Source organism: Siphateles boraxobius, unplaced genomic scaffold (genome assembly GCF_051911475.1).
Source record: "Siphateles boraxobius isolate OS27281-9 unplaced genomic scaffold, OSU_SipBor_1 1, whole genome shotgun sequence".
In the NCBI taxonomy this organism is placed as follows: domain Eukaryota; kingdom Metazoa; phylum Chordata; class Actinopteri; order Cypriniformes; family Leuciscidae; genus Siphateles; species Siphateles boraxobius.
In genome coordinates this window covers 19,477,202-19,621,380 of record NW_027508699.1, presented here as the reverse complement: position 1 = coordinate 19,621,380, position 144,179 = coordinate 19,477,202, and the positions used below count along the sequence as shown (strand labels likewise).

At 42.5% G+C, this 144,179-nt stretch overlaps 2 protein-coding genes and 1 long non-coding RNA gene across 21 annotated transcripts in view; all 3 read right to left on the bottom strand.

Annotated features, from left to right (window-relative positions):
- LOC143737069 (uncharacterized) overlaps window positions 1-2,527 on the bottom strand; it is a 3,150-nt gene extending 623 nt beyond the window's left edge. The window contains exon 1 of the long non-coding RNA XR_013203616.1: window positions 1-2,527. This exon is cut by the window's left edge and continues 239 nt beyond it. This is a non-coding gene — a long non-coding RNA (uncharacterized LOC143737069).
- Window positions 2,528-4,039: 1,512 nt separating this feature from the next.
- map4l (microtubule associated protein 4 like) lies at window positions 4,040-63,548 on the bottom strand. 18 transcript variants are annotated; one of them, XM_077227153.1, is made up of 17 exons: window positions 63,461-63,541; window positions 57,135-57,319; window positions 37,583-37,687; window positions 37,403-37,492; window positions 37,094-37,288; window positions 32,906-33,994; window positions 25,467-25,897; window positions 25,049-25,240; window positions 23,170-23,284; window positions 21,911-21,955; window positions 19,803-20,059; window positions 18,539-18,592; window positions 10,322-10,414; window positions 10,036-10,117; window positions 9,826-9,932; window positions 7,692-7,872; window positions 4,040-7,071 (listed from the first exon to the last, which is right to left on the bottom strand). In XM_077227153.1, the coding sequence occupies exons 2-17, from the start codon at window positions 57,313-57,315 to the stop codon at window positions 7,067-7,069; spliced, it is 3,222 nt and encodes a 1,073-aa protein (XP_077083268.1). In that variant the 5' UTR covers window positions 57,316-57,319; window positions 63,461-63,541; the 3' UTR covers window positions 4,040-7,066. The 18 variants fall into 18 exon arrangements, with proteins under 18 accessions (XP_077083268.1, XP_077083276.1, XP_077083284.1 ...); XM_077227161.1 differs by having other exon boundaries at window positions 9,832-9,932; XM_077227169.1 differs by having other exon boundaries at window positions 9,859-9,932.
- A 1,244-nt stretch (window positions 63,549-64,792) lies between these two features.
- Window positions 64,793-136,941, bottom strand: kcnh2a (potassium voltage-gated channel, subfamily H (eag-related), member 2a). Of its 2 annotated transcripts, none has more exons than XM_077227130.1 (15): window positions 136,477-136,941; window positions 135,241-135,471; window positions 119,581-119,748; window positions 117,404-117,838; window positions 117,021-117,229; window positions 76,670-77,092; window positions 75,896-76,292; window positions 75,239-75,438; window positions 74,844-75,096; window positions 73,972-74,165; window positions 73,757-73,877; window positions 73,419-73,664; window positions 66,542-66,737; window positions 66,255-66,447; window positions 64,793-66,153 (listed from the first exon to the last, which is right to left on the bottom strand). In XM_077227130.1, the coding sequence occupies exons 1-15, from the start codon at window positions 136,550-136,552 to the stop codon at window positions 65,752-65,754; spliced, it is 3,744 nt and encodes a 1,247-aa protein (XP_077083245.1). In that variant the 5' UTR covers window positions 136,553-136,941; the 3' UTR covers window positions 64,793-65,751. The 2 variants fall into 2 exon arrangements, with proteins under 2 accessions (XP_077083245.1, XP_077083244.1); XM_077227129.1 differs by having other exon boundaries at window positions 73,419-73,667; window positions 136,477-136,722.
- Window positions 136,942-144,179: the final 7,238 nt, after the last annotated feature.

Here is a 144,179-nt window from a genome sequence, read left to right as displayed (position 1 = left end):
TTGTTGATATAATAATGCAGTTAGTATAGTATAATAGTAATAGTATACAAAACACGTTACTGATACGAAATTCACTCAGCCAAATGTAACACACAACTCAGTTTAGAGACATCACAGGGGAGTTAAATGACCAAATATGTAAGTTGAAGATAATTCATAGCTCTAAAACAACATCATCAAACCTTATTGATTCGAATTACATCGATATTTTGACAATTTATTACATATCGCGGGCTTTCGAGCTGATTGCGGAGCAGGCATGCTAGTCAAGTGATCAGCCGCACCGCACTGACCTCATTACAAACTATTATTAAAGTGATAAGAGCTGCTTTCAACAGGTAACATCTCATTCTCATACAACTCATTCGTATTATGTTGAAGAGTGTTTATACTAAAACCGCAAGTGTGTTTTGTGCATTTTGTTTTGCAGTTACCATCGTCTTCTACTCTTCTCTTCTCGATGCTTCTTCCTGTTTTTAAATGTTAACGTTAATGAGAATGTGTCCAATTTGGGCATGGGCGTTGTGGCTTCTGACGTCACAGTTGGATGTGGCCGGTTGGACAGGCGAGAGTAGGCGGCTGCAGTGAGGGGAGGTGTGAAAAAAGCGCAGGCAAGCCGGACATTTCTCTCTCCTCGTAGTGGATCTGGCACCTGCGAGATCAAAGACGGATCGCGGGATTCACGCTCGTGCAGTTGCTAATAAACTGTATGTCTAAGTTCTGTTGCTTTATATGAAAATAAATATAGCCTAATGAACAAGACACTCAAAGTAGCCTACTTGTTATTTAATTCCATTCCAAATATATTTATCAATAATTTTTCCTTAAAGGTGCATGTGATTCTCTTTTTTTGTCCATTTTTTCAAAATATCTTGAAATCCTATTTCTAACTCACTTACAGCCACTGAGTTAGAAGCACTGAAATTAAAATTAAGCAATTTAATGAGATTAAGTTTAATGCGGACTGACAACAGAACCGGAATAGAATACAATGCTGAATAAAGTCGTCGTTTTTGTTATTTTTGGAACAAAATGTATTTTCGATGCTTCAAAAAATTCTACCTAACCCCCTGAGGTCACATGGACTACTTTGATGATGTCTTTATTGCCTTTCTGGACAAGGAAAGTATGCCATACATAGATTTTCAATGGAGGGACAAAAAGCTCTCGGACTGAATCTAAAATATCTTAAACTGTGTTCCGAAGATGAACGGAGGTCTTACGGGCTTGGAACGACATGAGGGTGAGTCATTAATGACATAATTTTCATTTTTGGGTGAACTAACCCTTTAATGACCGTTAAAGCAAGACTATATAAACAAAAAAACACAGCCACTATCCAAAAGTGGCAATTATAGGATAATATAAAGTCGCAATTAAGTGACTTTATATCTCGCAATTCTGACTTTATAACACGCAATTGCGACTTTATATCACTTTATATCACGCAATTCTGACTTTATATCTCGCAATTCTGACATTATAACACACAATTGCGACTTTATTTCACGCAATTCTGACTTTATATCTATACCCAAATATAAACCCAAATCTCGCTCTCTGTGCTGCACATGTTACGGAGGAAAGCTTCCACAATCTTCGCGAGCTCAATGCAGGATTCGCACATCGGCTTGTTCTGAAAGATGGAGCAGTTCCAACTTTAAAAACAGAAGCTTTTGTTTACGGGCCACAACCTGTAAGTATGATTTATTTTTCGTCAATGTGTTTTCCTGTAATAGTTCGTATTGTTAATTGTACGTTGTAGCAAGGAAGTAAACAAATGACAACACTGTTGGCTGGTTTAAATGCTCATTCCTAGTTTTAACGTTATCCGACAAACACCTAACGTTACAAACTTTTTTTTAATCTCAACAGCGAACTTGGAATTAGTGTAAATTATTCTTTGATTAGAGCTTTTATGTTTATCTACATGCTTGTTTATCTGCGGGCATGCTATAAACATGGTTCTGTGAGTTTGATTTAGCTACTGTAGTAAATCCGATGTTCAGTGTTCGTTTTGGGTTAATAGTTCTGTCGACAGATATTTGTCTACAATCGTTCTAAAAATACAAAAGTAACGGTGGCATACAGTCAGAAACGCTCCAGAAAATCCCTTTGAGGACTGTAGTATAATTTGTTAGAACGATTATATGAAATTCTTGTTTATGAAGCTTATTTTTTTGTAATTCTATAATAATTAGTACAATTAAATAACAGCGTATCTAAAAAGTAATGAGAGAACAACAAAAAACAAACCTTTCTTAAACGTCGTTTAACAGCCGTTCTTGAACAGGTTCTGCTAGATCATCTTCACTAACGTTTCCCGGTGTCCGATTGGTTTTATTGACGCCATTGTTTATAATACACCAAAGCACAAAGTACCGGTAAAGGTACGGGGCGTGACGTTTCCGGAAAACGTGCACTAGATGGTTAGCGAATCACAACACACTGGGCCACCTAACCAATCTGAACCCATTGCGTAGTTTTAAGGGGCTGGCTTCATAGAACCAGGAAACCATCAGACCGTTTTTACCATAGACATCATATAGATAGACGCCCATATCGACCGCTACTGCCTATTGGCGCGGACGAGCCCCGGGGCCGCCATCTTAAACCGGTCACCCGCTCCGCTCAGTGTAATCTGTTTGGCAGGTGCAATGAGCTGTCAGCGCATTTAATTAATCATATCTCACTGAATACCGAACTGATTTTCACGCAGGTTTTTTTGCTGCAAAGGTCATACACGTAGCTACGATACAGGACACATTGAATATTTTGTTCACAAAATACAACCAATAGTACGGTAATGTTAAATGTTAAATCTTACTTGTGAAAAGTAATCCCCGAGTGATGGTCCGCAGATTTGAGCAGGAATATGCTGCTGCTATGCAACGCAAATAGGAGTTAGTCAATGACCGGTTTAAGATGGCGGCCGCATTTGTTGCGCCACAGCGGCCAATTGGGCATCTTGTCTCTATGATATCTATGGTTTTTACAAGGAGGGGCAGAGCAGTGTAGAATAAAGGTAAAATATATGAAAAATAATGCAATTTTTAAAAAACGAAGCATGAACACATATTACAGTGCACCCCACAAACACAAACAAGCCTTCGAAAAATGCGTTTTACCACCTCTTTATAAGAACAATACATCACGGTTGTTTAAACCAATGAGCAGCTGTGTCACGAGAAACTCGTTTCCATTGGTCGTTTCCCATCTTGCTTTTGATCAGCAGTCAGTGGAGAGCAACTGCGCCCGACTGCAGAATCTGACACATCCGCCTTGCAGTCGCGAGAGTTTTTTGACATAGGTCAGCATGACATCCGAGCAAGGTGGACCGCACTCCGACACATTTCTAACCGGCATGCATCTCGCGCTGATTACCGGTGATCGGTTCTGCGCAGATTTTTCTCATCTCAAACAAGCCTATTGTATGTGTCTAAATTATACATTTTTCTTTTATGCCAAAAATCATTAGGATATTAAGTAAAGGTCATGTTCCATTAAGATATTTTGTAAATTTCCTACGGTAAATATATAAAACATTTATTTTTGTGAGTGAATGCTGAACATCCGTGAACATAAATGGACAACTCTGACGATTTTCTCAATGTTTCGATTTTTTGCACCCTCAGAATCCAGATTTTCAAATAGTTGTATCTCGGTCAAATATTGTCATATCCTAACAATACATCAATGGAAACTTATTTTTTCAGCTTTCAGATGATGCATGAATCTCAATTTCAAAAAATGTACCTACGTGTCTGGTTTTGTGGTCCAGGTTCACATAATAGATGATTTGTTAATTTCATTTATAGATTACACTTTAAATAACACATTTACAATTGGTTTGTAAAATTAGTTTTTGTTGCATTCCCTTTGACCGTATGGCGTTTCGAGCGCGCCGAAACGGAGAATCATTTTGCGATGCAATGGGTTTGCTCAGTTTTCGAAAAGCTCCGTTTATCCCATCACTGTAGGCTATGCCTCAATGGAAACAACATGCCATCAACAACAACAATAAGTAAATACGCACCCATGTTGCTTGACTTTTTATTTATTCATGATTAAATATCCACATCACTAGTTAACAATTAATCACAATTATTTCTTTCATACCAAAAAACAAAAAAATCTTAAATAAGAGGGGAGACAGTAAATCAAATCAAGGACCATGTCTGTAGTCCATGTTGTAAGCATGCTCTTTTGTTGTGTTCAATGGGTAGTACATACACATTGTGAGTCCTAACAGACACACTAGGGAGCTCGTTTGCTGCCTAACTTTGGAGTGCTCTATCTACTTTTAAACATGCCGATTAGCCTACCAGTGACAGCTAGTCTCATACAGATGTGCAGCATGGATATCCAAACAACATTCAAGGTCTATGTGTCAGGTGCAGTTTTGTGAGAGGAAACATTGTTCCTGTGGTTACTGATTAGCTCTAACCTTTCACCCCACTGTTTGCATCCTGTCTCAGGCTACTCAAGTCATTACCAGAATTATGTGCCTTATCTATAGCCTACAGAAGGACATCCTCAGAGTCCTTTGAGTTGTTCGGTCCAAAGTCAAAATCACACTCCTCCCCCTTCTATTGATTACACTGTATTTAGTATGTGACCAGTGATGACAAAGAGAAAAAGTTACACACATAATAAATATGCTTTGCTTCCTGAATACATAACATTTTAAAAACATTCTTGTTTGCCAGCCCTTTTTTTAAAGAAAAAAAGGCAGTCTCACTTAACAATAAAATACTATCTGGAGAAATATTCATAGATGCAAAATCTTCACTTTGCTTCTCTATACAACCCAATCAAGAAGTGTTTTCCCTCTGTGGGGTATAAAGTGTGAAACGTGTATTTACAAAACTGCTTTGAGCAGACTTGTGAGGGGACATGAGAAGTGTACTAACACAGTGAGAGTGTTCATTCAATATGGAAAGGACAAAATAGAGCTGTCTGAAGGCATGAAAGGTTAGGATCACTGTATCAAGAGTACAACACTGAAGTTTACTGGCACAGCCCCTGAACACTAATCACAAAAGGAACTACAGACAGGACCGTTTGGCCAAGCGCAACTGCTCTACGCTAAGCACACTGGCTCACACTTGTACAAACTGTATTTACAGAATGCTATATGTGACACTGGTACATGTTATGTATTTCTGAGTAACTTTGGCTCTTTTACATGGGACACAATTTAGGAAGAAGTGCTCAGTCAATCATATCGCTCTCTTTGTTGTATAAAACATCCATCATAAAGTGCATTTTAAATGCTCGTGAGCTAATTATTTAATAAGATATTTGCATAATTTAATACTTCCTGGTCTCCATTATTCAGTTTTAAATGGGACTTTCTATGATGTTACAACATTACCACCATAAATTATCTGCCATGACATCACAGTAAAATACCAGGAAAAAATGTCACAACATGTAGTGAATCAAACCCTGTATACAAACATAACCTTTAAACCAACAACAGCAACTTTTTTATTTTCTTTACAGCCATTGTGGAGCCAAAGATATCTAGAGTAATAATTACTACCAAATAAGTGCCCACAAATTCACTGTTAACAGTGTCACTAGTCATGAGCTTAAAAAAAAAGCATCCCTACAATAGTAGGTTTAGAGAGTTTAAAACTATGATATTTGACTACTCTGTGAACAATACATCACTTGGTAAAAAACAAAAACAAATTGCATCTCCTACTATGTTTGATTAAATAGTAATTTCTAAACAACAATTTATCAATTGCCATTGAATAAATTATAGGGAAATGCACTGCATTGCAATGCTCAGTTAGGATACATTTACTGTTAATGTAATGGGCCCTCCCACATGCCAGTTTATATGTTCAGTGCAAAAGTCTTCTACTTTTTGAACTTGGAAGAACGATACTTAATTCAAGGTGAGGGCTGATTTGGACCTTTGAGCAGATAATCATGACCTGTGTACAGAGTGTAAACATATCCATTCTAACTTTCTTTATCCATCTATATTCCTTTCCATCCTGTCTGTTTAGCTTGCGTGCCACTGTTCCTCTTACTGTATCATGCTGTAGTTTATGTGTGTCCTGTATCCTATTAGTTGACTAGATGCTTTGAGGGAAATGGAAAGTGGAAGATGTAATTAGATGGTTAGACATCATAATGATACAGCTCATTGTTACAGTAATTTACGATTAACACGATACAGCAAACTCATTGAAGATGTAAATATGCTATTGTTTGAACAGCCTATATGTTTCAAATGATTAAGTGCTCATTTAAATACTAGGGGAGACCAGGGTTTATAATTTGTGTGAGGTGGACAAGGTCAGAGGAGCAAAGGAAGCAGATGGATGGATGGCGACTGGTTCGTCCCTTTTGACTGGGATTTAAGACAGCCCCACATACTAACAATACAAGGAGCTTAACTGCCATAAAACGATGTAATAAGCTACATCTCGAGTGAGTTCTGGGGTTCCCATTGGAGAACATATACTGCCAAACAGATACAGACAGAAAAGAGGGTATTGCATCTAAATTTAAGTCCGTTTAAGGGACAACACAGGCTTGGAGGAAAGAAACTTGTTGTTGACGGGCTAAATGCTGTGGTTTTAACAAAGATGACACAAAGAGCTATGCAGCTGGACAATCATCCAACCATCTCCAAACTTCTGGAGACTTCATCTCAAATCTAGCCTCAAACCAATCCCTGCGTTCGAACAGCAGCACTGTAAATTAAGTAATTCCCAAAACATGATCTCATAGGTGCTTTCCCAGCAAGGAATAAAGAAAGAAAACTGAAAACAAGAGAAGAAGCTAATGAGAAGATGGGTTTAAAAGGGACAAGCTGTGTTGAAATGCCCTTCTCCTGCTGGTTTGCACAGATCTCATGGCTGAGTGAATGGCATAAGCTGGGTTGAGTGTGAGGACATGGTGGACCCCAGAGAAACACTGAGAGAGGTGCTGCGATGTGGGTAGGGGTGGCTGCCACTCGGGGGGGGGGGACCAGGAGATGATTTTAGCGTCGTGGTCCGTGCGAGCTCGTGCGTTCTCGCGGAAGTTCAGCTTGTAGGGCTCAGTCTGGAGGCAAAGAAATATATCAAAAAGGTAAAAACTAAATAGATATTGGGAGGGGAAAATCCCCACAAATAGCAGGGCACAGTTTTGTACGTCGCAATAAATTTGTCAACTTTTCCTTCCTAACCTAATCTGTTCCCAGTATAAACAAGGCTTGTGCGGCACTCAGAAGTGAACTTAGAATGTCTTTTAAATTTCAGTTTAGTTCTTGAATTTGAATTGGGGTAAGAAAACAGGATTGGTAATCGAATTGAAAATCTTGTTTGAATTTTTTTTGATAAAATATTATAAAAAGTCATTGTAAATGACAGAACATTAAAAATATATATTTTAAAATTTGTGACATTTTTTTACACCAGGTTTTAAAAACTCTTCATTTGAATATATGAATGCATTACCTGTGAAGTTCTTGAATTGTAATTCAGTAAATTCTTCATCCTGTCATTCCAAATAAAATTTCAGTTCAATTTCCTGTGTGATGTGGCCAATTCAATTCAAATTCCAACTCAAGAATTGAAAGGGAGACAATTCTTGAATTCTTATAGCCACAATATAATATGTCTTTCCATTTTTCCCTGTATAATGTCTCATATAAGGGCTGAATCTGCCAAATTTGCACTTACTTGTCCCAGGGATGCGCTTGTCCAGGCCCTGGGAGTCCCGGGGCCCTTCTCCCAAAGAAGGTACGGGAGTAGAAGAGTTCTCTTTCAGCCCATTCTCTTTTGCCCCATTGCCTGCCTGCAAGGGTGGGGAGACGGCAGGGGGAGATGGACTTCCCTCAGATTTCTGCTGAACCCCCTCAGCCTGGAAACACATTGCAAATGCAAGGTCAAAAAATAGAAAGGAGACAAAGATGCATTTATCGGTGTGTGTGCAAGAATGTAAGGAACATATATGATATGAAACACAAATGCATATATGAAACATAAAATCCATTGTGTTAACCCTTAACAGCTGTGTTAAGAGTGAATCAATTTAACAAAAATGTATATACTTTTTGCGCTGAACAAGTACACAAGTTACACAGCTGTTCAAACGTTTTGGGTAGGTATGATTTTTTCCCCCATGTTTTTGAAAAAGGTCTCATGCATTTATTTTATCAAAAATACAATAAACACTAATATTCTCTGCTGAAAAATCCAGCATAAACCAGGATGAATTCCATGCTGGTCCAGGCTGGTTTATGCGTGTGTGTGTGCTGGTTTATAGCTGGTTAGTGCTGGTTTAGCTGGTGGACCAGCATAGTCATTCAACATTTTAAATGATCAATGGATTTATCTCCTGTTTCAAAGGATCGTTACAGAAATCAGATAAAAAAAGTTAAAAAGAGCTTGTGTACATTGCAAAACAAAAACATTTAGAGATACGAAAACAAAGAAAAGTGTAAATTAACGGCATAATAATAAACAGTTTGTTAAATAACATGGGCTTTGAGAAGAGTTCTTTCAATAGGGCAGTTAATAGCAACTTGACAATGAAAATGTTTTCATGGACTTTCAAAGTCGTTCATGCTTATTTGGGAACTCATGTGTCACAATCCAGCTGTTAAGTCACTGATTCCAAAAAGTGTGCATAGTAAAAGGTATGTTATTGCAGACAGGAGCATGAAATATTGTAGACAACAGTGATACCATGCACTTTCATCAATTGCTAAAAGATAATTAATTTGAACAAAGTCAAGGGCCAAGTGCCCAAATAAAGGATGTTGTTACTAATGGTCATCACTTGTAGAGTGAATCTATTTTATTTCACTAACTGCTACACTGCTTCAGTGTTCCTGAGCAGTGAAAGTTTAACGCTGATGATTTTGCTCTGTCAATAAACTTGTAACCTACATAATGTGTTTTTCTTTATTAAATAATTTATTAAAGTTAATTGGAAAATTGCCTTGGTCTTTATTTAACTATGAACACACACTAAAAAACGTGATATGCAACATATACACAAGTTATGTTGTGGTTTTCATATGCTAGATATGAAAAACTGCATATTTCATATGCTAAGATATCATATGCTGGTCCAACAGCACAGCAGCATTCCAAGCTGGTCCCAGAATCCAAAACATACATTAAGCGGGTCCACCAGCACACCCGCTTCCCATGATGGGAACCAGCAAATCATCAACCAGCATCCCATGCTGGGAACCAGCAAACAGCCTCCCATGCTGGTCCCAGCATGCAAAACACACCTTATGCTGGTGATCAGCACTGCAGGACTTTTCAACATAAGCCAAAACATTATAACCAGTCACAGGTGAAGTGAATATCATTGATCATCTCCTAACAAGGCCACATATTAAGGTCATTAAAACAGTAATTCACTAGGCAATATCAAATAACATGCAGACAGACTAAATGAGTGGTACTCGGCCATGTGAGGTGCCATAAACCTGACCACACTTCCATATGCTGAGGGGGTCGAATCTACTTACAAATTGTCTTGCTTAAATTCTCTTTTCCATGTGGATAAGGAATTATATTATACATTGGTTGTTATGCTCGCCCTTTACTGGGCATATTTAATATGGTCTGTAAAGTATTATATTACCCTGCATGTGTTTGTGGTGCATATTGGACCACATCATGTGTATATGGCATTGGTGTGCAGTACAATAAATAATTTCTCTGGTATTACTAATTATTAATTGAAGGTAGGTACTTTACTTGCTTTTGAAAGAACCCCATGAAAATGTAATATCAATAACGAAAGAGGGATGCACATTCCTAATATGTAGTATCCTCTATTATTTATGACCACCTTTACATTGTTACTTCCTGGTTCATGGCCTACATTGTCCAGTGATCCCACTTTGGCCTTGGCATTGACATTCACCTTATGGGATTCAATCTTCACATCACCACCACCTGAGAGAGATCAATCATCATTCACATGGCTATTTATTGCATGTACTCACAATGAGATTGCATTCACAGTAATAGGCATCATTAAAATCGATCCATCCCATACCTGGCTTGTGCTTCATGTTGTCCTTGGATCCACATTTTGCGGTCACTTTGCTCAAGTCAACCTTTTTATTTAAAATCTGAACCTGGAGACCATGAGTAAAGAGTTGCTAGATTGAAGTGTCATTTGTTTCTTATGATAGATGTCTTTAGAGGAAAGTCAATCTAACTCATTGTAAACTAATCTGGTTATATGTGGCTCATCACATGCTTGTACTTCTATGAGCAACACATTGTTATGAAATAAGTTAACACAGTTTTATAAAAGAGAGGTGACAATGTACACTTACATTTCCTCCACCAGGTACATGCTTGATATTGTCCTTGGAGCCACATCGGGAGGTCACATGGCTGAAGTCCAGCTTTTTGTGGACTATCTGAACCTGAACATAGCACAATAGCAAAGAGGACACATGGTTATAGATTATTCCACTGTAACACATGCATAACAGATCGACACAGAAGCTTTGAAGGCTATGAGTGTTAAACAATATTGTAATTTTGTAAATCAAAAGTAAAAAGGAGCACGACGACACTGAAAATACAAAATCATCATGTTCATGTCAAGTAGTTCAGTTTTAATGATCAAGCTACTCATTTATTTGCACTAAACAGTTATTTTCTTTTTCTTGTATTTGACGATGTAAGCTAATTCCTGAACGTTTAATGTGGCCGCCCTCAGGTAGACTCAAAAAAATGTTCATTGTCTACTGTGCTGTTTGGTGCAGTATTTGTTGGTGTGACTCATATATTTGTTTGGACAGAGTAATAGCAGGCCAGGAACACTTTGTCTGACTCAGAGTGTGATTTTCACAGCCTAAAGCTCCCTTTATTGCGTTAATCTCAGGTATTGCTACCTTAAAACCTTGAGGGACTGCGGTCTAAATATATTTCATTTGAACTCTTGTGACAGACAACTCCAGGAAAAGCAAATGTGATTTGGAGTTTGCATAGCTCAAAGGCTGTGCTGAAAACTGATATATTTGCTGAAAACAAAAAAACATGACCATGATGATTCTTTGAGCAGCAAAGAAACACCATTAGCCCTAAAGCATGCAAAATGCTGCGAAATAATTCTATGGAACTGCAAACATAATAGAGTAAGGATAAAGAATTATAAAGTTATAAATTAATAAAGTTATAAAGAGGTACAATTTCTCAAAACACACATCTGGCATTGTGAAACAACAGGAGGCTGTAGGTGATCTTGGGAGCTAAAAACGTCTCGGTTACATATGGTAACCCTCGTTCCCTGAGGGAGGGAACGGAGATGTAGGTCATGACTGACCAATAGGAATCTCGCTAGAGAGGCCAATCTACTTCGAGTGAAACTAAAACAAGCCAATACACATTGGCGTGCAATCATTTGCATCAGCTGCGCGCCCTCGTTAGCGCGGGTATAAACGAGCAGCTGGTGCGATTGCACACTAGTTTTTTGCTGAGGAGCCAAGCCTGAGAAGCTGGCCGCCCCGGCGGGCGGCAGCGGATGTGGCGACGGGACCTACGTCTCCGTTCCCTCCCTCAGGGAACGAGGGTTACCATATGTAACCGAGACGTTCCCTATCGGTCAGTCACTACAACGTAGGTCATGACTGACCAATAGGAATCCCTACCAAAGCGCCACAGCCGCTGCACCCCATCCAGTGCCCCCGTGCAAGCCTCTACACCTTCTTGCCTGGAAGGACGATAGGCGGAGGCTTACACAGAGTGAGTCTGACACTGTTGTTCCGTAATAACCCATACAGTGAGATATTGGATAACACTGGGAAAGCGTGCCCTTTCTGTTTAGGAAGGAACGCTGCGGAAGCCACTTCTTCAAAGAGTTATGTGGAAATGCATATGGACTAGCCGAAAGCTGTACTGCATATGAAATAAAGGGTGACTTAGCCCAAGGGAAAGACACGGGCTTCCGATAGGAGCAGCCGTGGAATATACACATATGGGATCCCCGTAGGGTCACACAAATGGAACCCAGCCCAGATCCGGTTCTCAAGGATTCAGCGGATAAGGGCCTGGCGCCGGACGCTCCGCCAAGTCCGGGCCGAGGGGTTTTGGAGGACTCAACAGGTTTTACTCTGGAGCAATAAGGGTGCACAGTAGGGTGCAGCAAGCCGACAGAGCCAGACCTCTCAGTGCTTCTACCCATCTAGGGTGAGAACACGGGAGGACACCGGCTCTACACGTAGGCTATAGTATCTAGCGAACGTGTTAGGTGTCGCCCAGCCCGCAGCTCTACAGATATCTGTTAGCGAGGAGCCACGTGCCAGCGCCCAGGAGGATGCAACGCCTCTCGTGGAGTGTGCATGCAACCTGAGCGGGCAGGGCACGCCTTGTGCTTGGTAAGCCAAGGCGATGGCATCCACTATCCAGTGGGCCATCCTCTGCTTGGAGTCAGCCTTTCCCTTCTGCTGGCCTCCGTAACAGACAAAGAGCTGGTCTGAGGTCCTGACGCTTTGAGTTCTGTCCACGTACATACGCAGAGCGCGAACGGGACAGAGCAAAGCCAGGGCTGGGTCTGCCTCCTCTAAAGGCAGCGCTTGCAGGTTCACTACCTGGTCTTTGAAGGGAGTGGTAGGAACCTTGGGCACATAGCCAGGCCGGGGTCTTAGTACCACGTGGCTGCCACCCGGCCCGAACTCTAGGCACGATTCGTCGACCGAAAATGCGTGCAGGTCTCCTACCCTCTTGACAGAGGCCAGTGCAACCAGCAGCAAAGTCTTCATGGAAAGAAGCTTTAAGTCTACTGACTGCAGAGGCTCAAAGGGAACATCCTGAAGTGCTCGAAGCACCAGGGAAAGATCCCAAGAGGGTATGGAGGGGGGTCGAGGAGGATTTAATCGTCTCGCCCCCCTAAGAAACCTGACGACCAGGTCGTGCTTTCCCACTGCTTTGCCATCTATGTGGTCGTGATAAGCTGAAATAGCGGCAGCATGTCCTTTGAGGGTGGAGGGAGACAGTCTACGCTCCAACCCCTGCTGCAAGAAGGAAAGCACAGACCCTATCGGACATCTTCGGGGGTCTTCTCGGCGAGAAGAACACCACTTGACGAACAGGTTCCACTTCAGGGCGTAAACACGTCTCGTGGACGGCGCCCGTGCTGAAGTGATGGTGTTAAGTACCTCAGGGGGTAAGTCACCTAAAACCTCCGCGTCCCGTCCAGGGACCAGACATGGAGTTTCCAGAGGTCTGGACGCGGGTGCCATAGGGTGCCCCGTCTCTGAGTCAGAAGGTCCTTCCTCAGAGGAATGGGCCAGGGAGGGACTGTCACAAGGAGCATGAGTTCTGGGAACCAAGTCCGGGTGGGCCAATAGGGAGCCACCAGAAGGACCTGCTCCTCGTCCTCCCTGACTTTGCACAGTGTCTGCGCAAGTAGGCTCACTGGGGGAAACGCATATTTGCGAAGGCCCCGGGGCCAGCTGTGTGCCAGTGCGTCCGTGCCGAGTGTTCCCTCGGTCAGGGAGTAAAACAGCTGGCAGTGGGAGGTCTCTGAGGAGGCAAACAGGTCTACCTGAGCCTCCCCGAACTCTCTCCAGATCAGCTGAACCACCTGGGGGTGGAGTCGCCATTCTCCCGGGAGCACAGCTCGTGATAGCTCGTCGGCCACACGGTTGAGCAAGCCGGGGACATACATGGCTCGAAGCGACCTCAGATGCTTCTGACTCCAGAGGAGGAGATGGCGGGCGAGTTGCGACATGCGACGGGAGCGTAGACCACCTTGTCGGTTGATGTACGCAACGGTCGCAGTGTTGTCCGTACGGACCAGCACGTCCCTGCCCTGTAGCCGTCTTTTCAAGCGGGTCAGGGCGAGATGTACTGCTAGCAACTCGAGGCAGTTGATGTGCCAACGCAGTTGAGGGTCCGTCCACACCCCTGACACTGCATGCCCGTTGTACGTGGCACCCCAGCCGGTGGCAGAGGCATCTGTGAATACCACAGCATGCCTGGACACCTGTTCCAAGGGGACTCCTGCCCGCAGGAACGAGGGGTCTGACCACGGGCTGAAGGTCTGGCGGCACGCCGGTGTGATTGCCACCCGGTGAGTGCCATGACGCCACGCCCATCTCGGGACTCGGCCGTGAAGCCAGTGCTGAAGCGGTCTCATATGTAGCAGGCCGAGCGGGGTTACCGCTGATGCTGCTGCCATATGCCCCAGGAGCCTCTGAAAGAGTTTCAGTGGGACCGCTGTCCTGCCCTTGAACGTGTTCAAGCAGTTCAGCACCGACTGAGCACGCTGCTCTGTGAGGCGCGCTGTCTGGGCGACCGAATCCAACTCCATACCGAGAAAAGAGATCCTCTGCACAGGGGAGAGTTTGCTCTTTTCCCAGTTGACCTGAAGACCCAACTGGCTGAGGTGCCTGAGCACTAGGTCCCTGTGTTCGCATAGCTGATCTCGAGAGTGTGCTAGTATGAGCCAGTCGTCGAGATAGTTGAGGATGCGAAAGCCCTGTTCTCTCATGGGAACAAGGGCCCCCTCCGTGACTTTCGTGAAGACACGGGGGGACAGGGACAGCCCGAAGGGTAGGACTTTGTACTGATATGCTCGACCCTCGAACGCAAAGCGCAGAAATGGCCTGTGTCGAGGAAGAATCGAGACATGAAAGTACGCGTCCTTCAGGTCGATCGCTGCAAACCAATCTTGGGGACGGATACATTCGAAAATGCGTCTCTGCGTGAGCATTTTGAACGGTAGCTTGTGGAGGCTCCGATTCAAAACTCGCAGATCCAAGATCGGTCATAACCCACCACCTTTCTTGGGTACAATGAAGTAGGGACTGTAGTGCCCTGACCTCATATCGGCTGGAGGGACCGGCTCTATCGCATCCTTCGCCAGTAGGAGTGGATGGCCCGAAACTTGGGGGGACGCCGGGCGAACTGAATCGCATAGCCGAGCCTGATGGTTCGAATGAGCCAGCGAGACGGCCTGGGGAGCGCTAACCAGGCTCGCAGAGACCGTACAAGCGGGACCAAAGGGACCGTAGGCGTACCCGGAGTGGGGCAGCGAGGTGGAACACAGGGACGCAGCTCGGGAGGCTCTCTCTGGGAGGCGGCCCGTAGCGGGGTCTGAGTGTGCTGTGCAGCACTTACCTGGTTCCACGGGGCAGGAGGTGCGGGAGGCGGCTCGATGGCGTTCTCGGACCGTACGCAGCTGCCGGCTGGCGATAGAAGAGGCGGATGAGAGTGGTGAGGATTCTGACCCCCCACTACTCTCCGGGCCCTCTTCGAACCCAGAGATGATAGAAACTGCTCTTTTATTGAAAATTTGGGTACCGCTGGTTTTAAGGCCAGCGGCGGAACACAAACAAAACGAAACAAAGGATTTTCCACCCGGCCCTCTTCCGGGGGAGGGAGCGATGCAGTCATCGTCTCCTGGAGAGCAGTCCCTTCCACCTCTGGGTCGCCCGTCCTAGGGCCGCTTACCTTTGGCTTTGCCGCCCCTCTTGGCGGGGGCCTGGACGGGCGGGGCGCCCTGCCTGCGACTGGCTCCACGGTGCCACTTGGATGGAGGCTGCTGCTGCGGCGCGGGAGCAGGGGCAGACGCAGGCGGACGCCCACGGCGACGAGCAGACCGAGGAGCCGCGGGCGGTGGGGTGGAGGCAGCAGCTGACCGCCGCGGCAAGATGTGTCTAATGGCCTCAGTCTGCTTCTGTACAGCCGAGAACTGCTGGGCGAAGTTCTCGACCGCGTCGCCGAAGAGGCCGGTCTGGGACACGGGGGAGTTAAGGAACCTGATCTTGTCGGTCTCCCGCATGTCAGCCAGACACAGCCAGAGGTGGCGTTCCTGGACCACCAGTGTGGACATTGCACGACCCACTGACCGCGCAGTGACCTTCGTCGCACGGAGCGCGAGGTCAGTTGCGGCAAGAAGTTCTTGGAGAACTTGTGGATCATGACCACCCTCGTGCAGGTCCTTCAGTGCCTTGGCCTGATGAACCTGCAACAACGCCATGGCGTGCATGGCAGAGGCAGCTTCCCCACAGGCCTTGTAAGCCTTGCCGGTCAGGTCCGACGAGTACTTACAAGCCCGGGAAGGAAGACACGGTTCTCCACGCCAAGTGGAGTTAGGGCACAGTTGCATAGCAACGGCCCGTTCCACTGGCGGGATACGCGTGTATCCCTTAGCTGCCCCGCCATCAAGGGTGGTGAGGGAGGAGGATCCACCGAGACGGTTTCTGGCAGTAAAAGGTGCCGTCCACGTCCCTGTGAGCTCCTCATGCACCTCCGGGAAGAAAGGCACTGGGGTGGGTTGCTGAGAACCAGCGCGCGCCACCCCGAGATACCAATCGTCCAACCTCGAGGGCTCGGGACACGGTGGAGGGTTCCACACGAGCCCGATCCTGTTGGCGGCCCGGGAAAGCATGGCCATCATCTCCGGGTCCGACTCGGGCACCGCTGGCACACCTGAAGGAGGCAGCGGCTCCGAGCCGTCGTCCGCGGAGAGGTCTGACCCACCCTCCGATGCAGCGATCGACATCTGGTCGTCGCAGGGAGCGCCGAACGAAACGACCGGTACACATCTCGAGGACGGTCCAGAACGTTCCGTTGGCAGCTCAACTGGTTGCGGAGCATGAGAGGAGTGAGGGTTCCTAGGGGGTTGGTTCCCCGAAGGAAGCGCGTTCACTGTAATCCTCAGGTCACCCGTGTCACTGCCCGAAGCAACCCGCGAAGGGGGGTTGGAACGAGGTGCAGGCACGGGGACTCCGCCCCTTTGCAGGAACGTGAGTCTCGACCTCAGCTCCGAGATGGTCATCTTCCCACAATGGGTACATGACTCATCCACGAACGCTGCCTGTGCGTGTTCGAGGCCCAGACACACAAGGCAGCGATCGTGACCATCCCGCGACCCCAGGTAACGACCGCATCCAGAAACACACAGATAGAATGTCATCTTGAAAAAGACGCAAACTATCTGTGTAAGCTCTTTTAGAGACTGCTCTCCTTGGTGCTGAAGCACGCAGGGGAACGGTCACAGCGAACACAGACAGGAATGTGCACCTGTCTGTGCGCGATTCTCTCTCGCTGGTCTTACCAGCCGTAAAAACGGCCGTTGAGCGCTTTAATCGCGCACCTTACCAGCCGTAAAAACGGCCGTTGAGCGCTTTAACCGCGCACCTTACCAGCCGTGAAAACAGCTTTTTTGTTTGCTCAGTTTTAAAACAACAAACAAAGAAGAGAGAGAGAGAGAAGAGAAAAAGACCGCTCGCGCTGTTGTGCCGTCACGCCCGCACCAAAGTGGAGAGATCCAGAAGAGGCTTGCTTTCAAATTCACTCTGTTCAGCATACGAAGTGCTTGGCTCCGAAGCAAAAAGCTAGTGTGCAATCGCACCAGCTGCTCGTTTATACCCGCGCTAACGAGGGCGCGCAGCTGATGCAAATGATTGCACGCCAATGTGTATTGGCTTGTTTTAGTTTCACTCGAAGTAGATTGGCCTCTCTAGCGAGATTCCTATTGGTCAGTCATGACCTACGTTGTAGGGACTGACCGATAGGGAACACATTTTGTAATACACAGTATTTTTGAATGTAAGGAAATGTTTTTTTTAACCCCTTAACCGTCACCCCCCATTTTTTCAAATGGACATGAAAATGCACTATCCAAACTTAAATAATTCTAACTCAAAAATGCTTTGGAATGTAGACATAAGGTTGGTCTTGTTTTAATAACCAGTCAGTAATATAATATAGCCCTAATATTAAGCAGATATTTAATATTATGTAAAACAGATATATAATATAATTAATATAATAAAAATATAATATAATATAATATTTTTGGAGACATTTTTGTCCTATTTTGTGTAAGAATTCTTTAAAAGAAATTTATTGAAATTAATCGTCCCATTTTTCATTTCATACGTTCTCCAAGAATAGCCACAGCCTCCTTTGCAAAAAGTTGTAAGAAAGGTGAGATAAATAGCACACATGATATGTGCAGTGTAAACACATTTTCCCCCCTTAAAAGCAAAAGCAAGAGTGCAAATAATCCAAAGTAAGGTAAGAAATTAATGGCACTACAGAGTGTTGATACAATTGCTGAGTCTGTACAAAATGCAGTTATGCTTTTTATGAATGTGGTTACTGCAAAGCTTAAGAACAAAACCACTGACATTTAACTGGTAACAATGGTAAAGCAGACTCTACAAATATTCCACAAAGAGTGGCACAAAGTTCCTTTGGTGAACTAATGAGAGACAGAATGGTGAGGTGTTAAATCCACAGAAGACATACAGGGACAAAGCTGCATTGCTCTAATGATATTATTCTAACAATTCAAGGTGGAAAAGTTTATCTACAACATCTGTGATCGCATGTTCATTCAGAAAACCATTTTATCCTAATTTCAGTTCACAAATTGTCAGTCTTTAAGTGTTCTGTGTACAACTCATAAAAATGTGGGTTTGTTAAACCAGTTTCTAGAGGATCTTTGGAAAGACAGCGAGAGCAAGAGCAGGAGACTGAGAGTGATACTGAGGCAGTGAGTCAGGGAGATGTCATTGGGAGGGACTCACTTTGCCCTGGCTGGTCTTTGGCAGAGCATCGGTCTTGCCCTGGGCAGCAGAGACCTGAGGAGACAAGCACCCCTTTAGTCAGTGCAGTGCAGGGAGGAGGTACAGAAAGCCCAGGGTCGCAGGGTCGGAGGAATAGGATGTATCACAATGAGTGAGTCAGTTTGCTAAGGTTACTTTTAAATCTGGAAGAGTGACCTGACAGTTTGTGTTTAATGAATTCTGCAGGAGATAGTGTATTTAACTGTGTTTGTTCAATTAACTACAAAGCAGATCTATGGCATCATTGAAACTTAAAGGAATAGTTCACCTAAAAATATAGATTTTTTTCATTTACTCACCCTCACCTTGTTCCAAACCTGTACAACTTTTTACTATGGAACAAGAAAAGATGATATTTTGTGTTGTCTGGTGTCCATACAATGAAAGTCAATGGGGTACAATGCTGTTTTGGACTGGCAAAAACATTATTCAAAATATCTTCTTTTGTGTTGCACAGAAGACAGAAAGTCGTACACGTTTAGAACGACAAGAGGGTGAATAAATGATGGCAACATTTTTTGGGGTGAACTATACATTTAAATATTAATGGAAGCATAAATCCAAAGAGCACTTAAATAAATGGAAGGTTTTATTAAAAGACATTTTAATTTAAATTATGTATTGTGGCCTTTAGTTGACAGTCACGTCTGAAATCCAAATGCATTTCTTTACTAGATCCTTGCCGATAAGATAAAACCCTTTATGGAATCCTGTTATATGGTCTTTTTTATTTCAAAGAGATGGGGTAAGATAGTTGGCATGGAGATGATTATAGAAAACAGACAAATTCATTCTACATAAATTTTGTGAGAAAATCTCAGTGTACAATGAAAAATTGAAGGCTTTGTTTTCCATGGTGGACGTCAATCACAAAAAATTGTTGGATCCATGAATCCATGAGCTCAGACAAAACTGTCTGTTTCTTAAAGTTAAGGATCAATCAGATGAATAATTGAATTTACATTGAGCAGCAGCGATATGAGACATACAAATGAGAAACAACTATTACAGAATTTGAGATTTCTTAATGCGTTTAATGGCAGCAATAGTGCAGCACAAGAGCTTATGATCATGTGTTGCCAATTAATGCATCAAATTGATTCTAAATCTGTAAAGAAAACAATGATGTCAAGAGCAGTATATATGTGTGTCTCTAAAGCCTAGATTACTTAATTTTTTGCACACATGCAAATTATCCTGGTTCTCTCCTGACCAATCAACTCACCTTGCCTCCTCCAGGCTGGTACTTCATGTTATCGGTGGAACCGATCTTGGAGCGCACGTTTTTTAGATCCGGCAGCGGTGCGTTGGTGGTCCGGACGTTTCGAGGGGCTCGAGGCACAGGGGGCTTCCTCTCAAGAGGAGTCTGCTTGGGCACAGGGGGTTTGGTGATGCGGGACGGTCGAGGGGTTGGGGTTCCATTGGTCGCTGCTGTGCCGGTGGCAGAGGTTGGTGTGCGAGTTGTCCTTGGAGTTGTTTTAACTGTGAAAACATGAAGCAAATAAAGTAAAATGCATATTAAAGGGTTAGTTCACCCAAAAATGAAAATTAAGTCATTAATTACTCACCCCCATGCTGTACCAACCCCGTAAGACCTTCGTTCATCTTCGGAACACAAATGAAGATATTTTTGATTAAATCTGAGAGGTGGATCACTGCTACATAGGCTGCCAGAGGGAATGAAACTTGACGGCCCAGAAAGTCATTAAAGAACATGTTTAAATATTCCATGTGCCTACAGTGGCTCAACTATAAGTTTATCAAGCGACGAGAATACTTTTTTTCCGAAAAAAAACAAACATAAATAACGACTTTATTCGACTATTCCTTTTCTTCCTTGTGGGCCTGAGACGAGAGTTCAAGAGATTTCCACGACGCATGCGCGAGAACTGAACAAGAAGTATTAGAAGAAGAACGTCCTCTTCTCAGTTCTCGCGCATGCGTCGTGGAAATCTCTTGAACTCTCGTCTCAGGCCCACAAAGGAAGAAAAGGAATAGTCGAATAAAGTCGTTATTTATGTTTTTTTTTTCGGAAAAAAAGTAGTCTCGTCGCTTGATAAACTTATAGTTGAGCCACTGTAGGCACATGGAATATTTAAACATGTTCTTTAATGACTTTCTGGGCCGTCAAGTTTCATTCCCTCTGGCAGCCTATGTAGCAGTGATCCACCTCTCAGATTTAATCAAAAATATCTTCATTTGTGTTCCGAAGATGAACGAAGGTCTTACGGGGTTGGTACAGCATGGGGGTGAGTAATTAATGACTTAATTTTCATTTTTGGGTGAACTAACCCTTTAAGTACTGCAGCAGAAAACAGCACACCACAGGAGGTTTAATACAGTATGCATGAGAGGTCACAGACAGATAATTCCTGTTGTCATTGTCCACATGAATGTTTCTTCTTACTAAACCACTACAAAAGTGGCAAGCCCTCATCTGAGTGACAAGGTTTTCTGCTGTTGTGTACACAGAGATGAAGAGAGGAGTTGAAGGCTCTATCAGTGTGATGGTTTGAGACAAGCCTCTGTGAGTAAGTCTATCCCTGACTATGTCAGCATCTTTAGATTTGATGACTAACAACTGCACTAGTCAGTGTGTATTAGCTCAGAACTGCTGTGTTTTCAGGAAACAGTAGAGGTAAACTTCTCACCCTGCTCTTTAAGCCTCCATCAAAGCAGAATTTTGTTACAGCTAAAAACAGGTAAGCACCTTTATTTGCACATAAGCACCTGGACACTGTAAAGAGGATCTCTCCACTTTTTAATCTTTTTTTTTTGGGATTGTCTCTGTTTACTTGCCCAGCATATATTTTCCCTACATTATTTTATTTGATTGGTTGTTATTCAAGTCTCTGGTAGTTAAAATGTTTGCCTTAATATCTTGATGGCTTGTTTGTTCTATATTGGGAGAACAAACATGTTAATCACACTTGATATTACAACCAGTCTCAAAGTTTAAGATGGTTTAACGATTTATATTGCACCTAAAAATGGTAAGATCGTTCGGAAATCACAAGTTCCAATCTTACTGGTTGGTTACCCTAAAACTTCTGGGAGTTAAAATGCACAAGAGTTAGAATTTATTAGCTCACTGGAAATTTTGTTTACAAGGTACAACACTGCAACAATAAGCAGAGAAATAACTACTCATTGAAATCTGACACAATCTTATTACTGTTAGTAGTAAATATCATTGCCAGGTCGTTTAACATTTCATGTAGTTGAATTTCCTATGTGTATTTTACTATACAATAAAGTCTATCACTATTGACACTAAGTCTAAAATATTTCTCGATAAGAATAAGATAGGTAAGAAAACTGCATCATTCTCACCTGGTGCCTTTTTCATCTCTCCTGCTTGGTTTTCAGTCTTTGTAGCTATAAAAAAACACAATCAAATTAAATAATGTAAATTTAAGTCATTACATAATTATGCCTCACTTAACCTTAACCTGAGATCCTGTATATTGCACCTTAGTCATGGTAATGCCATCGTTAAAAAAAAAAAAATTTGTTCATTGTCCTTTTCTCGTTTTATAACCACAGAACAATACATGCTTACACCCTTTCACATATTCATATTCAATTAACACTTCTTAAAGGAAGAAATACATAAAAAAGTAAAAAAAATAAAGATAAATACATAATAATAAATAAGTAAATAATAATAAATGAATTTGTTACAGACAGTGTTTACAAAGTCTTTTCCTATAAGGTCTACATTCCCAGTTTATATGATATTTATGTATGGCTCCCACAGCAGATCAAAGTCTTTCCTCATGCACTTTGCAATATAAGTTAGCCTTTCCAGTCCGATACAGTTTGATATCTCCTTCATCCCCATTTTCATGGATGGAGCATCCATAATCTTCCAGCATAATGCAATAGCTCTTCTGGCTTGAAACAGACCAAAGTCTACAAGTTTAATCGGTCTTGATGTTTGTATAAAGTCCATTGGATATATTTCAAGAATACTGTTTTACATTCAAAGGAATTTTAATGTTAAACATGTCGGACATACATTTTATGACCTCCTTCCAGAAGTTTTGTATTTTTGGACATTCCCAGAGGCAATTATATAATGTACCTTTATCATCCAAGCATTTAGAACACATATCTGGAATATTACCGGACATTTTATGAAGTTTGACAGGTGTTATATAGGTTCTCAAACCATTTATATTGAAGTAATTTAAACCTTGTATTTATTGTCTGTGTTTGTGCTTTAAGACATGCATCTTTCCAGTCTGCCTCATCTATATCTTCCTGTATATCCATTTTCCAGGTATTTAATTTGTCCAATGTTTATTCAGTAGGTAGTGTCATATAATTTTTTTTTTTGTTGACAGGAATCAAAATGAGGCTGTGAGGGACAGGAGTACATTATACAATTGATTGTACTGTTTTATAAAAGTATGCCAATTGTTTGGCTGATGAAACACCTTTACAAAATCTTTCAGTAGACAAAAACTGTTTTGACCTTCATACAATGAATGCCATTGTAAAGACTGTAAGTCTATGACTCACAGCCTCATTTTTATCCATGTAAATTTCAATCAGCTGTCTAAATTCTATATGACGGAACAACTCACCGGAGGAGCGTCGGGCAGAGGTGGTGCTTGTGCCGTTTTTAGAGTTGGTAGTAGATGTAGCTTTAGCCTTTGGCACTGGAGGGCGACGCTGGGTTGGTGTGCCAGTCTCAGAAGACTGATGGAAACAATACGATTTCAGAAAGCCGAATGACCAGAGATGAGTTGACGTCAAGACAAGAGGTTGATTAGATGAGTTACATACACAGTGACTTAAAGGTGGCTCAATGCTTGAGGGTGATTGTCCAATTAAGGCAGAGTTTGACTTGAAATCTTGATAAAAGATGTTTCATCGCATGACCCTGATGAAAGATCAGATCATGACCTTGATCAACCTACAAGTGAATTTTGGTATAGTGGGTGTTGGTGTGGATTTTTGATGCTGTATGTGATGGTAATGACTTTGTAGTTTGCTAGCAGTCAATTAAAGGGATACTTCACCCAAAAATGAAAATTCTGTCATAATTTACTCACTCTCAAGTTGTTCCAAACTGTTTGAATTAATTTCTTCTGCTGAAGAATATTGGTAAACAAACAGTTGATGTGGAAAATACTATGGAAGTTAATGGGGCCCAACAGCTGTTTGGTTACTGACATTCTTTAAAATATCTTATTTTGTGTTCAGCAGAAGAAAGAAATTCATAGAGGTTTGGAACAACTTGAGGGTGAGTAAATGATGACAGAATTTTCATTTTTTGGTGAACTATCCCTTTAACTTAAATGTATAAATTGTTTCCATATTAAGATTTAAAGCATAATCTCTTTACAAAATAATTTGTTGAAATGATAATAATAAACTGAAAAATCACCGATAAAGACAAACAGAGAAGAGATGACACTCAATAAAAAGGTAATAATGAATAAGAGATTAAAGGCAGAGTAGGCGATTTGTTCCAGATTTTTTTTTTTTGCTATTCTGGTTGAAAGTCTCTTCACATCCTGATAGCAATCACTAAGGTCTAAATGTATTTATATGTATATATGTCATCTTTGGAAGGCATAGGACCACATGTCCTACAGTACCTGCCTGTTAACGTATGTATTTTCATACCTCCGCTCACCCTGCTCACACAGACATCACACGTCATCAGCGGTTTTAATGCTAGGCAGAGTTAGACGCTAATCATGAGCAACGCGACAAAAAACAAAACAAGCCAAGAAAAAAAAAAAAAAGCTTATGCTGCGTTCAGGCCATAACTACTGCAATTTACAAGAGATGGAAACTAGTGGCGTTATACTCGGAGTGGTTCATGATTTGAAATTATAAATTTCTATGTCAACACTATCTACAGTGAAATGACTCTGTAGCAGTCAGGTGGTATAGGTCAGTGCTCTGTAAGTTGTTTACATTCATTATTATTGTAATGTTATGTGCTTTGTGACATGAGTTAGTTTAATGTCATCTCTCGTGACGCTTTGAAGAATCAGCTGCGTTCATGTGTTTTGAAGAAGGCATGGCTTTGCAGAGTACTCTGAGCTTTCAAAGCTAGCTTGCTATTGCTAGCTGCTCCAAAAATTGCCTACCCTACCTTTAATTATATTCCAAAAGCTCCATGCATGAAAGTTGGAGAAAAAGCAGTTTAGAACCTAATCACAATAGAGAAGCATATAATTAGTCCTTATCTGATATCTATCTGTCTGTCTTTGGGGAATGTAATTGAAGGAACATAACCGAACCTCATATTTTATCAGTGGCCCAAAAAGATGCCTCTTTCTTGTGATTTTGCTGGTGATTGAAATTTTGAGTTGACAATGACACAGACGGCAAGCCATGGGTTGATTTTAATAGAGGAGATGGGCACCGGAGAAAGTCACAAAAGTCTCCCCTGTGGATTGTTGGCTGTGTGCCAAACCACAGATAGGGGAAATGGTGTTAACTCACCTTGGCCTTAGTCTCAAGAGTAGATGTGGTGGTGGGGGTTTTCTTGGTACCAGTAGTGGGGGTTGTTGTCTTGGGTATAGGGCTTTTTTTACTGGCAGAGTTGGGAGAGGTGCGTTTGGTGGCACCAGCACTGTCTCCAGTGGACAGCGAGTTGGGTCTTGCTGAGCTTTGTTTGGTTGACCCAACTGAAGGCTATATGCATGTATTTGCAAAAAGTACAAAAGAAAAACTAGATGCAAACGTGGGAGCATGATAAAATCAAAGTAGCAGCAATGGTGGTACAAACAACCATTATAAATTATTAATCCTTATAAAGATGGAAAAATGAGAGCAGACCTCTCTTCTCAAATGTGGCAGTTTAAATCAAAGTCAGAGTAGCATATCTGATGAATGAAATCCCTCTGTTTTTCAGACTTACCTTGGTCTTACTGTCCAGGCTGGTCACCTCCTTGCTCCCATTTGCTGTAGGAGACTTAGCAGGTCCTTTAGTAGCCGTCATGTTCTTCTCAGCTTTGGCTGTCTTGTCTACTTTTTCCCTGTTGTCTTTCTTCTCGTCTTTCTCCTTGTTCGTCTTCTCAGGTTTGTCTACTTTCTCAACTTTCTCCTTTTTCTCAGCTTTATTATCCTGTTTCTCCTCTTTCTCGACTTTCTTCTCATCTTTGATGATCTGCTCACTCTTCTGAGTCTTATCCACACTGTCTGTTTTCTTTGTAATTTCATCTTTCTTGTTCAGGTGATCGATCTTCTCCATCTTCTCAGGCTTGTCTTGCTTCTCAATTATGTTAATGCTTTCCATCTTTGAAGCAGTTTGCACATTCTCCATTTTCTCCTTGGCTGTGTCATCTTTTACTTTAAAAAAAGACAAATTTGAAATATCCATATTTAATCAAGCAAATGTGTATTGCAATTATTATCATTATGAGCATTACAATGTTTGTCCACACAGGGCTTTTGGTTGTAACTAGTTTTAATATATTTATGAGGACATAAATTAACAGTAAGCTGCACTTGATGCCTCAGTCTCAGTACATTCTGACAATAAGAATGAGAGTAGATGAGCATGAGAGGTCATGGAAAAGGGCACAGAAAGCGCCTTGAGCGGACAGACAGAAAAGCACATTGTCAGCCTGGATGCCTTATGTAACTTGGCACCACTCTCTCCACAAAGTGAAAAATCAATGGCCAACGGAGGACCAAAACACCAAAAAAAAAAAAAAAAAAAAAAAGAGAGAGAGAGGAAAAGAAATAAAGAAAGAAACAAAGAAAGCGCTTTGCTCCTTAGACAGGATGACAAATACTTATTGAATACTCATACTCGTTTCACAGATATCCAGTTTATTATACATAGTGTTAAATTCTAGCAATATTTATGTATACTTTTATACTTTACTATTATTTTATGTTACATTGATACACAAAAGACATGCCTGTTTCCTTTTTAATTAGATGAAATGGAATTTTATAGGTCTCTTTTGTATTTTGTACCAAACGATTTTGTCCTCTATAGCAGCTGATTTTCAAACTATTATCAGCTAGATTTTCTCTGTAACATTTTTAGTAATGTTCTTGAAGAATATAATGCTGAAAATTCTTAAGAGATTATCAATTAGAAAATTTGAAATTTGTGAATAGTTAATAATATAAAAGTTATGAACATTTGGAACAGATGCCCTAGGGTACCTTTAGGGATGCCTAGATGAAAACCCAGATGAAAACCACACAAGTCAACAAAATATATAACATTGTTCTAGTGGTTTTTGGATGTTTTAATCCCAATATCTTACATATTGTGCCTTTAAGTGTCTCAAAATGTAGAAGATGCATAAATGACAAGCTGAAAACTATTAGACATAACTGAGATCTGAACTGTGCAAAATGAAATACAAGACACCATTCTGGCTCAAAATTAAATCCTCATCGAAGAGTTAGCTAAATAACATAACCCTAACCCTCTCTTTTTATTTAACTCTCAGCTGTGCTTAATGAATTTGATTCAGCAAGGACACATTCAATTTATCAAAAGAATTATTAAAGACTATCACTTTTACATTGTTATAAAAGATTTCCATTTAAAATAAATGTTGTTCTTTTGAAATTTCTATTCAGTAGAGAATCCTGAAAAATTGATCAGCGTACCTTAAACATTAAGCAGCACAAATGTTTTCAACATTAATAATAATAAGAAATGTTTCTTGCGCAGCAAATCAGTATATCAGAATGATTTCTGAAGGATCATGTGACATTGGAAACTGTAATAATGCTGAATATTCAGCTATGCCAAAGACATAAACTACATTGTAAATTATATTAAAATACAAAATAGTTATTTTTAATTGCTATCTACCCAAAACTTTTGAATTGCAGTGTATATTCAGCTCTGTCACAGATACTATGTAAAGAAAGAAAATCTGATTATGATACATCTGTTTATGCATATAGGGACTAGTTAAGATCTAGAGATCACAAACCTACACTGGATTGTAGACCATTGCAGAACTTGAAACCGGCACCATTGAGATTAGAGCAGCTGATCTCACCTACCATTACAAACACCTTTAGGCTGAATTTCACGGGATGAAACAGCATTCCCACTCTCCGACCGCTGTTGCGGTAACTGTATCCTGCCAGAACTCTGTGACACACCAGCAGACTGTTCTTTCTTTGTAGTAGGGTCTGATGGGATACTCGTTGTGGAAGGTAGAACGCTCTGTTTGTCCGCTACGGTGAAGTATTTGACGGCGGTCTGTGGTGACGGCACATCCTTGCCTGGATATTTATCAGGTAGCGGGAGGCTAGCGGGCACTGTCAGGTGGGTAATGTCTGACAATGTGCGCTGGATCACGCGGTTCTGTTGCATCGGGGGTGATATGGGTGGGCATGTCTCCGTTTTGCCCTCAACCGTGCCCTCCATGTAGTTGTCATTCACCACGCCGATCACGCAATAATTCGGAGCCGGGTCTGTTTTCGAGATGCCGCGGGGCGGATCCCAATCACTGTCTGAAGACGTCAAGATGGCACTCGGTGGTGAAGGTCTAGATGTCACCCCGTTGGTGGAAAGGTCTTTCCCTGGAGACAGAGGTGACGGAGAGGAAGAGAGACTTGTGGGGCTTTCTGCTGTACTGCCCAAATTCTTCTTGACCCTGCTGCATGGGTGACTGGTTGCCCATTGGTCCGCCTTCTGGCTGAGTGCTGTCGATTTGGAAAGGTCCTGCTTATCGTCCTGTAACATTCTGGAGGATTGCAGACTGCCTGGCTGCCCCTGCTGCCAGTTCCAGCCCTGGGCAGCTTTTGACGATGCCAAGCTTGGCATGGAGGGTGGCACTGAGCACAGATCTCTGCACTCTGAGCGCTGGGATGACATCCTTACCTCTCTAGATATATTTGTCCTGTATCAAGGTGTCTATCCGTCAGTAAATGGCATTGATTGAGATGAGTTAGTCTATAGCACCGGTCTCTAAACCTCCCTCAACGCCGAGGCTGAGATGACTCTGCGTCTCTCTCCCAAATCCCCCTCCTCTCTCTGATTCTCTCTCTCACCCTAATTCTGTCCACACATTCCTTCCAAGTCTTCGATCACGTGATTGTGTGAGCTGCGTCCTTATTGGCCGCTCTGCACTGAAAACCCTTGCTTTTTGCATCCAGCGTGTTTATAAATACCCCTTTCTCTCTCTCGCACTCACACATTGTCTCGTTTGGTACTCAGAATGCTCTAGCAGACACAAGCGTTCACCTTTACCCTTAGTGGTGGTGATGGAGGATGTCATCATTGCCTGGTCCTCAGGTGCTGTGTCCCTCACTGAACACGATAATGTTGGTATCAATCACATTTAATCATATATCAGCTTATTGGAGATCTGTACCATTTTATATTTCTCTGTCCCTCACATATGAGAGGCTGATGGAAGTGTGACCTCTGTTGTTTATTGTGCCTTTCACTCTCTAGAGATACTATGGGCCCGATTTACTGAACAGGGCAAATTAGCGCGAGAGAGCGCAATTACAAAAAAAGCGCAGATGGGAGTGGAAAGTGATGTGCGTGATTTACAGACAACACGCAAATTAAAGAACACAGACGCAGCCGGATCATTTCCATAATGACCAACGCAATCTAACAAGAGCAATTCAAATTAGCTTTCTGGGGCGGCAAATAATGGTGCAAATACCAGTAAATTGACTTGCGCAAATCTAAGTAATTCACCTTGCGTGATTCATTAAAAACTCTCCTCCCATAAATTTTGCGTCTTAAAGAAAAACTCCTACAAATCCATATGCAATAAGGTCAGCAGCAAAAATAACTCCGTACATTTCTTTTCAGCGTTAATTTTTTTCACTGCGTGTCTTTAGAAAATCCTGACAGTAGTTTTTTAATGCCAAAAGAGGATTTAATGTTGTCACGAACGGTTAGTAAATATGGCCCCATGTTCCTTATGAGAGTGTATTAAAGAGATTGTTCAACAAAAAATTAAAAGTCTATCATCATTTACTCACTCTCATGTTTTATCAAACCTGTAGGACTTTCTATCTTCTGTGCAAAACAAAAGAATCCACTCTAAAGAATGTATTTGCCAATACAATGAAAGACAATGGGGTCCAAAAGTTCTGTGTCCAATGAAACTCTAAAGTATTTACTGCTCAAGCCAATCAAACCAATACCAATATAGACAGGTAGCAGCAGACATCTCCTCATCCTTAAACACATGAACAACACAACGTAAAAGAAAATGTGACCCAGTATAGACATATTTATTTTGTGCATGCAGATCACAATGTGTTTGTGGCTTACTGAGGGCAAGAAACTAAAGCATCAAAAAAAAAAAATTCTTAAACTCAACAGATAAATCAGATTTCAGACACTAGCCCTTAAAAAAAGGGCAGTTCAGTCATGTCCTCTCACTGTCTTCTGTCTCTGAGAAGTTAAGCCTTTTATGATGACAAACACCTGGTGATTATCTCAAGCAAGACAATTATTCATGAAAAAAAAAAAATTTAAACTGAGCTACATAAATCACTTCCAAAATCAGTCACAACAGAAAAGTTTTGCATTATTCAGTACTTTACAGTGTTTATCTACACAGAAACAGCACTAACAGTTAAACCTCTCAGGTTACCTATTCGACCAGTTAATTACAAGAGTCCTACCATGTGAGCAGTAAAAACTGTGGTTTTCAAAATTATATCAGAGACACCACAAAACCGCAAAATCCACTGCATCCGCCCTTCCAGACTTGTGTAGAAGTGTGTAATCTGATTGGCTAACGCACCTTAATTAGAGTGAGCTTTCCACACACAAACTACAATGCATCTATTGCAGAGCCATTCCATTGACAGATATAAAAGGAATCTTTTTTCTCTGCCTGTCTCATTTCTATAATGGGCCAGATTCTTATGAATGGATTTTGTTGCATAAGGACATGTCAGATTTATTTTCTTGTTTACAATTTTTTTATTGTACACACCACAGCATATGGTTCAATATGCATTTGTTTGTGCATTTTTAGTCTTCAATTGTGGTACATTCTCTCATGAATTGTTGTCCTATTTAACTGTTTACTATAGTTTATGATTAAAATAAAAAAAATTGTCTATATAATTCTTTTTGTTGTCACTATTTTTTCATTTAGACAATAAATGCATAATGCATAATAATGCATTTAACACGGACACAGCATTGACCATTTCTGAATACAAAAAGTTATTATATTATATTATATTATTCAGAAGAGTTTCATGATGACTATAAATTGAGCTTTTGGACAAATGGAGCAATTTTATGCTAGTGCCAATCTCTATATGTGAAACATGTGCACAATAAGTATCAAAATGTTCTTTTCAGTAATGAAAACACAGCATCAGAAATGCATTTAACACATTCAGCGTGAGGTAGAACATGTATGCTCATTGAGTAATCAGGATGTCACAGAGTTTCTATTTCTGGAACATATCCTACAGTTACACCCTAGCTTGTTCTTTGGCAGGTCCTATTCGCTGCATCACCAAGGAAACCGCCTCCCATATCCATAGCAACAGTCTCCCCGTCAATGCAGCTGCTGATATTTAGGGTCCTTTGTGGTCGGAACCACCAGAGGGGAGGGAGAGGAAGTGAGTGAGCAAGGGCAAGAAAGGACGAGACGGCTGATGCGAGTGAAGGGAGGGAATAAAGGGCCAAGAGGGGCATCTCCTATTTTTGCATTTTGAAGACTGAAATCCAGAGAAGACCAAGTGCTGTGTCAAAAAAAATCTACAGGCCAATGTCTAGCTGAAAAGTGACCAAATTACATTTGAATGCATTGGCAAATATTAATTATGCATAACTCATAAAGAAGAAGAGCAGAAAAATATCACATTTGCTCACAACAGGCAGGAAATAAACCAATACATTTCTCCAAAGCAGGAAGTGGCATTACATGCAAAAGCATTTCATCAAGTTTTGCTTTTGCTCTTTTGACTTTAGCTTGGTGAACAAACCCAACAGCTAAAAAACAAAGAATTTCCAGTTCCAGTTTCCATTACGTCATTAAAGACGGCATCAAGGATCTTCTGTGTTAGGATTTAATCTAAAGCTACCGCCCAGTACTCAATATCCCTCAATATCCCTGCCGGAGTGCAGCACCTCTCAAACGCCTCTGAACACACCCTAATCGCTTGCTATAAAAAGAACAACTCTGTAAGTCTTATATAATGGTGAACGGCAGAGCCATCAATTTTACATGAGCTGTTGCAAGAGGATGGGAGAGAGAGGAGGAGATGAGTGTGTGAGAGAGATGAAAGACAGAGAAAGCCACAAAAATAATATAGGGAGTATGAATTCGGCCTATAAATACCACCAACTAAAAATAACTGATCTTAAATATTATGTGCTTGAATCAACTGTTTAATTGAACAATTTAATTAAACAATTTAGTTAATTGAAAGTTTATTTTCGCATTAAAAGCTTCTTTCATTCAAACTAAACTAAATCAATCCAACGTTTCATATTCTATGTCAGGGATTACTGAGAATGCTGGATACCACCCATATAAAGGTTTTAATAAGAAAACTGAAATTTCTTTCATATTAATGGATATACTACACTGATAGGGGCTGTACCCACACTTCATTGATAATGATAATGAGATTTTCTTACCTGGTTGATGTACAGTGTTGTTCAAACGATGATGAACATGAAAAGAAGAATAAAAGAACATCATTAACACATACTTGCAACTGCTAGAAATGAAAGGTTATGGGTATGGGTATGGGTATGGAAGAGCTAAATCTAAAGATTTCAAAATCTATGTGTAGCAGGTGAATTGGCAGACAGACATCTTAATCTCATAAACATTGAATTGACAGTTTTGAACAAGAATAAAAAAGTAGAATAAAGAGTCATGTATCATAAGATGACAAGGAGTGACAAACAGAAAGCTTTCACCCACAGAACGATTAGCAAATGTAAAATCCCACATAGACAGTTGACTAGTTGACATACATCTACAAGACGTGTATTTTGAGGGATGCTGTGGTCAAGAGAAATTGTATTGAAATCCAGATGATTGTAAACTAAAGAGTAACAGTTAGTTGGCTGCCAGTCGTGATGCATAGCGATCAGTGTGTTATGACTGCATTGAAATGTTAAACATCTTTATTATAAGAATGGATTACATGCAGCAGAGGTCCAAGCTATAGAGGACTGACACAAAGAAGGACAGAAAGAAAGAAAGAAAGAAAGAAAGAAAGAAAGAAAGAAAGAAAAGCATGGAGTACTTAGTGACCTGCTACAGTATTTTTTGCTACAGAGATAGCTAAGCAGAGGAGGGCCCACTTCATTGAGCCATGCATTATGTAAATCATCTCCATACAGTCTTCATTATCACCAACCTTCCAGTAGGGGGGGCTGTGTCAGCGGGGGCTCCTGCTGCTCTGTGATTGAAGGGATGAAAGGCATAGCTTCTGAGTTTAAGTTCACTGCAGTGCTGGGGGGAATTGTTGGGATGCAGTGACTAACAGCTGGTGCACTCTGAGAAGCAAGGAAGTCTGTGCCGACGGACAGTGGGCCAGGGGTCACATTGGGGGCAGTGGTGTGATGGATGGGGGTTTTCATAGGGGTGCTCTGGGATGGGGGGCTTGCATCTGGGGTCTGTGCCTGCAGCACAGAATCAAGGAACATAACAGTCAGAGTTGGACTGAGGGCAAGGGTTGACTTCTGGTTGGGATCAGTTGGGTGAGTAGGGTCAGTCTTTGAGTCCATGGGTAACTGATCTGAATGGTGAATACCAGGCAACTCTAGGTTAGTCTTATTAAAATCAGCATTAGATTTATCCTTATCAAGCATATCCCTATCAATCTTGAATGTTGAGTCATCTATGGTATTCACAGTGGAGCTGGGGTAATTTGAGAATATAGAGGTGTTTGCCTGCCCGGTCGGTTGTGGTCTGCATGCTTGGGTGTCCGTGACATGCAGAGGTTCAGGTGTGAGCGAGGGTGGTGTACTTCCCTGATCTATGCTAGCAGTGGATGGGGGCTTAAAATGACCCAAATTAGGGCAGCTAAAGTCTGTGTCAATTACGGTTGAGGGAGCACTCCATTCTTCTGGAAGCTTCTTCCTGCTCTTGCTCTTCCTGGCCTTGATGCGTCCTCCCCCTCTCTCCTGGATCTCGCTTTCCCAAATCTCTTCATCCTTACTGGGAGGTGAGGGGCAGCCGTGGTTGGAGCTTTCGGAAGGAGTCTCTTCTGAGTCTGGGGAACCAAGACTGTCCAGAAAGTCATACATTTCTTCCCTGTTCTTGCGTTTCTTTTTTTTCCGCTTCTGTTGCTTCTCGGTTCCTTCCTCAATGGACTTTTCCTCGCCAGACGCTGCATCTTGACTCTGGGAACCCAAGGCATCAGTGCGTCTCTGTTCTGCCTTGTTGGAAGCATGGGACTGCTCCGTTGAGAGCATTTCCTCACCTGTCCAAGGGTTTCCACAAACTTGTTTGTGTACAGAGAGGAAGAGGAAGTGTCACTGACTACCATACAAATGATCGGATAACAAAGTTTGTGCATCTCCAACTCATAAAAGCTTTGAATAAGTGTCAAAAGAGACATTAGATCAGCTACCTATATGAACCACTGATCACTTGCATCATATGGTGCGTTACACTAGGAAGTGATATGAGGACAGACAAAATTCACTATTCACAAATTAACAATGAATAGAATCATTGAATATGTAGTCCTTATCTCAGAAGATAATTAGCATTAGCCATGGGTTCCCTTAGGAATTTCCAGTGGGTTTTTAGAATAGTTATTTTTATGATTAAATGTCTGCGGGTAACATTACTTGAGGAGACTGTCACATTTTGTTTTACAAGCTAAATATACGTGCTCGTGTGGACACTGCTGATGCTCATATGGTCTAGCTTGCATTGTATGAAATATTATGAGTGGAGACTAGCACATTTTAAGCTTCGGATCCCAAAATTCTGTTTATGAAGCATATGCAGTCCTCCCCTGAATCCATGTTTTCAAATGCTAAAATTGGTGCAAAAATCTATGTGAAAAATGTGTTGTCCCTCAGAACTTCCAAGGTTGTACAGACGTGTCATGGACCATGAGCCTTCTGTACGATTATCAGGTAAACTGCTAAGCAGGGGTTCTCAGCTGTGGCTCTCGAGGTCCACTTTAATGCCGAGCTTCAACCCTACTCAAACACACCTGAACAAGCTAATCTAGCTCTTTAGAATTACTAGACAGTCATAGGCAGATAAGTTTGATCAAGGTTGGAGCTAAACTGCAGAAAAAGTGAACATCGAGGGCCAGAGCCGAGAACCCCTGCTTTAAGTTGTGCAAGGTTGTGACCCTACTGACTGCCAGAACTTGTACTGTGTACACCTGTCCTAAGTTGCAAGCAAGTTACTAAGAAAACCCAATGGAAATTCCCCAGTAGTGAATTAACATTCAAATTGGCAGGTACACTAAACAGCTCTAGGAAACAAAATGACTTTTCAATTCTTATATGTCTGTTTGTTACATCCTGATAAAGGCCTATCACTACTGTTTCCTAAATAGGTTCTTATTGTAAGATAACAGATCTGAGGGTATCATGCTCATACTTGAGAAGAGAGAGAATGCGCTGAGACTATGATGTGCTCACTTGAGAGCACATCAAGTGAAAGTGCAAATGGGCAAATGAACTCATGGAGAAATAACAGGCAGGGATAACAACCGAGGCAAGTCACAGAGAGACTGACTCAAAGAAAAGCAACAGAGAAGAGTCACATGACATGGAATACCCAATACAAATCCCAGCATTGAGGACAATAAATGTCACTGAAATTAATCAAAATAAACTGATAGACACTGAACACACAATGGTTGACAACATCAAACCATATTACATTGAAAAGGAATCAAAATCTACTATTAATTGAATTTGGATTATGTTTATCTGGACTGCATGCTGCCTTTGGGTGCAATTGGAATTATCGTAAATACTTGTTTCCTAGTTTAAAAAAATGGACATGAACACCCTCATAAGTCAAAATGTGAATGCGTTGAGATCGTATTCACGCTTTCAGAAGTGGAAAGGAAATTTTCAATAGCACGTGAAGGTAGCATTAGTCCAGCCATCAAGGCATATCAAGATGAAGAAATAAATACATTTCTAGACCTAAACCAATTGTATTTTTCTGTTTTACATAATATGATCACTAACCCATGCTTGTCCTCTTCACTTATCAAATGATTATAAACAGTCACATTGAGTGGCAGTAACATCTATATTTCAGAAATGTTGTCTAAAATGTGAAATGTCTTTCTAAACTGTCTCTGAGCCAGAAGACACATTTCCCTCCTAGTTTCATGGCCATCACGCTTAAATAGTAATATTACAGAGAGGCCGAGTATAAATATTTAAAATGCCTTCCACCATAATGCACACTTGAAGAATAAGACGGGCCAATCTGAGGGGTACCGAAAGGACCAACTTTGAATAATGATCATTGGCTGAGATAATCCATCAAGCAAAAAGAACAAATTTGGATTTTATTTGGAATTGACACCACAGTGTGCAAGATATTTAGTCAAGTCACTAACTAAAAAACATTCCTGTTTTTCAAGGTAGGCTATATATACTCATGGCATTTAATATCACAGCTGACATCCTCACTATTGCTGATCAGGGGTGCGTTTCCCAAAAGCATTGTTATCCAACTTTGGTCGCAAGTTCCGTCGTTATCAGCATAGTTCAATGAGTCGGTGTTTCCCGAAAACATAGTTCTAACGAACATTCGCAAACAGCATCGCAAAATTATGTGGTTTGAACTACAGCTCTTGACCTGTGGTTAGAAGCATAGTTTCTTGTTTGCTTGTCATGTGGACTTAATACATCCTTGTCTTGATCAAAATAAGCAAGCTGACATTCAGTGCAATCTGTATCTTTTATTTAGAATACATACAAATGTAATTTACGTCTTTTAGTTTGTCAAGAGATTTAAAGCACCGTTTTTGTGAGTGCGTATGTGCGAACATGCTCTACCACGTAAGAACGAGCCTATGATTGAATCTGGAAATAGAGCAAAATAACTGAAAAAAATGCGAAATAGTCCTCAGATGCTATGTCCATAATTTATAGGCAAACATCTAGCATTAATTCGATCTCAACAGATTCATTAAAATAAGTTATTACTCCACCACATGCGTGACATGATTAACCATTGTGGTTGAACGACCAATTTGCGACAATATGGTTTCGGGAAACAGTTGGGACTAGCTAGTTGATTTCTTCAACGATGCAACGTGCTATGGTAGTTAAGCATCGACATATGTCGTTGTACGGGAAACACACCCCTGATCAGTAAAGTCAGTCTCATATCAGAGGTAACTGACCATAAAAAAATATGAAGTAATTCTGTTATGAAAAAGTATTGATGAAGCATCCATGCCAGACAGGGTGGAATGACATGAGAGCTGAGATCATAGAGACATTCTGTGACATAATAATCATTCAGTACCTTAATATCTGGGTTTAAAGTCTGTCTTACCTGTTCTAGCCTGCATTGAGGTGCCTTAAGTGGTGATAGACTTTACCTGTTGAATTTTCCTGGCTGTTACGAGGGCTTGTTTCACTTGGATTAGCAGTAAGCTGGGATGGTTTGGGTGGTTCATTGGCAAACAAGGGTGAGGTCTTCTGAGATTCAACCATGCTGGGGGGTTTGGAGCTCTGGAAAGGGGCCATGCCAACATTCATATTCATACCAATATTCATCCCAGGCTGAGAGAACCCTGAAGCATAGAGCAGCAGAGCAGTATCGCATTAAAACTTAAAAGAGCCTGAGGAAATTAACTGAATCGAACCCACGGTCTGAAGTCAACAAGATCAAACACTGCAGTGGTTACCCAAAAAAGAGTCCATGCTGTTATCCTTCACCGTAGATCCCATCTGCTGGTTTCCCAATTGGCCAGGCATTCCAATCATTGATGTTGGACCTAGAATTAGAAAGACTAATATCTAGATGATTGGATTTTGGTTGAATTGCTTCATTCAGTTCTCAAGCCCGACATATGCAATGATCATACCTGATTGAAAGTCATGCTTATAGACATTTTGTCCAGGAGGGCTGGGACGGATCTCTCCCTGAGGGTCCTGACGTTGGCCTCCAATCTGGCCTGCAGACATAAACCCTGACCCCGAGAAAAGAGAAAACAGAAAAATTTACTTTGAATTACTGTATAATTTTAAAACTAAAGATCAAGAGATTTCTGCAGGCAATGTTGTAGGCTTTTTGAAAGCTAGGTAATTCATTAAATAATACAATTAAAGAGTAATAAAAGGGTTAAATACCTTTGATCTACATTTAATGTTACTACATTTGCAGCATTTCTAATTTCACCATCAATCTTTCATGCATTTCAAAGTGTGATGATTTCTTTTTTAAATTACAGATGGCAACACCAAAGTGACAATAAAAACGACAATTTCTTCAATAACTACAAACACTAGCTACTGTATTTTACTCTATGTTAGCTAAGAGCTTGTGAAAATATGAAATATTCATGTACTTTTTCTCATGAAAAATAAATAAAAAAAGTCTGAATTTTAGACAAAAAGGAGGTATAATCAGACCTACTAAATGCTTTAAAGATTCCTGCCAATTTGTAAAACCTCTTTAAACATAAAATAGTAAGAACTCTTTCTGACTATTTTTTAAAACATGATCTGTTGAGTAAAAGCCAGGATATTGAATCTTCAGATACTGAAAAATGTATAGAACTGTGTAGTAAAGGTTCAGTGTTGGTGTGATGGAAGAAGACAGGGGTCGGCGTGACTGGGACTCGTACACTTTTATTTAGTTAAGAAGAAATGCGCTGTGCGCGCTCTAACATAAATCAGGTTCACGTCCAAAATATCACTCTTTCCACTATATCCAATATCACTCTTTCCAATATCAAACAACACTCTTCAGCGTCCAGCTCACGTCTCGTGCACGAGTCCCCAGTCCTTCTCTCTCACGCTCTCTTGCAGCAGCCAGCTTTTATGCGATCTCCCCACGCCAATTACTGCAATCAGAGACAGGTGTTCGTCATTTTGCACTTGACCTACTTACTCACCGCTCGGCTCCGTCGTTGCTCTCGCGCTACAGACTTCGCTGAACCACGCCCCCCTCGCCACATACCCCCACCGCCCGACTCAGGCCGGGGAGCCGTCCGGCCTGCAGCCTCCCCCCTCTCCCCCCTCCTCCTGGAGAGGAAGTCAGCCACAACCATCTGTGCACCCGGCCTGTGGATCACCTTGAACTTAAAAGGCTGTAAGGCCAGATACCAACGGGTGATCCGCGCGTTGGTATCCTTCATGCGGTGGAGCCACTGCAGGGGAGCGTGGTCCGAACAGAGGGTGAACTCTCGACCCAGGAGGTAGTAGCGGAGGGTGAGAACGGCCCACTTGATGGCTAAAGCTTCCTTTTCAATGGTGCTGTACATAGTCTCTCTCTTCGAGAGCTTCCGACTAATGTACAGCACCGGCCGTTCTTCGCCCTCTATCTCCTGGGACAAGACTGCGCCCAGCCCCCTGTCCGACGCGTCAGTCTGTAGGGAAAAAGGGAGAGAAAAGTTAGGAGCCTGTAGGAGCGGTCCGCCACATAGAGCAGCCTTTATCTGGGTAAAGGCCTGCTGACACCGCTCCGTCCACTGGACAGTATCTGGTGCTTCCTTTTTAGTCAGATCAGTCAGCGGGCTAGCCAGGTCCGAATAATTAGGCACAAACCTCCTGTAATATCCAGCTAGCCCCAGGAACTGTCTAACCTCCTTTTTGGTCTTAGGTCTTGGACAGGTCGCAACTGCTGCGGTTTTATCAATTTGGGGACGCACCTGTCCATGACCCAAGTGGAAGCCCAGATACCTAACTTCCACGCGCCCAATTGCACACTTCTTTGGGTTGGCGGTGAGCCCCGCCCCTCGCAGCGTCCTGAGGACAGCTCGCAAATGCTGCATATGCCGCTGCCAGTCGTTACTATAGATGATAATGTCATCCAAGTAAGCAGCAGCATATGCAGCATGCGGCCGGAGAATTCTGTCCATCAGGCGCTGGAAGGTCGCGGGAGCCCCGAACAAGCCGAAAGGAAGAGTAACAAATTGGTGTAATCCAAACGGCGTCGTGAAAGCAGTTTTTTCTTTAGATATTGGAGATAAGGGGATCTGCCAATACCCTTTTGTCAAATCCAGTGTCGAATAAAAACGAGCGGTACCGAGCCGATCAAGCAATTCGTCAACCCGCGGCATTGGATACGCATCGAATTTCGACACAGCATTCACCTTGCGATAATCCACACAGAACCGGACGGAGCCGTCGGTTTTAGGCACTAAAACTATCGGGCTTGCCCAGTCACTGTTGGATTCTTCTATTACCCCCATGTCCAGCATAGCTTCTAATTCATCCTGAACTACTTTCTTTTTATGTTCAGGTAAACGATACGGCCGGCTGCGTACTATTACGCCCGGTTCGGTCTCAACGTGGTGCTGAATGAGATTTGTCCGACCAGGTAGGGGCGAAAACACATCAGCAAACTCTGCTTGTAAATTACGTATGTCAGTGATCTGGGACGGTGAGAGGTGGTCTCCGCCAAATGCCAGAGCGAGAGATTGGGATTTTGAGCTCGCTTCTGGACCGAGATCCTCCTCCCCACTTACCACCGTCGCCAGCATCACTGACTCCGCCTCATTCCATTTTTTAAGGAGGTTAAGGTGGTAAATTTGATGTGCCCCGTCCCTATCTGATCGGACAACCTCATAGTCGAGGTCCCCGACTCGCCGTGTGACCACAAACGGCCCTTGCCACTTCGCGAGTAATTTAGAGCTGGATGTGGGAAGCAATACAAGGACTTTATCTCCCGGTGCAAATTTGCGTAGTCTAGTCCCCCTGTTGTACAGCCGACTTTGCTTGTCCTGAGCCTGTAACAAATTCTCCATAGAGAGCCGCCCCAAAGTGTGGAGTTTTGTTCTCAGGTCCAAGACATACTGAATTTCGTTTTTGCTATTCGAAGGTCCGTCCTCCCAAGCTTCTCTAAGCACGTCCAGCACCCCGCGGGGCTGACGCCCATAGAGAAGCTCGAAGGGGGAAAACCCCGTGGAGGCTTGGGGGACCTCGCGTACAGCGAACAAGAGGGGTTCTAGCCACTTATCCCAATTTTTGGCGTCTTCCCGTACGAACTTACGAATCATGGATTTTAACGTGCGGTTAAAACGTTCCACCAAGCCGTCTGTTTGTGGGTGATAGACGCTGGTGCGAATCGATTTAATGCCCAATAATTCGTACAGTTCGCGAATAGTGCGTGACATAAACGCCGTGCCTTGATCGGTGAGAATCTCTTTCGGGATTCCTACCCGGGAGATTAATTGAAACAGTGCGCTCGCCACGCTTTTAGCGGAAATATTGCGAAGCGGCACTGCTTCTGGGTATCGCGTTGCATAATCCACCAGGACTAATGCAAAGCGATGCCCCCGTGCAGATCGTTCTAATGGCCCGATGAGGTCCATTCCAATTCTTTCGAAGGGGACCTCCATTAAGGGAAGAGGGCACAAAGGTGCTTTTGGGTTGGCCGGTGGATTCACCAACTGACATTCACGACAAGACGCGCACCACTTGCGCACGTTCTCGTGAATGCCCGGCCAGAAAAATCGGGTCATTAAACGATTTAGTGTAGCTGCCTGCCCTAAATGACCAGCCATCGGATTACAGTGAGCCGCCTGGAAAAGCATTTCCCGACGGCTCTTTGGAACTAATAACTGAGTTGTATCTTGCTTTGACTGGGTGTCTTGGGTCACCCGATACAACTTATCTTTTATGATAGCAAAATAAGGATATGAGGGCGGTCGGTCGGGGTGGAGGGGCTGCCCGTCGATCGTACGGACCTGGTCAAACGCATTTTTAAGCGTCTCATCTCGGGACTGTTCCAGAGGAAAGTCATCACGCTCTGAAAGAATCCTTCTTTCAACCGCGTTCCGAACCTCTGGGACAGATACCGAGGGCCCCGGCACAGCCTCTCCAACCTGAGCGACCGCTCCCCTCTCCTGCTTCCTTTTTGTCCCAGAAGCACCCGCACACAAATACCCCAATAGTGTTTTAAACCCCGGCCAATTGGTCCCCAAAATTAACGGGTGCCGGAGGTGTTGGCTAACGGCCACCTCCACACTATGCTTTTGGCCCCGAAATTGGATAATGACTGGCATTAAAGGGTAATCCATCACCTCCCCGTGCACACACCGAACCCTAACCGTGCGGCTCTTATCCAATGCCTCTGGTTGTATCAGATTTTGATGGATGGAGGTTTGGTTACAGCCTGAATCCACCAAAGCCTGATAGGTACCCCCCTTAATACTCACAGGTATTTGGTACAACCCAGCTTGATCGGGGGCAGCCTGCGGTGTGTCAGGGACCCTGACCAGTGTCCCCACCTCCATTACGGGGCACCGATCGATAAAATGTCCAGGGTCCCCGCAACGCCAACAGGCCGGCCCAGTCCTTCCCGCCGCCCCAATGGCGGGAAGTGGGTCAAGCGATTGGCGTGGGGAGAGCGGGGGTGCAGGAGGCGCAGTGGCGGAGGCTGTTCCCCTGGACGGCGTTCTGGGTGCGGGAACAGGCTCAGCCGTAGGTCCGGTCCTCCAGCGGGGCGCTGGCCTGGGCAGGAATCCTCCACGGGACCTGGGTAGAGGGACAGGGCGAGAAGAGAGAGAGAGAGAGAGAGAAGCTGCTGGAAGGGGTTCGCCGACCCCTGGGCACGCCACCATCTGGTCCTCCGCCAACTGGATGGCCTGGTTCAGCGACGTCGGGCGGTGGCACTGGACCCACTGCGCGGTCTTCCGGGGGAGCCGCGCGACGAATTGCTCCAGTACCACGTGGTCTATAATTCCCTCGACGTCGCGTCCGTCGGCCATCAACCACTTGCGGCACGCGTCCCGGAGCTGCTGCGCAAAGGCGAAGGGTCGGCCGGATTCCCCGAGCTCCAGTGACCGGAACCGCTGTCTGCTCTGCTCCGGGGTCCGGCCAACCCGCTGCAGAATGGCGCGCTTGAGGTCTTCATAGACCAGGAGGTTCTGGACTGGCAGCTGTTGTGCGGCGATCTGGGCTTCTCCGGCCAGCAGCGGGATCAGCCGCATCGGCCAGTCCGTGGACGGCCAGCCCCAGGCCTCGGCCGACCTCTCGAACAGCTCGAGGAAGGCTTCGGGATCGTCTCCTGGACCCATTTTGTGGAGGTGCATGGGCTGGGCCGAGGCTGGAGCTGGCGATGATGGTGTGGCCCGAACCTCCTGGTCCATCCAGCTCCGGAACTGCTCACGGTCCTCCTGCTGGGCCCGGAGGAGTGTCTCGAACCGACGCTCCTGGTGCTCCTCCATGGCCAGCAGGGCCCGATGTTGTTGCTGGTGGAGTCCCGCGAGCGCGTGGATGATGTCCGCAAGTGGGGACGGGGGCTGGGTGGCGGCGGCCTCTTCTTCCATCCGGGTCACGGCACCAGTGTAGTAAAGGTTCAGTGTTGGTGTGATGGAAGAAGACAGGGGTCGGCGTGACTGGGACTCGTACACTTTTATTTAGTTAAGAAGAAATGCGCTGTGCGCGCTCTAACATAAATCAGGTTCACGTCCAAAATATCACTCTTTCCACTATATCCAATATCACTCTTTCCAATATCAAACAACACTCTTCAGCGTCCAGCTCACGTCTCGTGCACGAGTCCCCAGTCCTTCTCTCTCACGCTCTCTTGCAGCAGCCAGCTTTTATGCGATCTCCCCACGCCAATTACTGCAATCAGAGACAGGTGTTCGTCATTTTGCACTTGACCTACTTACTCACCGCTCGGCTCCGTCGTTGCTCTCGCGCTACAGACTTCGCTGAACCACGCCCCCCTCGCCACAAACTGTAATGCATTTTACAAATTATTAATAACCAAGTGGCATTAATAACCACATTTTTGGTCCTAAAAGATCTGTGAATTTAAATGAATGTAGTGAAATTGTCAACATACTCCATAATTTATTTTTCATGATCTGTTGAAATGTATTATAGTAAAAAATAAATAAATCTCATTTTGGATGAATAATTTGAAACATAATTTTTTAAATAATGATTTTAAATTGTAATTTAAAAAAAGCCAAATTGCTCGAACATTTCACAACACTCACCTTTGAATGACCTATCTGTGGAAAAGAGTGAGATTAATACACACTCTTCATTGGTAACTAAGTGATTTAGTGACATTTATTAGGTCCTGTAAACAAGTAACTTTCATGAAATCTGATTGACTGTCTAGATTAATATGCCCACTGTCAAAGGCAGCGGGGAGGGGTATCCCTAAAAATAGGCCTGCACCCATCCATTCTGATATTTAGACATTATGAGAAGGGCAAGCGGAGATAAGTGATGCTGAGACGATGGGACAGGCTGGGACTGCAGGCCTGTTACCGTAGTTACACAACCAGCTGAGGCTGCTCTACGTTCTTTAGGCAAAGCACTCTGTCAGCATCAAGACTGAGTGACAAGAGGAGCCAGCACTGAACCAGCCTTAGCTCAGATACCAGTCCTGTATTAATGATCATCATGCTCCCCACAGGGCTGGGCTGCACCAGCTCCATGCAATTATCCTCTTTGTGGAACAGGACTGGTATATATGTCACTGTGAGTCACGCTGTTATATTACAAAGGATGCAATGGGAATCGTTCGGCCAGGCCTTTGTGTTTTTACGTTGATAAAGTAGAGGGGAATCGACCCCAATGGGTCTTCAATGTTATTTGTATGTTTATGCCTCAAGAAGCACATTTTCCATCTTCTTTATGTTTTGAGATGCTGATGATGCACTAAACTAAACCTGAGCAGGAGCAATAGCCTCAGAAAAAGAAGCATCTTGAAAACATGCTACGGTTAAAAGCCCAAAAAAATGGAAGAGGAACTAAAAATAGTCACTTTTGTCCCAGACACGAGGCACTTGAGGTACAGACTGCCAAGTCATGCTGTGGTAGAGAGCCTCCTTTTGCAGTTAAAAATGGGGGGGAGCAGACATCCCATTCAGCACAGAATCGCTTACATAATGTCATAAACCAGTGCTGTACTGAGAGTACCAGAAGCACAGACAAAGAACCAGAGAGTCTCTGACATCCAATATGGTTACAAAAACACACAAACGTGAAAGATGTACTACACATTTTTTTATCGATATTATATTATATGTTATGCATTATATTTGTTTTTCTATAGTCTTTCTATATATTATATATTTTGCATTAAAATGAGTACAGTGTGATAATTTTACAGAAATAGTGTTAAAATTAATCAACTAATTAAAGAAATCAACAAAAGAAGATATTTTGACAAACACTTAGAACCAAACATCACTGGACCCCACTGACGTCCATTAAATGAAAAAAATGTATATATATATGCACACTCCATTTACTAAATCATGTTTATATGCCAACAATTCAGTTGACAAAAAGCTTTTTATTTCTGTATTTGCTTGATCAGTATTTCGATCACATTTTATATTCGGTGTCTTTAACTACTATGTGCTTAGGCCTACATCAAAAAATAAGTACAATATATAGTACTTATTGTGTTCATATTCTATTTCAAACTACTTTTGCTGCTATTGCGGTGGGATACAGGAAAGTTTGGGACAGGTTTGGTGGTATGGGAAGGTTTAAGGTTGGGTTAAGGTATAAGGCAAGGGTCAACAGTGTAATTATAGATGTAATTACAAAAATGTATTACAGGTGTAATTACATGCATGTTTTTTAAAAAAATATATAAGTACAATGTAACATGTGCAGTGTTTCCCCTAGGATTCTTTTTTAGGGGGGGGGGGGGGGGGGGTGTACTGCTAGTGTTGCGGAGCGGGCGTGTTATGGATACGTGGTGTAATTTTTTGCAATCAAAAAGCATGTCTAATTAATTGAAATCATGTATTATGAATCATTAAACAATACTTTTTTTTTAAATATATGAAAAAAAAATGTCACACTAATTAATTCTGCGCTAATTCACACTAACACTAATTCTGTGTTGTGTTTTTTCTGGTAATAAAATGAAGACATAAAACAAAAATTGTATCATTTATCATCAATTTTAATCATGTGAAATTAAATAAACTTTTTGTCAAATAACTTGCTGCACAATGAGCTTTACTGTTAAAATTAAAACATGGATTATTCCTTAATGTCAGTTTTGATGATAATTTATTTGGATTAGTGTTAGTGTATTATTACATTGGGACATATCTAAATTCTAATGTACAACAGTAATATATTTCTGTCAAGTTAAACCGAACTTTTATTTTGACGGGTTGCCGTGAAGACCTTTTGAGTTTCTGTGTGTTTATGTCATGATGATAGTTGTTCTCAAATGAAGCGGTTAAATGATCACGAAGTAGGGTTGGGAACATACTGTCTATGGTTGGGAATCGTAAGAAATTTTTCGGTTCCGATTCCGGTTCCGCCAAACGATTCCGGTTCCGGTTCCCATTCAATAAAAATTATTAAAACTAATACAAATAGTAGTACGGGGAAAATACACAATCCTTTTTGTGTTTTATTTCTGATAGGCCCTACTTGTCAAATGAGTTTAACAGACTGGCAATGTCAACAAATGCAACATATTATTTAGCAATATTTTTTTCTGAAGGAAAATAAAAAATGTTGCATTCTCAAGGATAATTTGGGACCTCTCCTATATCTTATTGTATATCCAGCAGTGGAATACCCTCTCAGAAGGGGTAGAATATGCTTGAACACACATGTAAGATCCAAACAGGTGAAACATAATATTTTTTAAATCGGTTTGAATGATTGATTTCTGTGAAACTTCACTTGTTTCCTTACTGGATTAAAGTGCTCTAGCAGTTAATAAACAGAAATGCATGCGTCTTGCGGAAGAACATTGTAGCCGGAGCTACTTCTCTATGTTTATGTCAATGACGCGAGTGAGTCACGCAGGCACTGGGCTACTCCACAGCAGTGCCGAACCGACCAGTGTAAAGTAGTCTGAGTCTAAACGCTTTACAGCCTTACCGTAGTGATTCAGGATAAGACAAAAACACGTTTTGAAAAAAGGCATTCATGATGTAATCGCTCATTATATACATTTTGTAAATTCTGAAGCGAATTTTCGTTATTTGAAGCGACTTTCAAAAGGTGATTAACTGTTTTAACATCAGTGTTTATTCTCGAACTATAAACTTTTATCTCAGTACTTCTGTGATCATTTGAATATTTTTAACACAGAAATATCGATACTGTGTTGTTGAAAAGACAGAAAGTAAAGCTAACGTTAGATGTTTCATGTCAGCGACAGCGCAAACAGATTTGAATGTCCCGGTGTGAAGTTTTTGTCATTTAGGAATAAGATCGCGTGGGTGTTTGAATCGAGATCGTTTAAAGATTAATGGTGCAGCTCTACTGCCTTATTCTCTCTCTCTGCGTTGATATCTGACGCAATTTTTTTAACTTGTTATACGAATAGCGCGAGGGACAGTGCATTCATTACAATTTTAATATTTATGTGGTGAGACGTCGCTATTAAAGGATAAGCTCCCAGCACTTCGTCCACACATCGCATCAGAACCAAAAACACTACCGGTTCTGCATAAGAACCGGTTCTCGGTTCCCAACCCTATTACGAAGTGACTTTCAGAGTGGATCTAGAGCCTGGAGAGGAAGTTCATGCGTTTGTGTCTTCATATAGGCCAAAAAATAGCGCAAGCGTCACACGTGCTTCAGTGTGTGTGTGTGTGTGTGTGTGTGTGGTAAATGAAACTGCGCGTCGGCGGCACCATTCATTCACACAGAACATGCAGGATTCGTATTTAAATAGTCTTTGTGTTTTAATATTCACACACACTAGTCTACATCGCGATTTGATTTCAAGTGTACTGAACTGCTTTCTATTTTTTCCTCAAATTTACAAATTCCGTGAAATTCCGCGTTATACACTAAATTCCTTTTTTATGACTGGATTTCGTCAGCATTTTAGGGGGGGCGGGGGGTCGTTTTGGGTAGGGGAAAACAATGGTAGGGGAAACACTGATGTGTACACAATAAGTGCATTGTATCAAATGATTAATTTAAATATAAATACATTGTAGTTAAAGACACCTAATATAAAGTGGGACCAGTATTTCAATAAGAACTAGAGAGGGTGATATTTTTGTATCTACAAAAACTAAGATATTAAAGGGATAGTTCACCAAAAAATTATAATTCTGTTCTATATATAATTCTATATAAATTATTTCTTCTACTGGACACAAAAGAAGATTTTTTAAAGAATTTCAGTAACAAAACAGTTGATGACCAATGCCCATTAAGTTCCATATAAAATCTTTTTTACATATTATGGAAGTCAATGGGGCAAATAAGTTTTGGGTGAACTATACCTTTAACAACAAATCATTTTGGACATTTTGTTGAAAATGTACAGTATTCCATTTAAAAATAAAACTAAGACTGGTGACAAGTCTTCCTACAGTATACCAACGTTCCCACATATCTCAAACCTAAAATCCTTTTATAAATGGACACTGTTTGTAGCATATATATTTTGCAAAAAAACCAAGTCAAATTTATTATAACAGTATGTTAAAGAATATTAAACTGACAATTGTATGTTATACTGCACAATGACAGTCATAATATGTCAATATATATATATATATATATATATATATATATATATATATATATATATATTCCTAACACACATTAGAATGCAGATGTCCTTGATGTCTTCAACATTTATCCATTGAAAAAAAAAAAGGTCATGTGAGAGTAGAGGAGGACAAGAGCTTTGCAAATAAATAATCCAATTATTTCTTCAGTTTATAGATGAAAGATGAAAATACATGATAATGGACTGCAAGTGTAATGTCATTATCTTTCCAAGAAGTTTCACAGCCTGTAATAGCATCATCGTTATTGATTAATCATCTTTACTTGTACTTTGTTCTTTGGAAATGAGCCTCTAAGCGCTTGTCAACAGACAACTTACAATTTCCATAAATCTTTATTACTTTGTCAATACAAAAGCTTCATTATCTCACACAACCTTTTCAGTGAAAAAAGCGTGGCAGGAAAATATACTGCCTGCTAGCTGGCCGTAATGTATTTGTAAGTAATGACAACTTGCTTAGTAACAATTTCTATTTTTTCCAGCAAGTCATACAATGATCTCATGAGAAACCACCATAGAAACACACACTTTTGCTATATGCTAACTGTGATATGCAACAGCCATGCCATAACGAGAGTGCTAATCTTTACAGTAACATCAAATAAATGGGCATTTCTATCTCTTAATGGAGGCAGTAATTGAATCTCATATCTTTGCACTGAACTGAAGCTATTAAAAGTATCTGTCACATCTGCTACGGACAGATCTGCTGATACCAGCATCTATATACAGCTCAGTGCTGCACACATATACATGTAAATATACAGTACCTTGCTCTTGTTGAGAGTGCATCCTGCTGTACTGATGTCTAAGCATTCTGTTAAGCACAAGCCCAATATTTTAAGGACATTTCTGCATATTCTCCAACAAGTAGAAAACATAACAAACAATACTTTCATATGACTAATGTAGGATAAAGATAAACATAATGGGATGGTGGCAGGTAGACCTACAGTACAGTATGGAAAAAAACAGAAACATTCCCCAGAACTAATGGCCCAAACCCAGAAGCTAAAAGTCCATAAACCTTTGATTGTTAATATATAGCCATTTTGTGTAACCTTTATTAAAATAGTTTATTTTTTGATGATATATGTATGACTAACTTCACAAAAAGCATCAGTGTTAAACAACAACAACAACAGATTTTAACGTATTTATTTAGACACTATTAGTGCCCTCATGCATACCAGGGTCCTCATTTATAACCATTGCGTACGCACAAAACAGGCCCTGAAAGAGGCGTACATCACTTCCGACGCACAAGTTGTGATTTATAAAAACAATCTTGACTGGAAAATTTGCGCACCTGCCCGCAAACTCTGACCATGCGTACGAACATTTTGGAGATGGAGCAGTTTGGCGGCACCGATGGTGAGCCGGACCAAAAATGTCTTTTTGGTCACTTTTAGACAGAAAATATAAAAAAAATTATACATATACAGAAAGATAATACAAATATAATTTCACCCACTAAGCCAATCCAATCACATGAAGCAAACATCCATCCCTTCTTAAATGTCCGCAACAATGTTGGGCCATGTAGTGAAACTGACGCATATATAGCCTATCTTAAACGGTAAATCTTCATTATAAGTCCTAATCATAAATACAGTGCATGTTCACAATAATATTTGTTGTGGATGCAATGCTTTCGAACACTTTTCCTGTGGCATGCTGTGTTTTAATGTTTAACTACAGAGATAATTGCTTATCATGATAATAGCAGATTGTCTGAGAAAATAGTTTTGTGCAAATAATGCACAACAAGGTCTATCTGTTTCCATTAAAAACATAAATCAATTAAAAATGCTCCTTGGCCAGTGGAAAAGATTGAAAAACACTTCTCCGAAATACATTTTACACTATTTGATTTATTTATTCAAAAACAAGGCAAGGATAGGCTACTAAATAATTTTTATGTGACAGCACATCCGCATTTCATATTTTCCTAATGTCTTGTACCGTTAAACATGTTATCACGTGGATGAATAATCATATGCAAATGATATGCAGATGAGGATATGCATAGTAAAACTAGGCATTGTAAGCTCCATATATGGTTGTTTCGGGGAGGAGACGCATGTGCGCACCATCTTCCGCTAACTGGAATTTATAAAGTGAATTCTGCGCAGGTTTTATAAGTCTGAATATTTTTTTGCGTATGCCATTTTTGGCTTTCTGGCGCACGTACACTTTTAGTAAGGATCCTACGCACAGTTTTATAAATGAGGCCCCAGGTGTTTAAACTGTGAAAATGTGCCCCAATAAATAACAAACACATTTGAGAATAAATAATGGTGATGGCTGTAATCCAAGAGGAAGGCTGTCCGCCTAACTGAACCTTGAGTTCACTCGGAATGGTTCTTGGCAGAAGACAGCACGGTTTGAGGCGGAAAAAAATTCTTAGATCAGAGAATTTGCCAACCATGATCAGGCGTCTGTCCTAGACAAACAAACACAAAAGCAACTCGAAAATACCTCAGATTGTCAATGTGGTTTTCCTTATAAAACCAACTTGAACATGATGTGAAACCAAAGTAAATGAATAAAATGTGCTTCTGCCACTCACCATTCTATGTTGTGGCAGAGATAGAGACATAAGAAATACACAAATAAACATTAACAAACAGCACTTCAGATTAAATACATTATTATACAAGACAGTAAATAAAAGCCTGTTCCTGATGTTGCATTGTACGACTACACAATATACCCAACATATCTGCATAAAACAAAAAGGGAAAAAAGCAGCAAATAACTGTGCAAAATGTAAAAAAAATTATAATATTGTGAAAATGTTCAAAAGCTTGGGGTTGGCTAGATGTTTTTATGTCTTTGACAAAAATCCCTTATGCTCACCAAAGTTGCCTTTATTTGGTCAAAAATACAGTAAAATTTGTAATATTATTACAATTTAAAATAACTGTTCCCTTTCGTAGTCACTCCGAGTTACGTCGGATGACGACGAATGGGGGTTTCGCTTAGAACACCTATCGACTTCGAGTATTACAAAACGAGCCAATGGCGATGAAATGCCATGGGTCTGCGGAATTTGCATAGCGTATCTCCGCCCCACCGCGTGGGTATAAAGGAGGACGCCGGCAACATGCAGGTATGTTTTCGCTTCGGAGCCAAGAATATTTCTTCACTCCACAATCATCTCTGACTTCGCTCTATGAGACGAGCTTCTCTCTCCGGTGTTGGTGTGACGGCGATCTGCAGCGAGCTCACAGTGCCTGCTGATCTGTGCAGTGATCTGCCAGTGTGTGTGTGTCTCCCTGTGCGCTTCAACATCGCGGAGTTTTTTTCTCCTCTCATAAAAGAGCTCGCACGCGGCACGTCTTTTTAAAGACGGCTCGCCCGTGCATTTCTGGTTGCAGCAGACTGGTATCGGACTCTGATGGGCACGAGCGCTGTCTAGTGTGTTTGGGCTTTGATCATGCTTGAACAGCGCTCGTGGATGACTCATGTTCTCTCTGGGAACGTGATCATCGCGTCATATATAGGTCGAGACTCGGTGAACTCGCAAGAGTGAGAGTCCCCTCATCCACTACCCGATCTTCGGCTGGTGGACAGGGTGACCTGAGGGTGTTGGTCTGGAACAAGGCGCCGACTCTGTGTCCACGCCCCAGCCCCCCCTCTTTAATGACGGTGCCCGCTAGCGAACTGATGATTCCACGAGTCTACCCTCGGGTGGCCCGTGTGTTTTCATTTGAAGCTACAGAGGATGATGCTGTGTCTGTAGCAGCATCACTAGGTGGGCTTGATTCTTCTGGAAATGACGACTCTTCACAGCTGCCACCCTTTGATGTGCATACGGCTGTGCCTGAGTCTGATCCGGAGATGATGGCCATGCTTTCCCGGGACAATTGGTTTTTGGGTGAGGCCGCCGACGCGTCCACGGCAAACCCCAATATCTTTCCTCCCGGACGTGCATGATGAGTTCACGGGTCCTCTCGTTGGTCTCATCCGCCTTTCCTCCCCTCAGGGGCCGCTGCCCATGGGTACACTGGGGTTCCCCGGTTGAACGCTCTGTTGCCATGCTACTGTGTCCTCAGAGTGCTTCCCGGCGCAATCCTAAGCACCCGTCCAAGCCTGTAGTTCTTTTCGTCACAGTAATCTGTGGCGAAATCCTATAGTGCCACAGGACAGGCAGCTGCCTCACTGCATCCCATGACCGTTCTGCTGGTCTACCTGACCCAGACGCTCATGGACATGCAGGAGGGCGGGACTGACCCGAGGCTCTTCAGTGAGCTGCGCGCCGCCACTGACCTTGCTCTCCGAGCGACGAAAGTGGCCGTACGCTCTCGGAGTCAGGTGATGTTCACCAGTTTGGGGCTGACCGGTCTGATGTGCAAGATGTCGGGCGGACCCGTCTGCTCGACACCCCCATCTCCCAGGTCGGCCTCTTCGGCGGTGCGGTTGAGTGCTTCTGCCCACAGTTCTCAACCGCCCGTGAGCAGATTGAGGTTATTCTGCCCGACGGCCCCGCCGTCCGCTCAGATCCCTCAGTCTGCCCACCGCCGAAGGCTCCCTCCCACGGTTCCAACCCCGCCCGTTCACCCGGGCCTGGCTCTGGAAGACCGTAGGGGGATGCCTCAGCCCTCTCCAGCCCCGCACCCCGCTAAACGCCGGGTTAAGCGGCACTTTTGAGATGGGCTGCTCAGAGATGAGACTCAGTTCTTTCCAGGAGTTGGTAGCAGGGCCACTCCTTTCCCCGGTGGAGGGCTGGGGAAGAATCCTTATTCAGGAAGAACTGACTCTCTCCTCTCTGAGCATACAGAGTTCTCGGACGACACAGAGCGCCGCCCACAAGCCGTGCTCTCCTCTTCCCCCTCTGCCCCAGAGGTGGTCGACACGGCGTGCCGTCCACGGACCGTTTCGCCCCTGTCCCCCTCTGTCGCCAGACCCCTGACAGAGCAGGCCCCCGTGGAACGCTGGTCCTTCCCTGGCCTCCTCTGTCAGGGTGCGGTTATGACCTTGCCCCCTCACCGGGCCGCTATGCCGCCCTCGTCTGGGCTGGTCATTTCCGCTTCGCTGCACCACCGGGGGGACGTCTGTGGTTCTTCACTCCGCTGGCACAGTTGGGAGCCTGCACTAGAGCTCCCTATCTGTTCCGCTGGGTCGTGCGAACCATCGGCTCGGCTATGCGATTCAGTTCGCACGGTCTCCTCCCGGCTTCACGGGAGTCCGCTCCACCTTCGTCGGTGGCTATGCCCCTATCATGAGAGCGGAGGTTGCTCCCTACTGGCGAAGGGTGCGATTGAGACTGTCCCTCCAGCCGAGATGAGGTCCGGGTTAACAGTCCCTACCTCATTGTCCCGGAGAAGTCTGGTGGGTTACGGCCAATCCTGGACCTATGCATCTGAACCGCTCCCTTCTCAGGCTGCCGTTCAAGATGCTCCTGGCCAAACGCATTTCTGGATGTGTGCGGCCACAGGATTGGTTTGCAGCGATCGACCTGAAGGACGCCTACTCTTATGTCTCCGTTCTCCTTCGACTCAGACCGTACCTACGTTCTGCTGTCAGGGCGCGCGCATGTCAGTACGCTGTTCTCCCATTCGGGCTAGCCCTGTCTCCTCGCGCCTTCACAAGGTTGTTGAGGCAGCCCTTGTTCCTCCATGGGAACACGGGGTTCGCATCCTGAACTATCTCGGTGACTGGCTGTCTTAAGCTCACTCCTGAGACCAGGTTTGTGGATACAGGGACCCAGTGCTCCGGCACCTAGCTCGTCTGGGCCTTCGGGTCAACTGGGGAAGGAGTAAACTTTGCCCCGTGCAGGGGAGCTCTTTTCTCGGCATGGACTTGGTCGCCTTCTCCACTCAGCCATTAAACAAGAGTGCGGTCCCACTGAAATTGTTTCAGAGGCTCCTGGGGCATATGGCATCTGCAGCTGCGGCAACGCCGCTCGGATTGCTTCATATGAGACCGCTTCAGCTGTGGCTTCGCGATCGAGTCCCGAGGTGGGCATGGCATCATGGCACGCTCCGAGTTACAGTAACTCCGACCTGTCGTCAGACCTTCACCCCGTGGTGGAACCTCAGTTTCTACGGGCCGGTGTTCCCCTAGAACGAGTTTACCGCGACTGTAGCGTACATCAACCGTCAGGGTGGTCTACGCTCCCGCCGTATGTCGCAACTCGCACGCCACCTCCTCTTATGGAGTCAGAAGCACCTGAGGTCCCTTCGTGCTATCTACATTCCGGGAGATCGGAACTTTGCAGCCGACGAGCTGTCACGGTTTCGGCCCATCTCCTGCGAATGGAGACTCCATCCCCAGTCGGTTCAGCTGATTTGGGACCAGTTCGGGGACGCACAGATAGATCTGTTTGCCTCTCACGACTCGACCCATTGCGCCCTGTTCTATTCCCTGACTGAGGGCTCTCTCGGCACGGATGCACTGGCGCACAGCTGGCCGCGGGGCCTACGCAAATATGCGTTTCCCCCAGTGAGCCTTCTCGCACAGACCTTGTGCAAGATCAAGGAGGACGAGGAGCAGCTCATTCTGGTTGCGCCGTATTGGCCCACCCGGACCTGGTTCTCCGAACTGGTACTCCTCGCGACAGCACCTCCTTGGCCAATTCCTCTGAGGAAGGATCTCCTTTCTCAGAGACGGGGCACCCTTTGGCACCCTCGACCCGATCTCTGGAGGCTCCACGTGTGGCTCCTGGACGGGACGAGGCAGGTTTGAGTACCCTGCCACCAGCGGTGGCGGCTACCATCACTTCCGCTAGAGCATCGTCCACGAGACATGTCTATGCGTTGAAGTGGAACCTCTTCGTCAACTGGTGCTCTTCTCGTCGAGAAGACCCCAGGAGATGCATGATCTCTGTCGTGCTTTCCTTCCTGCAAGATGGGTTGGAGCGAAGGCTGTCTCCCTCCACCCTGAAGGTGTATGTGGCCGCTATCGCCGCATATCACGAAGCAGTTCAAGGTAAGTCTCTGGGGAAGCACGACCTGATCGTCAGGTTCCTGAGAGGAGCGAGGAGACTGAATCCTCCTCGCCCTCCTCTCGTTCCCTCTTGGGACCTCTCAGTGGTCTTAAATGCCCTGCAGAGGGCTCCCTTTGAGCCTCTGCAACCAGTTGAGCTTAAGTTCCTGTCTATGAAGACAGCGCTCCTGGTTGCATTGGCCTCCATCAAGAGGGTAGGGGACCTGCACGCATTCTCCGTTGACGAAGCGTGCCTGGAATTCGGGCCCGGTCACTCTCACGTGATCCTGAGACCCCGGCCTGGATATGTGCCCAAGGTTCCCACCACTCCCCTCCGGGACCAGGTGGTGGACCTGCAAGCGCTGCCCCGGGAGGAGGCAGACCCAGCCTTGGCACTGCTCTGTCCAGTACGCGCTCTCCGCGCTTACGTAGACAGAACGCAGTGTTTCAGGACCTCAGACCAGCTCTTTGTCTGTTATGGTGGGAGATTGAAGGGAAAGGCTCTCTCAAAGCAGAGGTTGTCTCACTGGATAGTGGACGCCATTGCTTTGGCTTACCAACAGCAAGGCCGACCGTGCCCCCTTGGTGTGACAGCCCACTCCACTCGGAGTGTGGCTTCCTCTTGGGCTCTAGCACATGGCGCCTCGCTGGCAGACATTTGTAGAGCTGCAGGCTGGGCGACACCCAACACATTCGCCAGATTCTATAATCTCCGAGTGGAGCCTGTGTCCTCTCGTGCTGGACCCGCTCAGGTGTCTTCGCTTGCTCGCCATTCCACTCCACGGACTGGATACGTGCGATTATTCCTCAGGTGAGCCTTCCTCTTTGAAGCCCTGAGTTCCTCCTGCACTTTTGACGCTGGCGCCAGTGTCTATTGCCTGGGCGTCGGCTAGGTGCCTCCGTGTGCATGGTTCCTCCCTGAGTAACCCCCACATGTGTATTTCCACTGTAAGCCTCCTTGAGCATGTGTCTTTCCCTTGGCAAGCCATCTTGCCCTCCTGGAGTTGAAAGTTGCCACCCCTCGGGCTGGTCACTTCAGTGTTCCTCCATATGTAGCCCTCCGGCCATATGTGTATCTTAAGTCCTCCCTACGGGTAGGCATGCTGCGGCATATCTCCTCTGAGATATGCTTCCCAGTGTACCTTGGTATTCCTGTGTTAAGTAGGACTCCTTCGTCTGTGCCAGTATCACGACAGGGGGATCAGACTTTCGCAGGGCACTGGAAGACAGCTGTGAAGGTGGCGTGATTTCACGGGGACCCCCATTCGTCGTCATCCGACGTAACTCGGAGTGACTACGAAAGGGAACGTCTCGGTTACGTATGTAACCCTCGTTCCCTGAGTAGGGAACGGAGACGTTACGTCTCCCTGCCACTTCCGCTGTACCGCTGGGCAGACGCCTGAGTTCAGTCTCGGCTCCTCAGCGAAGACATACCTGCATGTTGCCGGCGTCCTCCTTTATACCCACGCGGTGGGGCGGAGATACGCTATGCAAATTCCGCAGACCCATGGCATTTCATCGCCATTGGCTCGTTTTGTAATACTCGAAGTCGATAGGTGTTCTAAGCGAAACCCCCATTCGTCGTCATCCGACGTAACGTCTCCGTTCCCTACTCAGGGAACGAGGGTTACATACGTAACCGAGACGTTTTCTAATGTAATGTAAAATATAATTTATTCCTGAGATTTATTCCTAAATTTTCAATTCCTCATTATTCCTCTTTAGTGTCACATGATCCTTCAGAAATCCTTCTAATATGTTGATTTGGTGTTCAAAAGAACAGAATTTCTTTTAAATAGATTTATTTTTTAACAATATAAATGTCACAAGTAATATAGATTACTTTTATGTTTTTTTTAATCCATTTGGAAGCCTGGACATTCCAATAATGTATAATTTTGTGTTCCATAAAAGATTTTGGTGTTGAACAACATGAAAGTGAGTAAAGTTTAATATATATAAGAAAGACTGTCTCATTCTGAGGGACATACCTTCCCTTTTTCCATCCATCCCATCCAGAAGGGGGCGGTAGTCTGTCTTCCCAACAGTCTCGCCCACTTTATCATCAAAGGTCTGTGCCTCCAACCCGGCCACAAAATCCCTCTTCAGTAGGCTGTCCTGGGTTGCCTTAGATGCTCCGTCTGTGAAGGCATCACGTAAACTGAAGTCCATCCTCCTGTAGAAAAAAAAAATGAGGGGCAATCAGCCCAAACAAAGCAGGCCTGGACCAGCTAAAAGTGCATGTACAGTATATACTCTCTATATATCTTGCCCTAGATACTAGTGCAAATATGTAGACTACGTTTGATCCAACATCTATTAGTTAGTTAATAGATAACAATTCATATCTTCAAATCAGTACCCAATTTATTCTACACTCAGAGGGGTCATGCACTCAATGAACTCTCGTATGGAGGCTTACAACATGTAAATGTGGCCAGATGTTCAGACCTAGACAAATCTTATCATGCGCCTGCCCTGTGCACCATATATAAAGATCAACGTGGCTGTATGCCAAATGTACAGCTCTCATATAAGTTGCACTTTAACTATATCCCAAGGTTACTTAAAACAATGATTTCTGTCTTCTATAAAGGCAAAATGTGAGAGTATATGTGACACAATTGTGTACTGCGAGCATGTGAACCTGTGGGACATCAGGTGACGCGTAACGTAAAAACTAAAATTCAAGTTCTTGATTTGCTCAGATCTGTCTCTTTACACACAGTGAACTATGTATAGTGAGAGAAAGAAAGGGATTGGGAGAGAGAGAGCTTCATTGTGAGAGCTTCAGTTTGTTTGCCATCGCATGAGTTTAACTGTGTCTCATTGTTTCTCCACACTATCCACATTCAGAGAACTCAGATTAACACAATTACACACTGTCCTGTTCAACAAATGTCCAAAAAAGCCGGGACACTGTTGCGTGGCAAACACTCAAACCATCACAAACCAAATCAAACCATCATGCATTTTGACAGCAGGGTGCAAATGAGTTAAGAGCTGAACAAATCTCTACAGCGGTTTTGATCTATTCAGTTTAGACATTAATATGATTATGCAAGTCTGTTCAAGGCTAAACATGGGATTAAAATGCTGCTGCCCCAAAGCCTACCCAGAATCCATCTCCTCCCCCTGAATCTTGCTCCCTCTCACTCTCTCTATTTTAGTGGTTGGTCTTTCCTATTCACTTTCATTACTTATCTACAGCTTTGTCTTTGCACTTCCTCCCTCCTCTCCTTGTCTTTCCCATCCCCCTGCATGTATATGGATGTAAAGTGTAATTCTGATGATATCCTGATGAATGGTAAGAGCTCCAGCTGGTCCAAAAAATTAAGAGATCAGAGGCAGTGCGATTCCCCCTCGTATTTGTCCCTGCTGACGTCACATAATCAGCCCGAAACAATTACTGTACTCAGCTATTACTGTACAGCAGCACACAGTGATGTACAGTATGACATTAGACAGTAAGGGCACAAAAAACATTGAAATGACAGGAATGATTGTGCAACATCCCATTCAGTTTTGTTGACAAGTCATATTGTGGGCAAATTTTCCTCAGAAACAAAGAATGATCTGACTAACTATTTCAGTATTATTTATTTACTTTTATAGTATTCATTAAAATTTTGAAGTAGCTTTTATTTTTATAATTTCAGTTTTCATTTTAGTTTAAGTTTCAGTGATTTGTTTGTAATTGTGATTTATTTTTTATTTAGCTTTATTTTTATTAATTTAGTTTTAGATTTAGTCATTTTAATTCTTTATAAAGTTATTAATTTCAATTAGCTGCCAAGGCAACATTCCTAATGTTCATTTTCATTTTTTTTAAAGTTTTTTTTAATAGTTTTAGTTTAATTTGACAGTAACATCATGTTGCTTATTCATAGTATTTATTCAAAAAAGGAAAAAAGACCAAACGTTAGTTTTTCAGAGAGAATAAAACATGTCATATGGCAGGTCATATGGTGCAGTCTCCTAAGGCTTATTCATCAGACCAAGGCAAATGAGACACAGGTACATCCCTGCACTTTTACCGCTCTGCCTCTGACACAGCCCTGTGTCCTGCTGTGATTCAGCAGTTTTTTGCGCCTTGCATGATGTCACCAGCCCTGGCACAGAGTGGCATCTCACAGAGTGCCATCACTTTCTGTTTAGGAGGGACACTCTTGTTCACTTATTCATTCATTTGAGTCAAGAGGCCTGAACACTGTGGGTGGGTGTAAATGTGTATGTATGTTAAGTACAGTTGGGTCCAAAAGTCTGAGACTATTGAACATCTGGGATGCAAAAATTAAAAAATAAATAAAGGTTAATACATTTAATAAATTAAAATGAAGAATAAATATTAAAGATTCTGCACTATTTTAGGTCACCGATCGTGTACTGTATGTAAGTGGCACTGATCATGTGACTCTTTGTATACATTCACTCACATTCTCTTCTTCTACTGAAGTTCAAGTATCTGGAGAACACAATCATCAGGTTTGACACAAATCAACGTAAACTCTGAATCAACATGCACCAATGATACATTTTTCTAAATGTCATAATCATTTGTTAACAAACAAGTATGTATTACTTCAATGAGCTCATTGTTCCTGCCTTAAATTATTACATTGTTTAAATTAATACATTTTTAGCTAACTGTGATTTTGTATATATATTATGTACATAACAGATCACTCTAAATTGAAATGTGTCATTTTCTGCAAAGCTGCTTTGAAACGATGTGTATTTTGAAAGGTGCAATACATATAAATGTGAACTGAACTGAACAAACTGAAAAGTTCATGGAGCTCGACTGCTGCTGTCTTGAAACCCAGCAAGCAATTTCGCGTTTAAAAGACATCTAATAACTGTCCAAACACAGCCCTGACGTCTAGGCTAAAACAAGACAAAATTTGGGCTGTCAGTGAAAATTTAATAGACGTCTAACCATAGCCCAAGAATAGATTCACAGGCTACGCATAGAACATGTCAAAGACATGAAACCAAACAACTTGTAACCACGGTTGACATTGCTTACATGATGGAATATAATACATCACGCAAGTTATTTTGGCAAAAACGACATGTAACCAAATACAAGGTTATTTTGGCCAAAAGTGGGTAACTCATAGTCAGACTATATCGGGTCTATAGTGCACCCAAAAATGAAAATGCGGTCATAATTTTTTCACCTTTATGTCGTTCTAGACCTGTATGACTTTCTTTCTTCTGTGGAACATAAAGAAGATATTTGGAGAAATTTCTCTGGTTTTGTCCATAAAATAAGGGGGTCAATTGGTTTCAGTTGTCTTTGGTTCGCAACGTTCTTCAAAATATCTTATTTTGTCCTCAACAGAAGAAAGAAATGCATACCATTTTGGAACAACATGAGGGAGAGTATACAATAATGACAGTTTTTTTTTGGTGAAGTATAAAAAAAGAGAGAGAAACCAAATACTGAGACATCCTGAAATTCATGTGAATTTTTATTTTCAAATTGTTTGAGCAAAAATCTGTGTAACCACAGAGATTCAACAATGAACCAGATACATCTCTTCAATTGTCTTTCAAAACAAATGGTCCAAAATCGAAACAGATTCTGACAGAAGCATACGCTGTCCTCGAGCGGTTTATATGAGAATGGCGAGCTCACAAGAGTTTTTGAGACCGCCTGGTATTTGGCAACCATTTGTGTTGCTGTGTAAACGCTGTATTACAAACATTCCTGTATGAATGCACACAGAACGTGGGATGAGGGTCTGGCTCAATGTGTTCTATTGTGTGCCAAAGCTACCGACCATGCGGCTACTTGCTGCCACTCATTGTGACAGGGTTTATGTATCTTCGGGACCACCAATCTCTGTCTATCTCTAGTTATTCTGAGTAAAAATGAGGCATCCAGAAATAAAGCACCTTCAACTGTCAAACTGATGTCAGTCAGACTGGAGTATCAGGTAACCTTAGTCTACTGGTGCCATCAATAATAATGATATATATATTTTTCATTTTACTGAATGGTAAAGACAAAGTATGATCTTGTATATTTCTCACCCCAATACTGTAATCAGCTTAAATCATCATCCTAAAATGGGGAGAATGCTATTGGCCTGCCCATAGCCACAGTATAACATCGGAGGGGGGGTGTCTGTGCGGATTAGAGTCAGAGGCCATCAGTGAGGGGAATGGGGATTATATATGACGGGACGCAGGGCATCACAACAGGCCAGCAAGCCCTGACTTGGCACCCCAGAATCACGGCAGTCCAGAAACCGCATGCCATCTTACTGAGCTTCCCTTTCCCAGAGCCATATGATGACACTATGGGTTCACCCCAGTTCATTTAAATGTTTTCATTTTACTGAATGGTAAAGGTTTTATATGTTTTATTTTATATTTTATTTCATTCTCTTCTCAGTCGTATGAGAAAATATTTCTGAAGTGTTTAGACAAGAAGACAAGGTCAAACACATTATATGTAAAAACTATGCAAAAGTGGGACATTTTTTGTTACATTCACGATGGATCACAGAGTGTAAATGTATCATGTATCAACGCAGTTATATGAGATGATGATACACTTTTGAACAAGGTTAGCCACTGCATTTCACTGTTAAACAGCCAAACATATTTTTACTGCACTGTTGAAATAATTTAAAAAAAAAAAAGCTTTATTGAAATGGTCATCTATAAATAGTGACAATTCTGTAAAACTAAGTATCCTTGCTGTAATTGCATCACATCTGTTTATGGTGCCAAAGCTGCTTTTTTTGGACATGGTAGCTGGTTTGTTAATAGTTTAACATGGTCTACAAGCTCTAACCAGTTTTATCAAGGTCTATCAGCTTGATCCTATCCCAGCTACAATTACGCTATCATTCATTAAATATTATCCAGATTTTAAATTTTGCAGTTAAGATATGATGATTAATGATAAAAATCCATTCAAATTGGATTGCAATGCACAATAGTTTAGAGTAAGTGATTTTATATTATTTTTAGAGGCTTAAGTTTAAGAACAACATTCTCATTTAGTCTACCAGTGGATTTTTCATGTGCTTCCTGGGATTATTTACATGATGAAGCATGATCACACCCACTATGAAAACATTTGCTGAATGACAACGACCTTTGTTGCATTAATCACTATTACATTTGATCATCTCTTGATATTTAAAAGCTAATTAATCTTTAAACATATCCGTCTCAGCTTACCTGACACCACACTATTACCGACCTCACCCATACAAAAATAATTAAATACAACAGACAAGAATACAAACCCAAGAGGGACACCTCCTTGTCCTTCACACTTGGTTTAACTGAATAAATACTACTGTGACATTTGTTCATGACCTGTATGCAAAGCAAACAAAGCCAGTCACAGTGCAAAGAAGGAGAAATATATGTGCATTAACTGAATAAGGAATTATTAAGGTTTTGGGGGTGTGTGGTCAAAGTGTTCCTCTGTCCCTCTATAATGCAACCATTCGGAATATCAAATGAGAAAACGTGCCCATGAAAGCAGAGTTTTCATTACACAAATTAACCTGTCCCACAATGCTAGGTATACATGACCCTCAATGCGTCGGTTTCGGATCGTGTGTTTAATCTCAATTGCATTTTACAGTATGACGCATGTCCATGAAGCATGTTTGAGAGATGCACTGACTGCAGAGAGCCGAGCACGCGATGCAAAGGCACTGAACGCGCTACATTGCCAGTATGGATGAGAACAATGCGATGAGACGCGACGAAATAGAACGCGCCCATTATAATCAAAACCAGCTTCATTTATTAGAACTGACTCATTCTGTTTTTTTCCCGCGTCGTTCGTTTGCAGTTTATATGGGGTGTAAAGCTTAAATCGTCCTTTATAAGGAACCTTTCACGATTTAATCATTCCAAAATGTTCACATTGTTAAAATAATATGTAGCACTGCTGAAGTTATGTAACTGTCGTAGCTTTTAATTGAGGTTTGCTGCGGAGGACACCTGTCTAGAGGATCCTAACTGCGGCAGTGCCTAAACAAAGAAATCTCGGCAGGTCGACATATTTTTGAACGTTTGGAAACGAGAGAGCGACGAGTCATAGCTTCTCTGTTTATACATTGCATCATTATCTCGCGTGTGTATAATAATAACTAACGCCTGTCATAGCCTACAGGGACTGCGAGTGTATGAAAATCTAAGCGTGGATGGAGATTCGTTGTTTCGTCTCCATTACGGTTAGCCTTTCTTAATGATTTACTTTCTTTCTTTCTTGATTCTCTTCCTATAGTGAAGCAGTAAAATGTGAGCACTAATCACAATGTCAAAGTGCACTTACCCGTTGTTGTTGTTTTTGAAATTCAGTACTCTGTAGTGTTGGCCGATGTGCACAGTCAGATCCGCCCTCTCGTACAGTGCGCCTCTGTGATCGCAGGCGACGCCCCGCCCATAATTCTCCTTGACCAATCACACTTCAGGAAAATTGTACTCTAGTCTAGCCAAAGCAGCAGCTATGATGCTCTTGCATCCTGAGCATCCTCTCGTTTCTTACATGCGCCCCCACCCCTAGTATTGATGGACAGCCAATGAATACAATGAGTTTGTTGATGGCATATGAGAGACAGGCAGTTTCGCCAATCAATAGCCTACATCAACAGCAGCGCGCTGAACTGGCACTCAATAGACCTATTTGGGCATCAGACAGCGCAGTTGACATTGTATCGAGAAACATTAGATTGTCCCATGTGAGACGTTATACCCTTATGGGAGGATTCATTTGAAAATCCCCTGAATGTAACTTCATACATTTATAACACCCATATAAAAATAGGCAGCGAAAAGAGCATAAAGTGTTGTGGAAATAGGGAATTCCTCCATTGAGCTTCTTATTCGGTTCTGGAACATGATCAAGGAGCGCAGTTGAAGCGTTAAAATAAAAAAATATAACAATAATTAGTACAGAGCCTTTTTTAAGAGGGTGTTTCTCATTCGGCCGGTTTCCCATTACACTGAACCCGTGTTTCCTTTCAGGAGCTACACTTGAATAAACAGTTCAATGAATTGTCCTTTCTACTCTATCTAATAGTACTGGTCTTAAAGAAACATTGACAGGTTGAACTGTGTTTTCTGCATTATTGAATGAATGTGTTTCTATATTTGCAGCTTTAAGGGTTTAGGTGGGTCTTTTCCTGTGGGAAGCGGGAAGGGCCTGTCTACATTTTGGCTGAAATATATCCTATTATAATTTACACAAAGTTATTTGTGTTTGCTTATACTCAGTGTTATTTGATGCTGAAACGATATTTCAAAGGACGGTTACACTTTCGGTTGAGAGCAAAACAACAAGTATGAGCAGAACGATTCACTTAATTTTTTAGACACTCATCAACCTTCTGTTTTAATTAAGCAGTGCAATGGAAATTGGGCAGAGCCTGAGCATGACATGGACTTTCAATTTGCCCTCTAGCTCTATAGATTGAATCCACTGACATAAATATCAGAGCCTTGAAAATGGATTCCACTAGCTTTTGCTGGCAGCAGCATTGCTGAGGTGGTGACATTTGAAAAAAGAAAAATGTCCTTTTTGTCACCAAAGAAACAAGGAAAAGGATGATGTTTTTCTTTCATTCAGCCAGATATTTTCTTTAATAAACTTCTATAGACTTGTGAATTTTGTGAATTCATTTATTCAATGTGAACGTGATTACAAGTTCATAGGAGGTAAACTGTGCACAATAATCAATTTATAGTAAGCTAACAATAAATATTCCAACTTAAGATTGCAATAAATTACATGTTATATTACATTTTGAACATTCCAAGCTACACTCTGTATATATACCACATTCCCTATAAATATCTTTCTAGCACATTTATATGTCTTACTACTGGATGTGCTTGGCATAAACCTGCGGCAACTGATTATACATGTATATATGTATATTACTAATTCTATTAGTGATATGGATTATATTCTAAATGGATTTTTAATCATAATTTGACTTTAATCATTTTGACCCTTTGGCCAAACTGATGATTATATATTTAGAGTGATAAAATATTGTCATGGAGAAAATCTGTGCAGTGGATTTTTGAAAGAAATAAACACATGCTTTCATGTAAATTACGGGCATGTTATTCAGCAGGATTCACCAGTCTTCCCTGGAACTCACTCAGAGGTATTTGAGCTTCTAGAGATTAGCTTGGGGTTCTTCCACCTGAGATACATTTTCTAAATCATAATCTGATGGGCCTTTTTCCAGTGTATTGCTACAGTATGTCCAAGACCTTTTCTCCAAACAAACAAACAATTCAACAAAACCACACCGTTAAAAAAACTGATATGCTAATACAAATTATTACATTTACACCTCAAAATAAAAAGTGAACACTTTCTTAAAAGAAAACGTTTTCACAGAGAGGCTGGTAAAAACAATGAGTGTCGTTAGACCAGCTAACACCAGCTAATGTACCAAACTACAGGGACATTAATGATGCCTCTACAATAGACTTTCTGAGGTAATCAATATGAACCTGAAGTAGAAGATCTTCAAAACATCCTGACAACTGTGGTGCTCCCTCAAGTTGTATACATTGTTTTCCACTGAGATGGTGCAAAAAGTTTCACTCTTAACACCTAGGATCAGAGCCATGTCTTTTTTGGGTTGAGGAATCATCCTCTACCTGATGTTGCGCTGGCAATGACAGGCGTCTTGAACAATCGGAGGACTCCAAATCTGACCTCGGACCAGCCTGTGGAGGGTGAACAGTTCCAATAGGCTCTGCATCTATAAAACGATAACTACCTTGACCAGCCGTGACTGTTTGTTGGCGATCGGTGTGTGCTATAAGATCACCAGATGTGTTCCCTGCACTGTGGCTCATGGTACGTGGCCTTCTCCCTGTATAAGCCCTAAAAGGAGTCTCAAAGGAGGGGTGTAAGGAACAGTCCAGGAGCTGGAGCTCCATTACACCTGACAGACTTTCACTGGACTTTATGGGACTGCCAGCAAAGTCGTGGGGATCAAGTATCTGGGAAAATCAAAGAGGATGAATTAATGATTGGAGTTTGTAGTGCCTATCATTAGATTCAATACAAATTGATGATTGTAATGTGAAAGTTTGTGAAATACCTCAGAGAAAATGTCTGGCGTTTCTGTCTCTAAAGGGTTGACAGGCTGGACCAGTTTCTGGCCTGGTTTGGGTGGATTTGGAGATGCTTGTATAGGGGACGTCACAGAGCTATAGGTTGGTGGAACCAGCACCATCTGCCTCTGAAGCAACTGCATTATGGCCCCAATGTCTGTTGTCATACGCTTCTCCAATCTTTGAAAAAAACAAGACAACAAACACAGCTCAAAACATACCTATAATGAGTAAAGGACATCAAGATAACAACAATACTGTAGTTTGAACTCACCGCTGGAGTTGTCTATGCATCATTTCCAGTCTGTTCTCTACCTCAGTCCAATGACGATGGGTGACATTGTGCAGGGCGGTATTGGAGGGAACCGAAGATGAGGGAAAAGACATGCTGTGGCTGGGTACTTCCTGGTACTGATGGCCATGACTGTCCTCCCAAAAGCTGAAGACGTTAGAAACCCCCGAAAGAGCTCCTAATTTAAATTAAGGGTAATGTCAAAATGATGCATTCACTGCAAGGGAAGATTTCACCCAAAAGTGAAAATTCAGACATTATTTATGTTGCTCCAAACCCATAAGACTTTCCTTCATTTCTGAAACACAAATTAAGATATTTTGAAGATTTCTGTCAGTCCATTGAAAGTACATTCATGTATTCTGAAGAGACACAATCAATTTCTGAACATATTTTATTTAGGCTTTGATTCACATACAAACAACATACATACAGCACATCAAATATTGCAAACAGAAGCTGGGCAATGAGGTTTGTTTTTACGTGTCACACAAGCACGTTTGAGCTTCTTGTTTACAATATTCAAGTTTTATGTGTGTTGTTTATATGTAAATAAAAGCCTTCAAATCTATTCAATATAAGAAGCAATTCATAAAGTGCCTTGTGAAAGTATTCGTACCCCTTCATTAATTTCACATTTTGTTGTTGCAACTGCAAGCCTTATGTTAAACCGCTTTAAATCACTTTTTCACTTTCAATCTACAATTCATACACCATAACTACAAAGCAAAAACCAGATTTGGGATGACTGCAAATATATTAAAAATAAAAAAACTTAAATAATACCATTGCATAAATATTCATACCCTTAACTCACTACTTAGTTGAAGCACCTTCGGCAATGATTACAGCCTCAAGTCTTTTTTTGGTATGATGCACCAAGCTTTGCACATCTACATTTGGGGATTTTCTACAATTCTTCTCCTCAGATCCTCTAAAGCTCTGTCAGGTTGGATGGGAACTGTCAGTGGACAAAAATGTTCAGGTTTCTCCAGAGATGTTCGATTGGGTTCAAGCCCAGGCTCTAGCTGGGCCACTCAAGGACATTCAGAGTTGTCCATGAGCCACACTTGCATTGTCTAAGGTCATTGTCCTGTTGGAAGGTGAACCTTCTGCCCGGTCCGAGGTTCTGAATGCTCCAGGCTAGGTTTTCTTTAAGACAAACTCAATATTTTGCTGTGTTGAGCTTTCCTTCTACTCTGACGAGTCCCCCATTGACTGCAGCTGAAAAACACCCCCACAGCATGATGTTTGCTACCACCACACTTAACGGTTGGGATGGTATTGTGCAGGTGATGAGCAGTGCCCGATTTCCTCCATACATGATGCTTGGAACTGAGGTTCATCAGACAACAGAATATTGTTTCTCACATTCTAAGAGTACTTTATGTCCTTTTTTGCAAATTCCAAGTGGGTTTTCATGGGTCTTCACTGAGGGGAGGCTAGAGTCTGCCCACTCTGCCAAAAAGCCCAGATTGGTGGTTTGTTGCAGTAAGCTTCTCTCATATCCATATGAGATCCTGGAGCTCAACTAGAGTGACCACTAGCTTCTTGGTCACGACTCTAGCCTCCATTGATTGCTTATTTTGACCAGGATGCTAGGTCTAGGAAGAGTCCTGGTTGTTTCAAACTTCTTCCATTAAGGGTTATGGAGTCTATATGCTTTTGTGAACCTTCAAAGCAGCAAAATATTTTTGTAGTCTTGCCCAGATCTGTGTTTTGACAATCCTGTCTCTAAGCTCTACAGGCAGTTATTTTGACCTCATGGCTTGGTTTTTGCTCTGATATGCATGTTTAGCTGTTAGACCTTTTATTGAGAGGTGTGTGCCTTTCCAAATCATATCCATTCAATTGTAGTTGCCATTTGGTTAACCCAACTCGAAGTGTAGTGACATCTACAAGTGAAATAGGAATGATCCTGAGCAGAATTTCAAGTGTCCCAGAAAAGGTTATGAATACTTATGCAATGTAATTATTTCATTTTTTTTATTTTTAATACATTTAAAAAGTTATGAGAAATCTGTTTTTTTGTTTTGTTTTACGCTTTGTCATTATGGTGTATGAAGTGTAGATTGATGTGGAAAAAAACATAAAACAGAAAAAATGAAGAGGTAATAATACTTTAGCTAGGCACTGTACAGTATATGGATTAAACGGCTTAATTCATATGAATTTCTTTTGCAATCTCTTTATGAATTTTTGTAACCATAGAATTTTTGGGTGAACTAACTTTCATTGGAGGAACAGAAATTACTCAGGGTTCATTAAAAACATCTTTAGTTCTGTTTCGAAGATCAAGGAAAGTCTAATGGGGTTCGGAAATTATTTTAGGTTAAGTAATGATGACAGAATTTTAATTTTTTGTCTGAACTCACCCTTTAAGTGAAAATGATTCCAATTATATTCAAATGAACATAAATGTTAGGATCTTTGTTATTTCACGTCTTTTTATGTCCACTTTTCTCAGCTAGGCAAGCTAATACATAATACTTATATACATGGGCGGTGCTAGGCAGGGGCTAGCAGTGCTTCAGAACCCCCAAGAAAGACAAAAGCACCCCGATAGCACCCCCAAAATTTTCTGGAAGCAATTATATTCAGGCTGTATTCTATGGAAGCCCTGAACCGCATAGTGAAGAAGAAAAAAAGAAAACATATCTTGTTATTTCGAGATATTAAGTTGTTGTTTCAACATAATATATATTATTTCGACATAAGTCGTTATTTCAACATATCTCTTTATTTTGACATGATATCTGTTATTTCGACATATCTCATTATTTTGACATAATAAGGGGACATTCTTATAATCTGCATTAAGCCACATTAAAGTCCCTGTAAAGTCAAAATGAAGTATGTGTTCTGAGTTTGTCATATCACAGAAAAATGTGTTATTAGACACCCAGCCAAATTTGAATGATAAAAAAGCCGGCAGGTACATAAAATAAGCTATCAAAATCTTGAAAAACTGAGCAGTAGTCTCTGCTTTCAAACGCTGGGGGCGTGTCCGCTGGCTGCGCTGAAACCACGCCCACTCGTGGTAAAGCTGCCGTCGCCACAATCAACTGTCACCCACTACAGCCGGAATGGATGCTCCTAGCAGCTTATTAGGTTAATTATAACATAAGCGCACAAGGCAACTTACACTCATTGGTGGGCACGCACTGCCGATGATGTCACCAGTTGTCGGTGCGACATTATGAAGGCCGAGGCGGGAGATAGTCGTTCGGCCCCATTCACCAGTAACAGCGGATCATCAGTGAATCCCAGTTGTCTCCGACGAAAGTTTATAAAACTATCCCGTGTAAAATGATCACTACAGAGGCGGGGTTTGGGGGTGATCTTCAGCTCTCCATCAAGGTGGCTCTTCACAAAATTAATCCACCTCTTCTTGATGTGATCGTATTTAGGAAATTTAAATAAGGATACCGATCTGTTTTGTACGTGATCGCATCCAGGTAGTACGCATTTCCATGACGAAGACATAGCTAACTAGCAAACTGTAAGCTGTAGTAACTAATAATACTGACAGTAACTCGCGATTGAGCGGCAAACTGATGCAGTGTGCTCTATTTATATTGTTAGGGGAGCGGCCAGCCTCAGGGGCTCCAGTGCGTCATCAGGTAGGGGCGTGTCCAGGAGCTCAGGGGCTCCAGTGCGTCATCGAGTACCCTTTTAGCCCCGCCCAAAAAATCCGTAAAATATCAATGGTGTAAAACTGTTTAACGGTCTAACTCCACAATTCAGTACTTCACAGTTCACAGTCTTTGTAATGTGTTTTAGCAATACATTTCTAACATTTATAATGTGTTTAGAATTTTTTTTTTTAATTGCCTTTACAGGGACTTTAAGCATTCTTATAATGTTTTCCATGGGAGGAAAATGCTTAACGTGAAATAAAACACATTGCGTTCATATTCTGGGCTCATCTGAATTTTTGTACATAGTATACACTACTTTATTATTTCCTGCCCTACTACTATTATTACCTTCCCTCTAGACCCCATCCCCTCACACCTTCTTCAAGCCATCACTCCCACACTTCTACCAGCACTCACACACATCATCAACTCATCCCTCCATACTGGCATTTTTCCTACAGCATTTAAGCAGGCTCGGGTAACCCCACTGCTTAAAACAACAACAACATTAAACACATCACTTCTAGAGAATTACAGACCTGTCTCTCTCCTACCATTCATTGCAAAAACACTTGAACGAGTTGCTTTCAACCAAGTATCATCTTTCCTGTCTCTGAACAACCAGCTGGATGTTAACCAATCTGGCTTCAAGAAAGGGCATTCGACCGAGACCGCATTACTTTCAGTCACAGAAGCCCTGCGGATCGCTAAAGCTGCTTCCAAATCATCAGTTCTCATTCTCCTAGACCTGTCTGCTGCCTTCGACACTGTGAATCATCAGATCCTTCTGTCCACCCTCTCATCACTGGGCATCAAAGGAACTTCCCTCCACTGGTTTGAGTCCTATCTCACAGGTAGGTCATTCAGGGTCGCATGGAGAGGCGAGATATCAAAAGCACATCGACTGACCACAGGGGTTCCCCAGGGGTCAGTCCTTGGACCCCTCCTCTTCTCCATTTACACCACATCACTGGGACCCATCATACAGGCACATGGTTTCTCTTACCACTGCTATGCTGATGACACCCAGCTCTATCTCTGATTTCAACCAGACGATCCCACAGTAGCTGCACGTATCTCTAGCTGTCTGGCTGACATCTCGGCATGGATGAAGGAACATCACCTGCAGCTCAATCTGGCAAAGACTGAGCTTCTCGTCCTCCCTGCCAATCCGTCTCTACAGCACGACTTCACTATCCAGCTAGACTCATCCTCAATCACCCCATCAAGGTCAGTCAGAAATCTTGGAGTAATCTTTGATGACCAGCTAACCTTCACAGACCACATTTCATGACCAGCTAACCTTCACAGACCACATTTCAAAGACAGCTCGATCATGCAGGTTTGCAATGCACAACATCAGGAAGATCAGGCCTTTCCTAACTGAGCATGCAACACAACTTCTTGTCCAGGCCCTGGTTATTTCTAGGCTTGATTACTGCAATGCTCTTCTAGCTGGTCTTCCATCATGTGCAACTAAACCCTTACAAATGATCCATAATGCTGCTGATCGTCTTGTCTTCAACGACCCCAAAAGAGCCCACGTCACTCCGCTGTTCATCTCCCTGCATTGGCTACCACCCGCTGCTCGAATCAAGTTCAAGGCGCTGACACTTGCTTACAGATTGTCCACCGGCTCAGCTCCCTCCTACTTTCACTCGCTCCTACGGGTCTACATCCCTACCAGAAGCCTACGATCGGCCAAGGAGCGACGGCTCGTGGTGCCTTCACAGCGAGGCACAAAATCACTGTCCAGAACATTCTCATTCACGATTCCATGCTGGTGGAATGACCTACCCACCCTCGTCCGGAATGCAGAATCCCTGAAAACATTCAAAAGACAACTGAAAACTCATCTCTTCCGTGAACACTTAACATAGAAAAAAAAAAAATTTTTTTTTTCCTTTTTCTTGAAATCTTCGCTTGTCTGGTTTATGCTACTCTGAGCAATGTTTGAACTTTGTATTCTGAGCACTTCTTGGGTTGTTTTTGCCTCTCCATGATGACTCGCTTGGTTTAATCCTCAAATGTAAGTCGCTTTGGATAAAAGCGTCTGCTAAATGACTAAATGTAAATGTTTATTATGATTTTAGTATCATAATGATTAATAAATGCACACAATTATCCGTGAACTTGTATTATGCACAAACAAATGTCTGTCAACTTATGTGAGCAAAATTCAGAATTAAATGAATCTGCAGCAATTTGTACAAACAGAGAGTCTGTAGGCCTACTATACGTGTTGTAGCCATTAAAGAAGCGCATTTAGTTTCATATATGTTGATTATGAAAAGTGAACAGCATGAGTAAGATAGGATGCGCAATATACATGGAGTGGGTCAGGAATGATTTTGACCACTTCATTAAGTTTTGTTTTGTAGAAAGCCTATCTTTAAAGTGAATTTCGTTTTGTATAAATTGTATCTTAATGTGTGTATCTTTTCATCAAACCAATTACCTGGATTTAATAGATAAGAAGCAAATATAGCAGACAATACAATCATGACATGTAGGCGCCGGCGCGGTCACTTGCATTGCACGTGAACTGGAGCGGGTCTCATCATAAATTAACCAAAACTCAGCCTATGCCCCGCAGATATGCAAAATATATCTATAGAAAGCTTGAAATCTCTTTAAACTAAACAATTTAAAACAAAAAGAAATAGGCTACTCTCTGATTATGTAATCCATTATGTGCATCTCTCTCTATAGCGCGTTCACTACGGGGATGGTGATCGTCAACTTCATCTTTGCAGCCGACACTGACACAGAAAAACACTAGTATATTAATCAAAATCAATGCATGAGTGTCATCGGATTTACAAATGCTTGCTTGTTGCACGCACTCATATTATGTCGAAATAACGAGATATTATGCTGAAATAAAATTATTAATAATAAGAAATCTTTAAGAATATTTCATTGAATGCTGAATGTTGTGCTTGTTCAATTTAATAAAATGAAAACTTTAATTGTGATAATTAAAATAATTTACAATTAAATATTGAGTGGCCAAGTTTTGCTAATTTATTAATAGTATTTATATATAATATACTGTATATATATATATATTATTGCGCAGCTCCCCGTCAATGATCTAGCACCACCTCAGCACCTACGTTAAAAATTATCTGGCGCCGCCCCTGCTTATATAAAACACCTCATGTAAATTCGACAGTAAGCCAGTTATAACAGGAAAGATATTATCAGAAACCTACCTGACAGCATGTTGAAAGAGTTACTGGTGTTGAGGTTCTTGTCCCTTTCAGCATTGCTTATACTAGTGATATGGCTCTGAGAGCAGTCCACTATCTTAGTGGGCCGTCGAGTCTCTTCCTCTTCATCACTGCTGGACTGGGAAGCAAAGATATCTGGCTCCCGATGAGCGGCTTGTCTGTCCTTGTGCTGTTTGCTTGGATCCTGTGTTGTCTTATTGAATTTGTCTTCTGTCCACTCTGTATCTGCTACTAAGAGAAATTGCAGTAGTTAATGAAATCCAAGAATCTGGAAGAATCTATAAACTATCACACAGTGTTACCTAGCTCATAGCTCTTACCTTGTGCGCTGGAGTTTCTTATGGAACGAAACGACAGCTTTGTTCTTCGCGTGTGATGGTCAAGACAGCCATGGTCAGAATCATCAGGGTCACTGCTCGTTGACCCGGCTTTAGTGTTAGTCTGTTGAGGAGATAAATGTTTAAAAGCACACTTATTCGGACATGTACTATAATGTAAACCTATTATCAAGTTACAGAGACATGTGCGAGATTACGTCTCTCAAATTGAAGGTGATCTCCAGGTTGCTCCAGAAGTAATCTGAGAACTCTGGATACATGTCCAAAACTTCCAGTACATCATCTCTGTGGATTTTGTGCAGGTCACAGTACGTCAGTGCTCTCACATCAGAACTTGATTTTCCAGGACGTGCAAATAAGTTAATTGGCTCTCCGAATATATCATTCTTGCCTGAGGATAAGCAAAGGGAAGTGATAGTGACCATAAGCTTTAAAAGAACGCTCAAAATGAATCTCTTAATTATGAATCTTCCCTCAGTTAACAAACACTAAAAGCTTTGAATTCATAAAAGCATACTACCACACAATTCTCACAATTTTTCCCATATGAACAGTAAGAATAATATGCTAGTATGTGGTATGGTATTTAGAATTAAGCCTTAGAAAATAGAAAAAAATATTTTGCATCAACAACAGATGGCGCTGCATAGCATTGAAAGAAACATAACAGAGAAAATAGAAACGTCCACAAGGTGGAGCTACACAACAACAGCTTTCTCCTTTGAATTCTCAAGATGAGTACTTGGACTTTGTCTCTGAGTAAAATAAAAAAAAAGAACAGAAAATAATACTATAAAATAAAACAGTTTCACAATTTTATACATCTAAAATACTCTAATGGTGGAAATGGTAGAAAAAATATTATATAAAGTATATATTTTCCATTATATTTTCCACATGTATAATATTGTTATTGTGTCTTTAAAGTTGAAAATACATATCTACTTTTATATTTTAGGAAGGGGGTCCCTGTCAAAAGGTTTTTTTGGGGTGGCCCATGGAATAAAAAAATTGGAAGATGCATATGATCACAATGTCAGTTTTTGTGACCCAAACTCTCTTCCTTTACCTAAAATGGCCACTACCACATCTCCTTTTAAGATCTCAATGGAGCCCCGAGAAATGAAGTATAGCGCTGGAATCACATCGCCAGCATGGACCAAGGTGTCTCCTGGTGGGGCGTGTGTGGTCTTGAACTTCATAGCCAAAGCACGTAGGCAGCCTTTAGTGGAACCCTTGAAAGCTTTACAGTTCTGCAGCAATGTACGATTTAGATGCAAACAGATGTCTGCCTGTAAGCACTCTGGGAACCCCTTCAGCACCTGCAATGAGATAAACAGGCTAATGTGATAAATTATACAGCGTAATGTGCCCTGTCGTGTGTATGCAAGAATAAAGATAGTGGGGAAAATAGAGTATGCCCAGGTGTTCACTAGGCATTCTGTATGTGATTCTGTAACTCACCGCATTCATGTCAATGCCGTTTGTGTAGGACCAAGCATGCTGAAAGTACTCCTCCAGTTTTTGCCTGAGTGGGTTGGGGATCTGGTGGAAACGGATAAATTCCCGAACCCGCAGCATCTGAGTGTGGTAACGTGCGGTGCCAGAGTACAGCCTCTGGATGATGGCTGAGACATTTCCAAATATGCTAGCATACATCAGCGCTGTAAATAAAACAACAACAGAAAACATTTAGAGCACAGCACATATTCTTTTAGAGCACAGCATTTTATTCCCCTCAGATGGACCAAAGATAAATATTAATCCACTCAATCTTCAAAATTCCACTAAATTTTACAACTAAGTCACTAAAGTATGACTTAGTTTTAAGTCATAAGTTGGGAAGTTTAATGCTATCATTAGTTCTTTATCAGTAGGACCATGAAAATATTATAATATTAATGAAAAAAAATTACCATTGATAATTATTATAATAATATTATATTAGCATATTAGAATGATTTCTGAAGACTAAAAATTCAGCTTTGCTATCACAGGAACACATATATTAAAAATATATTAAAATAGAAAACATTTTGTTTTTGAGTTCTCAAAATAAACAATCCAGTCATAGCGGGATAAAGCTGTAAAACATACTAACATTCAATAATAAACACTAACCTCCAATAAGCATGACACAGATAGAAAAGATCTTCTCAGAATTGGTGTTTGGGGAGACGTTTCCAAAGCCCACGCTGGTGAGGCTACTGAAGGTGAAGTAGAGGGCAGTGACATATTTATCTTTAATCGAGGGTCCTGAGCCAGGTATCGACATATTATACGGCTTCCCCAGCTGATCACCCAAAGACTCAAGCCAACCGATCCGAGAATGACTGCTCCTCTCCACGTTCCCAATAGCATACCAGATGCAGGCCAGCCAGTGGGCGATAAGAGCAAAGGTGCACATGAGGAGAAAAAGCACCGCAGCTCCATACTCAGAGTAGCGATCGAGTTTACGTGCCACACGCACCAATCGTAGCAGCCGAGCAGTTTTCAGTAGACCAATCAGAGTCGTCGTCTGCCAATACATGAAAACGATCAAAAGGTTATGAGATCGTTGTTACCATCTATGACAGAATATTAAAGTCACCATGAAATAAAAATTTGCAATTCTTATTTTTCTTTAAATGGTTTAACCGTGCACATTTTTATTTATTTTATTTATGTGCCCTCATAATCTTTAATAAAAAATAACTTCTCCTTCCTCTTGCATCAACATCTCTTCTCTTCAATGCTTTTTTTTCTAGGCAGAGGGCACTCACATGACATCACAGGAACAGCAAACCACAACCATCAAATTATTTCCCAATGGAAATATCAAGTCCAAGAAATTTTTTTCTTGTTTGAGAAGCTGTTTCACTGGTGATATACTGCACGTCACATAAGCTCACTCACCTCTTCTCCTGAACGATAAATGAGCAAGTCGAAGGGAATGGCAGCCACCATGTCAATGAGGAACCAGCCTTTAAAATAGTAGATGGCTATCCGTCCGGGTTGACTAACCACTTCGTCATTGCTGTTTACGTACGTTGTGCGAAAGTTAATCACAATGTCTACTACGAACATGATATCCACAATGAGGTCCACCACGTTGAGTGGACTGCAGGAGTAACCGCAGCGCTGCATGGCGGCCTCTTCTTCGTCACTGAGCAGAAACGAAGCTGAATAAGGTGTGAAGATTGCTGTATAGATGACCAGCAGCAAGATGACCCAGTCCCAGACTGCCTTGAAGGGGCTGTAGTGTAAGATGGTCCATTTGTGGATACGGGGAGCCTGCAGCTTATACTCAGGAAGGACATCTGCACCCAGAGACAGCACCTGAGGAGGAATATACTTCACAATGAGAAGTCTTTTCAGATTATGACATGAATTATGACAGAAGTCTCTGTCGAAGTGCTTTTCTCATTACATATTTCAGATTAAAGCACCAGCTGCTGCACTTCTGCAGCAAAACCACTTACACAGTCACAAGTGTGTGCCCTTGCCCTTCCTGCCCCTAAGAATTAAATAAATTCAATCAAGTTTTTTTAAGACAAACAAAATATTCTATTTTAAATAAAGGCTGTTCTTTTCAACTTTATATTCATCAGAGAATCCTGAACAACTGTTCTCAAAATATTTGTGTTAAAATGTTTCTTGAGCATCAAATCAGTATATTAGAATGACTTCTGAAGGATCATGTGACAATGAAGATTGGAGTAATGATGCTGATAATTCAGCTTGGACATCACAGCAATCAAATATATGTTATAATATTAAAATGGAAAACAGTTATTTTAAATAATAAAATATTTTACTGTCATGTAAATGGTTGTATAAACCATTTTGGTTTATAAACGCAAGGGTAGTTGTATAAACGCAAACGAAGATGAGGATAAGGCAAAAAGGCAATATTTAATGAATCCACAGAATAATACACAAGAACCGAGTAACATACAACACATCCATAAACAATGACAGAACTTCCCTCTCGGAAGGCACGTCCTCGCGCCATAGAGTGGAGGCGAAAAGATGGCGAAGGGATGGTAAAGGGGGCTGGCGAAGGGATGGCACAAACAGGCAGGAGGATGATCTGGGGGTGGACAAACAAAAAAAGTCCAATGTGGTGATTGAGGTGGAGAGAGCCATGGGATGACCTTGAGCAAGGGATGCTGGATGTTTATCCAGGCGACAGTCAGGGAAGTGCCCCACGCCGGCGTTGCTGGAAGGAGGAGCCATGGAGGAGTATTGATGGGAACCACCATGGGGATGACAGAAGGCAAGGATGGCGTGGATGGAGCCCACCGCGCAGCCGAAGAGCCGAGGTGGTGGAGAGATGGTGAAGATCTAGGCGGTCATAACAGAGCAATGGCGACGACCTCCAGAGATCGTAGTGGGGATCCGGAGGCCAGAGGGGGAGCTGGAGCGACTGAGGGTGGAGGCGGAGCCTGAGGGAGGTTGGAGCAAGCCAAAGCAGTGGAGGACCAGAGAGCAGCGGACTACAATTTTAGCTAGTTTTTAATTAAACTTAATCCACTCTTATATATTCCCAGATACATTTAGTTTCTTCATATGAAACGATAGCAGCTTCTTTCTCTCTGCAGTGGCGTCATTTCAAACAAACAGCAAGAAGGTCAAAGTACGTTCGGATGACGTCACCACACCTTACATTGTTGGGTGACCCTATCAGTACAGCTAGTTTAAAATAAATCACTTTTCATTCACAGGACACATTACCTGTCATGCTCATCTGATGAAAAATCATTTTCTCCTGAAAAATGTGGCCAGGGAATCACAGGATGGGTCTTCCTTGACCTCAAAACTCAATGTCCTCTTCTCTCACCCACTTCATCAGAGACTCTTTGGTGATCAACACGTCTTGCTGAATAAACACATAATCTGAGTCTTTCAAGCAAGTCTTTTCAATGCAAGTCCACAGCGAAGGTGAAGCAATGTCTCACCCAGGTGGAGCTGGTGTGCGGAGGGAGTCCGGCGAGGTTGAATGGCCAATGGTCCACGCTGAGGTTGAGGGTGGAAGGAGCGCAGTCGCAGGAGCCAGGGTGACGGGTCAAGGTAGATCGTAGCACACAGAGGCTGGGGTGAGAGTCTTGGGCTCCTCATGCCCAGGAGGAGACGGCTCCCAACAGGTCTGAAATGGTGACACGCTACTGAGAGGAGGCAGAGGTGGTAACGTGGGACTGATGGGAGACGTGATGACTGGATGGCATCGATGGCTGAGGACTGGGGAAGAGACTGGAGACCCACACAAAAAAAACAAAAAAAAACAAAGCGTTCATAATCTCTCCTAATCTGAATATCTCCAAGACTGGAGAGTTGGTGGGAGAGTAGGGCTGGGTAGTACCAGCGAGACTGGCATACGACAGACTGGTTCAGGCAAAAGTAATGAGGGAAGAATAACATCCTCTCCAAACTCAAAATTTAAGTGTCTCAGTCAACAACTCACTCTCAGAAGCGGGAGGGTGGGCAGGGCTCACTTCCAAACCCTCAAAGTCCACTGACACTTCCGTGGTGATGGACGACGTGGCTGGCTTACACACCTTGTCAGGCGGGTGCTGCTCGTGTTCCGTGGCAATGTGATCCTCGTTCGTTCTAAATGGCAGGGGCTCTAACGTTGTGGCTGATTCCCTCGCACTGCCTGCGGTGGGCTCAGGCTGTCGATCCTTTTAGGCTGGGTGGTTCTGGCTGTGCACTGGATTGGGAATGGGGCTAGCAGCATCCTTGACAGTGAACACTGATCAGCAGGAAACCAGCACCCACTCCAAAAATGCAGTGAAGCTCCCTCGAGGAGCCTCCCTTGTCAGCTGGGCTCGTTTGGTGGTGTTGAGGCCGGCGAGAAGGAACAAGCAAAGGCAATTATCCAGGAAGGTGGTCTGATGGGCGAGGTCCAGAAACTCCTCTAAATGTTACTCAAGGGACCGTTCTCCCTGCTCAAGGAACAACAGTATTACTGCAGGAATGTCCATAGTACAAGCAGGGGGAAAAAATAAACCAAAACACGTACTTACTAAAAATAAATAAAACTTCAAAAAACACGCCGCTATTTACTTTGTAGGTTTGCCGTTCTGTCATGCGGGTGGTTGTATAAACACACACGAAGATAAAGATAAAGATATAGGCAATAGAACAGAGTAACATAAAACACATCCATAAACTGACAACACCGGACAACTAAAATCAAACAGAGCTGAACATCTTATCTACTGATAATGAGTAGATTAATGAGTGAACAGCTGAACATAATGAGTGACTGTGAGAACAAATTATAAATTCAGGCAGAAAGTGGCGAAACACAAAAACTCCAAAGTAACAGAACCGTGAAATTTACCATATTAATGTTTTATCTTACTTTGGCCAATAAATTATTTTTGATCAAATTGGTGAGTATAAGAGAGTTCTTACAAAAACTTTAAAAAAAAAATCATACTGACCGAAACTTTTAAATGGTAATGTACAATTATATGCATAATTATTCATTTGATTTAGATATAATTATAAATCACAAATAATTGGTTGGTTCCAATTTACCCTTCGCTAAGATTTAAAAATGTTTCTGATAAATCCTACCTGAACGGCTGTTGCCATCAGCCATTTTCAAGTTTTTGCTGTCTCAACAGGTTTAATACCAATACTTACTTATTCCAGCATCCTGTTTATGTGTACCTGTATATCACATCCACCTCCGACATGTAATAATAATGATAATAATAATTGTATTCTTGCATCCTTTGCACTCTGCTCAATGCACTTTTTGTCAATATGTCTATATTGTTTTTGTTCATTGTGTGTATATTAGCGTTGTCTATATTGTAGTCTTTATCTATTGTGTTATGGTATTTTTGTATGAGTAAGCACATTGTGAGCATTGTACAATCCTGAGTCAAATTCCTCGTATGTGTGTACACATACCTGGCAATAAAACTGATTCTGATTTTATATTTCAGTGCTGCATAATTGTAAAAAATTCTAAGAAAAAAGCATATAAATACTAATTTTATACCACTTTTTGAGCACATATTCCTAGATGTTCTGTAAAGCTTCTCTGAGTTATCAACAACCTCAATTGTAAGTTTCATAAACTAGCCAGTTAAACCAAAACATGTTCAGTCCATTTTCCCCATTTAATTGTAGAAACCTTTTACAAAGCTTGCTGTAAGGCAGAAATATTATCATATGTTCCTGACAGGAACTGAGTGGGCTGAAACTCAGTGTGGGTGAAGTAATGAAGCCATGTTTAGTTTCTGAGATATCCACTAAGTACACATCACTACAGGGAGAACATTAATGCTTCACACTTGTAAACACCCTCTAGGCAGAAAACTTCATCTCATTATTTTTTCCAGGCCCCTAAAGATGTTACCAATGTTTAGTCATTTGCTCAAAGCTCCGGTGAGTTTTTATTATTCTTACTTGTGTTTATTAGAATAATTAAGGCAGCAGATTAATACAAAACACAAATATTATTCACTACATAACATCCTGGTTGCGTATGCAACCCACCGTTCCCTGAAGGAGGGAACGGAGGACGTAGTCTACGTCGACTGAATGGGATCACACCAGGGAACCAGTCGTCTTCGAGTACTATTGAAAGAGCCAATGAAATTGGCGTGCGTGATTCACATTACACGCTCCACTCCCGCGGCACGGGTATAAATATGGAAGTGGATACACGCACTAGTTGCTTTTTCGCTGAGGAGCCGAGCGTAACCCGGAGTCAGCGGTGGTCCAGCAGTAGTGGCAAGAGGACTACGTCCTCCATTCCCTCCTTCACCTTCCAGTGCCTAGACAAAGCCCCCTGATGCCCCCGCACTTAAGGCGGGGAAGGACAGGGCTTAGGCCAGAGAAGTCACTGCTGTTCCTACAGGACCACTGGGAAAGCGTACCCTGTACATGGAAGGAAGGGACGCTGCAGAAGCCAATCTTACCCGAAGGGGGGGACGTGGAAAATACACATATGAACTAGCCGGATGACGGGCAGTAAAACATATGGAATTTAACTGGGGTGGCTCCAGCCTAAGACAGGGGGGGGGGGGGGGGGGGTACTCAACCGGACAGACTCTTTCGAGGGAAGACACAGGCTCGCCGTAGGGAGCCGTATCGTGGAAGAATACACATATGGGATCACCGTAGGGACCACAACATATGGACCCAGCCTAACAAAGGTTCCACACTGCTTACGACTGGTAGGCCTAACACCAGACTTTCCGCCACGTCCAACGTCGGAGGGGTACTCAACAGGGTTTGGATAAGGGGCCTGGCTGGAGGCTGCTGCGGAGGCCCAGCGGGAGCGGCTGCCAGGGTACACCCTCGGCCACAAGCAGGCGGAGGAACTGCCACCGGCAGCGGGGTGGAGGCAGCAGCAGGCCGCCGGGGCAGGATGTGCCGGATGGCCTCCGTCTGCACTAGGGTGGCAGAGAACTGTTGGACGCAGGTCTTTGCCGCGTCACCGACCAGCCCAACCTGGGAAATTGGGGAGACCAGGAACCGAACCTTGTCCGTATCCGCCATATCAACCAGGCTGAGCCAATGATGGCGCTCCTGGACCACGAAGGTGGACATCGCCAGACCGATCGCGCACGCCACAACACTCATGGTGAGGGCGATGTCGGAGCAGTGCAGTGCTCACCTATGAGCGCACGGTCAGGGCTACCCTCGTACATGTCAATGAGTGCTCTGGCCTGACAGATCTGTAGCAGCGCCATGGCATGCAAGAGGAGGCGGCTTGCCCATAGGCTTTGTAAACTCTGCCCGTTGGAACGTACGAGAACTCACAGGCCTTAGGGGGGGACGAGGATCCCTCCAAAAGGCAGCGGCCGCCAGACACAGGTGCACCTGTGTCGTGACCGACCGCTCCACTGGAGGGATAGCTTTGCAACCCTTCATCGCTCCTCAATCAAGGGTAGTGAGGGGGAAAAGTTATTCAGGCAGTTTCTGGGAGAGAAAGGTGCCGTCCACAACCTGATAAGCTCTCCATGCACTTCGGGAAAGAAAAGCACTGGGGCGACGAGCTGAGAACCAGCGCGGCCCGCCCCGAGATACCAATCCTCCAACCGATACTGAACAGGACACGGTGGAGTTCCACTCGAGCCCGGCAGCCTCAGCGGCCCGTTTCAGTATAGCTGACATTTCTGGATCTGGCTCAGGCAATGTTACACTCCCAGAGGGAGATAACACAGCCGAGTCATCATCTCCAGAGGCCAGCTCACCCTCCGATGCTGCTATCGACATCTTATCCTCTGTGGGAACCCCAATTGAAACGGCTGATCGGTCCATTACAGAGCGACCAGCATGCTCAACAGGAATTCCATTGGCTGCGGTGTGATGGAGGAGTGAGGAGCCCACAGGGAATAGTTACCAGATGAGACATCCATCACTATCCTCCAATCACACATCCCACACGGTACCCGTCCACAAAAGCTGCCTCAGCATGCTGAACATATAAATATATATATATACATATTTATGTACACATAAATATATAGCTCAAACACGTGATGCAACAATTGTGACCGTCAGAGAGGAAAAGGGAACAACCGCATCCAGAAACGCACAGGTGGAATGACATCTTGAAAATGACGCAAACGCGCTTTCAGGACTCCAGTCATCACCAGTGCCGGAGCACACAGGGCAATGTCGGTGGCAACACTGAACAGAAAGAGTGAGGCACTCACTTTCCACCCTCTAATCAGCCGTCAACACACACAAACCTTTAGAATTTGTTGCTGTTAAAACAGCAGTTGAGAGCTCAAAGCTTGCGATCACCGCTGCACTCGCGCTGTAGACACCAGCACTGGGAGAGTCTTCCTGAAGAACACCGACACACTCGCTCGCTGTAAACAACAGCACTCTTCAGCACTTTCGGCTCCGAAGCGAAAGGCAACTAAGTGCGTGCATCCACTACCGTATTTATTAACGCGCCGCGTGAGCGGAGTGTGTGATGCGAATCACGCACGTCAATTTCATTGGCTCGTTCAATAGTACTTGAAGATGACTGGCTCCCTGGCATGATCCCATTCATTCGACGTAGAACACGTCTGATGTTATCGATTGAAAGGGAACTATATAAACCATTCTTTATAACTCAATTTGCATATGTACATTATGATTTATTAAATATAAATACAGGATCAAATAATTTCTTGTTTTGAGACAGCCTTGAACTTAGTCTACCAAAGGCCAGTGATGCAGATTCATAATTCATTTATGTTAATCTTTCTCTTGCTCATTATGTACCATTAGAATGAAGAAACGTATCCAAAGAAGACTGAAAAGCAAGCGGGAGGAAAAGTGGGAAAAGCAAGAAAAGCAAGCGGGAGGAAGTCAGGCAATTTTCATTATCAAAAAACCTCATTACACTGACAATTGTCCTCACAAATAACACCTGCACTAAACAGCTAATAAAATCAAAATCTCAGTTAGCTTCCAGATTAATTATGCTTAATTCATGCATCTATTTTTTTAACTATGGTAAAAAATCTATGAAAAGGTTGATGTTTCCATTCATGACTTGCCTCATGCATTTGTGTAGAACAGCAAAACATAGTCAGACAATAACAAGTGACTTTATAAACTACAATAATTCCACACACAAAACAAAATATCTATAATACATAAAGTGGATCTAGATTAAATTTTCCAAATAAATACATAATTATATATATTTTATATAATAACATAATTATATATATATATATATATATATATATATATATATATATATATATATATATATATATATATATATATATATATATTATAAAAAAAACTTTTCTCAACCTTAAAGTCTCTGGCTGCTCTTACCTCTTTGCTCTCTTGGCCAAGAATGGGACTTGTCTTGTTGCGAAAGCTGAGGCTCAGGGAGCCTTGTTTGCAAGGCATGTGTATCTGGAATGAAGGCTGAGGCTGAACAGGACTGGAAGAGCTTGTTTGGTGGCTTCAGCACCAAGGTCATGATCCAATAATCTTCCCACTGCCCCTGCTCATGGCTAAAGTGGCAAAATCCATGACTCCACTACATGTCTGCATGGGGAATGGTGAGCACAGAAGGTGCTCTCCTCAGGATCCAGGACCTGTCCAACCCCCAATTCTCTCAGTTTCTTTTCTGCCATCTTCTGGATTTGTCCATTTAGTAGTAGTTCTCCGGGTTCTTGCAGTCCATCTACTCATATGCTTTGTGCTACTGCCCTACAACATTTAGCAAGAGAGTTTAAAAGTTCTGCGAAAAGCCATTTTTAAGATTGAAAGACCTGTTTGTGCTATTGCTCTGATTCAGATGCAAAATAGCTGGCAGTCACTTAAACATACACACAGAATGAGAGAGAGAGAGAGAGAGAGAGAGAGAGAGAGAGAGAGAGAGAGAGCCCGACCACAGGAAGAGGGTGCACAAAATATTGTGATTAAATCGCAGTTAACAAACATTAGGCTTTCTTTTTTGTACAATAGTTTCCAATCTTTTCAATTTGAATACTGAATAGTTAAACACTATTTTGTGATTTTATAAGATTCTAATTCTTGTTTTGTTTTTGTTTTGTTTTTTTCAATAAAAATAATAGCTATTAAGGAGGGAAATATTTCAGTTTACATATTTTTTTTTGCATTTAAATTAAAGCTGCATTGTGTAATATTTCTGAGAATCTATTGACAGAAATGCAATATTACATCCATAACTTTGTTTTCAGTGGTGTATAAAGACCTTGCATAATGAACCGTTATGTTTATATTACCTTAGAATGAGACATTTATATCTCCATAACCGCGGGCACCCCCTTGGAGGTTGACCTATTGTGTCGTCATGTTTCTACCGTAGCCCTAAACGGACAAACGTATTTCGTTACTATGTTGCTCTTCGTGCAAGGAAGCAAGCTTAGTTCAGCGAATAAAACACTGACACAATGATGAACAAGTAACAATAATATTCGCAATAACATATAGTTTTACTGAATAATTAAGTAAACATAATTTCTTAATTTATCCTTGAAAAGAAACCTCATTGCTGAACTAACTACTCTCTGCTGTCTCAGACGATGACATCTTTTCCTGTCGGCTGCCGTAACTTTTGTTGGTTGCAATTCGTAACCTCACCACTAGATGCCGCTAAAAATAACACACTGCACCTTTAAGTCTTTTTATTATAATGTTTTTAATATAATAAAATATTTTTGTCATATTTGGTTGAGAACCACCAATTTAGAAGTATGTCTACATATATTTATACAGATCTTGGCAGATCTGTTATTGACTTACAAAAAAAACGATTTGCTAGTGTTGATGTACAATAGTACAATGCAATAAGAAAAGTGTTATATTTTATGCAAAAAAGAAATAAAATTTGTGGTTTCTTCTCTTTGAAAATCACTTGTTATACTTTTCTTCAAAGATACTCATTGTATTTCATCTTTAGTAAAAGGCTTCTAAATTGTCTACCTTGATTTATTAATATCCAGAGTGAAGGAGGAGTTACTTTGAGACCTTTTCTGTCACTTCGGATAATAAATGACATCAAAATCCTTCTGTGTTCCTCAACTCAAGGCTTGATTCACCCTCAGTGCTGATTAAGCAGCATCAACTCACATGAAATTACAAGGCTGCTGCTGGGTCTATATGCATTTATAAATGAGCAAACATTACATTTCAAATCATGTTTATTCACATTTTTGGGTCCTGTGTCATGGGTTACACTATCCTTGTGAATTAGCTGTGTGTGAGTTTGTTGGGGTGAAGGGGTGGGTGGGGTGGACATGTCAGTCCAAGGCCAGTACCACAGCAGGGGTAGGAAAGAGAGAGGACGTAAGGGTGAAGGAGCCGGCCTTGGGACTGAAAATAGCCTTCTGGGATGGAACTGCATTGAAGCTCGAACAAACCTTAAAACACTGTTACCCTGGCTACTTGTTCTCGGACTCACCAGACAATTTACAGATTTGATCTACAGCTAAGACATCTACTACTACCTTACAGAGCTCTGTGCAGAAAAATCTATTTAAACATACTTTTAATTTATCAGATTAGAAGAGCCATGTTGGCAGGTAATCTGCGATCAATAAATAGATACAAAATTGTGTTTCTTTCAGTCAAGGGCAATACAAAAAAACTTCTGAAATTGTTCACGAAAATATTCGAAGGCCCCCAAAAAACTTTTATTTCTTTTTTTTTTTTACAGAAACTAGGAATGTCCATACATTAAAATAAGTAAATAAAATAATAAAAAGATAGAATTCCAGAAGTTTGGATAGCTGAATGTTCTACGGGCATTCCAGATGTTCATGGTTTACTGGATAAGGATTAAGAATAGGGATTTAATAAAATATATTATGACTTTTACAGGTCTAGAAATCATACTCATATGTCCAGGTTTTCCAAGTGTGAGTCCTGCCCTATATACTTACAAAATGTACTTATTTTTTTTGTAAGGGTGTTTTTTTTTTAAGAAAAGAAAAACAGCTGCTGAGGGATAATTTAAAATAAGAAATATATTGATTGTAAGCTTTTTTAGCTTATTTGAAATCTTGTTTTATCCTATTTTAAATCCTTTTGAGGCCCCTTGGAAGCTGCTGATGCCCCCGGAGCCATGGTTGAGTACCAGTGATAGAAAACGTAGATTCCTGTAAATTCTGAACATCCGGCTTAAAGAAAAAAAAAAAATTAGATTATTTTGTCTTGCGGGACCACCTTTCACTTACATGAGATCACAGCAACTGCAAACCACAACGATCCGGACAATTTTTCTTGTTTGAGAAGCAGTGTAACTCGGATATTCGTTACAATATGGAAAAAAAGACGATCGCAATTTCCATTTCATGTCGACTTCATATTGTGAATACATTTCATACATTTTGTTATACATTGTATGAATAATAATAAAAATGTGTATGTAGGATTGGAGAAATCAAATCGATCACCCTTTAAAAAAAATCTATATTGGTCAACAACTAATTTGTAACACTAATATGAAGTACTGTATTGATCCTCATATTTTAAAAAACAAAAACTGGATCTTATCTCTATCCTTTGCTCTGGTTGACAGAACATTCACCTATGCTATGTCCATCCCTTGTGAGTTATTTCAGGTTTATACTGTACATGCTTCAAGGCAAAAACTTTCCTGATGGCCTACCTCGCACCAGCTGTCCACAAATGTCATGACATGGAGTCCTCACACAAAAGACCTCTCCATTAAAAGACGATTACCGAATCTCCCTAAAATCAATTAGCAATGCTTCTCAACTGCCTTCACAGAGCAACCAGCCAACATCCAGCTCCAGGGTGTCCTTATCGGACTGTGGAAAAATGAATTCAGGTCCTGGAAACATCACAAGTAGAGAGTTCAGATGTATCGAGCTTAAGAAGGCTGTGAGAAATCTCTCAGTTGAAACATGGAAGTTAATCTCATGGGGATGCAGTCACAGAGGGCAACCATGGATCAAGGAAGCGCTACAGCCCATAGGGCACTTTCATTTGCAGCGAGTGATTGTCTCAGTGTCTCACAGATGGTGGTGTGGCAGTCAAGGGCATCCTTGTGTTGAGATGAATGTATGGTGCTTGACCCGACTGCTGTGACTGTGGTGAGCAGGGCCCAGTTCTGACACCACAACACCAATCTTACATCCCGCCAACGAGAGGCTCTGGGCAGAGACAAATGACCGTGTTTCGGTCCTGTGCCAGTGTCACTTTCATCACATGACATACAAGAACCGCGCATTCTACTGTAACAGTTTAAAGGGATAGTTCACCCTAAAATTACTATTTTCTTTTCTCGGTGGTCTCTTAAAATTGCATTGCATCTGAGGAAGCAAAAATACAATCCGATTTTTCTTTCTATTAATTTTCTGTAGCGAATATAAAAGGTCAACATTCGAGTTTCAAATTTGTGACAACCATAATTATGGGAAAACCCTGCTCTCATGTGCACTGTCCCAGGACAACACCAGAAGTAAATCCTGAAATAATGCTAACACTGATAATGCATTTAATTCGGGGCAGCTGTTTACACCATCCGACTTTCAATACTGGAGACAAACCACACAGACTACCATTACAACTGATTTAAAAAAATCAATGTTTCCTTCTACTTTAAATACACTGAACATCACCGAATTTCTAACTATTTATAGTCTCAGTGTACTGAGATTATGTCAAAATAATACAAGTTTTCCAAGATTAGTCTTGCATTATTGATAAACATAAATGTATCATTAATTATTATGAGTGAGTTTTACTATAAGTCAATGTGTAATACACTACTGTACCATTGAAAGGATTGGGGTCGGTAATTTTGTTTATGAAAGACCTCTCTTATGCTCACCAAGGCAGTATTTATTTGATCAAAATACAGTTAAACAGTAATATGGTAATGTATTATTACAATGTAAAATAATTTCTACTTTTGTATATTTTAAATGTTATTATTTCTGTTGCAAAGCTGAATTTTCAGCATCATAATTACTCCAGTCTTCAGTGTCACATGATTCCTTCAGAAATTATTCTAATATGCTTATTTGTTGCTCAAGAAACATTTCTTACTATTATCAATTGAAAACAGTTATGCAGCTTAATATTTTTTGTGGAAATCATGATACTTTTTTCCCCCAGGGTTCTTTAATGAATAGAAATTCTTTAATGAAGTAATCTTTGTAACATTATAAATGTCTTTACTCTCACTTTAGATCAATTTAATGTTTCCTGAATGAAAGTAATTAATTCTTAAAATAAAAATTCTTACAGACCCCAAACTTTTGAACAGTACTGTATATAAAATGCTAAAAACAATGTGTATAGGGAACTCACCTCCTGTGCAACAATACTAGAGATGCGAACAGCCCTCTTGACCCGCGAGTTTCTCCGCTCATTGCATCCTTGCGGCCCATCCTGAGGAATGCTGCCTCTGGCACTAAAGGACATGTTTCTACTCCATATAGATAGCTGCCTAGACTCTGTTATCCACCACTGTTCATCTCACCTCACCTACTGCTCACAGGAACAACCAACACTGTCATCCCCCGAGGTGGTTCACTTCCGTCAGTGTGAAGGCTTCTCTTTCAGATGTATCTCTACAGTGGCTTCCAATAAAAGCCTAATTGATCATTCAGTTTCATAGCAGTTTTCTCACTTTTTCCACGCTTCAAAGTTGTCCAGTCCGTTTTCTGCTCAGCAATAAACACAACAATATGAGTAAACTGCTGATCTTAACATTGGTTTCTCACACAAAAATCCGAAAACGGAATACGATTCTAAACAGGAGCAGCACAGATCCATCGTCGTCATGCTGTCAGTGCAGCTGTTCCACTTTTTCCACGCTTTGCCTTTTAAAGAGAGTAAACTGCCTGTGGTATCCCTCTCCATCCCTCCCTCTCGCTTTCAGAAACACTGTGTTTGTGTATGATCCTCTCTCTCTCTCTCTTCTATGGAAGTCCCACTTGAGAAGAGATGCAATTGCAGCTGGCTAACTGATCCACCTCCTCACTCTCAGTAGCCCAGCTGCAGGGCTTGATGGATATCCTCCATTGCCCGATAGAAACAAACATGCTAAAAAACTGCAGGTTTTTTCTCTCTGTGCCCAGCTCCCAGGCTTTTTAAAGACCCTCACCTCTCACGAACTTCTCTTATGATCATTTTCACCCACATTGGTTTTAACCATACTTCAATTACATGTGTAAAATTATTGTAATTCATATGCGGTGAATAACCACTTTCTGCCAAACGTGGGTCATTGCTCACACAATACACATTTGTATGATTATTCTCAATTAAAAGATAATACTTACTGTAATACTTACACTTGCAAGCTTCAGTGTATTAACATCAGGAATCGTGAACTACAGTAACAATGAACAGCATTTTTACAGCATTTATTAATTTGGTTAATGATCATTTATAAATATACCATTGTTCATTGTTAATTTATGCTCCTTCATAATGCATTAACTTCCGTTAATTTATACAACTTGAAGTGTTAAAAATGTATTGATATACACTATTGTTCAAAAATGTGGGGTCTGTAAGATTTTATAATGTTTTTAAAAGAAAGACCTTATACTAAGCAAGGCTGCATTTATTTGATCTAAAATACAGTAAAACAGTAATATTATTCTGTCATGACAACTCTCAGAGTGTTTGTATGGGGTGAGAATTGTTCCTTTATTCCAAATAAATAGATTATGATCCACAAATAAATGTAAAGAGATTCACAAAAATATATCAAATTCACAAATAAATAGATTAAGGTCCACAAATAAATGTCAAGAGTTTCACAAAAAATTATAAAACTCACAAATAAATAAAATGTGATTTGCAAATAAAAAAATATATTTATAAATGTGTTTTATGCCACAAACACAACTCTGCCTGGCATTTATTTGTGAACCGCTTTCTGTACATTTGTAAATCCCCTCACGCATTTGTCAATCGGTTCCTGTTCAATTTGTAAATCCCCTCACGCATTTGTGGATTTTGAAACACTTCTAGCGTCGACGTGCAGACAAATCCACAAATAAGTGGACTCTACCCACCGTTTACTCAAGCCAATCAGATAACGGCCACATTGAGCTCACCAATCGTAGCACGTTCTCGCTACAACCAATCACGTTAGGCTTTAAACTCGGGGGGAGAACTGGATCTGAAACGGGGTTGTTTTAACCACACAAACAGCTAATTTGAATGAAGCTCCCATTACAGCTGGTTTCAGGGGTGCAAATATCTGCAAAATTATTAATATCCAGTTCTGGCCCCGAGTTTAAAGCCTAACGTGATTGGTTGTAACGAGAACGTGTTATGATTGGTGAGCTCAATGTGGCCGTTATCTGATTGGCTTGAGTAAATGGTGGGTGGAGTCCACTTATTTGTGGATTTGTCTGCACGTCGACACTAGAAGCGTTTCAAAATCCACAAATGCGTGAGGGGATTTACAAATGCACAGGAACCGATTCACAAATGCGTGAGGGGATTTACAAATGCACAGGAACCGATTCACAAATGCGTGAGGGGATTTACAAATGTACAGAAAGCGGTTCACAAATAAATGCCAGGCAGAGTTGTGTTTGTGGCATAAAACACATTTAGAAATATATTTTTTTTATTTGCAAATCTCATTTTATAATTTTTTGTGAAACTCTTGACATTTATTTGTGGATCTTAATCTATTTATTTGTGTATTTGATGTATTTTTGTGAATCTCTTTACATTTATTTGTGGATCATAATCTATTTATTTGAAATAAAGGAACAATTCTCACCCCATATGTTTGGCATGGTAATGGATGAGGCTGGATATGACTGATTAAATGTTTGGTCTTGGCAGATTAGATCTGTTACGCTGCTGCTGCTGCTGCTGCTGCAGGTTATTGCTGCTGCAGAGCAAGCAAGGGACTTGCTACTGCCAATACATACTAGAGCCCGACCGATATGGATTTTTGGGGGCCGATGCTGATACCGATAAAAAAAAGCCTGATGCCGATATATCGGCCAATATTATTTGTGTACAGTAGCAATATTATTTATGTGTATTATAGTAGAGTACCAGTCAAAACTTTGGACACACTTTCCTATTGGGGTGTACAAACTTTTGATGGGGAACCGTATATAGAATACACAGTATTTAAACAGAATAAATATATAAACGTTTCACAATGATCGCTCAAATGTGGTGATCAAACACGTGTGTGACAGATATTTAATGGAGGCAGGGTGAATGATAGAATGAGAATGATACATTTGAGCTGTAACCAAACTAGTTTGCATTGCATGTTATAGTATATTATATTCTAAATACTGTTGCATAATCTTCACTAACGACTTTTAATTTAGTCACGTTTAGGCATGTGCCGGTATCAAATTTTCATGCTGCGATTAATTGATTGAGCTTTTATCACGGTATACGGTATTATCACGATATTTTAATTGCACAAGAGAAACAGACGGATTGGGGGTATCTAAAAAAAACTTGCATCACAATGTGTAATTGTGATTGTCAAAACATTAATTTTATTTTTTAGTGACAACATGTTATAATGTTTACATGGTACAGTTACTGAGGCTACTGTTTGTATTATTGCTTAACACAATTTTCATGATTTCAATTAAATTCTTGGATTTAATTTCAATCTTGATTCAATATTGACTCATTTGGATAAATATTAGGTAGGCTACAGTAGATAGCCTGCATTTAATTTTTTCTCAAGAAAAAATATATCTCAAATAATGCTGTAAACATACAGAGAGAAATTAAATATAATGCATACAATATAAATATAATAATAATATAAATATAAAAATGTAATATGCCGTAATTTTCATTATAATAACAATTATATAATGACAAATAAACATATATTAAAATATGTAATATAGTGCACATATTTAGCAAAATACTTCTCTCTATAGCTATTTTCTTATAGTCAACTAACATTAAATGGCTTTCCTGAGGTAAATGTAACGTTCTGTGACATAATTGTTCTCCTGCAGTGTTATTGACCTCTTTCCGTGGTTGAAAAACACTGATTGATCGAAAGTACGTATACCTTTCGGTGGGTTGTACTGTATCTTTAATAAAAAGTAACAGATGATCTGTTTACTTGATCTGAGGCGCGCGATCTGTCACGTCATTTACAAGCACCAAAACAGTATTTATTGTCTGAATTTCGTTATAAAACCTGAGAGCTGATATTTTTTTCATATCAAAAGTAACCTGCTCTGTCTAGTCTGTCGGTGTCAGTGTCCTCTTTGCTCCGCGATTTTTCTCTGCGTGAGAAAATGGATGTGTGGCGCGAGGCCGTGTGAAAGTGTCAATTGCGTGAGTCTCAAGCTGCTGAATGCGTGAGAGTTGGCAGCCATGCGGGGGATAAATAGTCGGCAGCGTTCCTCCTTCCGCCGTGCTTCTTTTCCATGTGAGGATTGTTTACATTAGACTAGAGTGCACACTGCATTCACACAGTGCTTATACATGTGATGTGGGGATTGTTTACATCAAAGTGCGCACGTGTTTTGCGCAGCATATACGCATTGTTTTTTTAAGCGGTTAATGGAAAATAAGCTGATGCGCGTTCTAAAAATCTAAATTCGGATCTATTATTTTTCACGGTATTTCGAAGTCCCCGCAATAACAATATCGTGCATATTCATTACCGCGATTTATCGCATTACCGAATACCGGCACATGTCCAGTCACGTTATATAAAACAACTTCAATAAATAGATCAAAAGTTTCACTAACAAAACCTTATTATCTTCTATTTTTATTCTTAATTCCTCTCATCTCTACCAGTGGAGGAACAACTCAGATCTTTTTACTAAAGTAAAATTAATAATATCATAACGAAAACGTTTTTAATTACATATGTACAGTACTTTTATACTATTTTAAATACTTAAGCAAAATGTACCGTGAAACTATACTCTTAATGCAAAATGGCCCTATATAAAGTGTTATAATTATATAAATGATTGGAATATTGCTTGATGTTGTAGCGTAGCGTTATAGGCAGAATGAGCTTTAACACTGTCTACACCGGACGCGGCCGTTATTGCTTACGTCGCAACAGCTGTTTACCATAGACGCGAGAAAGCGCCCGTTACAAAGCAGAACGAGGCATCAGTTTACTGTCAATGTTTCATCAATCAATTGCCTGGATTTAATACATAAGAAATAAATATAGCAGACAATAAATCAATGTGTAAATCAATGTGTAATCTACGCTATGTTTTGGTATATGTTTTTAGAAAGGCCTGACCAGGGACTGGGGTTGCAAATTAGCCGATTGGCTAGAAACCTTTTATGCAACACATTTACACATTTTGTTATGGCTTTGCCTATGATAATTATGAATGTAATAATGTGCACTGCATTGTCCCTGACAAATAAACAAATACATAAAAATAAAAAATAAAAAAAATCCTTAAGTGTTATCAAAATATTACTAATAAAATCACTGCCAAAGAACAATGAAAAACAAACATCTACACCCTGGTAAAACATCTCATTAATTTATATTTTGTGGAATGTGTTGGTTGGCATTCACTTTGAAAACAACTGATCTATAGGTCATGCATACACTCTAAATGACTCCTGATAGCATAATTACTCACCCATGACTGACTTCATAAATGAGAAGTCACTTTTATCATGCATCAACAAATATCACACTTCTTGTTTGATGGCTGGGACTCAATATAAAAACAGCTATTTACTAGATAATAATACAAGGACATCAAAAGAAAAGGCCGATATTATTCTAAGACACAATGTACTGTAAGTCTCGGTTCCCTTTCAAGGGAACTCGAGCTGCGTCGAGACGCGGTGGGAACGCTCTGCGTGATTGCGTCGTGAAGCACATGTATAATCAGTCCAATGGAAGAGCGAGACGTCATAGGCGGGTGACGTCTTGACCAGGAAACTATAAAGCAACCCTGAAATCAGACCGCGACAGCTTCTGTGCCTTCAGCAAGCGATCTGTGTATTCTGCCCTTGTCATATTTATTGTTGTCTGTCAAGTTGCAATATATATATTTATATTATGGCAAAAGAGAGCAAGCAGCTTTGTGTTGTTCTCTGCCCACGTTATATCACGGGTGGGGACACACACTTCAGCTTTTTGTTACTATTTAGGAGTGGAGCATGCCACAGTCAGTTCTCGAGGGGGCTGACTGTGAGCATTGCGAGAAGCTGTCCGTGAGGACGCTCCGCTCCCGCCGGGCGTTCTTCGAGGAGGACGGTTCGGTGCGCGGGTCCAGCTGTTGCCGATGCAAGGCGGCGTCTCGCATTTTGGGGTTCGCAAACGGATCTGACAGCGGGGGTTGGGACGGGCCCCGCCCTATCTCAGCTTTCACCTGCCAGATCCAGTGCTGGCGATTTCCAGTTCCGAGGAATTGGTATCGTTAGTGTTTTGTTAGAAAAAGAGAACAAAACAAATAAAGATACTAAGAAAAAGGCAGATGTTTGAGTTTTCAATAAATGAATAAATAAGTCAGCTCATAACTCTGTTGAATAAAGAGGAGCTTTAAAAGGAGGTTTATCTAGTGCTGTTGCTAGTTAAATATTTTCTGGCCAGATGAACATTATGAGAATGAAAATAAAGAGTTTATTAGATGAAATATATCTAAAAACAGAAAAACTCTGTATCTCAGCCTCCTCGTCGGGGACTGCCGTTTTTTCCCTATCTCCACAACACACTGAGGTGTCGAGATCGTGGAATAAGCCGGTTTCTATTTTATGCGTTTAATGCCCAAACGTCTAACTACTTAAAAAACTCCACTGCTTAAAAAAACAACATTAGACACATTTTTAGAGAATTACAGACCTGTCTCTCTCCTACCATTCATTGCGAAAACATTTGAACGAGTTGCTTTCAACCAAGTGTCATCTTTCCTGTCTCTGACCAACCAGCTACATGTCAACCAATCTGGCTTCAAGAAAGGCCATTCAACCGAGACTGCACTATTGTTGGTCACAGAAGCCCTGCGGATCGCAAAAGCTGCTTCCAAATCTTCAGTTCTCATTCTGCTGGATCTTTCTGCTGCCTTCGACACTGTGAATCATCAGATCCTTCGGTCCACCCTCTCATCACTGGGCATCAAAGGAACTTCCCTCCACTGGTTTGAGTCCTATCTCACAAGTAGGTCCTTCAGGGTTACATGGAGAGGCGAGGTATCCAAAGCACATCAACTGAACACAGGGGTTCCTCAGGGTTCAGTTCTTGGACCGCTCCTCTTCTCCATCTACACCACATCATTGGGACCCATCATACAGGCACATGGTTTCTCTTACCATTGCTATGCTGATGACACCCAGCTCTACCTCTCATTTCAACCAGATGATCCCACAGTAGCTACACGTATCTCAAGCTGTCTGGCGGACATCTCGGCATGGATGAAGGAACATCACCTGCAGCTCAACCTGGCAAAGACTGAGCTTCTCGTCCTCCCTGCAAAGCCGTCTCTACAGCACGACTTCACTATCCAGCTAGAGTCATCCTCAATCACCCCATCAAGGTCGGTCAGAAATCTTGGAGTAATATTTGATGACCAGCTGACCTTCACAGACCACATTACAAAGATAGCTCAATCATGCAGGTTTGCAATGTATAACATCAGGAAGATCAGGCCTTTCCTAACTGAGCATGCAACACAACTTCTCGTCCAGGCCCTGGTTATTTCTAGGCTTGATTACTGCAATGCTCTTCTAGCTGGACTTCCATCATGTGTTACTAAACCTCTACAAATGATCCAGAATGCTGCAGCCCGCCTTGTCTTCAACGAGCCCAAAAGGGCTCACGTCACTCCTCTGTTCATCTCACTGCACTGGCTACCACTCGCTGCTCGCATCAAATTCAAAGCTTTGACGCTTACTTACAGATCTACCACAGACTCAGCTCCGTCCTACTTTCACTCCCTACTACAAGTCTACGTCCCTACCAGAAGCCTACGATCGGCCAAGGAGCGACGGCTCGTGGTGCCATCACAGCGAGGCACTAAATCACTCGCCAGAACATTCTCATTCACGGTTCCATGCTGGTGGAATGATCTCCCCACCCTCGTCCGTAATGCAGAATCCCTGACAGCATTTAAAAGATAACTGAAAACTCATCTCTTCCGTGAGTACTTAACATAAAAACATTAAAAAGAAATAAAAAAAAAAAATTCCTTCCCTTTTAAATCTTCCCTTGTCTGGCTTTTGCTACTCTGAGCAATGCCTGAACTTTGTATTTTGAGCACTTCTTGCGTCGTTCTTCCCACTTCACGATGACTCGCTTGCTTTAGTCCTCAGATGTAAGTCGCTTTGGATAAAACTGTCTGCTAAATGACTAAATGTAAATGTAAATGTAACTATAGTAATGCTATGGGTATTAAGTATCATGGTATGACAGTGCCTCGGGTTAAAGAGACGCTTGCTAGCTTTCTCTCTCCCGAGTCAGCGTCACCATTTTTAACCCCGACGTTACCCACCAGCCATCTTAAATAAATAAAGAAAAATTTTATTAGGCAGCGCTGGTGGGTAAATTATAAAGACATGGATAAATGTGAGGTTGTCAGCACTGATGCTATTCGAGAATTGTGTCGTGCAAAAACAGATAAACTATACTGGGGAGGAACGGTTTCGAGAAATCGTTTCTCCTCTGCGTCCTCTGGGGGGCGACTCTCTGAGGAGGGTCGCAGCACGGCCAGTTCGGTTGTTTTCCTGCTGGTGTCCACGGAGTGATATTTATATATATATATATACACACACACGTTTTTCTGATTTAAAAATAAAGAAAAATAAGATAAAATGATGTCTGTTCTTCTGGATGCTCCGCTTTTAAAAAACTAAGAAATAAACCATTAAGCGGCGTTCCAGAGGTATCCTCCTCACCAATCTTATGTTCCTGAGACTGTTGGGCGGAGCAGTCTCGGTCTACTAAGCTCCTCGCAGCACAGAGTGCAAAACGAGCATCGCCATTTGGGCTACTCCACAATCGAGGGGGACTTGGGTGGCGGTAGCAGTCTAGCCAGTTAGAGATATGCAAGATCTGAGGACTATTTTATCTCTAAAAAACCTTGGACAAATAGGAAGCCCTGACGCCAAGGCTATCAGGCTTCTAAAGGGTGGTCCCCTCCAGGGTAGGGATGGTTTTGAGAAATCATTTCTCCTCTGCGCCCTTTGGGGTGCGACTCTCTGAGGAGGGTTGCAGCGCTGCCAGTTTGGTTGTTCCCTGCCGGTTCGCCGTTCAGGGCACCGAGGTGTCAGCGTTGTACATAATTTAAAAATGAACAACATGTCTAAAGGCACTGAGTAGTCATTGTTCTAAAACTGCTCAGTTTCCCATTAGACAGAAATATGAAATGACCTTGCTTGAGATACTCTTAGCTAACGGCACATTTCATGATGAATAATGAAAAACCTTGCACATCCTTCGTGATGTATTATGGAATGGGGCACTATTGAGATAATTTTGGTGGAAAAAATGCCATAATTGCTTCTACAAGGAAATGTATCATCCTTTCCTACAAAATTCTTAGAAACCTGCAAAGATGCACACTACTTTGTGGAGTTCCTGCAGTTTAGGCTGATTTATACATTAAGTAATAATTAGAAGCATAATGCATTCGTGTATTTATACAAAATGGCCATTCAGAAACACATTAGAGGTGAAAAGAGGATAGCACTGCTAAAAAAACAACTTATGTCTCTAAAATACACAAACTGAGACTGGAAAGTAGTTCAAATGAGATTTTGTTGAGGCATATATAATACATTTTTTTTGTAATTATATGCCCCATTAGCTATATTTGCTCACTCATGTATTATCTGTGTGAAGGTGTATGGTGTACAGGCTATTATAACCAATATTACACAGAGTCAAAAGAGCTGAAAATGAAATATCAGTGGATTTGTTTCTCCTTTCTTCCCCAAGTTCCTTATGGTCATACGAAAACACAATATATTTGCTTTGAATCCAACTAATTTTGTTGCACTGTATACTGAGGTCATTAGTATCGAGTACAGACAAAATTATATCTGAAAATCTCTTTAAGTAAATACACTTTAGAGTCAAAACAAAAAAGGACAGTAGATGTCTCACTAACTTACAAATCAAAATGGGCCGACTCCACAAAGAGCAAGTTAAAAAACGTACCCTCATTATAGAAAAGATTTATGGATACTGGATAGCACAGATAAATAAATGTGAATATACTGCCCACTATGAGGCCCGTGTTCAGAAGAGAAAGCATCATTACTAAAGAGATACTTTCGTCTAATTCTTGATAAGCAAATAAACAAATCAAAATTTTCATAACAAACACAAACTTTATTTCTCTAGTTTCTATAAAATTATTTAAATATCTAAATAATGTATAAAATTAATTAAAACCTAGACTTTAGAATCATAAAAAAAGGGCTGCTGCCCAGCTTTATTTATATTTGGGCTGTTAATTTAACATATTAATCTACTACAAAAAAATTCTACCATTGGAGCAGGTACCATCAAAACATTGTTATTTCTGCAGGCAGCCCCAGCTGTTGTTTATGCAAGTATAAGCCTCAGATAACATAAAAAAAGATAAATGGGAGAGTAGCCATAAAAGCCTTAGTGTTTAAACACATATGGGACATCATTTCACATGTTTGAACTGATTCAGGCCACACTGGAAAAACAATTTAATTAAAGTCAGTAATGCATTTCTGACAGAAAACACTTTTATCTGTCTGAATTCCACAGCAGAATCTATGGTGGAAAAAAACATTAACTAACTCTTACTAATAACTGAAACAACACACAGTGTTTTTTGAGTAGCAAGTTGAAAGAGTTATAGGAGAGAAGTCCTCTCTTAAAACATCTCAGAGCTATTAGTGTAACGCTGATCCGAATAAGACGAAGATGATTAGGAAATGAATGGTTCTGTGAATTCCGGATGACCGCCAGAAGCAGTGCAAAGCACTAGTGGATAGCCTGAGAATGCTTTCTCGCGCATTCCGAGTGATGAGGGACTCTGGCAGTCATCCGGAATTCACAGAACCACAGTTACATACGTAACTAGCATTCTGTTTCATTCCTACTGACCGCCAGAGACAGTGCAAAGGACTAGTGGATGACGCATATCAACACAGTCATGAGGAATGCCACCCACCTGCAAACATCAAGGTTGCTCCAGAAGGACTGCAGAGCTCACATCATGGGAAGCAGCCACATTAACCTTGTAGAACCACGTGAAGGTACATAGAGAAGAACAGGTAGCAGCTTCATCTTCCAAGGAACTCCCCGTAAAGCTGCCCAAGACAAAGACACGGCCCTAGTGGAGTGACAAGTAACACCCACTGGTAAGGGTTGATGAGATTTATTAAACGCCAACTTTATTGTCTCGATAATCCAGCATGATAGTCTCTGTTTGGACAAAGGTGCATCCTTGCATACCTCACCATAACAGACAAATAACTGATCCGTCTGTCTGAAAGAAGTGGAAGACTTAACATTGCACTTTAAAACTTGTACAGGACACAGAAGATGAGACTTCACCTCATCTGTATCTGAGTGGTTGAAAGTCGGCTGAAAAGCAGCCAGATGAATAGACTGATTCACAAATTGTGGTAACAAAACTTTAGGGAGAAAGGCTGGATTAGGCAGAAGAATGACCCCAGAATCCTCTGGTAACCAGCATAAACACAATTCACTCACTGACAAGGCATGAAGTTCACCAACACGTTTAGTGGAAGCAACGGCCAACAAAAAAGTGAACTGGGTCAATTCCTTGATCCCCGTACCAAGAAGAAAATATCCTCCAACGAGCAGCATAAAGCTGTCGTGTTGAAGGAGCCCTAGTGTTGCCAATAGTGTTCACTACTGCTGGTTCACAATCAATTAACTGTGATCTGGACCCAAGGGCCAAACCTAGATCTGAAGACGAGTTGGATCTGCGTGCCAAACACGGCCGTGCATCTGAGAAAGTAGGTCCTGTCTGATGGGAAGCTGCCATGGTTCGCCTTGTAACAGACTCAGAAGGAGAGGAAACCATAGCCTGGCTGGCCATCAAGGTGCCACTAAAAGCACCCTGTGCTTGTATATGAATATACGGTGTAATGTTTCCCACAGAAGTGGAAATGGAGGGAACGCATACAAAGGCAACTTGGCCACTACCCGACGGGAGGACACCACCCCTATTGGCACTCCGGATTTCAGAAATGTTACCCTTTTCCAGTGTTTCAGTGCACGGACACAGACAGGCAAAGCAACAATCATGCAATGACGATGTCTCGCTGAATCTAGCCTTAAGCTGTTGCTCCACCTCTGAAGAGGCCTGAGGTGAAGCAAGCCCAAGGGGATCACAGATGTGCCGGCGGATGATGCACCTCTGACTGAGGGGAAGAACTTTTTCTATTGCTCCTTTCAGTAACAGTGAATGAATTTCTAAGGAGAGGCCATTGAACTGGTTACATCTTTGACAACTGTTGGAAAGATTCCTGAAAACTTGGGAGGCCGGCATCGGAATTGCAGAGTGTATCCCCTGCTCAAAGACACCAGAACCCAGGGGTCGGACACTGAATTTCCCTAGTAATGTAGAAGCTGCACAGTGTAATGAACCAACCGCCGGCCCCATAGCTTGGCTGGGGGTGTATGGTCTGATGTGGTCTCCCCTGCTGGTGACGGTGAAAAGGGTGGCATCCCTGGGCCTCCTCAGCCCTTCTATGTCGCTGTGGGGCCTGAAGCTGAGAAACGTTCTGCTGTCACTGCTCTGAGCCCGGATAGAGTGGGTGAGCCCGAGCCAGTGGCATCCAAAAAAGTGGCGCTCGTGGAACCTGAGTCAGTAGTTGTGTGGCTTCTGACAACTTCATTCTCTTCTCCAATACCTCAGAAACATTGGGGCCAAAAAGATGAATGCGCCCGATGAATCCATAGACCCACCGCTTGAACCACCTGTAGCAGATAGGTTAGAAAAAACATTGTTTGGGTGGGTGGGTTTTATGGCAGGTTCCACCAATTCTTCATCAAGAAAATGAGAATTAGACGCGCTCATGGAGAGAGCGTCAAAATCTATAGCATGTGGGGGTTAGAAATCACTCTCATCCACTGGTGTGTTCTCAGTATGTGGGGCTGACACTGGGGGTTGTAGAGACTGAAGAAGACATTTCATCTCCATCATTTCTGAAGAGAGAGAAGCTACAGTATTCGATAACAAGTGTTCTGAAGTGTCTTTCTGTGGTACAGATTTCTTCTTGCTGACGCGCAACACTTTTGAGCACGTCGCGGCTGTTGTGCGAGGCTAACAGGCGAGCTATTGTCTAACTCAGCAAGGCGAAGCTGTCTCTCTGACATCGGTAGCATACTACAATGCAAACATGGATCAGTCAGGGCCTCCTTCAGATGTTGAGCGCCTTAACATGATGGGCATCGATCGTGTTTGTCGTTGGGAAGAAGCGTAATCGGACACAATTTGCAACTTGAAACGGAGATGAGAGAGCTATGATCCATGACTCCGTCAATAACACGTCCTCGGTTAGCACCATAGGCACTTAAAACTGTAATAACACCCACTCAGCAGTTAGAAAAAATCTTCGGATAGAACCGAAAATTCTATAATGTGAAACGCTCTCACAAGTTAAGTCAAGTCTGCCTTTGGATAGAACTGCGTGGCATTCAATAACTAGCACATCAGCGAGTATGCAATGAGTCTAAGATATGATAATATAAATATATATTTATAAAAAACAGAAATAACGTTATAGGTTTGCGGTGAAACGCTACCTAAGCGTGGTCGAAACCAGCCACCGGATAGTACCGTGAAGCACAGGGTATCGCCGATACAACAACAAATATAATCATATGCACTCACCTAATGAAGAACCAGAACTGCCCTCATTAAATTATGGAATAATTGTTAAAAAATAAATAAAATAGGCATATTTGTGGAAAAAATATCTAATATTTGAGTTACATAAAACCTTTTTATTTGTTTTCTTCCTAATTGTCCTTGAAATAGTGGTCAAGACAAAACAAGACCCCCCCAAAACAAAAATGGTTTGGCCACTGATAAAAATTTGATGTTGTCATTTGATTTGAAGTTCAGTCTACGCTCAAAATGTCCGGTCAGCACAAGTCCGGTGCTCAGAAAAGAAAAGAAAAGAGAAGAAGAGAAGAAGAAAATAGAGGCCTTAGAGGTGTCATAAACAAATATTTTAAAAAAGTTGGTGACGGTGAAGCTGGAATTAACGCTAGTAAAGTCAACGTAGAGCAAGGTAAGAAACAGCGGTACTTGATGCACGTTCATGCCCGAAGCGCGTGCAGTTGCGTCCTCTTCATAAAAGCGCTGAGACATGGCGACCGGCGGTGCTGCTGATGTGGTGGCTGTAAATCCACTTGTTGATAAGAAATGAGGAAAGAGCCACATATCAAAATATTTTGGATATTAGCTCATAATAGCGACGCGGCGCGCTCGTTTTTCCAGGTGCGCCAAGTTCATTGTTGCATAGCAACGACAGATGCCACGGGAGAGAGCAAGCGCTTGTGGAAAGGAGAAAGCGGTGCGAACTGCGCTCTCCATGAAGACGAGGAAGTATTAGCAAAGAATTCATTGATTTCTAGCCCTTGCATTAGCTTTACAACTAGATATATCTATGGAGATGATAAATAAAAAGCCGGCTTCAATGCGTCACTGTCGGCATCGGTGAACAGATAATGGGCCAGATCCGAGTCTATTTTTGCTGCCCTGCTCATGCTTAATTAAAAGTGAAAGCACACTTTTGATGGACAAAAAATAAATATGATTTCACACAAAAAGTGCCCAAAAATGCACAGATTTTGCATGTCTAGTGTGTTTTAACAAGAACTGCAGTAGGCTATGTAAGAAAAGAAAATGAAGACATTTATAGAAAATCTACCCATTTAAACGTGTTTTTATTATTCAGTTTGGGTAAAAGTATATGTTTTCTTATAAAAATAAATAAAAATGGAAGTCTGCTGTAAAGTGGTTAGAAAAACGGAATTGGCTAAAATCAGAATTGGCCTAGAAAATTGTAATTGGTGCATCTCTAGTATAAAAGCCTGACACAACACGTTATCTTTGACAGACACAGTTGAGTTTGGTAGTTCCGTCAGAGAGGATGAGACAGAGAGGAGAGAGATCCAGCTGCAGTCAGGTGTCAGAGAGAGTGATGCGGGAGGGGCCCGCTGCCCCGGAGCAGAGGGACAGAGTCAGGCTACCAGTGAGAGAGAAGAGAGAGAGAGAGAGAGAGAGAGAGAGAGAGTCACAGTGATGCGGGAGGGGCCCGCTGCCCCGTCGGAGAGTCTGAGCAGGATGGATCAGAAACTGATCACACACTTAATTTCAGCGATCCTGCATTATGGCCAACTAGAATGACCGACTCTGATAGAGTGAACCTCATACGTGTGATGGCAAAACGAATGCCTTTCTCAGAGAGGCCAAAGGAAATGAAAGCAGATGCAGAGGGCAGGTAATTCCCAAACTATTTGACATATTCCACATCCCACAATGGAAGGGAAAAAAATCGATAGGGACTGGATAGTATATAGCAGCTCAAAAAAGGCCTTATTTTGCCTACCATGCTTGCTGTTCTCCTTTGAAGTAGAGAAAAAGTCAACTAGTGCACTAAATTCCACAGATGGGATGAAAATATTGAATATAAAATATCGAAAGCTTTATGAGAGATTTCCAGAACATGAAAGAAACTGTGCACACAAACATTGTTATTGGAAATGGAAGAACCTACAACATGGAATAACCTACAACATTCTGTCCTACAGACTTTTGGAATCGACAACCAACAACAAAAATTGATGGAGACAGAAATCGAAAAAAACAAAGCACTACTGAAGCGGCTGCTGGATGTAACACTCTACTTAGCCTTCAGGAATCTGCCATTCAGGGGCAGCACAAATACACTAGATGAGCCAGACAATGGAAATTTTCTTGGCATAATTGAGCTGTTGGCAAAGTATGACTGTATCCTAAATGACCATTTACAAAACATTAGAGAGCAGCGGCAACAGGGAAAGAGACTCCAAGCTCATTATCTTTCACCTGACAGCCAAAACGAATTTATTGAACTTTGTGCTCAGCATGTCCTAAACACTATTTTAAAGGGAAAGGCAAGAAACAACATTCTATTCCATGATGTGTGATGCAACCCCAGATGTGTCAAACTTGGAGCAAAATGTACTGTTGCTGAGGTATGTCAGTCAAACGTCCTCTGAGGGTGGGTGGGAAATAAATGAACGTTTCCTTGAATTTAAGGACTTTTCAAAAAAGACAGGAGAGGAAATCGTCACAATGGTGGAACAATCACTAGGTGAACATGGGATAGATATAGCTGATTGCAGGGGTCAGTGCTATGATAATGGAGCTAACATGGCAGGAAAAGTGAGAGGAGTGCAAGCTTGCATACTGAACAAAAATCCCTTGGCCACATACTCACCATGTGCATCTCACACGTTAAACCTAGTTGGTGTCGATGCAGCCCGGGCCTGCCCAGAAATAGACATATTCTTTGGCTTTATCAATCAGCTGTACAAACTATTCAGTGGCAGCCCTCACCGATGGGAAATCTTACAAAGAGTTTTGGGTTGTTCTTTGCACAGCTTGTCTGACACACGATGGAGTGCGCGGATAGAGGCAGTGCGCCCAGTGGCAAAACATTTGCCCGGTGTGATCCAGGCATTAGACACCTTTATCACTACAGGTAACCTCACCAGTGAAGCCAAAGCTGAAGCACATGGTCTAAAGACCTACTTTCAGTCCTTTAATGCAGTTTTGCTCCTCACTTTTTGGGTTAAGGTGTTACAATGCATAGAGGACAGAAACCTTACCAGCCAGTCCTCAACCATCTCACTTGATGTGCAAGCTGTCAATATAAAGGAACTGGAGGAAGAGATTGCCTGCATGCGTGCATCATGGGATAGTTTTCTGACAGAGGCAACTGCTGTTGCCACGTCCATGGGCATCAAATCACAGTTAGAAATGAGACAGAGAAAGAGGAAACATTTCTTTGATGAGTCAGAAAAGCAAGGGACAGAGGAGCGAAGCCCAGAGACCCTATTCAGAGATAGAGTGTTTCATTGCAATGGACAGCATAATCTCTCAACTACATGTACGGTTCTCATCAATGCAGCAGATATGTGACGAGTTCTGCGTACTGTGGAAATTCAGAGATATGCCACAGGACAGCATCAGTGCATCATGCTCAAAGCTCTCTGAGAAATATAAGAATGACCTTACAGAGTCCCTTGAAGTCCAAATTCAGCACTTAAAGAAAATATATAGTGCAACTTTTTAAGACGGTCTTGGACCTCTGGACCTACTTAATGCCATATATACAATGGGACTACAGAGCATTTATGGAGACCTGTGTGTCCTGCTGCGTATTTTCCTGTCTCTGCCTGTGACTGTGTCTGGAGGTGAGCGGGCCTTCAGTAAAATGAAGATAATAAAAAACTACTTGCGCTCTAACATGTCCCAGGAGAGGCTCAATGGTTTGGCAATGCTCTCCATAGAGCGTCAACTTGCCAAGAAACTGGACTTTAAAGACATCATAGATGATTTTGCCACAAGGAAAGTTCGGCGCATGGCATTTGGAGTTCAAATCTAAACGTCACACCAGCAGTAGCCTAAAATACAATGGTAAATATTCATTTATTTCCTGCTAGTGTCAGAATTCCAATACATATGTAGAGTGTATTTGGCAACAGCTTATGTGTAGTTAATGTTAACCATTATTGTCAATGCATTGCACTTGTCTTTTGCAGAGAGGAGAGGAAGAGCAGAGGAGAGGAAGAGCAGATGAGAGGAACAGGAGAGTAAGAGCAGAGGAGAGGAACAGGAGAGGAGAGGAACAGGAGAGGAGAGGAAGAGCAGAGGAGAGGAACAGGAGAGGAGAGGAAGAGCAGAGGAGAGGAACAGGAGAGGAGAGGAACAGGAGAGGAAGAGCAGAGGAGAGGAACAGGAGAGGAGAGGAAGAGCAGAGGAGAGGAACAGGAGAGGAGAGGAAGAGCAGAGGAGAGGAACAGGAGAGGAGAGGAAGAGCAGAAGAGAGGAACAGGAGAGGAGGAGGAGAGGAAGAGCAGAGGAGAGGAAGAGGGGAGGAAGAGCAGAGGAAGATCAGAGGATAGGAAGATCAGAGGAGAGGAACAGGAGAGGAGAGGAAGAGGAGGGGGGAGGAAGAGGAGAGGAAGAGCAGAGGAGAGGAAGAGCAGAGGAACAGGAGAGGAGAGGAGGAGGAGAGGAAGAGCAGAGGAGAGGAAGAGCAGAGGAGAGGAAGAGGAGATGAAGAGGAAGAGCAGAGGAGAGGAAGAGCAGAGGAGAGGAAAAGCAGAGGAGAGGAAAAGCAGAGGAGAGGAAAAGCAGAGGAGAGGAAGAGCAGAGGAGAGGAAAAGCAGAGGAGAGGAAGAGCAGAGGATAGGAAGAGCAGAGGAGAGGAAGAGCACCAGCAGTAGCCTAAAATACAATGGTAAATATTCATTTATTTCCTGCTAGTGTCAGAATTCCAATACATATGAAGAGTGTATTTGGCAACAACTTATGTGTAGTTAATGTTAACCATTATTGTCAATGCATTGCACTTGTCTTTTGCAGAGAGGAGAGGAAGAGCAGAGGAGAGGAAGAGCAGAGGAGAGGAACAGGAGAGGAGAGGAAGAGCAGAGGATAGGAACAGGAGAGTAAGAGCAGAGGAGAGGAAGATGAGGGGAGAGGAACAGGAGAGGAAGAGCAAGGGAAAAGGAGAGATCTGGGCGTGGGGGGGCCCATCTAAGATTATCTTGACCCGGGCCCAGGCAAGACTATCAGCTGGCCTGAGTATAATCAAATTCCCCTAAACTTCTGCCTCGCCCCCCTAAAAATGTGTGATTAAGTGTAAGCTACACAAATTCGTGTTCGCTTCAGTCTTGTTATAATCAGATTCAGCGCGTTCATCTTCAATCCGCAGCGGCGCGCGAGCAGAGTGCACATCAGAAAAAGAGGACAGGGTGTGTGTGTGTGTGTTCATAGTAGCCTCATTGGTCTGTCACTGCTCGTCAATGTCAGAATATTTGAGATGACCAATCAAATCAAAGATGACCAATCAAATAGGCGGGCTTTATGTCACAGAAGCTGCTGAGCGCGAATTTTAGCAGAGTGACTGACGCTTCAGTTTATGGACGTCAAGTGCGAGATAAGATGTAAGTAGCTGGACTAAACATTTCATATTTGACAGTTTTTTTAGGTCATAAATGTTAAACGAATGACAAAAATAATCAGGCAAACTAATATACTGAAAATAGGCTTATGTAACGTGATTCATGTTGGCCTAATGTAATAATTAGTTTACTGTCATTGTGAGGTGACAAGAAACATTAAAGCCGTTTGCATCATGTTAGGCACAAGATTAATAATGAATGTGTACATGTTGAAAATTAATATAATACAATTTGTAGCCTTCACTAAATTAAAAAAGTTCATTTTTAGGAGGGGAAGAGACAGGGCAAAATGAGACAGAGAAAAAGAAAGAGTGATGGAGATGAGGAGAGAGCAGGTATTGACAAATAATCTACTGCCACTGACATGGTTTTAAAGCTATTTCTTAACCTTTTTTGGCCTTCAAATGTCTTGAAATGCACATATCAGAGAAATAAAAAATTCGAACCCCCTGACAACCTTAAATTTAGGACCTCTTTGATTATAAAGCCCTGTCTACGGCCCTGTGTTAGGAATACTATCAATAATGAATGTGTATATATTGTGAATGCATTTAATAAACTTAGTTAGGCTACCTAGCTTTCCTAGTAGCTTTCAGTAAATTAACGCATCTGAGAAAGTCATTCATACATCAACCTATCAGTTGACCCTATGTTTACTTTCTTCACTTCTATAAGGAGAGAAAAATAATCAGCTACATGACATGTTTTTAAAGTTATTGTTATCCAATTTTTTGGGATATGTAGATCAGAGAAATAAAAATTATCTCGAACCCCCCTAACTAGCCTACCTCACATCCGGGACCTCAGAAATTATAAAACCCTGCCATCTGCATGTTAATGAAACTAGTTAACAGTAAGCATTAGACCCTAAACTAAAGTGTTAACTTTTTTAATCATACCCTCATTGGGGGCTGAGCCACAGACTGATTCATGTTCCATACTGGTCACACAAATTTCAGTTCAGTTAGAACCAGATGCATATTTGTATTGATGATTCTAATTTGATTATTTTATATCCAATTGTTGATATTTGGGATTTTTAAAAAGTTTTTGATTGATGTTTTGACTCCTAACCAATTTTCTACATTAAAAATTGTCTTTTTATTTGGGCTAGTAAAATTCATTTCGGGCTACCAAAATCTGAAGAGTGCCTGCTCGAGGGGCTACCAGCGATTTTTAAATTTTGCAAGCCCTGTGTGGTTTATATCCTCGTGTCTCGGTCTGCGTCATGACATGACTTTGTTGTTATATTCTTCTCGATCTACCTAGATGGCGCAGTGATTATCCACTAGTGCTTTGCACTGCCTCTGGCGGTCAGTAGGAATGAAACAGAACAGGATTTACTATAGAACTCAGAATAGGCAGGCAATGAACAATCCAAATGATGAAAGACAATGTCCTATGCATAAAAAATACAGGAAAATAAGTGATACAAACAGAGGAACACAGATAATTAACTGAATGAAAAGCAGCTGTCATTATTAATCAGTGTCCAAAGAAACTAATGACTGGCTGGAAACTAAGACAAAGGAGAACATTTAACTGAAAAAACAAACTAAAAGTTCAAGACGAAAACAGCGTCCAAACAGAACAAATCTGTGACAAATAGCAACTTATCACCGGGCTTCCCCATAAAAATCTCACTACGCATTCCAAACAAGCTGATTAAAGCAGCATGTAATATTTAGCCATTGTATACTTGGTTAGGAATGTGTCCCTGGGAATGTCAAGTCCCTAAGATAGAAATAGAATGTGCTGTAAATACGCTGCATTTCTGCTTTTCAATTTAATTATCTATGTAATTGCATGTTATATACACTCTCCTTTAAAGGAGACCTATTATGCCCATTTTCACAAGATGTAATATAAGTCTCTGGTGTCCCCAGAGTGTGTCTGTGAAGTTTCAGCTCAAAATACGTCACATATTATTTATTATAGCTTGTCAAATTTGCCCTTATTTGGGTGTGAGCAAAAACATGCCGTCTTAGTGTATGTCCCTTTAAATGCAAATGAGCTGCTGCTCCCTGCCCCCATTCCAGAAGAGGGTGGAGCCTTTACAGCTCATGTCTTGGATACTCTGGCAACAACAAAACTGGAGAATGTCATGCAGCCAAAAAGTCAGAAATGGCCATTATCGTTATTCAGCCTTATATGTTTGAACCAGAGTCGGACACTGATGGAGAGACTCAGGAAGAAGTTAAAACTTTTAGAATGCAACTGGACGTTTCTAAATGGTTATTGGATACATTTATGTAGTTTTTGTGGATTTAACTTGACTCAACTCATCAACTAGCATGTACCGTCATGTTAATCTAAAAATCTTTCAGAAACAACATTTTTGCTAATCTAGCATTTAATTGACCCTCTTTTGTGAAGCAGTCGGGCATACGATTATTTGTGTACATATATAACACTTATATACTATATAATACTTTATAACAACATTTCCTTCATAAATTAAATTCAACCAGGGTGTCATCAGTGGCTCAGATGCCGGGAATCTATGGAGACTCTTATGTTCATTGGAACATCCAATAACAGAACATTTGTAATGTTTTTTGGCGCAGCCATTGTATATCTCCAGCTGCTACACTGAGGAAACAGAAATAGCTGACTGTTGTGGCCCACTCAGTGCGGTATCTATGCTAATAGGGCAGATTGTCACTAGTCATGGGCAGGGCTTCCGTAATCTGGAACCGCTCATTTGGAGAGAAGGTTTCATTGTTTTTTCATTCACTGTTTTTTCAGCATCTCCCTTCATGAGCACTGCAATAAGGCACTGTGTCAAGTTAAAAGTGGTTCAGAATCAGACTTTAAAATGTATTTTTAAAACTGTTCAGTCCATTTTGCTTTCTCTAGTTTTTTTAAATGCAAGAACGCATCCTGCGAAAAGCTCATAATGGGGAACCCATTCAGTCACAACTTCACCTGAGGTGGCTCTGTGGCTTCATTAGCTATTTGCCATTTGCATGATCTCTGAATGAATATCTATCAGCATCATTTCAGGATTAGCCATATGGTTAGTGGAGACTAAGGAGACTGTAATGACATCAGCACATTGTCAGTGAGTGGAAGGGATGAGAAATGTGTGTATGCGAAAGTGCACGCAAAGGACTGCAGGGCAATCTCTCATGATTTTTGTCTACGATCAAATACAGCTCAATCGGCACAGTAGCATTTCCATACTGCATAATTCATTAACTAAATAAACAGTTTTTGTCGTTCTACCCAACAATTCCACCAACCCAAACATACAAAAACTGAGAAATAATGAAGAGTTTCTGATGGAAAGAGAATAGGCTTGTTATTTAGGGTGGTGGTTCCAGCAGGTCAGGTGAGAGAGTTCAGGCCTCCTGTGAGTGTGTCATTTTGATTAATGAGCTAATGACACTTTAATTTGGTTGGGGCTCTGTAGAGAAGCACCAGAGGGATGCCACTTCTACGATAGGACAGACAGAGGAAGAGGAAGGGGATGAGGTATCCCTCTATTTCCCTACAGCATTATATTAACAAAAATAACACATCAATTCCTGTTAAGGATAGTCAGAAGTTCCCCTGGCAGCTAGCAGCTAGCAGCTGTGAGTCACCTGTGCAAAACAAAACTCTGTAAAAACACATCCCTTACAAGAAACAAAACACTGTGTCTGCACTGAAAAAAAGCTAAATGATTTATTCAAATAAAATGTTTTAAATAATTAAATATAAATACAAATACACCGCAGTTCAAAAGTTTTCGTAAGATTTTATGCTTTTTTTTAAAGAAGTCTATTATGATCACCAAGGTTGCATTTGTTTGTCAAAAATACAGTAAAAAGCAGTAATATTGTAAAATATTACTACAATATACAATAACTGTTTCTATTTGAATGTATTTTAAAATATTATGTATTCCTGTGATGGTGAAACTGAATTTTCAGCATTATTACTCAGTGGCACATGATCCTTCAGAAATCATTTTAATATGCTGATTTGTTTCTCAAGAAGCAGTTGTTATTATTATCACCTTTTAAAGGATTATTTGATGAATAGAAAGTTCAAAAGAACATTATTTATTTGAAATTGAAATCTTTTGCAACATTATAATGTAAATCTTTACTATCCCTTTTGATTAATTTAATGCATCCTTGCTGAATAAAAGTATTACTTTTAAAGAAAAAAATCTGATATGCTAATTTATTAGAATATACAAACGAAAAAGCTTGTGATAAAATGTGATTGAAAAAACTAAAATACTAGTAGGAAAAACACTTTTTAAATAATATTTAGATATATAATGGGTGTATGAACTTCCATTAAATGAAATCTACTCCTAAATAGTGATAATACTGATTATGTCAACAGGGCACTGGTCTAAACAGACAAATGACTAAGCATCTCTGAACACACACTCACATGAGTGCTAATGGCTGCTCGGTTGAGGAGATATAGATTTTTCTGTCATGGGGCATCCAGATAACTCAGCTGAAAATGGAAGGACACCTCGCGGCATGTGCCATGTGACCTTTGGCATGACCTCATTCCCTCTGTGCTCTGTTGTAATGCCCTTCAAACAGGAATGCAGGGCAAGTATCTGTTCAGCCAGCCGTGTGCAGCGGTCTATGTGACTCTGACAAGGATGCTACATTAATCCCAGGTATGAGATATTCCAGTGGCTCAATTATAAAAGACTGCACAAGAGAACTGCATATGCATTATTTACTTTTTTTTTCTTTTCTTTTTTTACATTCCTTTAGACAATTCCCTGAGAACCCAGTTTAAATTCTCTGTAACACTTTGCCTGAAGCATTTTTATATAATGCATGAATTATACCTTGTAATGCACCTTATAATGCCTTGTATGGTCTCATGAATAATTGTAACCACAGTTATAATATATTGTAATACTACCTCATAACATACCTTATGAAAGAATAATGCATTAAAACACATGGCAAACGGACAATTTTAAATGTAACAAGAAATCTGCAAATATTATAATGCATTTTAATGTTGGCTACAATTATTTATGAAAAGATATAATGCCTTATTATATCATTTAACAAGAAATCTGCAAATATTATAATGCATTTTAATGTTGGCTACAATTATTTATGAAAAGATATAATGCATTATATTATGAATGACATTATAATGCATTATACAGACAGGCTTTAAGTGTTACCAAAATAATAATAAATAAAAATAAAAATAATAAACCTAAATATTTACTGCTACATGCATGGGTATTCCATAAAGCTGTTTCTACTGCCACCAACTGGATTAAAAAAAAACTGGTAAACCACTGCAACATCTACTTCATCATATAGGGACTGTGAAGGTTAAATAATAAAGCCCTGATATGTAGTGAAATGCCTATATGTATATATATATATATATATTTCAGTCAGACCAATTTTTATCCGTATGGGATATTCTGTGTTTGTTTCTGTGTTGGGTGGGTTTGTCACGTGTTTTAGTTCTGTGTCATAGGCTGTGTCCGAAATCATCGCCTACACACTCGTTCACTATTCCCTATATTAGTCCACCAATATAGTTCACTTGAGGGAGTTAATGAAAACGAGTTCGGACACTGAGTGCGCCAGAAGTTTGTGCTTGCCGTTTAATAATTATTTGAAACTAAGTATTCTGCTGAGGCAGAGCGGCGACTTCAGTTGTGGGGTTCGCAAATGGATCTGACAGAGGGGTTTGAGACATGCCCAGCCCTATCTCAGCCTTCACCCGTCAGATCCAGTGCGTCAGTTCAGAGTTTGGAAGCATGTTCTGTGATTTCTTCCGCCCAGGCTGAGGCCCCGGTACAGCAACTCTCCAGTTCTGAGGAACTGGATGTTGTTAGTATTGGTACAGGAGATACTGAGGACTCGTCACTTCAGTCTCCTGCATGTGAGTAACTAGTGGAGGAGCTCACTCGTGCTGTAGAGAAATTAACCATAGAGTGGCCAACAGACAAACAAGAGTCAAGGCAGAAAAGCAAACTTAATGAAATCTTTCTGCCTTTCCATATGCAACCTCCACACCGGTGCTTGCCTTTTTTCCAGTCCTCCACACCGAGGTGTCGAAGTCCTGGGGAAAGACCGGTATCATATCATATATTTAGTCCACAAGCATCCACATATTCAAACATCGTTGGGGCTAAACAATATGGTTATGGGGCAATGCCTAAGGCTGAAGAGACACTTGTGAGCCATCTCTCGAATCGTCCTTTAAAGCACCGGCATTACCCTCCAAGCCACTCAGAAACACCTCAGCTTTGGTGGGTAAAGCATATTCGGCAGCGGGTCAGGCCGCAGCATGCCTGCACACTATGTCCATTCTGCAGGTATACCAGGCCGACTTGTTAAAAGACAAGAGCTAGAGTGAAGAGGTCAGCACTGATGTAATTCGAGAATTACGTCAGGCAGCAGATCTATCTCTCCGTGCCACCAAGGAGACGGCCAAGTCAGTGGGTCGTTCTATGGCAGCCCCGGTGGCCACGGAGAGGCATTTATGGTTGAATCTCTCAGGAGTGAAGCAAAGAAAAAAAACTTTCCTTCTGGACACCCCGCTTTCCCCTGCTGGCCTATTCGGTGACTCAGTAAATTCGGTCATCAATAGGTTTCAGGAAGAAAAAAAGCAGGCGGCGGCGTTCCAGAAATTCCTGCCACTCTGCGTTAATGTCTGAAGAGGGGCATAGAGCATTTAGACCAGTTGTTCTCTGCCGGAGTGCTGTTACAGGTCACTGTGTCTGTGGCTCAAAATATTCCAGAGGCCAGTCTCGAGAGACTAGTACCCATAGTAGATTTTCTCGCAGAGTGGACAAGTCTTCCAAATATATATCAGTGGGTCCTGCAGACGTTCGAAAACGGTTACGCTATTCAGTTCAGTTCTTGCCCACCACGATTCAGAGGGGTTCTGCCCACAGTTGTGGGCCTTGAGCAGGCTCTGGTAATGGAACAAGAGGTAAAAGCTCTTCTGCAAAAGGAGGCTGGGTCCTCCTCCCAGTGGGGAGTCAGGTTATTACAGTCGTACTTCATTGTCCCAAAGAAGGATGGGGGGTTGCATCCAATTTTTAGATGTGCGCCTGTTAAATCGCTCTGTAGGGAAGCTCAAATTCAAGATGCTCACTCTCAAGCAGATCGTGTCACAAATCAGAGCAGAGGACTGGTTTGTCCCGATAGATATAAAAGACTATGTATCCATCCTTCCACAACACAGGAAGTTCCTGAGGTTCGCTTTTGGGGGCGAAACGTACCAATATTGTGTTCTTCCGTTCGGCCAAGCTTAATCACCCTGCAAATTCACGAAATGTATGGATGCAGCTCTGGTTCCGCTGCGACTCCAGGGCATCCGCATTCTGAATTATATCGACGATTGGTTGATACTAGCTCAATCGGAGCATCAGGTGGTTCAGCATCAAGATGTCGTTCTTGCTCACATCAATAAGTTGGGGTTGAGGTTGAATACCAAGAAAAGTGTGCCATCTCCACTACAGAGGACCACTTTTCTGGGTGTGGTTTAGGATTCAACGACGATGCAGGCATGACTGTCTTCTGCTCGTATTGCTTAGATTCTCTCAGCCGTGAAACAAGTGAAGCTAGGCCAGCCTCTAGGCCAGAGAGATGCATCCATACATCTCTTTTAAATTAATTGGAGACATTCAAGCACTCTCGGTTTCTCCCTCGTGCCTGGAATTCTTGCCTGTCATGGTAAAGGCCTTCCTCCATCCTAGGCCAGGCTATGTTCCTAAGGTCCCTGCTAATATTGTTAGACCAATAGTACTGCAGGCTCTGTCCTCCTCCTTTTCTGACGTCAGACCAAGAGAAACTTAAACTGCTCTGCCCGGTGAGGGCCCTACATGCTTATGTCCACAGAGCTGCCCTGTGGAGGAAATCTGAACAGTTGTTTGTTTGTTTTGGGTCACCCAGGAAGGCGTGTCCTGCATCTAAGCAGAGGATGAGCAAGTGGGTGGTTGAGGCTATCTCACTTGCTTACGAGTTGGCTGGGCAGCCTTCACCTTTGGCTATACGAGCTCACTCGACTAGGAGTATGGCTGCTTTCGTCTGAATGTGCGCTTTGACTTCATACGGACGGACATTTGCTCTTATGGCTACGTGGGTATTAGTGTTCCTGCAGCATTTCAACACAGCTCGAGTTCCCTCTTCAGGGAACTTGGGTTGCATACATAACCGAGACGTACCTACCTGTTATTCATTTGGTTGATTGGTTTGTCTGTGTATTTAAGCTCTAGATTTCTTTCTGTACGTTGTCTGTTCTCGTTGCGCTTTAATCGATTTTTCTTATTCCTAGTTTTCTAGTGTTCTGAGGGTTTGGTTTAATAAATCTAACTACTGCATTTAGATCCGTTTCCTCCTCATTTGCAACCGAAAGCTGAAAGTAGCAGTGCTGCTTAATATATTATTGCTGTACTGTTGAACTTTCTGTTTATCAAAGAATCCTGAAAAAGTGCATAACAGTTTCAACAAAAAAATATAAAGAGGCACAAATGTTTTCAACAGTGATAGTAATCAGAAACATTTAGGCTACTGAGCACCTAATCAGCACCTAATTTTCAAAGTCACAATGTTTTTTGCTCACAATAGACTTCCACCCTGCAACCGTATGAGTGAAAAACCTCACCTGAGTGACCTTCTCTGTCACATTATGGGTCCGGTCTATTAGTTTGCAGGGGGCGATGATGTCAATCTCACTGGGCGGAACAGCAATTAAGGGGTCCGGCTTCATATCTAAGTTGTGTGATATTTGAGGACCCCGAACTGAGGTCCGGAGCCGAACGAGATCTGAGTCAGAAGTAGCATTCTGTAGGCTGGCTTTGCGGTGCATGGCGCCTAGAAGCAAAAAATGAATAAAGGTCTAATTAATCTCATCATCTAATTTTGCATGTATTTGTTATACTGTGACTGTTATACTGTTTATTGGACTGTACATGGCAACATGTCGGTGTTACTATCTTATATCACTTCATGGTCTTTGGCTAATTGGTCAATTGGTTCCATCATCACCTGTGCTACTAGGTCTGACAGGCAGCTTCCTGTCCCAGTTGAAGTCAGTGGTGGAGGGTGAGGGCCGCATGCCGCACAGACTCTCACAGGAGCGGCTGTGGGCCATACTGCAGCTGGACGGACAGGCCTCTGAGGTGAGGTTGTGCAGACGCAGGGAGGACTCGGAGAAGCCCTGAGGCAGGCGAGGGGAAACTTCTGATGGTCGTGGCTCACTTTCAGTCTCATTTTGAGCCTTATCTTCCCACAACAACAGCTGAGATCCCCCGAGTGCAGAGCGTTCAGGCAGGGAGAGCAGTTTGTCCAGGGCTACAGACTCATGGCCCATATGGGGCATCGGCTGCATGTAGCCTTTTTCAGAATCTCCATGCAGAGACTGTTTACTGCCACTCAGGGAGCGCAGCAGGGGCAAAGGCAGTCTGAGTCTGTGTCTTCTTGCTGAGGACATAGGAAGTTAAGTATTTTATCAGATCATCCTTACATTGCATAATTCAAAACACAATAATGGTAGCTCATGAATTGGGGTCCCATACATCCTATAGCCATGCTGTAACCATCCTGCAGTCTAAATACATCTTCATTGATGCCCATTTACAAAATAGGTGTGTATTGTGACCAGTGTTGGGTAAGTTACTCAAAAAAAGTAGTCTATACAAATTACTAATTACTACTTTAAAATTGTAATTTGATTACATTACTGATTACTGCATGCAAAAAGTAATCAGATTACTAATTACTTTACTTTCAAGTTACTTTGAAAACCTGTTAAAACTACAAGAATACACTACAAAGTGAAACTCAGTTCTTTCCGTGATTTAATATTGCAGAATACAGACATCCCAAGTCTCCTGGAAGTTCCGGGAGTCTCCCGCATGTTGATAGCGACTCCCTGATGTCCGCAAATTAGTTAAAATCTCCCGGAATCTAGAGTGAGCGAGAAAGAGCGCGCATGCGAGACAGAAGATAGGGCTGTTTCTCAATATGTTCTTGTGGACTTGTGAAACGTCATCAGTCGCTGCCCAAGTACTGTTCCAATTCAAAGTTCACATCTAGCCAAGTCCAGTTCAAGACCCCTGATGTGTTCCTGATCCGCCCCTTTTACCCAGGATGCATCGAGAGGTGACTTTAACTTTGTAGCCTATTAGAGAGCTAACTTACGTTTGACTGAACTGTTTGCTTTATTTCTAATTGTACAGCTTCTTATACCTTTTAGGCTACTTGTACTTTTATACTGGATATTATTGAGCATTAAAACTGAGATTTAACAAAAAGAGACAGGGTTGTGTAATTTTATTTTATATATTTTAAAATATATAGAATATTTTTTATATTTATTTTACTATACATTCTCTTCACTGTATGTACATGTGAATGTACATGTACATAACCGGACTCGCGCCCTCTCGTCCTCGGGAGTTTGTTCTCCTGAGTCAAACTTGGCAAGTCTGAACTACCAAGGACGCAAGTCCGAAGTTTGCTTAGGCTACTTCTATTCAGAAACGGCCAGACTGTGCTCCAAACCGTGTAGTGCTGCATGTGTGTGTGTGTGTGTGCCTCATGAAGCGCGTTCTCCGGTAATTCATTAAAGCGCATGCTGACGCAGCCGGCCAAACGTGATTAGAAATGCATTTTACTAAATATTTTTTTCTTAACAATACATTTGTAACGCAAGTAACTTAATTTTATTGACGTCAGTAACTGTAATCAAATTACATAAATTTAAAATGTAATGAGTTACATTACTCCGTTACCACGAAAAGTAATTAGAATACAGTAACGCGTTACAAAGTACCCAACTCTGATTGTGACAATAAAATGTTTTGCAAGCAGCATATAAATATGCCATTATATTAGATGTAGATGTTTTGCCAGCAAAAACATGAAATAATAATTCAAATAGATTATGACAATAGTCTATAATATCAATATCAGATATGTAAACGTAAAGAAACAATTTCATTGATCATTAAAAAAAAAGAGCGTTTCAAATGTATAATCCTTTAAATTACAAGGATCTACCAAGGATCTACTACCAAAGTGCAATACTTAATTGTACAATACAAAATATTCCTGAACATAATGGTCACACATTCTTTACAAATGTGAGGAAGCAACACCAAATCTAAAATTCAAATACAATATAATTTAATGAATTAAATCTGTCAGTCCGATCTGAGTACCTTTAGAGAGCCAGGGGATGGTGTGTTTGTGGTTGATGTCTCTGCCCGGTGAGCTGTCGATGGGTCTGTCCAGCTGACCGGCCAGCTCAAAGTTCAGGATAAACATGATGACTAAACCATCCTCATTCTTAACTGGAACCACATCCACAAGGCATGGCAAACACACACCTGCGTTGAGAGGGGGAAATCTGAACATTTGCAATAATGGCCACACATTCAGAGACTAAAAAATTCAGGGGTCACTTGACATCAGTACAGAAAAAGCTCTTCATATGTTCATGTCACCACTAGAGGGCAGCATACAACAATATATTCCAAACACAGTTGATTCAGACAGATAAAAGTATTTAAGTGGATTTATTATTTTTTACAACAAGTTTACCACAAAAGCTATTACAATCTATGAGTGCGTTGAAGGTCTGTGATAACCAGCTCGGCAGATGTCCTGAGCCCTGAGTGTTCACTGTGGCAACTGATAGCCGTCCCATTGGCACTGGGGTTCCTGCTCTCTAACACTGCCAAACCAATCAGCCCCTCTCTGTGCCAGTCTGATGGGCCAGCATTGATAGCCAGGAGAGGTTCACAACAGAGATGAACTCAAGGGCAGGCAGGACGACAATGGAACCAGGAACATGGTGCCATCTCTCAGGGATTAAAGAGTGAAACACTTCTCTATTCCTCTGTAAATCATTTTATTCATACCAGCAGCATCTGCTACTGTAAAACACAGTCACAGAGAGCATAACCATCTGCCGCTTAACACCGGCATCTTCTGCGTCATAATCTTCACAGTGTAAGATATCAGCATTTGTTCTTATCTGTATTGGTCGGGTGTGTTATTATACAGGTTAAGTGCTCCATAAATACATTTTATATTGAAATGTCGCAAGATTGTCACAACATTGCAAATAAAACACAAAAGGGTGTGACCAGGTCAGTGTGTCTAATTTGCAAGTTCAAGCCTTTTAAGAGATGCTCACACACATTCTCAAGATTAACTCGTGCTTTAATTTGCAAATGTCAAAGTATGTCTGTTTACATCCATGAAAAAAAAGTCAAGCTTTCATTTGCAAAACCTTACAAACCAAATCGGATTTCGAATTTTTCAGTACCAAGGACAGAGGGAGGACCAGCGGCTATTAGGACGAGGGAGGTTAATGCTACCAGAGGAAATTGTATTGTTTTCATAAGAACATAAGCACCATAGAAAACTGAAATTAATAATGGGATTTAGTGCCTCTAAAGCCTGACACACGCCCTCATCTTTCTCCTCCTCTCCACCACATCCTCTTGTCTGTCATGAGGAATCAGTTTTGGATACACTGTATCATTTTCATCCTGTTCTTTCAGCTAGATATTCCAGAAAACCAGCCATTACAATGAGAAAACCACATGGCTTTTTGGAAGTGGTGGTTATAGAGAGAAAAGACTAATTGATCAGTTTAAAATGCTTTTTGTGGCCTTGTTAATCTGCAAATGATGAAGCTTAGTGATAGACCAAGGCATTTAGGGTCTTGATAATGTTATGTTGTTTTTCATTTGTTGTTTTCAGTGTTTTACATTACATGTAGAGGCCTATAGTATCTGTCACAGACTTTAGTGAACCAACATATGACTCACTTACTGAACTGCAGGTTCCATGTGTCACGGTTCCTCAATCCGGGTGTTCGTTCTGAGTTTCTGTTGGGGTGTTTGTAGGCGTGGATGTGTACTACCTGTTTGTTGCTTAGCACCAGCTGATCACTTATCAGCCTTTAGCTGCAGCTTATCTAAATGCTTGTTAGCTGTCTTTATATCGCTGGAGTTGTTGGTGCTTGGTGTCGGTTCGTCACTCTTGTTTGTGTCGCTTACACAGTTCCTGTGTCCTAGTCTCTGTGCGGAGTTTATGTCTTTGTTTCCTGCGCAACCTGCCCTTTGGGAGATCGCCTGAGTCCATTCACCTGCCATCGAGCTAGCCTTCACTGGGGATTCCCCTTCTCACATCTCCAGTCGGAGTGTTGTCTTCCAGGTCGCCCGCCTGCTAAACGTGGTGTTTTGAGTACTCTCCTGTTCTGTCTGTCAACAATAAACTGCTTTACTTGCATTTGGATCTACGACTCATACTTGTGACAGAACGAATCAACCACCTGATGGATCCAGCAAGTGCGGCAGAATTGCATGACGTATTGGTCAAGAGTGACGCTCGTCTTTAGCAACAGGAGGAACAAACTATGGCTACGGGTCGTGCTGTTCAGGCGCTAGTTACCCAGGTCTCTGAACTGACGAAACAGGTACAACAATTACAAAGCGAGGCTGCTGCTTCTCAACAACAGGCCGCGGCTAATCCACCGGCTCCAGTGATCCAGACTATCCTTAACCCCGCCTTTCGTCTCCCGCATGCTACTCCGGTGAGTCCCAGTTGTGTCGTTCTTTTTTAGCAAAATGTTCACTATACATCTCGCTTCAACCGTACGCGTTTCCTACAGAGGAATCCAAGGTGGCCTTTTTGATCACGTTACTCGCGGGTAGAGCGGGCAGCTGGGGAACGACTGTTTGGGAGCAGAGACTTCCGTGTTGTGCATCCTGGTTCTTTCCCAGCGCTCGTCCGCGGATGACAAGATGCATCCTTGCGCGTTTTTCTCCCTACGTTTATCTCCGGCAGAGTGCAATTATGACATTGGTAACAGAGAGTTGCTGGCAGTCAAGTTAGCATTGGAGGAATGGTGCCATTGGTTAGAGGGTTCGGGGGTACCCTTTATTGTCTGGACTGATCATAAGAACCTTGAATATATTAGGTCTGCTAAAAGACTCAACTACAGGCAGGCTCGGTGGGCACTTTTTTTCGGTCGTTTTGAGTTTACCTTATCGTATCGTCCGGGTTCCAGGAACATCAAACCCTATGCTTTGTCTCACATTTTTGACCATTCCGTTCGCCCGTCCACTCCCGAGTGCATTTTTTCCGAGAGACTCATTGGGCCCTATCTTGCACCCGGCGCAAATGACTTTGTACACTGACGCATGTATCATTCCTATTTTGCACCCGCGCAAAGCGGACTTTTCCCTCCATAGACACACGTCGGCTAACTAAGAAATACACTTGCGCTCCCCGGGGCGGTTCAGCGCAAAGAGGAGGCGTGTTCCGGCGCAAACTTTCCCTCATGCTATTTTGCTGTCCTATAAAACAATTGCGCCACTGACCAGAAAAAAACTAGTCTAAAGTCAATGGCGCGTTGCGTGTACATTCAGATGCTATTTTAAGCGCGCATGCTTGGCCATAATACAGAGTGTAAACAACGCGCATACACTGTAGATGATTCTCTCATCCACACAGATGCAGTTAACTTTTTGCAAATGATACATTAGATACATAAGGAAAAATATTAAAACACGAGGGAAATCATTCTTGTGTCCATGGCGATGGGGAAAATAGGCATAAAGCTTACACATTTACCCAAATTATTATATGCATGTTTAACAGAAGCTAATTTGGGTGGGTTTGTCCCAACCCCAATGTCACTTTCTCTTTCTTTTACGGCCCTGGCGAGAACATCGATCTCCTCGGCTGAGAACCGATTCTGAAGTGCACCTGGTAAATGCACCGTTATAACAGTATTGCGCCATGGAACAAGCGCACCTAGTTCATCATGCTCTTAAAGGGAATGTGATATAAAGCTCTTATTGGTTTGTTTCCCGTTACACCCAAACCACACCTATGAATAATGAAGCTACTTCAGACCAACCCCTTTTAGATTTGCGCCAGGCGCAAGAGGCGTTTATCCCGCCGGGAAAATAGCAACAGCGCCGGGATCCACCCACAAAGTTACTTGCTATTCGGTGGGGTCATTGTTCCAATGTAGCATGTCATCCAGGAGTCAATCGCACCAGTCTTTTGGTCAAGCAACGATTCTGGTGGCCTTCCATGGCTCGTGACGTTCAGAGTTTTGTTTTGGCATGTTCAGTCTGTGCGTGTGGTAAGACTTCCAATCGCCCACCGGATGGGTTACTCCAACCGCTGTCTGTCCCTTCGAGACCCTGGTCCCACATCGCGCTAGATTTTGTCACTGCCCTCCTGCCCTCCCAGGGCAATACGGTCGTTTTGACTGTAGTGGACCGGTTCTCGAAGGCGGCTCATTTCATTCCCTTGCCCAAATTACCGTCTGCCAGGAGACAGCGGTCGCTGTTGTAGACCACGTCTTTCGGTTACATGGCCTCCCGGTGGACGTGGTCTCTGACAGGGTCCCCAATTTATTTCCAAATTTTGGAAGGAGTTTTGTCTTTTGTTGGGGCGAGTGTCAGTCTTTCTTCTGGGTTTCATCCTCAGAGCAACGGGCAGACCGAGCGTGCCAACCAAGACTTGGAGAGAGTTTTGCGATGTCTGGTTTCTCAGAATCCTTCCTCCTGGAACCAGAAGCTCTCATGGGTGGAGTACGCACATAACTCGTTACCAGTGTCATCCACGGGCCTATCTCCTTTTGAGTGTAGCGTAGGGTACCAGCCCCCTATTTTTCCCAGTCTGGAATCCCAAGTCGCGGTCCCCTCGGCTCACGCCTTCGTCCAGAGGTGCCACTGCAGTTGGACCAGAGCCCGTGAGACTCTGCTCCAGGTGGGGGCGCGCACCAAGGCTAAGGCCGATCGCCACCGGTCAAGGCCTCCCGTGTACGTCGTTGGTCAAAAGGTGTGGCTTTCTACTAAGAATGTTCCGCTCTGTTCCGTGTCTAATAAGCTAGCTCCTAAATTTATCGGCCCGTTCACTGTCACCCAGATCATTAGTCCGGTGACGGTCCGCCTCAAACTTCCTCCTGCGAACAGGAGAATTCACCCCGCCTTTCATGTCTACAAACTGTAACCTGTTTTTCGTTCTGACATTAATCCGCCCACCCCGGTTCTCCCACCGCCGCGACTCGTTGACGGGGAGCCTACATATTCGGTTAATCGTATTCTGGACTTGAGACGGAGAGGACGCGGATTCCAGTACCTGGTGGACTGGGAGGGTTAAGATCCGGAGGAGAGGAGTTGGGTTCCTGCTAGGGACATACTGGATCACTCCCTTATCGATGATTACAATCGTCAGGTAAGCTCTCCTGGGAGTGCCAGGAGGCACTCCTTGGGGAGGGGGGACTGTCACGGTTCATCAATCCGGATGTTCGTTCTGAGTTTCTGTTGGGGTGTTTGTAGGCGTGGGTTTGTGGGTTTGTACCACCTGTTTGTTGCTTAGCACCAGCTGATTACTTATCAGCCTTCAGCTGCAGCTTATCATTATGCTTGTTAGCTGTCTTTATATGGCTGGAGTTGTTGGTGCTTGGTGTCGGTTCGTCACTCTTGTTTGCGTCTCTCACACAGTTCCTGTGTCCTAGTCTCCGTGCAGAGTTTATGTCTTTGTTTCCTGCGCATCCAGCCCTTTGGGAGACCGCCTGAGTCCATTCACCTCACCAAGCTAGCCTTCACTGGGGATTCCCACGTCTCCAGTCGGAGTGTTGTCTTCCAGGTCGCCCGCCTGCTAAACGTGGTGTTTTGAGTACTCTCTGTCTCTCTACTTCTGTCTGTCAACAATAAACTGCTTAACTTGCATTTGGATCTACGACTCATACTTGTGACACCATGTCAATGAATCATTACTTTGTTTTCCATTTGGCTACTTTTACCTGCTGCGTCACCAAGAAAGCAAAAATATATTCTATCTTTACCTGTATACATTACATCTATGTCACATCTATGCAGAAAGCACTAAACAATTAGCTAGGAAACTTAATAAACTAATACACATTGGCCAAGGGATTTATGCAACTTCATGAACGAGTTGCATATAAATTCTGCAGAAATTTGCAGAACTCTACAGTGATAGATCTCATGCAACTTTTTTACTTGCATGTTGGACAAGTATTTATTCTTTTGAATACCTGCTGCAATAAAGAAAGCGAGATGTAGCAGGCAGCTCTGTATCGGCAGTATGTGTCCTAGTGCTTCCTTATCCTCTCAATTTACTCGTAGGATTTGAATATCATAATAAAACAAATTGCATGCAAATTTAGATAATAGCCTGAGGTTTGAGTTAAACTGCTGCCATATTCATGACTCCTTTCAGAAAAACAGCAACTACAAGCCTGCCAAAGTCCATGTTACACTGGCAGCTCTGAAAATACCACCGAATTTGACATGTGAAACAAATTTTGAACCGTTGGCACGTCAAAGCAAACACAACGTAGTCAATAAATCAAAGTGCCAAACAAAAGCTTTAAATACAATGCTCTACAATAAAATAATAATAATAAAATTAAAAATATATTTTTTTATTTAAATTGTTAATTATAAAGCATTCAGAAAGATTGACTCTAACTTTGATCCTACCATGGTTATATCAAATGCAGGATTAGGTTAGAAACATTCAAACAAATAAAGTCAATAAAGTCTATCAGCATCTTTTAAGTAAGAAACTCCAAACTCAGCTGAACGCTGAAGAGGGCTTTCTGATAGACTCTCCTATGAGAGTCCAGGGATGAAGAACGGACATTTAAATAATTAACTCCTAGAGATGGTTTCAGTCATTACTCTGTCTAATTATAGCAGAGGAGGCCATTACCAGAATATGAAGACCGATGAGCAGGGCCATCCTCTGTCTTATGCGTTGAACAGAGGTTTTCCATTGGATCTCTCCTTGTTACACTCATAAAAATGGGTCATGTTTTAGAATGTATGGATTATTCAGCAGTTCTAAATTGTTATAATAAATGTTATTGTTATAATAAATGTTGTTGTTGTCACGGTGTGGGTTTTGTGTCTTGTTCCTTGTTCTTGTCTGTCATGTGATTCCCTGTTTGTCATGTGATCCTGCCATGTGTCTTGTCCCATGTTCAGCTGTTCCCTGTTATGTTGATTAGTCTTCCCAGGTGTTTCAGTTTAACCACGCCCCCTCGTTATCTTGTTTAGCTTGTGTTCCCTTGTATTTAAACCCTGTGTTTTAGTTCAGTCCTTGTGAGTTCTTGATGTTGTTATGTTTGCTATTCCTGTCTTCGTCTTCGTGTTCCTGTTCTGAGTTCCCTCGAGATTACTATTTTGTTAAATAAAGTGCTTGCGATTGGATTCACTCTCTGCTTCATTCCTGCCAGTACGTAACAGAAGAACTCACCAAAAATGAGTCCAGCAGCCAAAAGCAACCAGGCCCTAAGGAGATACCTGTCGTCTATGTCACAAGATGGCCAGCCCATAGTAAGGTATGTGAAGGATTTCTGGGTTTGCTGCCATTTAGCATCCCTAGACGACGCCCAGCTGATAGAGCTGTTCCGGAGTGGACTAGACGAGGACATCGCTCTTATGATGCCAGATGACTATACCGATTGGACGCTAGAACGGTATATCGACCTGGCCCTTTCCTTGAGCATTTCTTTGTTTGCTGTGGACATGAAGGAGAAGAAACTCCGTCAACCTGCAGTATCCCTTCAGTCTGGTCTTTACGTCACTCCCATTATCAAGCCACCCACCAGATCGATCTATAGCCGTCCGGGTTTGGTGTCCAGCGTGGTCGATCCCGCGCTGAAGTCAGCACGGGTTGCCAAGAAGGCTATCCTGCTTGGGACTCAGCCACGTCCAGCCAGAGCTTCACGTCAGCCACGTCCAGCCAGAGCTTCACGTCAGCCACGTCCAGCCAGAGCTTCACGTCAGCCACGTCCAGCCAGAGCTTCACGTCAGCCACGTCCAGCCAGAGCTTCACGTCAGCCACGTCCAGCCAGAGCTTCACGTCAGCCACGTCCAGCCAGAGCTTCACGTCAGCCACGTCCAGCCAGAGCTTCACGTCAGCCACGTCCAGCCAGAGCTTCACGTCAGCCACGTCCAGCCAGAGCTTCACGTCAGCCACGTCCAGCCAGAGCTTCACGTCAGCCACGTCCAGCCAGAGCTTCACGTCAGCCACGTCCAGCCAGAGCTTCACGTCAGCCACGTCCAGCCAGAGCTTCACGTCAGCCACGTCCAGCCAGAGCTTCACGTCAGCCACGTCCAGCCAGAGCTTCACGTCAGCCACGTCCAGCCAGAGCTTCACGTCAGCCACGTCCAGCCAGAGCTTCACGTCAGCCACGTCCAGCCAGAGCTTCACGTCAGCCACGTCCAGCCAGAGCTTCACGTCAGCCACGTCCAGCCAGAGCCGAGGCCCTCTTCGCCGCTGGTCCTGCCCAGCTCAAGACCCTCTTCGCCGCTGGTCCTGCCCAGCGCTCAGTCTTCTTCGCCGCTGGTCCCGCCCAGCGCTCAGTCCTCTTCGCCGCTGGTCCCGTCCAGCCCAGAACCCTCACCGCTGGTCCCGTCCAGCCCAGCGCCCTCTCGCTCTCGGAGACGGAGGAGGAAGAGGACTTCCCGCGTCCCGCAATGCCTGGAAGTCCTTCCTGTACTTCCTGTCAGCCCAGAGTCCTCGCCGCTGGTCCCGTCCAGTCCAGAGACTGTTCAAGTCACGTCTGCCGATCCAGAGACTGTTCAAGTCACGTCTGCCGATCCAGAGACTGTTCAAGTCACGTCTGCCGATCCAGAGACTGTTCAAGTCACGTCTGCCGATCCAGAGACTGTTCAAGTCACGTCTGCCGATCCAGAGACTGTTCAAGTCACGTCTGCCGATCCAGAGACTGTTCAAGTCACGTCTGCCGATCCAGAGACTGTTCAAGTCACGTCTGCCGATCCAGAGACTGTTCAAGTCACGTCTGCCGATCCAGAGACTGTTCAAGTCACGTCTGCCGATCCAGAGACTGTTCAAGTCACGTCTGCCGATCCAGAGACTGTTCAAGTCACGTCTGCCGATCCAGAGACTGTTCAAGTCACGTCTGCCGATCCAGAGACTGTTCAAGTCACGTCTGCCGATCCAGAGACTGTTCACCTCAATACCTCCGAGCCAGTGTCTACGGACAAGATGGCCGCTTCTGAACCAGTGTCTACGGACAAGAGGGCCGCCTCCGAGCCAGAGTCTGTTCCTGTTCCCGAGCCATTGTGTGTGTTGTCTGTTCCCGAGCCAGTGTGTGTGTTGTCTGTTCCTGAACCCGAGCCAGTGTGTGTGTTGTCTGTTCCCGAGCCAGTGTGTGTGTTGTCTGTTCCTGAACCCGAGCCAGTGTGTGTGTCGTCTGTTTCTGAGCCCGAGCCAGTGTGTGTGTCGTCTGTTCCTGAACCCGAGCCAGTGTGTGTGTTGTCTGTTTCTGAGCCCGAGCCAGTGTGTGTGTTGTTTGTTCCCGAGCCAGTGTGTGTGTTGTCTGTTCCTGAACCTGAGCCAGTGTGTGTGTTGTCTGTTCCTGAACCCGAGCCAGTGTGTGTGTTGTCTGTTCCTGAGCCCGAGCCAGTGTGTGTGTTGTCTGTTCCTGAGCCCGAGCCAGTGTGTGTGTTGTCTGTTCCCGAGCCAGTGTGTGTTGTTTGTTCCCGAGCCAGTGTGTGTGTTGTCTGTTCCTGAACCTGAGCCAGTGTGTGTGTTGTCTGTTCCTGAACCCGAGCCAGTGTGTGTGTTGTCTGTTCCTGAGCCCGAGCAAGTGTGTGTGTTGTCTGTTTCTGAGCCCGAGCCAGTGTGTGTGTTGTCTGTTCCTGAGCCCGAGCCAGTGTGTGTGTCTGTTGTTCCTGAGCCCGAGCCAGGGTGTGTGTCTGCTGTTCCTGAGCCGGTGTCTGCTGTTCCTGCGCCTGAGTCACCGCCGTGGCCGCCCGAGGGGTCTTCACCGCCGTGGCCGCCCCGAGGGGTCTTCACCGCCGTGGCCGCCCGAGGGGTCTTCACCGCCGTGGCCGCCCGAGGGGTCTTCACCGCCGTGGCCGCCCGAGGGGTCTTCACCGCCGTGGCCGCCCGAGGGGTCTTCACCGCCGTGGCCGCCCGAGGGGTCTTCACCGCCGTGGCCGCCCGAGGGGTCTTCACCGCCGTGGCCGCCCGAGGGGTCTTCACCGCCGTGGCCGCCCGAGGGGTCTTCACCGCCGTGGCCGCCCGAGGGGTCTTCACCGCCGTGGCCGCCCGAGGGGTCTTCACCGCCGTGGCCGCCCGAGGGGTCTTCACCGTCCTGGCCGCCCGAGGGGTCTTCACCGCCCTGGCCGCCCGAGGGGTCTTCACCGCCCTGGCCGCCCGAAGGGTCTTCACCGCCCTGGTCGCCTGCCCTGCCTGCTCCGCCCTGGTCGCCTGCGCTGCCTGCCCCGCCCTGGTCGCCCACGCTTCTCGACCCAGGTCGGCCATTGCAATGCCCTGGTCCTATTACCCTGCACGGACCTGGCCCTCCGTCCCTCCCCCAAGACCGCCTCCGCTTCACCACCCTCCTGAACTATTGTTTTTTGTTTTTTATGGGCGTCAGGAGCCGCCCATAGGGGAGGGGCTATGTCACGGTGTGGGTTTTGTGTCTTGTTCCTTGTTCTTGTCTGTCATGTGATTCCCTGTTTGTCATGTGATCCTGCCATGTGTCTTGTCCCATGTTCAGCTGTTCCCTGTTATGTTGATTAGTCTTCCCAGGTGTTTCAGTTTAACCACGCCCCCTCGTTATCTTGTTTAGCTTGTGTTCCCTTGTATTTAAACCCTGTGTTTTAGTTCAGTCCTTGTGAGTTCTTGATGTTGTTATGTTTGCTATTCCTGTCTTCGTCTTCGTGTTCCTGTTCTGAGTTCCCTCGAGATTACTATTTTGTTAAATAAAGTGCTTGCGATTGGATTCACTCTCTGCTTCATTCCTGCCAGTACGTAACAGTTGTTACTGCTCATGTTATAATATTTAGAATATTTTATCTTTTATAAAGCGATGTTTCACATTTCACGCTAGCACACTAAGGTTTAACACATTTGCACATTTGGCATAAACCTTGTCCGCTGCACAACATACAACACTAGGCCTAAATTAAGATAAATAAAGTTTGGTACTACATCAGCAAGACAACTATCTATAATGCTTAAGACTTTAAACTCATCATCGATTCCCATTTTCTCTGCAATTCCTTGCCACAGACACACTGGTCAGAAAAAAAACCCACTCCCAGTGTGAATAGCTCCGTAGGGATCTTTTGTTTCGATTCAAGAGCGGCATTGCATCGTACATTCACGTTGCTTAATGGGGCTAAATTTGAACAGCCTTTAACTTAAGTTCAATGAAAGTAAACGGGGGAGCAGACACTTCGTTCAGACTGTCAGTCCAAATCTGATTTCTGTGCATAGACGATTGGAATCTGATCACATTTAGCAAGTGTGAATGGCAACAACAACAACAAAAATGACATGAAATGTCAACCAATTCATTTTAAGTTGCATTCATATGTGGTTTGAAATTCTATTTAAATCTAATTTCTGGAAATTCATTTCAGTCTGACCGCTCTATTCAGACCTAATTTGGTTTATGTCACTTTCTCACGCCACGTAAAATGTAAACATATCAGACGCTGTTATAGGAAAGATTCTGAAAGTCACTGCAGAAACAAGATTGTGTTGTTGCAGAGTTAATAGAGCAGAAGACATGTTGAATCTGAGACCGGCAAATGCGACAGCAAGGAATAAAGCCACGCATACTAGCCTCCTGCGTTTCTGCCGCTGCCTCATATGACGCGGTAGTCCAGAGCATCGGCTACACATTGTCATGTTGTAAATAAGGCAACATCTGTATTGCAAACCCCTCCGTGTTTCTGTTGTTGTTGTTTTTGGCGTATACGTACGAACGCAACGTCATTGCCATAGAAATGTATCGTAAATAAATAAATGTTCTTCCCTACAATACAGGTTGCATAAGTCAGGACACCCCTTTGTTAAATTATCATAGAGGCAGACAGATTTTTATTTTTAAAGGCCAGTTATTTCATGGATCCAGGATACTATGCATCCTGATAAAGTTCCCTTGGCCTTTAGAATTAAAATAGCACCACATCCTCACATACCTTTCACCATACCTTGATCATCTCTCAATGCAAATCAAACCAGCTATTAGGCTAACTGAAATAACACCATGCCAATCTCTGGGTATGGTGAAGGGTATGTGATGATGTGGGGCTATTTTAATTCCAAAGGCCAAGGGAACTTTATCAGGATGCATAGTATCCTGAATCTATGAAATAACTGGCCTTTAAAAATAAAAATTGGCCTGCCTCTATGGGAATTTAACATAGGGGTGTCCTGACTTATGCACCCTGTATTTTGAGGAAGAACATTTATTTATTTGTGATACATTATTCATTCACAAAGAAAATTGGTGTCCTTAAAGGTTGGATTTTTCTTCATTTTCCAAAAAATGATTTTTTATTCCTCTTTTTAGTCAACTTTAGTATGGGTTTGTTCACTTATGCTAAGCACTGTATGTAATGTTCTGAAGTCATATAATAATAATGTGTGTGTGTGTGTGTGTGTGTGTGTGTGTGTGTGTGTGTGTGTGTGTGTGTGTGTGTGTGTGTGTGTGTGTGTGTGTGTGTGTGTGTGTGTGTGTGGAACAGATGAAAATGCTGCCCTTGTCTGACATACATGCTCACCATTATTAAGAAAAAGCAGCTTGGTTATTCTACTATAAATATATCGAAGGCATGCAACAAATAAATGACAGAATTTTCCTTTTGGTGAAGTATTCCTTGAAGTGAAAAGAATAATACCATTATTTTTTATCAAATATAAAGCTCAAACTGATGAGGTTCTGTTATCTCATTAAGGTAAAGAAAAAAAGTTTGAAATGGGGAGCTCATATTAAATGTCGTCCCCCAGATAATTTACTGCAAGAGCACAAACTGCCCCAGGGGTCATTATTAAGTGATAATCTGCTATGCTTTATACAGTTCAAAATCATTTTCTTCATAGTTAAACCTAATAGGGCCAACAGACTTTAAAAAGGGATGGGCATTCACTAATTGAGTCGAGTTTGGAATTGCTCTTTTGTGTTGAAGGATTACTTGTGCAAGCACCATTAGTTCCACGCTCATGCTTTCAACGTCCTTCCCAAGAACTGTCTTTAGAGGCAAGGATCTTGATGGCAAGAAGAGTGCCTTTACGGGAAAATGGGCATTTGTGCACTGGGTAAAATAACGAGAAGGCAGTATTTCTTGAGGTTCATAAAACAAAACTGTTATGTATGCTGATTAAACTAGTTTTATCCTTAGAAGATTTTGAGTATTTCCCCATGGCCTTTCGGTGTATTGCAGCTTTTCGCTGAAGCATCATTATCCTTCAAAGTTCCCTCGGAGGAGCTTTTCGTGTGTCCTTCCAGCAGGTAATTTGTGTAGAAACTTCCAGTAGTCCTCTCCAGACTGTAGGACGTTATTACTGACCATGACACCTTCATTACCTCGCATTAGTTTTCAGTAATAAATTATCCTCTGGACTAGGGCCATCTACACATTTATAACACTTCCACATCTTCTTGTATTTATGCTTTAGAGCAACTAAAAAATCTTAGTGCAAAGTCCTTCCACTGATTAATTCTCAACCATTTTTAACGTTTTTTTTTTTACGTTTTTTTAGTAGTAGTAGATTTGGGGGCTCAAAGTAATAAAATATAAAAACATATTTATAATACAATTACACTATAATATAATATAATATAATATAATATAATATAATATAATATAATATAATATGTGACCCTGGATCACAAAGCCAGTCTTAAGTAGCACGGGTATATATAGCCAACAATACATTGTATGGGTCAAAATTATCAATTTTTCTTTTATGCCAAAAATCATTAGGATATTAAGTAAAGATCATGTTCCATGAAGATATTTTGTAAATTTCCAACCGTAAATGTGAGTGAATGCAGCACAATCGCGAACGTAAATGAGCAACTTTAACGGCGATTTTATCAATGTTTCGATTTTTTTGCACCCTCAGATTCCAGATTTTCAAATAGTTATATCTCGGCCAAATATTGTCCTTTCCCAACAAGCCATACATCAATGGAATGCTTATTTATTCAACTTTCATGTGATGTATGCATCTCAATTTCAAAAAAATGACCCATATGACTTTGTCATCCAGGGTCACATATAATATAATATAATATAATATAATATAATATAATATAATATAATATAATATAATATAATATAATATAATTCTACTACAGCTGTGCACTAAAAAATATTTGACGTTTGTATGCTTTCAATACGTCCATGTTGTAAGTTTCAGCATACAACCAAAAATACGACATTGAATATCTAAATGTACAAATACAAATACTGAGCCTACGTTCTGACGTACAACCCAGAAGCGCTGCGCTGTTACATTACGTGAACTCACTCAGAGGCCCACACAGAAGAAACTGAATAGTTGTATAAAGTCGTTATTTTTGTTTGTTTTTGAGCACAAAAAGTATTCTCGTCGCTTGATAAACTTAAGGTTGAGCCACTGTAGTCACTTAGACTATTTTAACGATGTCTTTACTAACTTTTCTGGGCTGGCAAATATCAATTACCTTGCAGCCTATGGAGGAGTGAGCCGGCTCTCAGATTTGATAAAAAATATCTTAATTTGTGTTCTGAAGATGAACGAAAGTCTTACGGGGTTGGAATAACATGAGGGTGAGTAATTACTGACATAATTTTCATTTTTGGGTGAACTAACCCTTTAAACCTTCAAACATGGCATCTGAACCCTAACAATAGTTTATATTTATATGGCTATTGATTCCAATACGGATACTGAACATGACATCCAATCTTGGTAGGTGCAGGGTGATAAATTTGACATACAGGTTTATATACTGTTACAGTACCACAGACCCCCAAAAAAGTCTGAACATTAATATGATTGTACACATATATCCTAAAGTTTACTGTTACCAATAACATACTGTAATGAGATTTAGACGACAATGTAAGAAAGTCAGAAAACGGAGAGGTCTCATATTTCGGAACGACTAAATGTAGCCTGAGCACACCGGAGAAATTTAGGGTGGTTAAGTTACACAGGGTCACACTGGGAAGTATTTCTAACATCCAGATCAGTGGAAAAATACTCTGTGCTGGGACATTCTAAACCTTAGGATGGATTATGAGTATGTTTATCAGCTCTGTGAGCATTTTAGCATATTCTCTAAATAAATAGTCAAATAGGAGCATTTCTGGAGCTCATGGATATTGTAATGTTACTAACTTGTTAGTATTGTAGACTTAAATCCCAACTGCATTGTCCTCTGTCCTGAGCACCACTAGAGGACACAATGTTGTGATGCCTTTATGCAACCATTTGGATATAGCACTGGGAATTGATCTGGATAGTGAGAAATTGTCCTTTGCAATTATGTCTTCTATGTCTATTGTTCCTATTCCTAAACTCCCAGCTGTCCTGGAAATCAATACATCATCCAGAAATGATGTCTTTAAATAGGAGTGGACACAAATGGAAATAATTAGAATAGCACTTTCAGTAAGTTAAGCATCCACAATAAAGGATGCTATACTCAAAGATCAATTTTCATGGGACACATCAAATGTCACATAGAAGGATTCAGCTAAATGAAATAATGTAATGTTCAGGGAATGAGTAATAGTGGGTCCAACGAAACACTCTGAATGCAGGTTGCAATTCATAGACAAAATTATTAAACTAAATGAATGCAAGTGCATTAATTTGCTTTCTTAACAACTTGTGGTCAAAGGAACTTGTTATTGCCTGTTGTCATAGCATACAAGCCCTACTATATACTAGCCATTTTTTTTTGCCATTTTTAAGTGCCACTGTAATGACTTCTACAAAATGAATGTTTAAATATGCAAATTCAAGAAACACCCCCCAGATAAACGTACCATCTTTTCTGTATAGGCAGATCTCCACTTTCCTTTCTTCAGAGCCTAGTAAGGCTTTGGCCATCTGGGCCATCGCTGGTCGTCCAGTATGCGGTCCATACAGAAAACTGCACGTACACGGCTTTTGCATTACCTCTGCACGCGTGTAGCCGCACATGCCGCAAAAGCCATCATTGCAGAAGATAATGGCACAGTTTTCAACTCGAGCATTGGCGATGATGAATTTGCGATCTGTTGAGGGACAATAAAAAAGAGATGCAAGAGATTCATTAATCACATCCATGTAGAACCAAAGAAAAAACACATACAGAAATGTAATATGTGTCAATATACACATATTGTATATGTATGTCTCCTGCCTATATGGGAATATATGGAAAATTCATATATATAAAACATATAGACATATATGAAACATATATTTCAAAATCTAGCAAAAATGGCCATTTTCATGTACTGGTAAGTGCCATATATTTTCCCGTATATGCACATAAATGTTAAATCTATGTAAGACACATATATGTATATATGCATGCACTTATTTCAATGCATCAGTATCACATGCATGTATGTTTAAAAACATTTATCAAATATGTGGGAAACAAATATTTATGTCACATATTTATACTTTATGTTGTCCATATATGCGAGAAACCAATACTATACTGTAATATATGCAGATCTATGGTATCATATATGTTTGGACACATAAATGTTCATATATGTTGCAGGCATATATTGTGTTCTCAGATAAGTCAAATATATGTATAGATATATGTCATGCTATTTAAAATATAAGTACATATATGGCCATATATTACATTTTTTTATGGGACAAGCCGCGATTCTGGATGAAAGGATGTCTGTTTTAACTTGACTTGCTGAAAGAGTGATGTACAATATGACATTTTGTTGTGGTTTAACTTACAGTAAATTAACCAAATAAAAAAAAACTCACATATTTAAGTCAAGAATGCTCAAGAGTATATCAGTATCTCTCTCTCTCTCTCTCTCTCTCTCTCTCTCTCTCTCTCTCTCTCTCTCTCTCTCTCTAAGAGAATCCTAAAAAGTTAACGTTTCATAATGTTAAACCTTTAACAATACAGCTATTCTGACACTTTTAAAAAATCGTAATGATCTACAAATCCTAATAATCATTTAAAAAAAATTATCGTCGTCAATCATCATCATTCGGTGCACATTTGGCAATAAATAAATAAACATGTCTTCACTTACTCTGCCCCTCGAATTTGCGAATGATGGTGTCCAGAAAGGTGTTCTGAGGTGCAACGTGTCCCCGTCGAATAGGCATTGTGTCTTATATCAGTGGGGCCAAAAAGTTCTGCAAGTTCCTCCTCAGCTTGTGCTTATCTATATAAGCGCGATATATATACTCTACCGCCAGGTCTCATACATGCACACAAGCTTTTCGTGTAGCCTACATCTCATCGACGTAAAAGCAACACAAGCGCGCGCCTCTTTGAAAGTCTCACAGTAATTACGTATTTAATCTGTCAGTGCGGGAGTCCTCGCGCACAGTAAATCATCTGTCTGTCCAATTACCTCACGTCACCTGCTTCCTTTTTTTGCAAATTGATGCAAATCAACTTTCTGTCCCAGTTTCTCAATCACTTGCTCCTACACGCTGTGAAACAGTCCCTCTGTTTGGGAGCGCTTACAAATAAAATTCACAAGTAGACTGATAGTTTATATGGAGACTGGAGGGGCAAGTGAGATGATGGATGGGGAGGGGGAAGGAGTCAATGGTGTGGAGGACAGCATGATTCACTCATCCTGATGTTACCTTTCAGTGTGCCAATGTTCAGCGAGCACAAATCCGATTTGGTGTCATTCCGCGATTGTAAGTTAGACCAGGTTGAGAGCAAACTATAATACTCACAGTGGTAGCAGAATAGCTAAGAAAATGTTTTAATACTGCATTTGGCTAACATGGATACAGTGACCTCTAGGTGATATTTATGTATTGCAAATGACCTATGTTCAACATAAAGATGCTATAATATTCTTGATATAGGTTTATGCTAATAGGCTTATTTGTTTGGAACCGGTGTTTTAACTCGAGGTATACGCACACCCCTGGGGATCCAAGGAGGAACTCTAAAAAATGTTTTCTAAATCTACAAATTTATATATGTGGATATAGAAAATGTGAATTTTAAAAGACACAACAGGTAGATTGTAAACACATTATTGTCAATATTCTTGCGGACAGCTTAAAATGCATTGATTTTGAAACTATTGTCTTCACTTGTAAATTAAATGAACACTTTTTAGCATATTAACAATACTTGTATGAATATTCAAACATCCATATTATCTATTAGCATATTCACAACAAAAATTAACCATCATTCTTTGCTTTTGTTATTATTAAGAGTTATGAGATAGGCAAGTGTAAAATATATAATTTTAATATTTTTATGATGGGCTGTCACGTTTGGTTTTGGTATCACGTTTAAAGGATTAGTTCACCTCAAACTGAAAATTTCCTATTACTCACTCCAATGCCATCCAAGATATCCATGTCTTTCTTTCCTCAGTGGAAGAGAAAATAAGTTTTTTGAGGAAAACATTTCTGGATTTTTCTTCGAATAATGGACTTCAATGGCACCCAACATTTTGAAGTCCAAATCAATGCAGTTTCAAAGGTCTTTGAAGTGGTTAAACAGTCTGTGCACGATCGCAGCTGAGGAATAGGGTCTTATCTAGCGAAACGATAGGTCAATAAAAAAAAAAAAAAAATATATATATATATATATATATATATATATATACACATACTTTTTAACTACAATTGTTCGGATTGAGTTGATCTGCAACCCGCCGGGAACTACGTCATCACGTTGAAAGGTCAGGCTCGATGTCGCCGGCGCCGGCAGAAGTACCGCCCCACTCAACCATGCGAAGGAGGATAGTTCAAATTGTATTAGTCGCTTTGTAAACAGTGGGGTGGTACCATAGACAGTAAAAGAAATGGACACAGCAGACCCCATTGATTTCAACGGAGAAGACTGAAGCCCGATTATTGCACTTTCTGTCTGATGGCTGAGCAACTGCGCAGGCTCAAACTGAGTGTGACGACAGTCTGACAGTTGTACATCTTCTAGTAGCTGTGGCAAAACAAATCTGAATCACCTAATTCCTCAAAAACGTTGTTGAAATATTTTGTCCCGTTTTTTTTATGGACTCTCTATCTATGGGCTTCTCCCTTGACTTCATGCCTCTATGTCCCCCCGATTGCCTCATAGACAGTAAAAGATTGCCTGTGAGCTTCTCCTCCTGTCTATACGGTAATGTCTCTATTGTGCGACATAAAGTCGCGTGGTTATGACGCAATCGTTAGCCTGTTTTAAAAAAAACGTCTTCCACGGGACAATAACGTAAGATACAAAGTAATGGAGCCTTTTATACATTGTCGTGTTTATTTAGAAATAAATAATGGACAAATTAAGTCTTTGGACGCCTCAGATGTAAAGTTATTTGCTGTCAAAGTGACGCCAAAATGAATGAGAGTCAATGGAATTCCAACAGCAGGTGAAGTTCTGCTACAATGGCGGCCCCCGCGAGGCTTCAACTTCCAGCTGATGGATTACCCCCTTGGGTGGTACTTCCATAGACATCATATAGATAGACGTCCTATCGACCGCTACTGCCTATTGGCGCGGACGAGCCGTGGGGCCGCCATCTTAAACCGGTCACCCGCTCCGCTCAGTGTAATCTGTTTGGCAGGTGCAATGAGCTGCCAGCGCATTTAATTAATCATATCTCACTGAATACCGAACTGATTTTCACGCGGGTTTTTTTGCTGCAAAGGTCATACACGTAGCTACGATACAGGACACATTGAATATTTTGTTCACAAAATACAACTAATAGTACGGTAATGTTAAATGTTAAATCTTACTTGTGTAAAGTAATCCCCGAGTGATGGTCCGCCGATTTGAGCAGGAATATACTGCACAGTGCTCTGAAATCTACTGCTGCTATGCAACGCAAATAGGAGTATGACCTGCTTAATATGGCGGTGTGGAAATTGCAGTAACTTTCCTACGTCATCACCCATACAGAACATTTAAAGGGACCACGATCCCTGAACACTTATGAGGAAAAACGCTAAGAACAAAGTACTGCATTTATCACCAACAATGTTTAGAACTACATTTAACACAAAGGTGAATTATGTATGTCACAGTCACTACACACGTCCCCCCAGAATTCACCGTATCCAAAGAACCAAACTGTCAACGGGGAGGTGGGCGTATCAACCGACCACAACGGCTGCGCTGTACTGGAGGTTGAGGAGACCTCACTGCAGCCGGTGTCCTGTCATGACCCGGGTGTGGGGCATGGAGTGTAGGAGGTTTAGCAGCAAGGGGTGGAGGCAGAGCAGGAGGCCGTCCGCGGTGTGGGGGCTTGGCCAGGTCGATGGGCCTGGCCACGTCCAAATGAGCCGGTTTGAGGCGGTCGATAGAAAGTCGCTCCGGTTTGCCGCCTCTGTCCACCACAAAATGTTTTTCCCCCGTCTCCAGCACCCGGAATGGGCCCTCATAGGGCGGACGTAGCGGTCCCCTGTGGGCATCGTGGCGAATGAAAACGTAGTCAGCCGTCTGAAGTCCAGCGGGGATGTGTGACTGAGGGAGGCCGTGACGTGAAGTAGGAACAGGTACGAAAAGCCTTGCATTGTCCAGTAGAGTAGACCGCTGGAAAGTAGCAGACCAGGGAACCGTGGCACTAGGGACAAACTCCCCCGGTACCCGCAGTGGCTGTCCATAAACAAGCTCCGCGGATGAGGACTGAAGGTCCTCCTTTGGTGCAGTCCTGATGCCCAGCAACACCCATGGGAGCTTGTCGACCCAGTTGCTGTCTTTAAGGCTGGCACGCAGGGCAGCCTTCATTGACCTATGAAAACGTTCACAGAGTCCGTTAGCCTGCGGGTGATATGCGGTTGTGCGGTGGAGTTTCACTCCGAGGCTCTGTGCGACAGAGTCCCACAGCTCAGACGTGAACTGCGCGCCTCGGTCAGAGGAAATGTCCGAAGGAGTGCCAAAACGGGCAACCCAGGTGCCAATAAATGCCCGTGTCATCTCGACAGACGCTATTGACGTCAAAGGCACAACCTCGGGCCAGCGGGTGGTCCTGTCAACCATGGTGAACAGATACGTGAAACCGTGAGAGGAGGGCAGAGGACCGACCAGGTCCACGTTTACATGGTCAAAACGTCTCTCCGGAACCTGGAACAAACCTAACGGGGCTTTAGTGTGGCGGTGGACTTTGGCCCGTTGGCACTCAACACAGATGTTAGCCCAATCCCTAACGTCCTTCTTGAGGCCGTGCCAAACAAACTTAGCTGCAACCAGTCTCTGTGACGCTTTCGAACCTGGGTGGGAGAGACCATGGATGGCGTTAAAAACTTGTCGTCTCCATCCCGAGGGAACGACTGGCCGAAGACTACCTGTGGAGATGTCACACAGGAGTGTGGTGCCGGCATCACCAAAAACTACATCCTCGATCTGCAGACCTGTAGTCGAGGTCCTCAGGAGTTGCACGTCCGGGTCTGTGGCCTGAGTGGCCGCCATGCGGTTGTAATCCAAGCCCAGGTGGACTGCCCCCACCCCAGCCCGTGATAGGCAGTCAGCCACGTGGTTGGTCTTACCAGCAACGTGCTGCAAGTCCGTGGTGAACTCTGAAATGTAGGACAGATGACGTTGCTGGCGGGCGGACCACGGTTCAGCCAGCTTGGCCATGGCAAAAGTCAACGGCTTGTGGTCCACAAACGCAATGAAGTGTCGGCCTTCCAGGAGGGAACGAAAGTGTCGGATGGCGAGGTAGAGACCCAGCAGCTCCCGGTCGAAAGTGCTGTACTTCCGCTCACAGGGGCGCAGCTGACGGCTAAAGAAAGCCAGCGGCTGCCAGGCACCGCCTACCCACTGCTCGTAGACAGCACCGACAGCCTAGTCTGAGGCCTCCGAGGTGATGGCGATGGGGGCTGTTGGAGAAGGATGCGCCAGCATGGTGGCGTTCACTAGGGCTGCCTTATTGTTGGCAAAAGCCCTGTCTCTACTCTCAGTCCAGTCCACAACGTGCTGTGGTTTACCTTTCAAGGCCTCGTGCAAAGGCCGCATGAGCAGAGCAGCTCGAGGGATGAAGCGGTGGTAAAAATTCACCATGCCGAGGAACTCCTGCAGGGATTTGACAGTGAGCGGGCGTGGGAAATGTGTGACTGCCTCCACCTTTGATGGGAGAGGGACCGCCCCGTCCTTAGTGACTCTGTGTCCAAGGAAGTCAATGGTGGAGAGGCCGAACTGGCACTTGGCGGGGTTGACAATCAATCCATGTTGGCTAAGCCGCTCAAAAAGGGTTTGGAGGTGTGCCAGGTGCTGAGACTTGGACGTGCTCGCTACTAGAATGTCATCCAAGTACACGAAAAGAAAAGGCAGGTCCCGCAAAACAGAGTCCATGAGGCGTTGAAAAGTTTGGGCGGCGTTTTTAAGGCCGAACGGCATGCGCAGGAACTCAAACAGACCAAACGGCGTGATCACTGCCGTTTTGGGGATGTCCAGTGGATGTACCGGCACCTGATGATATCCACGAACAAGGTCCACCTTGGAAAAAATCACCTTGCCAGACAGGTGTGCTGAAAAATCCTGTATATTCGGGACTGGGTATCGGTCAGGCGCCGTTGCCTCATTAAGCCGCCGGTAGTAGACACACGGGCGCCAGCCGCCACCAGGTTTGGGGACGATGTGGAGGGGCGATGCCCACGGGCTGTCGGATCGGCGAACTATTCCCAGGCGTTCCATGTTCGCAAACTCAGCCTTTGCAACGGCAAGCTTGGTTGGGTCGAGGCGCCGAGCGCGGGCGTAGACGGGTGGACCAGTGGTGGCGAGATGGTGCTCCACACCATGCTTCACGGCAGATGCAGAGAAAGTGGGCTGAGTGAGGGCTGGGAAACTGGCAAGCAGACGGTGGAAATCATCAGAAGCTGAAAGCATGCTAGACAGCCGTATTGAGTCGGTCCCGCTGAGCGTGCATGTATAAGAGCAAAACGTGACAGCGTCAATCAGACGACGATTCTTTACATCCACCAACAGTCCATGTGCACACAAAAAATCAGCGCCGAGGAGGGGAAAGGCAACCTTTGCAGTAACAAAGTTCCAGCCGAAGTGCTGTCCTCCTAAACACAATTCGATGTACCTCGTTCCATACGTGCGGATGGGGCTGCCATTGGCAGCTTCCATAGGAGGGCCGTGGCTGTCGGTCACCATGTCCAAACGGGATGCAGGCAGGACGCTCCTCTGTGCTCCTGTGTCGCACAGAAAACGCCGTCCAGAGATGCTGTCGTGGATGAAAAGCAGCCTGCCTACGCGGCCGACGCTCATGGCCACTACTGAGCGCCGGCCCCAGCGTTTCCCAACCTGCCGAAACTGCATGGTGAGCGACATTTGTTAGCCTTGGTTCCAAACTTAGCATGGTAGAAACATAAGCCTGGAAGTTGTTGGGGGCTAGAAGACAACTGCCGCCTAGAAGTGGTTGCCGCGACGAAGGTGGAGTCGTCACGTGTCACCGAAGCGATGTGCGCGGGAAAAAGCGCGTCCGCACAATGTCCGTGACTCGCCAGGAAAAATTTATCAGCTTCCTCAGCCAGTCTCCGACAGTCAGTGATTGTGGTGTTGGCTAATGCAGCTCTCACTTGTGAAGTGTGAAGCTGACGCAGGAAAAGCTGGATGAACAGAAAATCGGGTCTGTGCTCTCCCAAATGATCCAGCATGCGGTCCATGAGCTCGGACGGTTTGCTGTCACCCAGTCCTTGAAGGGAGAAAAGCCTGCCGGCTCTCTCAGCGTCCGACAGCCCGAACGTTTTCAACAGGTGGGCTTTGAGTGCTGCATACTTCTCGTTTTCCGGAGGATTTGTTAGAAGGCTCACCACTCTGGATGCCGTTGAATTACCGAGAGCCGACACTACGTAGTAGTATTTTTTTGTATCCGCGGTGATCTCACGCAGCGCGAACTGCGCTTCAGTCTGTGCGAACCATGCCGATGCGGACGATTCCCAGAATTCGGGGAGTTTGAGGGTGACAGCGTTCGCAGTCATGGTCGTGTTGTGTCACTGGATACGTCCAGCAGACTAATGTCGGGGTCACCAGTGTGGAAATTGCAGTAACTTGCAAGAGACAACTTCTCACTTTGAGCACACAAATACGTGTCTCGTTTATTTACTATCAAAAAACGAACAGAGAGGAAATGGCGCTGACAAGCGTCCTACGTCATCACCCATACAGAACATTTAAAGGGACCATGATCCCTGAACAGTTATGAGGAAAAACGCTAAGAACAAAGTACTGCATTTATCACCAACAATGTTTAGAACTACATTTAACACAAAGATGAATTATGTATGTCACAGTCACTACAGCGGCCGCATTTCTTGCGCCACAGCGGCCAATAGGGCATCTAGTCTCTATATGATATCTATGGGTACTTCTGCCAGCGCCGGCGACATCGAGCGTGAACTTTCAACGTGATGACGTTCATGTTTTTATTTTGTATTGTCACAGTCATGTTTCCTGGGGCCCGTTTCTATAAGGAGGTTCAATCAACTCTGAGTTAAAACTTGAACTCTGAGTTGACTTACCCTGAGATGGGAAACTTAAGTTTTCGGTTTCAGAACAGCTGAAATGAGTAAGTTCAATCAACTCTAAGTTGACTGACTCTGAGTTAAGCGCGTGCACCACAACTATAAAAAGCCATTATCAATGGAGCGCAGATATTATGAGTCACCATGGTAACAGCGCCAGACAAAAAGAGGTCTGCATATTTCGCACCAGCAGTACGCAAAAAAATTTTTTTAAGCAACAGGGCAGCAGCGGCGAGTTAGTTTGGGAGAAAATAGTTGCTCCAGTCAATGCGTAAGTTTACAT

Bases quoted from the DNA above. Each gene is read 5' to 3' on its own strand.
- map4l (XM_077227153.1), bottom strand. From the start codon at position 57,315: ATGGACTTCAGTTTACGTGATGCCTTCACAGACGGAGCATCTAAGGCA. The intron at 37,493-37,582 runs GTATGATCATTG...TTCTAATTCTAG, and splicing joins TAAGCATGACTTTCAATCAG to GTCCAACATCAATGATTGGA. The intron at 25,898-32,905 runs GTTGGTGATAAT...CTTTTTTTAAAG, and splicing joins ACAGCCCCCCCTACTGGAAG to TAAAAGATGACACAGCCAAG.
- kcnh2a (XM_077227129.1), bottom strand. From the start codon at position 136,552: ATGCCTATTCGACGGGGACACGTTGCACCTCAGAACACCTTTCTGGAC. The intron at 117,230-117,403 runs GTGATGATGGAA...TTTTGCTTCTAG, and splicing joins TGTCAGACCTAGTAGCACAG to GCGCCATGCACCGCAAAGCC. The intron at 73,878-73,971 runs GTAATCTCGCAC...TCTCCTCAACAG, and splicing joins TCACCTTCAATTTGAGAGAC to ACTAACACTAAAGCCGGGTC.